At 37.5% G+C, this 144179-nt stretch overlaps 3 protein-coding genes and 1 long non-coding RNA gene across 4 annotated transcripts; 2 read left to right on the top strand and 2 right to left on the bottom strand.

Annotated features, from left to right (window-relative positions):
* Window positions 1–34606: 34606 nt before the first annotated feature.
* On the top strand, window positions 34607–68321 carry LOC114350978 (uncharacterized; the record flags this gene model as incomplete). Its single annotated transcript, XM_028301988.1, has 7 exons — window positions 34607–34676; window positions 39197–39255; window positions 56845–56881; window positions 61324–61388; window positions 63174–63265; window positions 66536–66627; window positions 68279–68321. Coding segments are annotated over 7 exons (458 nt in total), but the record flags the coding sequence as incomplete, so codon positions are not given.
* LOC114350982 (uncharacterized) lies at window positions 50608–51864 on the bottom strand. The gene is made up of 2 exons (XR_003655750.1): window positions 51556–51864; window positions 50608–50965 (listed from the first exon to the last, which is right to left on the bottom strand). It is a non-coding gene; the product is annotated as an uncharacterized LOC114350982 (long non-coding RNA).
* Window positions 66536–98461, top strand: LOC114350981 (Down syndrome cell adhesion molecule-like protein Dscam2). The gene is made up of 30 exons (XM_028301991.1): window positions 66536–66627; window positions 68423–68577; window positions 69042–69132; window positions 71344–71565; window positions 75076–75244; window positions 75767–75902; window positions 76229–76348; window positions 79523–79699; window positions 80710–80854; window positions 82062–82210; window positions 83074–83239; window positions 84044–84183; window positions 84425–84577; window positions 85694–85784; window positions 85927–86009; window positions 86269–86397; window positions 86817–86969; window positions 87339–87468; window positions 88691–88866; window positions 89336–89515; window positions 90161–90352; window positions 91338–91535; window positions 91911–92071; window positions 92472–92646; window positions 92727–92844; window positions 92946–93100; window positions 93841–93966; window positions 96796–96876; window positions 97147–97209; window positions 97804–98461. Exons 2-29 carry the CDS (start codon window positions 68439–68441, stop codon window positions 97173–97175), a joined length of 3984 nt encoding a protein of 1327 aa, XP_028157792.1. The 5' UTR covers window positions 66536–66627; window positions 68423–68438; the 3' UTR covers window positions 97176–97209; window positions 97804–98461.
* Window positions 98462–105350: 6889 nt separating this feature from the next.
* LOC114350967 (uncharacterized) lies at window positions 105351–108894 on the bottom strand. The gene is made up of 4 exons (XM_028301974.1): window positions 108848–108894; window positions 108175–108326; window positions 107638–107760; window positions 105351–105506 (listed from the first exon to the last, which is right to left on the bottom strand). The coding sequence occupies exons 1-4, from the start codon at window positions 108849–108851 to the stop codon at window positions 105351–105353; spliced, it is 435 nt and encodes a 144-aa protein (XP_028157775.1). The 5' UTR covers window positions 108852–108894.
* Between the last annotated feature and the right edge of the window lie 35285 nt (window positions 108895–144179).

Below are 144179 nucleotides of genomic sequence, written 5' to 3' on the forward strand. Positions count from 1 at the left end.
ATATTTTTTATTTTGTGAATATTTTGTGAATAACATAAATATTTACTAACTAATTTTTAAAATTGAGTTACAATTATGTAATTTTAAGTTTTTATGTTCCGGGTATTAATAGTTGTCCCAATAAATAAATAAATGATCTCGCTAAGATGTATTGACCTTCTAAACATTGTACTCACTGAAGAACCTACATGAAGAAAGAGACCTTACCCAACGCATGTCCCTGAATCTTTAAACTTACGATGCCAAAACCTATCCCAACATGTCCGACCAAGCGATTCGATCGCAGATACGAATAATTGAATACGACTAAAATATGCAAGACCAATAAGCGAATCTTCCAATATAAATGGAATTGTACGCTGAACTTCCTTGGCTAGGGCTAGGGATGGGACGAGGTTGAGTAACTTGGAACAATTCGACAGATATCGAGTCAAATGGAACTGTGATTTATTTTCAGTTTATTTGTAAAGTTTTATGGCAGAATGATGATGATGAAGCAGTAAATAAAAGTTTATGCTGATTTTTTTTGTAAATACATAAAGCAAAAAAGAACGTTAAATGGTATTAGGAAATTAAGTATAGTGGACCCCCGATAATACAGCCCTGGCTACGAAAATCGTGTATTTTAAATTTTATCGTGAATATTGTAAAATCGTATCGAAATAAAATCTTGGCAAAGCATTCATGAAATTTTATGGTATTAAGAAAATAAACAGCTTACAATAATATTCAAAGTAGAGGTGTAGAATAAAGAACGACGCAAAAGTTTCAAGTGACCAAACTAGTACTTACTAGTTACCCCATCACTACGCTAGTGTGCGATGGGAACTATCTCCTTAATATTACATAGTGTTGCTCTCTCAGCTGTTATACCGTGTAAAGTGTGCCCAGAATACCGGTTTTTGAATTGAATTCTGTTTTTCTTTGGAAGTGTTTGTTTCATATTTTATTATCAAGCGTTTGTTTGGGTGAGTTATTGTGTAGCGATAAAATAAGACTACCAAGTTTAATGGGGGAGAGAAAATTTACAGTTGTATTTTCATATTTGCAAGTGTTTGGTCTAATAAATCGTTTAGGTAGCTTTATTTTGTATGTTTTGATAAACACTGTACTTTATGAAGTTGAATTTGATGTAATTTTTCAATGACACTGTATTTTCTGATGTGCGAGTGTAATAACAGCTATAACGTATGCAATATGCATTTCGGTTTCAGAAAATAATAAAAAGAAAACATTGTTAGCTTTGGAAAAATTGGATCAATCCAGAACAAAAACATAAGACTTTAAACTTTTAACATTCTATAGATATAAAATAGAGTTAATTGATGAAGTTCTTGTAATTAGATACTTATTTGCTCTTTGAAAAGTCACAAATTATTTGTTTCATGATACATTTATTCTGTTACTGACATTATTTACGTGTTTTTCTAATTAAAGATAGTAACAAGGCGCTAGATGCAGGCCGCTACTAACCGGTTATTATGTAAATCATTGCGGTAGGCCTATGTTAAGCAGTGGACGTCCATAAAATTAAATGATGATGCTAATGATGATGATGCATCTGTTTTGCACACACGATTTGATTTGAGCTTGTCCATTAGCATACTTAAAACTCTGTGTACCAGTTTTTGGGTCGAATTCCGTTTTTCTTAGGAAGTATTTATAAGCCTGTATTTCCCCTACATTAGTAAGATCACAAAGCGTATCCAAGCGTTTCACATCGGACGGTACAGGTTACGCTGTATCTGTGGACGTAAGTATCATTACGTCATATTTATTGCACCGCCTTAGTCTCTCTACTCGACCTGTGGTTGACTGGCAGAGAATGCCACCTGGCATTAAGTCCGCCACTGTACAGTTTTATGTGCAAAAGTATAAATAAATAAATTACGCTATTTGCGGGCTATTTTCTTGCTTTTTGTTTTTTCCCATCACTATACTTGTACCTTGGAAACTATCACATTGACGTTCTAGTACGGACAGGGTGAGCGCAGAGATATGGTAAGTGGTTACCAGTTACCTCGATCGGGTTGTACTACATTACATACTAGTGTTGCTCTCTGCTAAAATACCGTGCGAAGTGTGCCCAGGGCACCGGTTTTTAGTTGAATTCCATTTAGGCACTTCCAGGGCAGGTATGTACCATCCTAGACTGCATCTCACTTAACACCAGGTGCGATTGCGGTCAAATACCTTCCTTGTCTAGCATGAAAAAAAAATTCTCAGGAAGGAAAATACAGACGTATAACTTTAAGTATTTATTTCCCCTCACAACTTGTAAGATCACAAAGCGTCCCTCCAAGCGTTTAACATCGGACGGTACATTCCCGCTGTATCTGCGGACGTATCATTACGCTATTTGCGGGCTATTTTCTTGTTTTTTGTTCTTTCCCATCACTATACCTTGATCGGGTTGTAGTGCATTAAATACTAGTGTTGCTCTCTGCTAAAATACCGTGCGAAGTGTGCCCAGGACACTGGTTTTTAGTTGAATGCCATTTTTCTCAGGAAGGAAAATACAGACGTATAAATTTAAGTATTTATTTCCCCTCACAACTTGTAAGATCACAAAGCGTCCCTCCAAGCGTTTAACATCGGACGGTACATGTACCGCTGTATCTGCGGACGTATCATTACGCTATCAGGGGGCGGACGCGGCGCTTCCCGTCGTTAGAGCCGCCGTTTGTCGTAACTTCACGTGTAGTCTGTAAGATGTTACGGTCATTTACACGTTGTGGTTTGTTTCTTTTTTTGTTTCGTTAAATTACCTGTACAAAATAATACTAAAATTGTAACTTGTGTATTTTTTCTTTTATTTTGTTCACCAACTTTTAAATTACCAATAACTTGGGAATGTTGATAAAAATATGATTTTTTTTAGTTTTTTAAAGGTTCATACAAACTTTGATATTTTATAATAAATCAAATAAATGCGAAGTTAAACAAAGTCATACGAAGTCGCGGGCGGCCGGTATACTATTTTATAGCACAGTATTGCATTTCGCATGTATTGCATGCAAATGAGCGACGTTAATTCCCAAACCGTGTTTGCGTTGTATGAAATTAATTTTTGGTATAATTTCCGGTATTGGTGAGATTTGACCTACTTTTCGCGATATTGAGTTGATTTATCTGGTTTAAATAGTGTTTTTGCTATCCCATTTTTAATTAAGATAATAAATATGTTTGTAGAGTGTAATAATATTTGGAAGTGCCGATCCAAATTATGAGTGATAGGCACCAAAAAAAAACATTGAAATTAAAAAACTAAATTAACACAATCAAAGAAAGACGTCAATCTATATATCAATAAAAGTGAAAGGTCATTGACTGACTGACCTACCCACTCATCAAATCAATCAAATCTCAGAAACTACAAGTGCTAGGAGTCACAAATTTTGCATGGGTGTTCCTTAAGTTAGAACGTAGGTGCTCACTAAGACGGGATTTAGCAAAATTCAACCCCTAAGGGGTAAAACGGGATCATCGCGTACGAAGTCGCGTGCGGTCGCTAGTTAAAAATATGTTCCAAAAAATGCTTGAAATCAATTAATTGGCTATACCACTGTCTTAATATACCATCCATCTAATCGTAACTTACTGTCAATTTGAAGCTATCTAAAAACGGAGTTTATTTTCTTTACAAGGGTTAACAAAATATTTATCAGTTATAATACAAACACCCGTCAACTCATCTTAAAGTTACGAGAGTCTCAACATTTAAGTAAGTTTTATTAAAAAGTTATAATCCGAGCGAACACCGATCTTATTGAGCTGAGTTCTGTACTTCTGTTTGAATCGAGGTAGTGATGGGCAAATATAAAGATGCTTTCGATCTTCAATCGATTTTTTTTATTAACCCTTTTATTGAGAAAATGTTGGATTTAACAGAAGGCAGATGAAAGTAATATAATACGCTAGTTTAAAAATCTTTAGAATTTTACCGAAAATTATCAAGTTTGGGTCAAACTAAGGCTGGAAAGGTTCGTACCAATTTTTCTTCTAATAAGTTTTAAAAACAAATTAATTTGGCAGATACCTTATGTTACAGTATGGTTTTGTTGAAAACTTACATATTTATTTTGTCTCAGTGTTGACATTGCATTGTATACTCCCCTGTTGATTGGATTTTTTTACCCTTTTAAAAATTTAAAAATTATATCCTACGAATAATATGCATGGTCATAAAAATATTTAAATTGCGATAATTGCCCATCACTAGAAACTTTAAAATACGAAACCATTTTCATTTTAATGATAGTGTGTTTTCAATTTGTTTTAACTGAGTGTACTTCCTACTTCTTTCAGAACAAAATGCAATTTAAATTGTTTCTTTACTAAGCATTTGACTATTACAGAGAGGAGTATTTATCTAATAGATAGGTACCTTTTATCTTTAAGATCGATCGATCTTAACCTTGGATTTAAATAATGCGAAAGTTACTTTGTCTGTCTTACCATTTTACGCCACTGAACTGTTATAGTGAAAAATGTATAATCAATAAAGATAATTTATATCTTAAGGGAAAAGAGTAACACAGTGTTTATCCCAAAATCTTCGAAATCGGGATGAGCAATATAAACTCATAACACTTATTAATTTTTTTGCAAGTGGGCTCTCAAAAAGCGCTTTTACACGTCCCAAACATAACATACCTTACCACCTCCCTCTTCGGGACAAATTGGAAAAAATGTGACAGAAGAATTTGTAAGACCGATATTATGCAAGCAAAACCACGGGCAAAAACTAGTCTTCATTATCTCACAATTTAGTGGTTTACAATATTCAAAACTCTCAAGGGTAATCAAACACACCTGCACCTATTTCACTCGATCTACCCATTACTAAACCCCATCAAACTGGAGTTTGTTGGAATTGTTCCAAAGTATAAACAACTCTCTTGAATTAGTTACACTCGAACAACACTTAACTAAGAGAATTCTATAACTTCGCGTATAATTTAGTTCACCACAGCACACTATCTACTGCTCTCATTAAATTTAGTATTGCTTCAGATCCGAAAATATCGTTATGGCTCAGCTACACTATGCCAATTGATCGAACAGAAGCGCGAACACGAAAACCGAAGTATGGGCGACGCGCGGCGAAACGAACTGAACTACGTGTTTACACTATTTGATTCGATTAATTTCCCGCAGAGTGTAACTGCGCCATTAAGGCTTGAAATTTCAACACCAACACCATCCAAATAACAACTCTGTTGCTGTATAATTACGTCTCAATTCCTAATATCCTCATCACCAACCGCAGCCGTCATTTCGCTTACGCATTGATCTATAAAGTAATGCCTTTCGATTTTGGACTCAATGACCTTCGTTATACGGTCTACAGGTTTTGTTTCGCAGTTTGGTGCTACGGAACCCCTGAAATGGTCTTTGTAGTCATTAACAGCTCGGTCGTTATTAAGGCCCTTGATTCATTTGTCTGTAGTTTAATCGAGGTCTGGTTTGCTTCTTTATGTTGTACAATTTACATTGTTATTGCAATCGGAATAATTAAAATAGTATTTATTTTGTTCGTTTCTTTTATTGGGCTATCAACATGAGATAGAGTATTAAATACAATAAAAACAAAAAAGCCAAGCCATTTCTCAAGTGGGCGATACGAAAACAATATTTAATGCTTTTGGTAATAAATAAAGTATTTAAGACACTTTATTGTGAAAAGCGTACGCGATAAAGGTTCTCTATAACATGTTAGAAACCACAAACAAACAGGCTATTATTTAAAAACATAAATTAAACTGATTTAATATTTACTAAATGCAAAGATGTAGAATCTTGTCTATTAGCTCCAGTGCAAACCCCAGTAAAAAGATTGAAATTATCTACATATTTCAAGTATTTATTTTGCTTCGGTAGTATTAATAAGAGTATTAGGTTAGGACTACTAGCCTTTTTGTCACTAGGTGTAATAGGGATGTTTTCTGGGTAAAAAAACAAGAGTTTGAATTAGTCCGTCGCGGTAGACTTATCAAAAAATACTCGACACAAATTCACTTTTTCATACTAATGAAAATTGAACGACATAAAGCACGCCAAAGTTCAAATAAAAGGCCCCTGACGTCAAGGCGTGCTTAAGAATAGTATTTTGTGACGTCACGCGGAACTTCAACGCATCATAACTTCGTAATTAGGTACTTGTTTGATTGACAAATAATGCATTCTTGTACATACTCCAGACTTTTGACGATAGAGTTAGTATTTTACTTGTCGTTTAATCTTCACCAAAAACAACTCTGATTTATCAATGCCCTATAGTTAGCTCCAACAAGATTACAGCTGTAATTCCGCCGAAACTGTGTAATCAGCAGCCTAGATCAATTTGTCCATCAATTATAATCCGTCATTAGATGCCAAATTCATATCGTCCCGTTAATTGGATGATACAGGAGCGGGGCAACTGATGGGAGATGAGCGGGGAGTGGGAATGGTCTAGAAATTTCTATTCTCAAATGGCCAATTTAGTCAAAGTCAAAATTTCTTTATTTGGTTAGACTAATAAATAGTACTTACAAATCGTCAAATATTTTGCTCTTAAGGCACGGTAATACTATCATACAGTATTGTAACTTCATATAAACGGACGAAACGCGAACTTTCCTTCGAAATTCAAATCTCGGTATGCGCTCGACATGCAAAAGTCGGGGGTGTCGCGAATGTGCCACGGTAATAAACGGTAGATGGTGTTGTTTTTGAAACAGTAAGCGCTCTTTTTTATAAAAATAATTACAACTACCTATTTATACGGGGTGTTAGGTAAATAGGTTTATAAGCTAACACTAGCCCATGTTAACATATTATGCATATAAATGGTATGGTGAAGTCAGTGATATCATTTTAATTTGTTTAATTTTCATACAAAATAAAATTTATAAAATCAGATTTGTATGCAAATTAAAATTATTAAAATGATGATTTCAATTTTCTGACTTCACTAAGTATACCATTTATATGCACATGTTAACATGGGCTAGTGTCGGCTTATAAACCCATTTACCTAACACCCTGTATAATAATCAAGAATTTTGTACGCCTCAGTCGAGGCGTATACATTTTACGGTCGCAAATTTATAAGATTTATTACTAAATCTTAAATAAATCTACTAATCACAAAACAACATGCATTTTATCCTATTTCATTCAGTAAGTTATTTTGTTTGTCAAAATAAAATAAAAAATTACAATCACAAAATACATCCACAAAACTTGATAAAAATTCTAAGTAGGCAGATGTAATGAAAATAGGGTCTGCAGGTGGGCAGCCCTATCGCATGATGTTGTCATATGGTGACGTACCGCGCGGCTGTTGACATTTATTTCAAAAATATGGCCGAGTTGGAATACTGTATAGATAGTATTACCGTGCTTAAGGAGCCTCTACATGTCTCATAATCTTTTTTCCCTACCAGCGCTTTGAGACCAGCATTTGGCAAGTGCTGAGAAGAAGCGCCGCAACAAACTCAGTCACCACTGTCTAGTCTAAGAGAGCTATCCTACTAAGATTATAAATGCGAAAGTTTGTAAGGCTGCATCGCCCGTATTCACAAACGATGCTTGCTTAAGTGAAGCAGCAAATAGAACGCACAGCATTGAATAGAGCTCTGTGATTGGTTCGCGTGTCACCCTGTGCGTCCACGTGAGACCTCATAGTGAATACGGGGGTATGTTTATTACTATTTCACGCAAAAACTACTAAATGGATTTTGACGAAGCTTTACAGTATTAGGCTGAGTTGTACCACCTAATTTTGACCGTAACTATAACCATAACCAGTGTTTTTGTAGGGAGTTTGACAGACTTTGACGTTTATTAAAGTTATAATAAGAATCAGTAAGATAGATCCTGCCTAAACAGCGATGAGAAATAAAAATGGGAAGTTTCGTGCCCTAAAATAAATTAAAAGTTAATTTTCACTTTAATATGTAAATTGATTTTATTATCTTCATTTAGGTCAGATCAATATTGAATCAAACACTTAGCATATTGTAGATGTACTAGGGGTTATTTTAAAACGCAAAACTATACCAAAAGTAGGTATTCCTACTGTTAAAAAAGATGCCACGTAATATTTTTGGCATATTTTTAGCTTTAATGTTGAAATACTTCTTTGACTCTCTCTAATATTTCTATTTATTTCATCAAGCCTTGATTACATTCTGTGTTTAATACGACTAATACTTTACAAATATCTTGCATCTTTGTACCCAAGGCTTCAAACAATTTCATCTTCCAATATTACCCACAAAGTTCGACGTTACACGGAAAATTCCCCGGCATATTCCAGACATTTCCCTTTAACACACCCTGTATAACGTAACTATAAACGATCCAGTTAATAGCACATCAGAAACATTCCTGCGTCTTGCGCCACAAGATATTCAAAGGAAAGCCGCGTAATTAGTATCCGATAATTAAATTTCATTCACACATATTGCGCTGTCGTTTGCAGCTGTGGTTACGGCTTTGTAACTAATGTTGCTAGTAAGGGAAATACAGGGTAATAAGGGAAAGGCTGGATAATAAAGTTTTAGAACCTGTTTTGATCAGTAGTGGTTATAAAACTCATTTATTTTTGCAAGTAGGCTTTTAAAAAGCCCTTTTACATGTCCCAGTATTAACCCTACCACTGCTTCGGGATAATAAATAGGCCTGTAACGAACGAAAGAACTATAAGCAAAAAAATTAACATGCCCTAAAAATTATCTTTTCACAAAACTACTTAATTAACATAAGTTTTGCATAATTTCAAAATTGTCTAGTATATTTTACTCCAGCAAATCCAAGCAAGCAACGCGAATGAAAACACCCAAACGATCCCTAAAATCTCTAAGACTTTTCAGGCATTAGCACAAAGGCACGAAGCAGATAATCAGCGTTCTTCGAATTCTTTCTGAATTCTTACAAGAGGGTTCGATTTTGTCGTTTTAAGGGGTAAATTTAGCTTGGTATTCAGATTAGATTCCTAGTATTTATAACTTTTGGTTTTATTTTAAAAATAGTTGCTCAGTATGAAAATTATATTCTGTTTTTAGCTCAGTAGCGTTTTGGTTCATATCATCATCATTTTAGCCTTAGGACGTCCACTGCTGAACATAGGTCTCCCCCAATAATTTCCATGTTGATCGATTGGTAGCGGCCTACGTCCAGCGCCTTCCTGCTACTTTCATAATTATGAGCCTTATGGTTGCAATTGCAAGGTACGTCACACCATAATTTTTATATTGGTTGGAGCAGAAAAGTTCTCGAGTGGTGACCATAGGCCGGAAGACGTAGTGTGGGCAGGCCAACCTTTAGGTGAACCGACGATCTGGTGAAGGTTGCGGGAAGCACCTGGATGCAAGTAGCGCAGGTGGTCGTGTAAAAGCATTGAAGAGGCCTTTATCCAGCTGTGGATGTCATTTGACTGAAACGAACGATGTCTTTGACATTCCAATCCAGTAGATTTTTTGGAGTGAAAATATTTTTTTGACTTATTTTGCTTTATAAATGCAAAACTCGTAACAATACTTCTTAATTCGGTGTCGGATTGCAAAAGTTTCTTTACGTAAGAAAGTTAACAGATAAAATACAACCCGAATTACCAGCAAAAAGGCAGAACTTTTTCAAGAACGTTTTGGAAATAAAACAAAACGCATCTGAACGAAAAAAATTAGCGGACGAATTACTCGTGGAAACAAAAGGAAAAAGCAATGTACAGTCAGCACAATACGCCTTTTTATATACCAAAATAGCTCCTATTCCAACTACTTAAAATACTAGTACTTAACTTGATGTTCTACCGTCTGTATCGGAGGAAATGGACTGAACCTAAAGGGGGATCGGCACTCTCTATTTATCTCGAGTTTCTCGTCCCTTTCTTGCAAATATAAAAGAAAAGAGACGGGAATAGTGAATTTATTAGAGCACTATGTTGTTTTTGATAGACTGTGATATTTATTTCAATTTCATTTGCGGGAAGGGCATAACAATTTACCGAATGACGAAGGACCAGCGATAAGTAATGATTTATATGGATGTTGATAATATTGGCCATTTCTTATTCGGTGGTATTTTTGTGGAAGAGAAAAGAAGAATAAAAATATTTCCAAAATCTAGTCGTTCTTAAGTTCAATTTAGCCAAATGACGTCCACTGCTGGACATACGAGTAGGTCTCCCTTATGGATTTCAACAACGACCGCTCCTGCGTACCCAGATGCGGTACTTGTAGCAACCTTTTGCCAGATCCTCAGTCCATCTAGTGTGAGACCTGTCCATTACTTTGTTGAGATTGAGACAAAAACTTCTGGACAGATTCTAATGGATCTTTACAATGACTGATTCCATTTTAGATTCAAGAAAAGTAAGTGATCTAAAAGGACATCTAATTTAAAAACTTGCCTCTCGTCTTAAAAACTCAATTTTATAGTTTTCAATTCATCATCATCATCAAAATTTCAGCCACAGGACGTCCACTGCTGAGCATAGGGGGCCTGGGGGAGCCCAAAGATTCCCACAATGGCCGGTTGGTGGCAGCCTGCATCCAGCGCCTTCCTGCTACCTTTATGAGGTCGTTGGTCCACTTTGTGGGTGGAAAATTACATTTTTCATTCCTTTCATCATATTTTAATAGTCAGTAAAATGTACATACATTCAAAGTTTAAACAAATCGATTGGTATTAACAAAGTAGATATACCCAAACAATCTTTGCTTGAAAACCCGTTTTTAGCGAACCATCCTCAAATACTTAACCGTACTTTATAGTCGATTGAAATATCCTCCCCAAGAAAGGCATTGTAAAGGCGCGGTCGCACGGAAGAAATCGGCTCCACTCCAGAAATTGAAACTCAGTCGTGAATTGAAACGTATTGTGAAAACGAATATTGAGATTGAAACGGGACTGATAGGGTGAAGTTAGTTTGAAGGAGTTTTTTAATGTAAATTCTAACTTGGGCTGTGCAGAACGATTAAAACTCATTCTAATTTCAAGAGATTGTTTAGTTTTCATGATCATCATCATCATTTTCATTATTTTCAGCCACAGGACGTCCACTGAACATAGGCCTCCCCCAATGATTTTCCGATTGACCGGCTGCTAGCGGTTTTCATCCAGCGTCTCCTTGCAACCTAAAGGTCAACTGTCCAGTGTCCACCTTGTGGGGGTTTTGATTTGTTGAATTTTTTTTAAAGATTATGAGTAATTTGTTATTACAAAAATTACTAATAGTCCCGTTAGCCCCTCGTACTAAGCTGAATATGCTTGTGTTACGAGTGAGCTCACCACAATAGTCGAGCGGCGGCGGGGACCGAACCCGCGTTCCCCATTTCAGGAGTCGGCCAGTCCGACCCCTTCACCGTTCGGCTATCGTGGCTAAATAATATAAACGAATCATATTAATTTTATGACAAAATCTACGACCAAGATTGAATCGAGTTTTGGATGTTGTATTTTTTTAATAAATTTTAATACGAATGGGTTCACAACAATAGTCCAGCGGTGGGGTTCAAACCAGCGTTCCTCGAATCTCGAGTCGACCAGATCGATACCTTCACCATTGGGCTACTTCGCCAATCCGCTGGATAGACGCCATCACAAAGGCCACTGAGTCCACCATGGTCCAGTGTACTCGCGACGCCTCTAACCGTCAGAAATGGAAGCACATCGCTAGGAGAGCAAGCGGAGATGAAATTACCCCACCATGTACCTCGTCAGCGCAACCACGACCACTCTGACAAGAGTGCCCGACTAAGAAGAAGACTAGTAGCTTAATTTGAGTATTATTCTAAAAGGAATAGTTAAATTTTGATGTTCAGAATCCTACATTTATTACAGAATCAAAACAATCCAGTATGAGAGGCGGAAAATCCAGCACCATTTGCCAGCGAACGTATTCTTGCTAACAATCCCATTCCATTGTATGGTACGGTAATGTTGAGCGTCAAGTTAAACATCGTGGGGTCTTATACAGTTGTAATACGGTTGGTTTTGGAACAAAAATGTGTAGGTTTATATGCTGTGTGTACGTGAAATCTCGGAGCTGCTAATGGGCTGGTATTAATGAGAATGTAAGGTTGTAGTTTGGGAGGGATAAAACTAGTAGGGATCAGAGTGCTTACCATGAGTTTACGTTAGGTGTGCTCGCTAGCGACTACGTAAAAAATGACATTTAATTGTATGACATATTGTGCAGCGCCCCTAGCGGCTACTTTCAAGAAACAAAATCCCCATAGAGATTTTTGACGTACTCGCTAGCGAGCACACCTAACGTAAACTCATGGTAGGTGCACAGATAATATAGTTACCTACTGGATGTTTTGATTTTGCTTGCTAATTGAGGTTTCGGGTTTAATTTGAAGAAGCGTCATAAGAACACTGGTTACTTCTTATACAACAAAAGACAAAAGTGACCACCGAACAGTTTGGTTATGAGGAACAAAATGTTGTGTAAATTAAACAAATGATTCTGTAGTGAGCTATACTTACTTTGATTATAGTTAACACTTAGTTCGGTGGTCACTTTTGTTGCGTAAGCAGTAACCGAACATTTTTTTCAATGAAGATGCCTTGGACGGTTATCAAACTGAAATACACTACCTACTTTTATTACAGAGACATAGGCCCGTATTCACAAACGATGCTTGCTTAAGTGAAGCAGCAAATGTAACGCACAGCGTTGAATAGAGCGCTGATTGGTTCGTGTGTCACCCTGTGCGTTCACGCGTACTGTGAGACCTCATAGTAATGTTTGTGAATACGGGCAGAAGTACTGTATCTTATATCATTGTAATAGGTGTTATATTGCAGCGAAAATGTAGAATCTAATGTGCTGTGTACGTTATGTGGGAATAAAACATAAATCGTCGGCCATTCCTAGAAAGAGGTAGCTTTTATGGCTTCCTGAAATACTTGAAGTGTATCTTAGCAAAAGGTAATGTTCTTGAGTGTTTCTACATATAAAAACACTACATAAGAACGCCCGTATTCACTAATATTACTATGAGGTCTCACAGTGCGCGTGGACGCACAGGGTGAGACACGAACCAATCACAGAGCTCTATTCAACGCTGTGCGTTCGATTTGCTGCTTCACTTAAGTAAGCATCGTTTGTGAATACGGGCGTTAGTCCACGCCAAGAGAAACTGGCTTTTTTTACAAATAAAGCCTCAACTTTGACAGCGATAATGTCATATCTATGATTTGTGAAAAGTTCTTTGATCTTTGATTGCAATATGAAAAGTAAGGTGAGATAATGTAAGTTCTATTTAAGGTGATTTTTATCAAAATAGTTTAACAAAATTGCCAGTTTATATTGGAGAAAACATATTTTTGATTTGTGCACAAAGGGTGTAAAGACAATAGTGTCTTTTAACCAAAAGTAGAGTCGAATCAGTATAATACTTAAACATACATATACTGTTCGGGTTACGCAAGTAAACTGTTCAAATTACGCCTGCATAATTTCTATTGGTTTTGGGTTCCACGTATATTATGATGTAAAATTATGTGACTATGTGTAGGTAGGTAGGTACTTGTATTCCCAATTCAGTTTGGACATTGCAGGTTTATCCAATTTTATTCTAATAAGTTTGTTAGTCCATCGCTTTGATTGAATCATATCAGACGTCTAGAGCTCTATTACTCTGACACAAGAATTGTGACGTCATTTACCTGTCAAATCCCGTGCCACGTTTAAATATCGGCACACTCCAGCCTATACGCCGGAAAAAAATCGTCTCCCCAAGCGTGAGTTCACGCTGCATCATTTGCTCTAATAAACTCTGTACACACATCGTTGGAAAAAGTTAGCCCTTATTTCCTTTACAATAAGAGCTACTTTGTTGCAACTGTTACGGTTAAAACGCTGTTGAAAGTTTTATAAAACTGAGAAAATAACGTTTATTTATTTCTTGTCAAGCTATTATAGTTTATGGTATGTTATACAGCTGCTATATGGATAATTTTGCAACTACGAATAACTTGGTTGATTGTACGTGTTAAGGAAAAAGTAATGGAGTCACGCTGTTCATTGTGAATGCCAATTAGTAGTAAGTATTTCAAAATATCGATAAAATTTTCATTGTTCTCTGTATCTTATTTAACATCAGGGTTGTGATTACAGTCAAATACCTGCTTTATTCTGCATAAAAAATCGGAAAATGGATGAAGACCTTTTAGGCATTTCGAGACTATTCCCACCTCTCGTTCCCACCACTGCAACTCCTGTGTAGCCAGGATCTATCTACTAGGTTTGTCCCGAGGGAAAGTTAAACTGTCATTGGACCCGCAACGAAACTAATCAGAAGAACATAGGAGGAGTTTGAAATTAAGGTTCGACTTCTCACCTTTTAGGCATGTGGAAAAGTTTTCTATCCTTTTTCATTACTCAGTTTTTCATCTCAAAGTTAAAGAAGTCGACTGATAGTCCAGTAGAATTACGATCTTCTTCGCCTCGTCTGCCACAGTGCGCCGCCAAGTTTGCTTGGGGCGACCACGTTTGCGTTTTCCTTGGGGGTTTCCAATCCAGAGCCTGCTTGGGGATGTGATCGGGATCCCTTCGGAGAGTGTGGCCAATCCAGTTCCACTTGCGGCGCTTGATCTGCTGGTCGATCGGAATTTCGTGGCAGCGTTCCAATAGCTCGACGTTGGAGATTTTCTCAGGCCAGTATATGCCGAGAATTCGGCGAAGGCAGCGGTTGACGAAGACCTGCAGCAGGTGCGAGATAACCTTCGTGACGTTTCACACCCATAGAGCAGAACGGATTTAACGTTGGACCCGAAAATTTTGATCTTGACTGAATCTTCGGGTCAGTTTCCGTGACTGCCATACGGGGCGAAGTTGTGCGAAGCTCTAGCTAGATAGCTCTGGCCTTGGCAATGCGCGAAGTGATGTCCTCTTCGGTACCTCCAGTCTCTGACACGACGCTCCCGAGGTAGGTAAAATTGTGGACACGTTCCACATCCTCTGCACCAATCCGTAATGGTGTGCAATTCCTCACTCCAGATCGCATCTCTTGGGTCTTCCGGCAGTTAATTTTGAGCCCCGTGATGCCCGCCTCTCGATGTAGGTTATCAATTTTGGATTGCATATCGTGATGCGTGTGGCTCAGCAAACAGAGGTCATCAGCATAATCTAAGTTTTCTAAGACTCCGATTATATTATACCCCACTCTATTCCACGCCGTTGGTTTTGATATGCACGACACATGATTCCACCCAAGACAACCAGAAAGAGAAGCGGCGAAAGTAGGCAGACTTGCCGGACGCCCGCATGCACCTCGATGTCTTCGGAGATGAGGCCGTCGTGAGTGACAGTACATGAATATTTCTTGTAGATGGCCTTCATTAAGTAGATCAATATTTTTCGGCGGGACACCAATGTCAGCGAGTCTCGACCATATGCTTGCTCACTTTAGCGTATCAAAGGCTTTTTCAAAGTCTACAAAGGTAAGAAGACTTCCCTTTGCCATTCTGATGCCTGCTCCAAGATGATACGCAAAGTATTGATCTGATCCAATTGTTACACTGGATTAGGTCCCCTTTCTTTGGCACAGTAATTAAAAGCCCCTTATTCCAGTCGTCTGGGAGTTCCTCTTCCATCCAGATGTTTTCGATGAGAGGTGTCAGGACGTCGGCGGCGGAGTTTACGTCGACTATCACTCAATCAACTCAAAACGAACTCGCGCGCGCGTATTTTGAATTAAACGGCGCGTAAATTTTTCTATTTGTATTTGTTTTTTATTTATTTTACTAAAACCGAAAATACCGAAAATCCCGGTTTTTGTGAAATGAATACCGGTATTAATTAGACCTAAATTTGGCCCGGTATTCCGGTATTTTCGAAATTCGGTATCCCGGTTTGCGACCCCTAATAGAAAGTAACTATTTGTTGCTAAGATATTTGTTGTTATATAAAGGTCGTTGTATAAATAAACGACTGGGTGTTTACACAAAACGGCGAAAGAACAGTAGGCTTATTTCCAATATAAAAGTGAATAAGCACTTACAGGGCAGATATGTACCATCCTAGACTACATCCCACTTAACACCAGGTGCGATTGTGGTCAAATAATCTGCCTTGTTATGCATAAAAATCTATTTCACGAGGGAGTTTTGTCAATTTTGTTTCGTTTTAATGGTTTGTCCTTATGATGCAATCCCAGATTTATATCTTAAATAGTTTTTATATCAGGCCATAATATTTTAAATAAATACAGAAAACAAAAAAAAGGTAATTTTTGAAATTATCAGTATCAAGACAAGGCACCCAGCCGCAAGTGATTGCCCGAAATATTCTAAATATTCATGAAAATTTACCGAGAAAAGACGTTATAAGGGGGGTCTAACTGTAACATTTTTGAAGTTATTCACGTTTCAAGTTTTTATGGAAAAAAAGTATTTAGAAATCTTTTTCCAACAAAATTCTGCGAGCTATGTCAGTTAATTTGGTTTTCCTCATCATCATGTAGGAAGGATCATGCAAGGAAACTCCGAGTATGCATAATTTATGTGTTAATTTTAATGAAATTCGCCACGTTTTTTTTTTTCAAATACTTGCATTTCTATTATTGTTTCACTGTTGTGGAGCGACCATACTGATATTAGTTAAATTGTGCGTTCTACTGGAATGGGCACATTATATTCAGCGATAAGGAGCCTTATTCCTATTATGTGGTGTACCATTGTTTTCTGATGGTTCCCATTTTTGGGATTCCTTGTCTGATAATATTCGCCCGTATTCTTTTCTATGAGTCTCGTTTGCTCACATGTAAGGGGATGTACTGTTATAGCAATCTTTTGTTTTGTTATTTGATTGAAAATTACAGTCGCTTTAGCAGTAACTTTAGGCATAAGTAGGTAGCAGGAAGGCGCTGGATGCAGGCCGCTACCAACCAGTTAGGTAACATGGAAATCATTGGGGGAGGCCGATGGTCAGTAGTTGACTTCCTGTGGTTGAAATAATGATGATGATTATGAGTCGCCTTAGTTTAAATTATAAACCATACTGACTGAGAGAAGGTTTTGTATAATATTGATACGCACTATTTTCACCACACATAACATAAGGTATTGGCTTCCATTTTATTCATGCACCTGTGCTAGTCGTGCAATGAATAATGTTACAGTCAAAACACTTGACTGCAAAAATCAGTCTAAATATCACTTTTGACTGATTTTTCCAGTCAAAAGTGCTTTTGACCAAGCGCGTTAGTCAAAACCACTTTACACACAATAGAGCTCTGTGTTTGCAATCAAAAGTGATTTTGACTAACGTCCTTGATCAAAACCACTTTTGACTGATTTTTCCAGTCAAAAGTGGTTTTGACCGATTTTAAGTTTTGACTGTAACAAATACATTTATACAAAATATCTACACATTGCTGATCCTTCGATCAATCTCTATGCGAGTATAAGCCATGTGAATGTTCACATGTACCTTTAATCTAAGATCGGTATTACACAATCGACTCATATTCATGAAACTGTCCTTTTATGACCCATTCTGGTTGACAACAGCTTGTGATAAGAAGCGTTGGTTGCCAAGCAACCGTCTCTATGCTGCCCTTGAAAGGATCTTTAACAATCCAAAGGGATATGTTTTCAGTTTGCTGATAATCTTAAAGAGAATCTATTTTTTTATGTAAACGTCTTGTGAAATTGTTAGGTGGATGACTTTTTATTGACGGTCAAGCTGTCAAATCAAATTAAATCGTTTATTTATTCAAAGAGTAATTTACAAGTCCCAACCCTACCACTGCTTCGGGACAGTAATATGGGCCAGTGCTGAGAAGAAGCAGCGCCAGAAACTCAGTCACTATTGTCAGCCTCTTTTAAAAGATTTTACAAGATTATTGCATAAGTATGTACTGGTGTGAGCTACGCAGTTTCAATTCCATACATTATTGTATAAATAAATAATTATCTGCCTTATAATAGCCCTTTTTCATTAGGGTACCTAGGTATCCTAGCTACATATGAATTGCAGCGGTGGGATTGAGAGGTGGGAATAGTACAGTCTTGATGGATGGACATGGAATTTGGTACACATCTAAATTAATGTGGTACCTCAACATTTAGTAATAGGGACTAACTTCTTTGCTATAGGAATGATAGTCTGATATGCTGTCGACAGTAGGTAATTGTTTTATTAAATTAGGTATTGAATCCGCCATTAGTATCAAAATCGATGATAGTATAACTATAGGCGGTAACGAAGTTTCACATGGCCAACTAGTTCTGTAAATAAGTACTGTGAGTGCATACTTAGTTTTGAAACAAAATATTTTCAATGCTGAATAATGTATGTAGAAAATAATATGTTGACAAGAAAACAAATTTAATACAAAACAAAATGTGTTATCCCGGTTAAACATCTAATCTAATATCTCCCCAGGTAAGCTCGTATACGCTTAGAACCAATTTACTTAAGAAAACGTTACAGCGCAGGTGTTTGCCAACATATTGCATGAATATTATACTCGCATAGCGCCTTTTTTATAAACGGTGATGAAAGAGGGGTGTTCTTTGACGAAAATGAGAATTTTTGACGCATGCGGGAATCGAAATCGGGTGGGATGACGTGTATATGAATACATTAGCGTGTGATATTGTTTTAAGCGTTGCGGCTAAGGAAATTGAGCTTTGAATGGTATGTAATCGAATTTGAAATGGAAAGTGCGGAAAAAAATTGCTTTCGGATTAAAAAATGGACACAATCAAACTCAAAAACATTTTATTCAATTTGGACTATATTTCGGCAATTATGATGGCACTAATGACTTTTTGTATGCTGACATATTTTTTTTTTATGGTGAATCATAGTCATAATCTCATTACTAGCATGCCGCTAAAACACGCTAAAGGATTACCTTCTTGTTCAACACCATTGTAAAAGTATTAATCTAAATGATGTAATCTGTTTTCCGATAAAATAAAATAAGTTACTTTGCACTAATCCTTAAAAGATAAAAAATAATAATGTTCCAATTATGACGTAATGATAAAACAATATTGAACTATCTGTACCTTCCATTTAGCAGCACTTATATTCTATAACTATTTTCCCACAAAAATTAAGTCGGGTCTATCCGCATTTTACCGGTATTCACCGGTAACACCGTAAATCAACCGGTCCGTTCTGGCTTGTCCGCAAAATGGACCGGAATTAGCCGGATTGAACAAGATTGTGGAGTGAAATTGTGGTGAAGGTGTGCTGTTTAATTTAGGGTTTTAGTGAGATTTGCGTCTTGTGGTCTACAAGCTAGTGTGCTACAGGATTCAGGGTTCTTGAGTTTGAATAGCAGTTGAGATTCATCATCATCATCATCATTTCAGCCATAGGACGTCCACTGCTGAACATAGGCCTCCCCCAATGACTTCCGCATCGCACGGTTGGTAGCGGCCTGCAGTTGAGTTGAGATTCATGCTTCGTATTTATCCAAATTTCTATGTTATTCGAGCAGTATCAATCAAGTTGGGACAGTAGTTCTCGAGTGGCAATCACTGATCGGTAGAAAACAAGCCTCTAGGTGGACCGACGAACTGGTAAAGGTCGGGTGTAACACCTGGATATGGGCTTTATGTTCGATCGTTTTGAAAATCCATGGGGCGGCCTTTGCCCAGCTGTGGACGTCATTTATCAAGTATTCTTCTGTTTAGATAGCTTGGCATTTTTTTAATTACTCGTAAAGTGATAATTTGAATCTAAATAATTATCAAATTACTATAACTATACTATACTTAGATACTAAAAAATTGTCTCAGGTAACACGAAATCTCAACGAATATTTTTCTGGCATGGAACTTTAACCCATTTTAGCTGAAACTTTATGATATACAGCTGTTTAATATTTTCACGCGCCACGGACACTATTGCAGTACGTGCCGCGAATGTGAATGCGAGTATGCACTGACGTGTATTTATTTTGCAGAAAATAGAGGTTATTTTGATCTAAAATATGGGTGAGGTTTTATACGAATAATCCTTAGATCTATATTTTGGTCGAGGTCTAAATGTAGGTGAGGTATTATTCGAATGTTCCTTACATCTAAGATACTAAAATTATATTTATAGTTTGGATGAATGCGCTAATCTCAGGAACTACTGGTCCGTTTTGAAAAAATATGTGTTGGATAGCCCATTTATCGAGGAAGGTTTTAGGTCTACAATCAATAGCGGCGGAACAGTAAAGAAAAATGTTGCAAAAACGGGAAATATTATTCAAACTATTTTCACGCATACGAAGTCGCGAGAACAGCTAGTATATGAAACAACATACTTCATGTGTGGTGTACAACACATAAGAAAAGAAAGAAATACTCAAAAGAGACGACACAATTAGGCGGGCTTATCAGTCAAATTACGTCCACTGCTGGACAAAGGCCTTCTCCATGGATTTCCACCACGATTGATACTTACGCTGTTTTTCTGTGATCTTTTAAATTAATTATTTATGATAGGGTTATAAGGCTGGACTGATTTCGATGAGATAGCAATGATATTAAATATTATTATGAACTATTGTTCGTCTTGCAACAAGACATTAATTTCGGGTTCGCGTAATTATTTACTGAATCAAAAAGAATTCAAACGAATTACTAATTTTGCCTCCGAGACGTAGTTCTCATTGTTTCGACAAAACAACTTAACCGTTTAACAGTCCCCTAGCAAATGCAGGTCAGTTCGCAGCGATACATTCAGCTGGATTTAGAAGTGACTACGCTAGATTTATGACCTGGGAATACCTAGGGATTGCAGGAGAGCCCTAGCCTACGCTAGTAATCAGTTCCTACGTTTTGCTGCGGAATTTGAAGATAATTTCACGTGCAATTTCAAAGTTTAAATGGTCTGGGTACTTTGTTATTAGATAGCTTTTGGCCCGCGGCTTTGTCCGCGTGGATATCTATAAACGGGACTATTCCCACCTCTCGTTCCCACCGCTGCAACTCCTGTGTAGCCAGGATCTACAATTTGACCGTCTATGTATAAGATAGTCTTATAAAAAAGACTTTCTTGCAAATAGCCCTTTTTCAGATACCAAGATAAAAACCTATCCTATGTTTTTTTAGTCCCACACTTCGACATAGTTTGGGATTCAGGATAAAAACATAGGATACCTAATTTCATTCAAGTTGGTTCAGTGGTCAAGCGTGAAAAGCAGTCATACTTTCACATATAATATTCGTTTTATATTACGGGGACTTTACAAACAGTAACATACTTATGTAACATTTTGTGATCATTAATTTTAAACTTTCACCCGAATTTGGATTATTTGCGCGCTTGCGTTTATTCATACGAGTATTTTATTTTCATTTTCTTTAGCATGCTTCTGCCAGATTAATAACACACAAATATTATAGACGTTTCATTAAGGAAACGTCTTCGATATCCTAGTAAAAGTAAAGCAAAAATCCTATCTTCTTCTTCTTTTCTTCTTTTCGTGTCGACAACAAACCTACACAGTGTCAGCCCAAAACTCCGCCACGAGAGTGGCGTTGTCAGTAGCACTCATCAAATCCTCCTGAGTGCAGTTGCTTAGGCACTCAGGGCAATCAGGGCATGACATCAGGTGCCTCATCAACTGGGGAACAAAACCGCACCTGCACTCCATGTTCAAGCCATCCAAGAATCCCCACCTGGCCAGATTGTCCTTACTACGGCCAACCTGCGTCCGAAGTCTATTTAAAGACTTCCAGGTAAGCCAGGGTAAATCCTATCCTACTATCTATTATATAAAAGAAAGTCGTGTTAATTACTCCACTTATAACTCAAGAACGGCTGAACCGATTTAGCTGAAAATTGTCAAGGAGGTAGTTTAGAGCCAGGAGAAGGACATAGGATACTTTTTATCCCGTTATTTATTGCCATTAAGGCGGAACAAAGTTTGCCGGGTCAGCTAGTAATATTATAAATGCGAAAGTATGGATGTCTGGATGTTTGTTACTCTTTCACGCAAAAAGCTCTGAACGGATTTTATTGAAACTTTACAGTATTATTGTTTGTAACCCAGATTAACATATAGACGATAATTTATGCCGATCTGTGACATTAAATTTCACGCGGGTGAAGCCACGGGCAAAAGCTAGTATAATTATAATCATCTCCACAACTCGTACTCATTCATACAGTTCATATGTATACGTGTATTAAGATTAATATCAAAGCGAGTAAAAGCTTTCGATTGAAATGAACATCAAAGCTCTTTTCACTTGAATAGACAATCTTTTGGAGATCCCTGATGGGGATGTAAAAACGGCACGAAATAAAGTATTAAGAGACTTCTTTAAGCTTTAGGAAAAACTTGTAGGTAATTAACATACTAAATAAATACCATGCATCATATAAATATCGTTGGATATTTTACATTGTACCTTCTAGTCCCAAACTAAGCAAACCTTGTACTATGGATGGTACCAAACAATGGATATAAACATGCTTATACAGGGACTTAGGTAAATGGGTATATGAGCCGACACTAGCCCATGTTAACATAAAATATGCATATAAATGGTATGGTGAAGTCAGAAATTTGATATCATCATTTTAATTTTTTTAATGTTCATACAAAATAAAATTTATAAAATCAGATTTGTATGAAAATTAAAATAATTAAAATGATGATATCAATGTTCTGACTGCACCATACCATTTATATGCATATGCTAACATGGGCTAGTGTATGTCGGCTCATAATATATGTACCTATTTACCTAACATCCTGTATACTTTTTTGTAAGTTAAATACTGAATATTCAAGAAAACACCCATACCAATGTAACTTAAAACAAAAAAATATTTTTATTAACAATGTAATTTGTCATATTATTTAAAATGCATACGGAACCTGTCCATATTCGCCGTCTCCCACCCTTCCCAAATTTTAACAGCAATATCGTGAATGGATGTTAATATGACAGGAAACGGAAGTAGAGTCCATGTTTGAATTGGAAGTTCGCAGCGACATGCGACATGTTTATCACATCGATGTCTTGCCTCTGATCAGTGTGAGTGATATGAATGTGAGATGTATTTTGCTTTTTAAGTTGATTGTACTTATTGTTTAATTTTTTGGTACCAAATAAATGTTTTTTCTTTCTTTCTTTCAAATAAAAGCAGTAGTTTTATGCTTTTTAATCGCAAACAACTGTAGCGTCCACTTTAATAAAACTTGTCTGAAAATGTTTTACCTCACGACTGATTCTTTCCCAGAAGTAATTTTACTTACAAAATAATCATCATTTTTTAATGCAGAATAGCTGACTCGGCGAACTTCGTACCACCTATATACATCACAAAATAATAATGTAAGTTTATAACGGTGAAAGATTTTTTTCTAATCAGTCCAGTAGTTTTGGGGCCCATTCAATACAAACAAATAATTGTAAGTGTAGAAGGCATACATTCATCGCAGTCACATCTGAAGTTAAAAGAGTTGCAGTCTAAGGCTGGGTTACACCATCTTACTTTAACTTTAACAAACGTCAAAAATCTGTCAAAGTCCATACAAAAAACACCTTAGTTAGGTGATGCAACTGAACATAAGATGGTACATAACTGCCCTCTTCTCTTTATTCGTTACGCTCTTGGCAGAGCGGTCGTGGTCACGTTGAGGCGTTGTTCACATCGGTTGTAGAGGCGGATACAACTCTCCGCACGATCTCCCGACATCTCTCTCTTTTGACTATCTGGTGCAGTCACATACGCCCTTTCCCATTGCCGATTTCACTTGGTCAGTCCAGCGCATAGGTGACCTGCCAAGCGATTGGCATAACACATAACTGCCAAGTAAATGCCTCTTCTTAGTCGGGCACTCTTGTCAGAGTGGTCGTGGTTGCGCTGACGAGGTTCACGGTGGGGTAATGTCATTTCCGAGGGTAGCTCTCCTGGCGATGTGCTTCCATTTCTGACGGTTAGAGGCGTCGCGAGTACACTGGACCATGGTGGACTCAGTGGCCTTTGTGATGGCGTCTATCCAGCGGGTTGGCGATCGACCGCGTGCTCTCCTGCCTTCCACCTGGCCCTGAACTACCAGTCTCTCCATCGAGTTCTCATTTCTAGAGACGTGACCAAAGAACTTTAGTATTCGTAGTTGCAAAGTTGACGATAGTCTGTCTTTAACACGAAGCTCTTTGAGGATGGATACATTGGTGCGAAATGCCGTCCACGGGATCTTTAGGAGGCGTAAATGCCTATTCACTCTCAACATAGATTACTATTATTTTATTATTATTAAGTTATATTATTATTAAGTTATATATTATTAAGTTATTTTCTCACCTTAAAGACCCGAAATTGTGTATTTCTTTTTCCTAATTGTCGAGTATCATACTAACAGGTAAATAATAATCATACCTATACCACACACGGTGGGCTAATACAAATTAATTAACCACAACACAAACACCAGACAACATTAGTTTTTATACTATCATGGTAATTAGAGAGTGCCCATTCGTGCCGTAAGATGTGGGGTCACGTGTCTAATGGACCAGATCTGGCCATTACGGAACGACGTTTGGAGATAGGGCCGACGTACACTGAGATGTATAAAAATTCACTCACAATACTTGCGTACTTGTACTAAAACTTACTCAAAGGTGAACTTGTTCAGTCGCCGTCAGATATATTGGAGCAGACAAAGTGACCAAATACTTCTGAACAGTTTAAAATACCAATAATTTCCATACACTACAAGTTACCATTAATATCTGAACATTCATTACTTCATTAATATCTGAGCAGATGCTAGTCAACAACTTCTATGCACACAACTAACCAATAATTATTATCTGAACATTCATAACGTCAAGTGTATCTGTACCACTTTCCGGGTTGATAAGTGTGCTACATCCTTTTATCTGTCTGGCTAGCCACCACATTTTTACCTAACATTGTTGTTAACAATATTAATAGCATACTTGTGTTTAGACAGTTGGAGGTAAAATAGCTCCTTAGTGGTTGATGATTTCGGATGAAGCTCGCTACCACTTTCATTCCTATCATCACTTTCATCAGGTGATAATTATTATGCAGGCCAAAAGCATCCCCGTTTTAGTAAAAAAACCTCAAGTGACGTTTAAACGACACGCTAGAATTCAGCACTAGTACGAGTACAAATTGCATTTAGCAAAACTACAAGTCTCAGTGTGCGTCGACCCTTAAACAACATTTGCCGCTAACGACTTTAGCTACTACATTACTAATAATATCCGAACATTTCCACTACATATCACGTGTTATGCTGTGTGTTTGTTAATTAAGGGCCCAGTGTATATTACATAAGGATTACATAGCCAAAGACCTTGCCTTGACCTCTTATAAGACTTTAGTAGGTAAATAGTTTTGCCTCAAGTAAGACGATCAACCCGTCTGGCCAGCGTGGGGAGTGAATACTAAATTTTTCGATTTATCATCATCATCATTTCAGCCATAGGACGTCCACTGCTGAACATAGGCCTCCCCCAATGATTTCCATGTTGATCGATTGGCGGCCTGCGTCCAGCGCCTTCCTGCTACCTTTAAGATGTCGTCGGTCCACCTTGCGAGTGGACCGACCATGATGTTTCGATTACCTCTGGTAAATTACTGAGTCATGCTCCTGTAGTGGATACTAAATGACCTGATGATGAATGCAACGGCTAGACTAAAGGTTAGAAAAGAAAGAAAAGGTTAGAAATTAGTTGATAAAGACGCAGTTCTAATATAAATAGATAAAACATAGATTCGAAATTTGGTCATACATGTTATGACCAAATTGCGAATCTTTTTTTTATGCATAACAAGGCAGATATTTGACCACAATCGCACCTGATGTTAAGTGAGATGCAGTCTAGGATGGTACATATCTGCCCTGTAAGTGCCTATTCACTCTTGTCTTGAAAACACCCGGATTATAGTCTTCGGGAAAGACAGCAGCAGGCAACGAATTCCAGTCCCTAGCTGTTCGCATTATAAAAGAGTCATCGAGTGCGAGCTATAGGGATGGTACGCTAACCTGCGTCTGGTTCCTCGATTATGGAAGGGGGCTGGTGGAATTAGTTCGTGTAATTTGTTCTCACATTCTCCTTCTATTTTATATATATATATTTTTATTAACTCGTTATAACATAGACTGAAATGAAGCCTGAAAGACCTTAGTGTTCTGAACATTACTTTACTATGCAATCAAAGAAGTTTACTCAAATTACTAGCGCAAAAGAAAACTCAGTGTTAATGTTAGTCTACGTTATTGCTTTTCTTGATTGCTTTCAAGTTTCAACATACTAGTAATTGGTATTTAACTAAAAACACAATTATAAAATTGATTGACATAATGGGATTTTATATATCTAAAATTAACGCCTAGTCAAGCGAAATTAAACGCACTTTATTATGTATTTTGAATCGTTAATTGTTCAAAACAGACCGCTCGACCGCTTTGACAATTAATTAAAATTGATCGTTTGAACGGAAATGAGAGCCTTTTGAGTGTTAATTATGGAGGCTCGTTGTGTATTGTAAATATAATCCAAAATTCGATACATCGAGTGGGTATTATGTTTTTACGAAATCAATTTTAGGTAGGTAGTATATGTTGCAATATAAATAACCAGTTACTCGGTGCTTTGTAAATTCATCATTCTCTCAGCCATAGGATGTCCACTGCTGAACATTAGACCTTCCCCAATGCTTTCCATGTTGCCCGGTTGTTAGCGGCCTGCGTCCAGCGCCTTCCTGCTACCTTTACGATGTCGTCGGTCCACCTTGTAGGTGGACGTCCCACGTTTTCCAGTACGAGGCCTCCACTCCACAAAAATAGATGTAAGTTGATTTTTCCTCGACAGTTTTCCTCTTATAGTCACCATAACAAAACCACGGAGTAACAAATGAACTGATTCCACGTGACCCAAATAACCACGGGTCATTAACCAGAATTGAGCCCAAGAAATAATTATCACCAACACTCGTATAAAAGAGCCAAATTGCGCCCTTTCAGGACAATGGCTCAGACCACAAAATAATAAATGTTTTTGGTGATTTCTGTCGTTTTTTTTTTAAGTCCGATAGAGTTTTGAGTCGTTTGAGACAAATAAAATTAGCAATTGATATCAAATATAATTTTTGTAATATTTTTTTTTACAGTTGACAACACAAGGTTTAATTTGTTGCAAAATAAGGTATTATTCGGTAGGCCGTTTGGTGTAGTGGTTCGGAACGGACTATTATGCCAAGAGCTCCCGGGTTCGATTCCCGGCCGGACAGAAATTGAAATGATGAATTTTAATTTCTGTGACGGGTCTGGGTATTACTATGTATATTATGCATGTATTTACAAAAAAAAGTATTTAAGTATGTTTATATCCGTTGTCTAGTACCCATAGTACAAGCTTTGCGTAGTTTGGGACTAGAAGCGTAGTGTAAACCAAGGATATTTATTTATTTATTATGCTGTCATAATCTGCCGAACTGCTGTCAGTTACTGTTTTTAAAAAAAGTGAGTGCATGTACATAAAGTCTGAATGACTTACTATGTCTGTCTGTTGCCTTTGCTGTACAAGTGTTATGATTGCAAGAAGATTCCCTAAAATTATGTCTCAAATATAAAAATTGTACCTGAAAATCGCTCTCCCGTAGTTCTTTTTTAGCTTCGACTCAAAAAGTTCACTTGATATCACGTGACCCAAATAACCAGGTCATTAACCCCAGATTTGAGCCTAAGAAATAATTATCGTGAACGTTTAAAAGAGCCAAATTCCGCTCTTTCAGCAAAGACAATGCCGCACCCGACAATTCGGTCGAATGGTAGTCGAATAAATAAACATTTTCAAACAGAATGCTTTCACTTGCAGGGTTGGGTTGGACTGTACCAGTTAAATTGAAATAGTAAAATTTTATGTAAACTGGAGACACTTTATTGTAGCACTTAAAAACAATTGCTGGAAGATATTGTTCACGGGATAGTAAAATAATAAAATGTATATTGTTAAAATTACCTCTGAAATATAGTCATGACTCTAATGATGCTTTTAGTCCCATGGTGTTATTACGGAAATTATCAACCGGTTGCTAATTGGACAATAGCAACGCGACTGATAGTAATGTATGGAAACAAGCACCATCTGTAATTGAACGCAGCGCTGTCAGTGGTTGACATTGCTATGGCATTGTACTAGCACATTTATCAACCCGTAAAGGGATCGTAACTGTATCAACTCGAGGCGGTTAGTATTCTTTGTATGAAATTCCATACTGCAACGCACACTTATCCGCACCGTAACGTAAACGCGTCGCCTCGCGGTTGACAGCGCGCGAAAGGCGATGACAGCTCCCGAAATGCGATACTGTGTTGATCCCTTTCCGAGTTGATAAGTCTGCTATGACCTTTAGAAGCAACCGGTTGTTAAGATCTGTTATAAGCATACCGGAATTGTGTTCTTAGTTGAAGAGAAACAGAATAACTGCTGTCCTTTAGTTGATAATAAATAGGACTCCAACAATCTGGTGAATGGAAGCACCAGGATGCGGGCAGCAAAGGACTGGTCGTTGTGGCATAATTCCTTGGGGGACGCCTTTTTCTAGCAGTGGTCATTTGATTGAAACGAACTAAAAACATCATGAATTCAAGCATGAATGAAATCAAGAATTAAATCAAGGGGAACATCATTCAAGAAACGTTTTTGAGCTATTTTCCGTGTTTAATAATCTCTATCTATCTTTTTCTATCTATAGCAGCCTTTGGTATTCATCTTCGAACATAGGCCTCCTCTTCAACCTTCCACCGACTTCTGTCTCCGTCCACTTTCATCCAGTTTTTTAGCTCGCTGCCGGATGTTATGTCCATCTTTTAAGCGATCTATACAAGAATAATCTCTGTAAGAGGGTCAATCTATTTTATACAGAACCCTTCATGTTCTAATCCGACTCGTGCTTGTGGTAGCTTTATTTCTAGATCTTGGTTACCAGATCAAAAAGCTTTCTTAAAGTTACAAAGAAAACACTTTACAGTCAGATCTGTTGCATTCCAAGAAAAATAAACCTTTAAAAGGCTGCGGAAAGTTGCAATTAGTGGCACCCCTTATCCCAAAATATTCCAGCCCCTACACAACTATAATTTAAGCGACAGCCCTACAGAACACAATAAATTGCAATTTACGGGAACCCATTTAATGAGGCTTCATTCAGTGGACGAGGTGAAATTTTACACTGAAATTTCAATTTTCGTGGCTAAAGTAACAGCTTGTTCGTAAAAATAGGGCTGATGTGTTGGGAGAGTATGGGTTCTGTATGTATTTATATGACACGTTTTGTGTTAATGAAAATAAAGCACTGGTTCTCATCTAGAAAACATATCCAGATAATATATTACTGTCGTTAAGCTGTGCTCTCTTACTATATCAGTTGTTACAAAACACAACATACTTACATGGATTATTACTTAATTTTAGACTCGCGGCTTAGACTGTCTTAAGGGGGCTTATGTGTCAACTCGCCAATCTAAAAACTCGTCCATTGGCGAGTTTACCACTTATAATTTCTTTGATGGTTATCTCGCCATAAGTTTTGGATATTTTTGGCGAGATAACCATGCCTGAAATTGAACACCCATGCAAAATTTGAGACTCCTAGCACTTGTAGTTTTTGAGATTTCGTGATGAGTGAGTCAGTCAATCAGTGACCTATGGCTTTTATAGATATAAGATTTAATTAAACACATTTTGTATCTATTTTTACATCACAATTTATCTAAAGATCCCTAAAACTGCGCTTTAGCGAGACGAATGTTGACCCCAATTATCTAGCACACAGTACAAACCCGCTGGCTTATGTGAGTTGAAATACATAAATATAATACATAGTAATATTTCCATTTAAAACTCGAATAAATAGAACTATTTGATTTGGAGTTGCATTTGTATTTGGATGAAAGTTGAAGTGGGTTAAAATGTGCTCCAACAAGAGTTTTAATGGAATTGATATTTTAGTTGAATTCCAGTTAAAATTCGTTTTTGTTAAATATATTTTGATTAGTTTAGCAATCATTTCATAACAGTAGTAGTTACATGAAAACAGTAGTTCCCTGAAAGTGTTTATTCACTATTTTAATTTACCCCTTCCTCCTTGTTATAGGCAACTTCAAAAATTAGCGTGTAGTTGAATAATTTTGGAACCGTGTACCGGAAAACGCAGCGTGGGACGTTTAGCCACAAGGTGGAACGACGACCTGATAAAGGTAGCAGGAAGGCGCTGGTTGCAGGCCGCTACCAACCGTGCGATGTGGAAGTCATTGGGGGAGGCCTATGTTCAGCAGTGGACGTCCTGTGGCTGCAATGATGATGATGAATAATTTTGATGCTTCTAATTTTAGTTAGGTAGTTGGTTATAACTTGACATTTAGAGATGGTAAAAAAAAACATAAAAGATACGATACTCATTGCAAACATTTTATTCGTTAAAAACGATGACTAATTTGTTTTCATTTCCCACTTTTTCTTAACGAGATCTGTGTCGAGACAAAAGAGAATGACGCCCATAGTCACAAACATCACTATGAGGTTTCACAGTGCGCGTGGACGCACAGGGTGACACACGAACCAATCATAGAGCTCTATTCAACGCTTTGCGTTCGATTTTTTGCTTCACTTGCATCGTTTGTGAATACGGGCGTGAGTCTTGTGATATAGGTCTTCCAGAATCTCATGGCATAAAAAATATTGGAAAAGTGTGACTTTCACATGGCAGTTGTATGTGGCTTTATTTTCTACCAGTCTACTCAGATTTTTTTCAATCTACACTTACATTCCTTCAACGCCCGCATTACCCCACTTGGAATCGAACGTGGAACCCTAAAGCGTTACTCGTTAAAGCCTTTGATCTTCCCCTAAACTTCACCACATTCCCACATTCCCACTGTGGGGTAGTGAGGGTAGTTAGCGGACGATCTAATGTAGTCATTAGCCTAATGGGAAGAAGCATTCATACGGGTGTTTTTTCTGCGTTAACCCTATACTTGGCAAAGACGGTTTTGGTTAATATTTGTGATTTACACTATAAATATTGGATTTAGGACGAGTAAAAATCATGTAAAAAATACGAAAAAAAATCTTAGGTATGTAGTTTTGGAAATATAGTATGTATCTTTAAGTGCACATTGCCAGCTTTGTAGTAAACTAAAAAATGGTTTAATTGTTAGTAAAAATTAGTTATTTAAATGAAAATTACTACAAAACCTTAAGATATTCCTTATTTGAGAAATAAAAAATAAGTATATTTTACAAAAAACTGAAAACAAAGTAAAAAACCCACTTCAAAGTCTGTAACGCCTTGCAAGTATAGCTGCATTTGGATGTATGAGAACCACTCCATCAGCGTCGTTGGAGTACCTCCTGAACCTCACACCCTTCTTAACATCCAGGAGAAGCAAATGCAGATAGGACACATAGGAATCCTGCAAGAGCATTAAAAAAATACGAGGGGTATTGATGCCAACTGGTACCGCACTGTGTTCACGTCTTCGATTGAAGATAATTTGATACCCAACTTACAGTGGAAACGCAAGATAGCGGAAATGGATCTCTGGAACTCTCTGGGAAACTATGCAGCAGTCGAACTGGCTGAAATTCTTCAATCACCAGCTTTATAACCAGAAGCATGCAGCAGCCTGCACAGGCTGCTCGCTTTTTGGGGGTGATCTGGGTTGTTTGGAGTAGGAAGATAACCACCCAAGAGAATCAGGAGGCTAAGTGCGGCTTCTAATTCATCAGCTGAAGTGTCACCGCCACTAACTTTCGACCTGGTTCCAGATTTTGGAACCAGAACCAGCATTTTGCGCGCCTGATTTTGTTGCTGCAGCACAAAGTTGTCCAAAAAACAACATTCTTTATTACATGAATTAAAACTCACATCGGCATATAATTTACAGCTTTAAATATTACTAACTAATAACATGATCCCTTTTTTATGCGATAAAATCTATGAAAAAAATCATAAAATAAAGTCAACGAGAACCTGGCAATGTGTCTTTAAAGATACATTCAAAATTGAAAGTAAATTATTACGTATCTGACAGTGTGCATTTAGAGATACATTCGGACAATCCGCATCGTACAAGAATAATTATACAAGTTTTGTGATGAAAAAACAGCACTATCATCAAGAAACCTTTATTTACTATCCATATTACTACAAATAATCACCAATATTCTTNTTGTGGGAACCAAAAACTTACACTAATCGGACATTGAATGGATGTTTTATACATATTTTTTATTAAACAAAATGAAATAAAACGAAAATTTGTGGCTTTATAATAAAGCAATATAAAAAAATGTTTTTTTAAAAAATTATGATAATATATTTTTTTATTTATTTTATTCCTGATTATTTTTTTCAAAACACATCAGACACGCTGAATTATTACATAATTATCACTTTTGGGCTCTATTTCTGTGTCGAATTTATGAACGCTGTGTTCTGAGGGGATGTCTTCAAAGTTCGAAAAGTATCATGTAAATCAAGCTCTATTTATTTTTCTGCATTCTCGAGACAACGTGCTACCTAATCGTCATATAAATTTTTACTCATTTTGTTTAAATATTGTAAAAACCTATTAATAAGATGTTAGGTGATGAAAAATTCAAGCATGCGTAAGTAACACCCTGGGGTAATTTTCCACCCCACCTACCTGTACAAGCCAAACAGATGATTTTTTTCACATCCCGCGTCTACGAGCTTAAAGCGCACACCCTGCATTGAGAATACACAAAACGACATTGCACTAGCTTAGGTAGAAAAAAAGATATGTCAATTTTTATGCGCCTGGGGTAAAAAAATACCCCACGGTGTTACTTAAGGGTTAAATTAAAATAAACTACATTGTTTCAAAGTAAAATTGTCGATAGTATCGATACTTTTGAATCTAGATTATGACCAATAGTTTTTAATGAACAATACTGATGATAGTATCGGTAGAATTGATTTATATTTGTATGAAGGACTATCGAAAGCTAAATAAATTACTATACCTAAGAACTTAAGAAGTACCTAATAGTATTTTCATAAAAATAGTATCGGACAGCATCGATGAAATCGATACTCTAATCAATATTGTTACTGTTTTTCGAACCCGCTATATTAAATACAGATTATCGATATTTTATACCAAAGCTTGCAGCACTAATTCCGCATCTTTCCAGCTATTTCCAGTTTGAGGCGGTTCGCACTGGATCGTACCAGTCTGGAGCGAGATTGCGTGATTTCAGTTTAATACCCTTTTTGCTTTTAGCTTCTCTGTGTTTTCGCTAAGTTCCTAAAGAATTACTAATGATTTAACTGTTTTTATTCCTTGATTTCACAAAAGTATGAGGAATCGTTTATTTGTTTTTACTATGGTATAGTCTGTTAAATGATGTACGTTCAATATTATTGAAGTTTTTTGTAATCTATTCAATCCCAAAACCTTCGAATGAATTATATGCAATAAAAGATATGAATTAATTTGAATTATGTCGCTTACTTTAGCAATTTTGTTAACTAGCTTTTGCCCACGGCTTCGCCCTCGTAAAATATAGTCTGCAGATCACAGGTAGAAAAACACTGCTGTAAAGTTTCATCAAAATCCGTTAAGTACTTTTAGGATGAAAGAGTAACAAACATACTTTCTTACAAACTTTTGCATTTAGAGGTACTCGTATTAATAATTCGTTTACATTTGATTTCACTCGTCAAATGTTTACGATTTCGAATGAATAACTCTACAGAATCGCACATCAAGTCAAAGTCCGTGTTTTGTAAATCAATTAAAGTTTACTATGCAAAACAAATTAAACTTTTACTACATCGTAAAGTGTACTCCTTAAAAATTTTGATTGGCACGCTTCTAAATGTTTGAGAGCGTCATCAAGCAAACAAACCTTTTATAAGGTTTCTCAAATGAGTATTGTAGAATCTAAATTGTAATTCCTACAGCTTCTCGAAATTGATAATTTAATTTTAGCTGTAACCTTCTTCAATTACCTAGTTAACAAGATTAAACTATTGACTTGAATTTGAATTATCTTAAAGTACTTACATATTTTGTACTGTTTATAACAATTAATAGTATTTTACACCTGTGTGCTTACCATGAGTTTACGTTAGGTGTGCTCGCTAGCGACTGCGAAAAAATGACATTAAATGTATGACAGATTGTACAGTGCCCCTAGCGACTATTTTCAAGAACAAAAATCATCATAGATATTTTTGACGCAGTCGCTAGCACACCTAACGTAAACTCATGGTAAGCACACTAGTGATGTACCTACAAGTTGATTTGTATTGATTGGTATCAATGAATTGACGTATTTTTTTCAACTGTCAAAACGACACTCTTCCATAGATTTTTCAGAGCAATACAAACCGATGACGTCACTATTTTACCAACTCTATTGATTCTATAAATTAAACATTTTTCCTGTTTTATTTTAGAGTGAAAGATATGTTGCCCAATGCTGGTGTAGTGTAAACTTAATGGAAACAAATTCTCAGTCTGTTTGGAATACATGAAAAAGACGTTAACTAAAAGTCAATCTTGTACAATTAAAGGCGTGGATTGATTAAAATTAATTGTTTTAATTTGTTTTGTTTCAGTTGGCGCTATAACTGTGAGCTTCGTGACGAAACCGAACGCACACGAGTTTATTTTCAAACAATTTCAAAGGTGAGTTAACGATTAGTTATATCTAAGTAGCTGACCACTGGCCAGTGGCCAGGCGAACTTCGTACCGCCAATAAAAAGTTGTGTTTACTATACGAATCGCAATACCTATTAATATCGGTTTGAAACCTAATATTCTCGTGAATACGCGTCTTTTGAGCTTTTTTTAAATAACATAATATCTTTACAACTTTTTTTTGCACTTTTTCGTGAAATCGGAGCCTAGAATGGAGCAAAACATTGCCAATGTAGACAGTCCAAAAAAGTGACAAACTAAGGCTGAGTTTCACCTTCTAACTTTGACCGTGACTATAACGATAACCGGTGTTTTTTGTATGGAGTTTGACAAATTGACGTTTGTCAAATAATTGGATGTTGGCAGAGTCAAGCAAGTCCTTACGCTGATTTAATGATTGCATTTTGAAGTACATCAGTTGTGTCCCATATGATAAAAGCTTTTTTGTGAGACCAAATGAAGTTGACAGATGCCAAAGAAATCTTTTATATTATATCCATTTTATTCGTAAGGCATGAACTGTGTTGGACAACTAGTGAAAATTGCATTCTATAGCACAGATATCCGTAAGCGTAACCGAAACTTTCGGATATCCGAAATAAAAAAAGTTATCCGTAACCGAAACCGGTATAATATTATTCCAATATCCGTAACCGTATCCATAACCGAAACTACATAATATCTATAACATCCCTAGTAAGTATTCAAAGAAAACTTGAAATAATTAGCTTGTCACAGATGGTTATTTTATTGGCTATATTCGGATTCGTTATTCAGATGTATAAACAATAATAATGAAAAGTTTCATCATAATCCTTTTAGTAGTTTTTGCGTGAATCTATACTTCTATACTAATTTATAAATGCGAAAGTAACTGTGTCTGTCTGTCTGTCTTGCTTTCACGCCAAAACCACTAAACCGATTTTGATAAAATTTGGGATAGAGATAGATTGAGTCCCGGAAAAGGACATAGGATAGTTATTATCCCTGTTTTTTAATAATTATTTTTCTGTGACAGACAAAATTCCACGCGGACGAAGCCGCGGGCGGAAAGCTATGAGTTATAAATATTCATCCATATTATATCCACTCAAACTTTCGTATTTTCATTATTATTAGGATTTCAGAAACCTGATCGCTTATCAAAATATCTTTCTCATTACCAAAACAAGGTTTCTTACAATATTTAACTAACGGCAAAGATCTTGAATTTCAATTTGAAGAACTCAAAGAAAAATCTAGTTTATTAAAAAAAGAGATTGAATCTCGCCAAGTAATCGCGAAAGACTTAAAAGGTGGGTAACGTCGGGTAGTCGAATAAAAAAGCGCTTATCGGCCGTTTCGGAGATGGTCTGTTTTAGTGCCTTTAAAGTTTTATGTTTGCGACTGTCTGGCTAAAGTTGGGGATGCAATGAGTACTTTTGTATATTTCTTTTTTGCTGTAGAAGGTTCGTACTAAGCTGTGTCCGTGATTTCGTACGCGTGAAAATAGTTTGAATGCTTTTTCCCGTTTTTTCAACATATTTCATTGATCTTTCTATTGAATTATCACTTCACGGGATTTATTGCAACAATATCTATTTTAACGGTAAATAATATTAACGTCGGGAGGGTAAATATTATTTACCGTTAAAATAGATATTGTTGCAATAAATCCCGTGAAGTGATAATTTTATAGTAAAAAATGCAACATAATAGTTTAAAATCTTTCTATTGGTCGAAACGTGATCTTTCGATAATGGACTATCCAAAACACAAGTTTTTGGGCTAGTAGTAGTAGGTTAATTATTCGTAGCATGGTCGAAGCACTCATGCACGGTACGGGATAGACTACGAATGCTACGGGTTTGCTACGGATTTTCTCGAATTGGTACGGATGGACTACGAGCAAACTACGGCTATGCTACGAGTGTGCTACGGGTTTGCTAACGTGTGCTACGACTATTCACATTTTATAATATTGGAAATCATTTCAACTTATTCAAACATGGAAATATTAATCAATCTTGAAAATGAAAAATGAAAATGAAAATACTTTTATTAAATAAACACTTTACAATTTTATTATTACAAAATATGTGCCGCTCTCGTTAACAGTTAACCTTATAAGGTTAACCTGTGTAACGAGTCAGAGGAAACATAGACTAAATCAGTCTTTACATTGAATTTGATCTTTTATTGTACGAGTAAATAGAAAAACAAAACAAAAATTATGTGTGTGATAGTGTAAGTGTGACTATCATTATACTCAATCAATAACAATAAAAAAGACTTTTAATTAAAAAAAAGCAAGATGGTGTATGAGTGTTGCATCGTTTCGGCTTTCTGTGTGCCCCAGACCTAACATTTTATGTGTTAACCTGACAAAGTAACAACACGCCGAAGTGCCAAAACGATATTAAATCCAAACAGCCTGTTTATTTCAAACCTAGATTCGTTACGTGACTGGAAAATTGTTGAATTTTTTTTATTTTTATTAACTTAGTTAGGGGTGGAGTTTCGTAAAATATTTTCTTAGCGGATGCTTATGTCATAACATCTACCTGCATCCGGCCAAATTTCAGCCCAATCCGTCCAGTCGTTTGGGCTGTGCGTTGATAGAGCACTATGTCAGTCAGTCAAGTCACTTACTAACGATTTAAGGTTCTGTCAAAGTTAAACCAGTTAAAGCTCTTTTCAGGTAAATTATCTATTAATTAAAGTTTTATAATAAGAGGAAAGGAATGATTTTGATTGTTTGTTTCAAATACGAGTAGGCTCCGAAACTACTGAGCCGATTTGAATAATTCTTTCATCATTATTTTATTTTGTTATTTTTTTATCCTACTAATACCACAGAATAATAATAAGTAATACTTATACCTGAAGAATAAATTTCAAAAATTTTACTGTTTAGTGAATAAATTAGGTATTTCCTTTTTCTGAAAGAAATTAATAGCTATTTTATACATATATGTACATATAAGTTAAGACAACTTTTTATTGGCTGTACCTACGAAATTCGCAGAGACAGCCCGTGTTTTATATAAAATAATATTAACACCCGTATTCATAAACGGCTTGCTTACTTGATGCAGGAACGCTATGCAAACCCTGTGCGTCCACGCGCACTGTGAGACCCCATAGTAAAGTTTGTGGCTACGGGTGAATGTAGGTAAAGGTGAGTGTAGACTAAACTGTTGCCGAAAGGTGGTCCGCGGAACCCTGGGGTTCCGTGGAAAGGCGGCAAGGGTTCCGTAAAAAATATTATCCCACGTTTCGTGACCGACGTTGTTCGCGCGCACCGACTTGTTTACGCACAAGGGAGGGGCAGGGCGTGCGGGCGGAGAAGTACGGGGGTTCCGCTAGGAAAAGTATAATCAATTAGGGTTCTTTGGCAAAAAAAATTGGGAAACCCTGGACTAGAGCATAAATTTTACTTGTAACAGAACAACGAGCCGCTCAGTGATATGTTCTAGTGTATTACCTTTTCACGAACCAAACGTCGTACATTTTACCTGTATTTTACGATTCGTAAGAACGTTATATTACATTAAAATGCTTTAGTTAACCGACTTCAAAAAAGATGGGGGTTATATGTTCGACTGTATGTATGTTTTTTTTTTTTCTATGTATGTTCACCGATTACTCCGTCAATTGTGGACCGATTTTCAAAATTCTTTTTTTGTTCGATAGGGTACACTTCTGAAGTGGTCCCATTGTCACCAAGTCAGGATCTGATGATGGGATCCTAGGGAATTCGACTGCAACCCTCAAATTTTATAGGCACTTATATCGTTTTTCAAACATTTTCTTAAGTTATTCAAGTATTTGCTCCTGGAAATCATCATCTCAAATTCATGAGCTGATGATAGAAAGTAAAACTCCTTAATGCTTAGGAGTTGGAGGATAATTCTTTTAATTTTATAGATAAGTATAGTTTCTAAAGTTATTCAAGTGTTTGCATCAGATAGCCATCATCTCATCACGATGAACTGGTCATGGTAGATACAACTCCTTAACGCTTAGGAGTTGGAGGATAATTCTTTAAATATTATAGGTACAAATAGCCCAACAGTTGTATTCTTTCATGTTTTTAAGGTAGGCTGACGGTTTAAGGTGTTTTTAGGTTGCCGATATGGTAACCTGTATTTTGTAGGGAATATTATTTTACACTTGACATGAAGAATATACTGCCTACCTTCAGTGGTAACACCAAGGTTATAATTAGTTAACTAAAAAGCAAGAAATAAGTTAATCGGTGCAGGCAAACTTCACACGTTTCATAATCTTGGCACCGACTCCAGAAGTATCAATCATGGTATACATAAATATTAATTCGTCCTAATAAATAAGTAATTAGTTATTATTTTTCTACTTTTTAGTGTATGTTTTTTGGAGTCGGTTTTTTTTTTTTAAAACAAATTTATACCAGAGTCAACTGAAGAGTACTCATTTGTATTTACTCTGTTTATACTCATCTTTACGTAAATTTTGATTTTCCTAAGTAATCCTTGTTTTCTTACAGCGACCGGGACAGGGAGGCTCCCTGGATCAGTGGTGAAGACCCCGGCTTGCAGCATTATGGTGAGTTATGCTTATGGTTACCAACCGACGGGGTTTCCCTGGATTTGTACCAGTTTACGGGGCTCCGGACGGGGTTTCATTTATTTATTTATTACAAATATTTAACCGTTACATCTTTGATTATAGTAAGTCTGGGCAAAAAAACATGTTTGGTCCGATGCAGCCGGGCGACGCGCAATTTTTTTTTTTTTATGTGATAGGAGGCAAACGAGCAGACGGATCACCTTTCAAGAGGAGAGCGTATCTTTATCTTAAAGGCCGGCAACGCACCTGTAACGCCCCTGGGTCTGCGGGTGTCTATGGGCAACGGTAATCACTTACCATCAGGTGATCCGTCTGCTCGTTTGCCTCCTATCACATAAATTAAAAAAATCTTTTTTTTTCCCCAACGAGGAAGCTCTTGGCCTGTATTTCACCTGATGGTATTTTATTTTTAATGAAAAAATCCGGGGTTTTAACACGTTTTGCCCTAGTTACCAAATTATAGAGATAGCAACCCTAGTTATGCTCAGCCAGGGCTTGAGATGAAACGAATTGGAATTTGTTGCTACATTAACTTATAGTTCGTTAGTTGTATTATACATGGTGTTAGGTAAATGGTATCATCGTTCGTTCGTTCGTTCGTTCGTTTCAGCCAAAATGACGTCCACTGCTGGACAAAGGCCTCCTCCGAGGCTTTCCACAATGCACGGTCCTGCGCTGCCCGCATCCAGGCTCTTCCCGCGACCTTTACGAGATCGTCGGTCCACCTAGTAGGAGGCCTGCCCACGCTACGTCTTCCAGCCCGTGGTCGCCACTCGAGAACTTTTCTGCCCCAACGGCCATCGTCTCTACGAGCTATGTGCCCCGCCCACTGCCACTTGGTTTTAGCAATTCTGCGAGCTATGTCGGTCACTTTGGTTCTCCTGCGGATCTCCTCATTTCTGATTCGATCACGCAGGGAAACTCCAAGCATGGCCCGCTCCATCGCCCTTTGGGTGACCTTGAGCCTTCTTATGAGGCCCATAGTAAGCGTCCACGTTTCGGATCCATAAATCAACACTGGCAGCACACACTGCTCGAAGACTTTTGTCTTGAGACACTGCGGTATTTCGGACGTGAGTATATTGCGTAGCTTCCCGAACGCTGCCCAGCCGAGTTGGATTCGACGATTGACCTCTTTCTCGAAGTTGGCCCTACCTAACTGGACTGTTTGTCCCAGGTATACATAATTGTCAACAGCTTCGAGTGTAGAGTCTCCAACCTTCAAAGGAGTGGGTGCGACACGGTTATTAGACATGATTTTTGTCTTGTCCATGTTCATTTTGAGACCCACTTGTTGAGAGGCTCTACTGAGGCCATCGAGCATTGTGCCTAGATCTTCCAAGGTTTCAGCCATGACTACGATATCGTCCGCGAATCGAAGGTGGGTGATGTACTCACCGTTAATATTTATGCCAAATCCGCTCCAGTCCAAGAGCTTGAAGACATCTTCCAGGGCGGTGGTAAACAGTTTTGGAGATATGACGTCTCCCTGTCTTACCCCTCGCTGCAACTGGATAGGTTTCGAGTCCCGATCCTGGAGGCGGACTGACATTGTGGCGTTTTTGTATAAACTTTTTAACACTTCGATATAACGATAGTCAATTTGGCACCTTTGGAGAGACTGTAGCACTGCCCAGGTCTCGACCGAATCGAAGGCTTTCTCATAATCCACAAACGCCAGGCAAAGTGGCTGATTATACTCCTCGGTCTTCTGTATAATCTGCCGCAGCGTATGTATGTGGTCTATGGTACCAAAGCCTTTTCGGAAACCGGCTTGTTCGGGAGGCTGGAAGTCGTCGAGCCTGCGAGCGAGACGATTGAATTTGAAATAAAACTAACTTAATATTATAATATTTACGATAACCAATTACCTGGATCATTGCTACCTAGTGCAATATTGATATTAAATTTTAATAACGTAGATAAGTGTTTCTTTAAAACGGAAAACAAAATATGCATTAAAAATAAATAGAAACCTATTATAAGTTTTTATTTACATTCAAGGATTTAAGAAAGTTTTAGCCAGATCTTACAATAATTGTTTTTAAGCCACAAATATTCCTTAACTCTTTATCAATTAATTCAATAACATATTGTTTTAAATTATAAGTTCCGAATAAATTAAATACCTATTAAATAAGTAAAATTCTTAAGTAACTGTATGATTTTGTATTTCTCACCCTAACTAGCTAAACTAATATCATGAGATTTACACTCATAATATCAACAATAATTGTAGAAAGGGCTACTTTTTTCTCGGGAAATTGCATAGTTACCTCGGAATGTGCGATAGCAATTTTGTGACCCGAGCGGGCAATCGCTAGTTCAAATTTTACACGAAGTCTCATATAATATTTTGTAGTTTCAAATTGACTAAAATGCGACGTTGCCAAACGAGCGCTACGGATGCGGGTAATAAGCAATACTCAATCCTAAATGCTTTACATAGAGCTTGGTTTGCTAGGGCAAACATCTACAGTGATGCGCCGACGCTGCTTAGACCCGAAACATGAATGAACGGGGGCGGAGTTTAATCGAGCGTGTGTGTGCAAACAATTTAGGCCCTTAAGGTGTCAAGGCGTTCGAGTCCCCGATAGTACAGTCGTAGAATAACCTTAGTGTCAGTTTTCGCTTGCAGTAGATACTGTAAGAGTCAAACCTGCCAACATAACCGTGCAAGAAACAGTGCTGCTAACATTTAAATAAATATGACGTTTGCTAACGAATAAGTGGGTCTAGACAAAGTGCAAATTATAATCGCAAACCAGTCGAAAAGTGGTCGAAAAGCTGTTTTTTTGTATGGAGTTTTGACGGTTTCGATTTTTGATTCGATCAAAAAGTGCATTATGTCTAAGGGGGAAGGTTTTGCTTGTTTATTTTTCTATCCCATCAGTGCAATGTTAAAAAATGTAGTTTTTTTATTTAATAGATAATGGCAGGTTGAACCAACAAGAAGGTTTTAGTTTATCAATCATAATAATCTTCTTGACAAGTTAAATCGTCAAACAACTATGATCTGAATAATTTTGAACTTTACTGACGAACAGTTAAAGATTATTTTCTCTAACTCGAGATTATTCTGTAACATAGTTTCAAAAGATAATACAAGTAATAATAATGTGCTCGCGATTCGTTGAAGGAATCAATTTGAAAACTGACGAACCTTTTCATTCGGTGACTGTACATTTTTCCAACACTATAATAACCGATCAGATTCAAAATATTTTTATGATGAACATAAGTTAGATTCTGTGTGTATAATAGGCATGTTTGTCATGTTAATTTTTGTTATTTATCTGCCTATATCTAGCCCTGCTAGCCGCCAGTTCTGTATACAATTTTACTCTGAGTGCAAAACATGTATTAAGCGCCATCTGTTGACGAGAGTTGGTGAGTTCTTGTGCACACGCCAACAGATAGCGCTGTCCACCTTTAGATCGCGGTATCATTTGATTTTTTCCCATTTTAGAAGAGGCAGATAGATAAAAAATTCATTTATGCCCTATACCGACGACCTAGGCATGTCCTAGACGACCCGGACGATCCTATTACCGAAATTCTGAACACAGACATCACTGCCTTAAGCACGCCAACTACTCCACAACACAGTAGCTCGTTACACCGTACTCGCCGGCGAGTACGAGGCCCTGCTTTCCATTTCGGACGGTACAGACATGTACCGGGCCGGTTCTCCCCTATCCGTCCCCCGGACACGGCCTGAGCCGAGGTCCGAGCCTACCGTGGCGCCCTCAGGCCGCGTCCGTAGTCCCCTCGATCGGGCCCACTAGAGTGAGCCCGCCGTAGGCTGGACTTTGGTCCAACACCGCGGTGGGCAACCCTCTAGTTGGGTTCGCCACTGATCGGGCGCCTTATGCGCTCGATACGGCCCGATCGCGAACGTCGGTCTGCGACCATTTATATAAAAAAATCATTTATGATAACAAAAACAACAACAATTTTTGAAAGCGTTCACTTCCTTACAAGTACAAGTGAACGTTGTCATTGAAACTTTTAGGCTGGGTTGCATCATCTTATTTTAACTTTAACAAACGTCAAAACTGTCTGTCAAACTCCATACAAAAAACATCTTAAGGCTAGTCATGGTTAAAACAGGTGCAACTCAGCCTTAGAAAATAAAACAAATCTACTATACATGACCCTTCACCTTCCCCCAAGAATTCCTTGAAAATATTTATTTTCTCGATTGCGTAAATGAAGCCCCTCTAAGGCACAATGTTAGCAAAACAACGCCACGAAAAGGTCAGACGCAAAATATTGGAGAAATATCTTTACTAATATTATAAATGCGATAGTAACTCTGTCTGTCTGTCTTGCTTTCACGCCTAAACCACTGAATCGATTTTGATGAAATTTGGCATAGAGATAGTTTGAGTCCCGGGAAAGGACATAGGATAGTTTTAATCCCGGTTTTTGAAACAAGGACGCGCGCGATAACATCTTTCTGTGACAGACAAAATTCCACGCGGGCGAAGCCACGGGCAGAAAGCTAGTAAGAAATAAAATATGTTTTATTAAATTTTCGTAATGAATTGAAAACAAAACAAGAGGAGGGACAACAAATAAAGTTAAATTTATATTGATTTCACGGGACATTTGATCCCATCTGAAACAGAATGACGTAATTTAATTGCTTTTGTAAGTATTTCCAGTTTCTCAAAATGTTGTTGGTTATTTGGTATGATTTAGGGTCGACAGTATATCAAATAAAACCCTGGAATATTATGTAAGTAGTTGTGATAAATAGATGTAATTATGCAACAAAACTTTTAGTCTGATTGACATTCGATTATAAATATTAAATACTTTATGGAAAAGCTATTAACAGCTGGGACCTCATAAAGGTAGCAGGAAGGCTGAATGCAGGCCGCTGCCAACCGGGCAATATGGAAATCATTGGGGGAGGCCTGTTCGGCAGTGGACGTCCTGTGGCTGAAATAATGATGATACTTTCATCCGCAGAAAATTATAGTTCCGTATGAAATAAATAAATATAAAGAGTATAACTAAGAAGAATAGAAATAAAAATACAAGTAAAGAACTTTAAATAAAAGAAACACAGACTCGCGATATTATTCAGAACGTTCTTACTAAAGTTAACGTCCACACTTTCCTATGGCTCCAACTAGTAAGAATTTGCAAATAAAAATGGTTCTGAAACTGCTGGCGAACTAAACTCTGTCTTTGCTATGGCTTTTAAAGTTTTAGTATACTTCCCCTAGACTGTTTTGCGGGAGCGAACATTAGGGTACACTTAGTTGCAGGGTTAGGTGGGAATAGCAAAAATAAAGTTTTTATTTTTATTTTCTGACACCAAGTAAATTATCTTTAAAAATACAATTAATATTTTTTGTTCTTGATCAAGCTGTGTATTCTTACAGCTGGTATTATCATGTCATAAATTGTAAAATGTATAATAATATGAGTGAGTTTTATAGTAAAAAATGCAACATAATAGTTTAAAATATAATATGAGTCAGACTGATGGATTACTTATATCTTAAACAAATGTTTTTATTTGATTTGATTTATGTTTAGTACAGTTTAGACCTGAGGAGATAAATTCTACAAATTGAATGGCCAAATAGTTGTGTGTGACATGACAAGCTTTGTACACGTGTGCACCTCGGGAGTAAAGTGATAGGAATTATGTACACTACTATTGTTGACATAACAGCTAGTTAACGTGCTGTTTGTTGACATAATAATATCGACTCGCATGTTAATTTGCTAAATTACCAATTGCCAAACACTCCAATGGAGATTCTAACCTGCTAGTATAGTATTCTAAAATATTATGTGTTTTAGGCATACTTTTTCAAAATGTTTTCAAATCGCTTGAAGCGGGCTTTTATGCTCATACGGTTGAAGTTAAAGAAATAATTTTAAAAATCATTACATGTACGAAAAAACATGCTCACAAATACTTCAGACTTGCAAAAATTTCATTTTCCTGGAAAAAAAATGCAAAAAATCTATACCACTTTTCTCGGCCGGCACTGCACCAAACTTATTCATTCGGAACCGAGCAGAGAAATTGTGGTACAGGCTTCGGAATACCGAACGTCCCGGATTTAAACTCGGTTCTTTTAAACGGTTTTTTACTTAATTAATGGCTCCAATGCTCGCTTTATTTTGACCTAATTGATAAAACACAGAAAAGACAGCAAGCTAAACAAAATTAATTCTTATATAGTTGTAATAGGATAGATTTTCCAAAAAAATGTTAAGTCTGATATACCTACTGTGGTCCATCCAGTCAGCTAAAATAATTCGTGACACCCAAAGTAACCAAAAAGTTCGAACTATTTGGCGCTGACTGTACCATGAAACAGCGTCAATGTTACATTTCAATTAAAATTTCAATTCGATAATTGTACGGGATATTTAATGACGAAATTAAACGATATTTTGTATTTGTTAATTTCGGAGTTCATGGAATATTTGTTGATTGTTTATTTTAATCATGATTCACGTTTGATTTCGACCTAAATCGAAATTAAATCAACAATTTATTCAGTAAAGCCCTTTCCATGGCACTTGTACACGTCACAAATATACGAGTACAATTTAGCTTGCTCTACCACTTCGGGACGTCATATGGGCTGGTGCTAAGGAGAAGTGGTGGAAGAAACTCAGTCACCTTTACAGCCTTTTTATTCACCGCCCTATGAGCTGATATTATAATATGAAAATCATAGTTAAGACGGAGAAAAATTTCAAAATAAGTCTTATCTAATTAAAAAATCATATTGTAATTTGTTATCACAAGTGTAATCTCTTAGTTAAATGCTTACCACAGTAATATTAGAAAGGTTGATTAACTAAGGCTGGGTTATACCCATCTTACTTTAACTTTGAAAAACGTCTAAAATGTGTCAAACTCCATACAAAAAACACCAGCTATCGTTATAGTTACGGTCAAAGTTAGGTGGTGCAACTCAGCCTAAAAAAGTTTTTTATGCCTCCGAATTATGAAGATTTTGCATCTTTCATATACATTTTCTAATCCCAATGAGAGCAAGTGAGACAAATAGACTTAAATCGATTACGTTTACAAAGTGAAAAGTGTAAAAATATCATATTACTAGCTTTTGCCCGCGGCTTCACCCGCGTGAAATTTAGTGTCATAGATCGCATAAATTGTAGCCTATATGTTAATTTGGGTTACAAATAATAATACTGTAGTTTCAACTAAATCCGTTCAGTAGTTTTTGCGTGAAAGAGTAACAAACATCCACACAAATTTTCGCCTTTATAATATTAGTAGGATCATCGTCTCCAATCAATATTTAATATTGAACGTAGATCCACAAACGTGCATAAAATACCATATTCCAAATTAACTTCGACTTAGAAACTTCGTTCAAATATTCAGGAGTTGCCTTTAATATTCAGAACGTTCTTGCAGAATGCAGAACTTTCTAATTTTCTCAAGAGATACGCTAGATAACCACATTATAACTTCTAGGTTAGAATTTAAACGGAACGGTAGTACGTAGTTTTGTAGCGTAACTTTAGTTCAACTTTATGTTTTGTGTAGAATATAACTGGTTTGGTTTGCTATATTTAAGCCAGATTGTATACAACGTGTTAATGAAAAAGCGCAAATCCTCAGACACCCCAACTTATTTGCATTATAAAACTAGCTGACCCGGCGAACTCTGTTCCGCCTTAAAAGGCAATAAATAAGCCATCGCAATTTTTCCTTATTTGCTCACCGTTTAGACCTACCCTGGACTACGACAAACATTTTAAAACCAAAATCAGCTCAATTGGCCCAGCCGTTCTCGAGTTTTAATCAGACTAACGAACAGCAATTCATTTTTATTTATATAGATAGATAGATAGATAATTATGTAACTTGTACCATTAGTCACCACCTATGACATCCACGGGAAGAGTGGGTTGGTTCTATGTCAATTCAGAGATCCATGTCAGTGATTTTGGTTTTGGTTTACCCACCCCCTTCAAACTTGTGTCAAAACAACGCACATTCAGTAATTTAAGTCAGCTGTTTTAATAATATATTGACTTTGTTGATAGTGATGCTACGTAATAAATCACAATCGATAGATTATTTTCTATTATATCGATAATACGTACTCATGTTCATTACAATCATCACAAAGAAGGTTCAAGGATTGTGTAACAAAACAGAACAAAACTAAACTCTCCATCTGCCTCTGGATAATTACAGAATGTTATGCTCCTGCAGTGGAGACTTTGGGTTACACCATCTTACTTTCGTTCGTTCGTTCGTTTCAGCCAAAAGACGTCCACTGCTGGACAAAGGCCGCCCCCAAGGTTTTCCACAATATACGGTCCTGCGCTGCCCGCATCCAGGCTCTTCCCGCGACCTTTACCAGATAGTCGGTCCACCTAGTAGGGGGCCTGCCCACGCTACGTCTCGCAGCCATCTTACTTCAATTTTGTAAAACGTCAAAAGTCTGTCAAACTCCGTACAAAATACACCGGTTAATGTTATAGTTACGGTTAAAGTAAGACAGTGCAACTCAGCCTAAACGACTTTGCACACATATCGATACATTTAGATGATATTATAGGTAATTCAGAATAGGTATATCGATAGTTAACGATTTTACCGATAGTTCAGCATCACTAGTACAAAGTTGCATCGCATTATCCCGTGCATGGGAATCCAGCAGCTGATTGGAGTATTACGAACTTCGTAAATGAAGTTAACGAACAAGGATCGTTTTAAACTTTGAATCTATACTAAGTTATTTATTACCGCTTGTATGGGCGAAAATGGTGTTTTGTATATACAAAACACCATTTTCGCCAACCAATATTGGTTAGAGTATGCGCACACCATTGATTTTTCGTCGGCCGATAGTTTAGTCGGGTAGTTGATCAGTATGGGCATGTATGGGTGTGCGCACTGCGCACACTACGCCGATTCAATTTGGCCGATTCTTCATACAAATTAAAATTTAAAATCGGGCACAACTATCCGCCAATTAAAAATCAACGGTGTGCGCCTACTCTTAGATAGCTAAATGGCTGCTGCGAATGAGATTGGACCATACCAAAGAGACATAGAGAGATGCCAACTAAGCTGAGTTCGAAACTGAATGTCGCATTAGAAATTCACACACCCAAAGTAATCAAAATCCACTGCGGTATCAGTGTGCTTACCATGAGTTTACGTTAGATGTGCTCGCTAGCGACTGCGTAAAAAAATGACATTTAAATGTATAACATATTGTGCAGCGCCCCTAGCGGCTACTTTCAAGAAATAAAATCTTCATAGAATTTTTTGACGTATTCGCTAGCGAGCTCACCTAACGTAAACTCATGGTAAGCACACAGTAGGTACTCAACGTTCGAATAATCTTTAGTACTACTTACTACGCAAGCAATGTAAATTTACATTATGACGTCGCTGCTGTCATCATTGCTTTCACGAGCAATGTGTTCTGTTTTTGGGCATATTGCTGCGACACTGGCCCCGCCCCCTTGTCACATCTTCCATTAGTTTCTGTGATGTGGACCATACTATGTAGGTAGGAAGGTATACAATCCGAAATCCAAAAATCAGCATCATAGTGCGTTTCGCTGAAAAACAAATACGAGCTTATCCCGCAAAGCTTTGCGTTTCCTAGCATGTTAAGGGCATGACCTGTTTTGCCTAAATTCCCTCATACGGTTTGCTGGGTCCTGAAAAACTGAAAAAGGTTGAAAGACAGGTTACTTATAGGGTTCCGTAGATGTATTTTATACATTGGTATTTTTAAAGACATGTCACACATTATGTACCTATTTATTCTTTCATGTCATACAGTTGGTACATAAGGCGAACTAAATGCCATTGGGCTTTCTCTGCCTTTGGTAAATATATGGTTACGTAGATAAACGTTCTTTTGAAATTCTTATCGTTTATTTGAAAGATAAGAAGCAATTTAACAGCCGACTGTCTGGTCTGGGACTCACTTTTCAGGATGGTTTGGGGGATGAATCCTGCAGTAGCTAAATATTAATAAAAATGAGGGTACATTCTATCATGTTAATCTGTTTTCTTATCACTATGTATCTTATCTAATAGATAGTATAGAGCCACGCCTTAGCGTACTAGCACCTCAACCCATTGGAATTTCTTGTGCTTCTCTTTTCCTTTGTGAAACAACCAAGATTCTTAGTACAGACATCTACAGACTAGGTATAAGACTGTAAAGTTTTGTAGCGAAATTCAAAGTTACAACTCCATATGAACCCGCTGTTTTGAGCTTGGTTTACCGTTTTTCGCACAAATATTCCTTAGTATGTCATCATAAAAAAAATATTTATGACAAAAATCTGGTAAATTTTCCATGATGAATTTGTATGCTCCTCGCTTTTGTAAACAATCATCGAAGTATCACGCTACTAATTTTAATTTTCCTCTCCACTTGTCCAAATGAAAGAACTTTATTAATAAAAGGTTTCATTCCATTACCAGAGGACCCTAAAACTTTCGGAAAACACCACTTTTAATCTCCGCTATTAAAGACGGAACTCGACAAACTTTCGAAATCCACAGTTCGTATCGCTTCAGTCTTAAAGTTCAATTTGGTCTGGTTTATTAGTGCGATAGATTAGTTTGGTACAACTTGCAACCGCAGCTCCAAGTTTGAAGTGCAGCAGGGTTCCAGTTTGCACTTTACAACTAACCCACTCGGAATTGCGGCTTTTAAATAGTTTTTTCCCGTTAATAATTTCCCATTCCCCGGTTTCGGGGTTTAAATGACCGGAGAATTCTTATTTAGTGCAATTCGGCACGGTTAGTGCGCGAACTTTTCGCGTATTGCGCAGATGTAGGCAGTTTCGGAATTTCAGCGTTTTATTCAATGTTTAATTTGGGGTTGGTTTCGCGTTTGCTGGTTTTTACTGCAGTAATTTTTAGACTAAGTACTAAAATGTAAAATTACCTGTTTTTGAATCTAATTTGGGTAAAGAGCCAAAACGTTTAATAAGATTTGAATGTCACATTTGTGAACTACATTCATCACTTTTCGTAGAAAATATTTAATTCAAATCAGTATCAGTAGGTTATTACATTCGTTCATTGTCTAATAATTGTATTGTTTATTAAATCGTCATCCTTCATACGTACCTACTTAACTATTCTTCATAAAACGCCTGCATGCGAATCGACCAGCGGTGATATGTTTCACATTAAATCAAAATTAAATATAAGGCTAGTTTAACTAAAACTAAATAATTTCTTAGTGCTCATGTCACGGTTGTAGCTTTAGAGCCAAGTGACAAAATAGAATTTAGATTTAAGTTTAGATAAATAAAAGATAATTTAAGTTAACAAGTAATTTATTTAGAATTAAGTAGCAAGAGACCTTAAGGGTGTGGGTTACGAGCAAACTATCGTATCGCACGAGATTCGTCACCGGTGGTAGTATATTCAAACCACTGTCCTCGCTAGCATTGATGGTTATGTGGTTTGGTTCCTCGAGTTGGTAGGCCCGCAGAGTCGTCGACGCGCCGGACGGCTAGGGCCGTACGCACTGTGGTGTAGGGCCACTTAGAGTGTGCGCACGGGCCGTCCGACACGGCAGGCAGCTCTGCCGGGTTGAAGAGCCAGGTGGTAGGATCGGCAGTGGTGACCATGCATGGTGTAGTAGGTAGAAGAAGATGAAGGTGGAGATGAACCCTGCAAATCAAAGCGGACACTAAAGCAGTTGCTAGCTTTTGTCCGTTTGACTGCGACATCAAAATACTAGCGAAGCAGATGGAATGATTTTGGTAATAAATGGTGATGTAATGATGTGGCAGTCAAACAGAATTACAGTAGGTGCAGAGAAAGTGATTGCAAAGTGAAGTAGGCAAAAATATTAAATTACGTAGGTAGAAAATAATTTAGCATATCATCTATGTAGGCAATTAATTTGTAAAACAATATAGGTAGGCAATAATTTAGAATAATTAGGACAAGTAGAATAAGATTAGAATAGTTCAATTTAGTAAATTAAATAGATTTTAGAAAGTGTCGTTACAGTACGACCAAGGTCATGTAAGGTCATGACGTGTCGATGTCATTTCATAAAATATTGATTTTATTATGTAGTAAGATATAAAATATTACGAGTAACAAATTGTAGAAACAGTTAAAATTACGAAATGACATCGTCCAGATACACTGAGCACATGGATTGCACACCTGGAGAACAAAATGGCGGCTAGGTACTTACATTTAGCACAAGTATAAAATCTAGGCATTAAAAATACTTTTGCAACACTCACCCGGTAGCGGGGTTCACCAATACGCGATTACATATTTAGTTTTTAGAACATTACGTAAATCGCGGGTCCGGCGGTGACGGACAGCGATACGTCCGTGCTCACTAACGCTCTGGCTCGGACTAGGAGACGCGGCGGGAGCATCGCGGCCGTAGGCGCGTCGCTTGCGCATGCATAAAAAACAGTCCGCCCGCTCGACAGAGAACAAAAGAAATCTCGAACGACTTGTTTCGCGCGGGTTTGCTTGTAGATTTATTATTTTATTTATTTTATTAGTGTAAAACAATATGAATTATTTAATTAAGTTATTTAGTTAGGTAGTTTACGTAGATTTAGATATATTATTATTAAAGTTTATTTATTTAGGTAGATAATAGTAATTAAATTAGAATTTGATCTAAGATAAAGATCAGCGGTAACGCTAACCGTTACACTCATTGTAATAAGAAGATAATAACAATGCTCTAAAGCAAATCTAATGAAGGTACTCCACCGTAATAGTGTGTGGAACTTACACCCACGACATATCAAAATGGCACCTTATCCAATTGAATTAAGTGCGATTTTGCAACAAAACTGCAGCCTGATGCGCTGTGGCTGTACCAACTTTGTTGAATTAACTTCATTTTGAAACTGGATTCTGTAGCGCACAGGCTGCGTTTCGCAGCTGTTTAGAAAAGTGGGTAAAAATTTTCGTGGAACAGTTTTTACATTATACAGTGTGAGTCACGTTAAAGTGTACATATGAAAATAGATGAAACTAGACCTATTTTTATCGACAAAAAAGAGGTCAAAATTTTTTTGAGATTTTTTTTTAATTTATTATAGATTTTTTTTTCTTCCAATTACTTATTTTAAAGAAAACGTAATAACTTTTAAACTAAGAGGTATATCATGATAAAATAAAAACAGTAATAATGATAAATAACAGATGATACTAAATAAATACATAAAATACTCAGAAAATGCCAACAAATAATAAAAAATGATACTTTTTGAAAAAAATCTGCTGTATATACGATAGAAAATAATAAAAAGTCATAAAAACCACCTATTATAGGGGCATTTTTTGGAGAAATTGATCAAATAACCAAAAAAACACGAATTTTTAAGCAGATTTTTTTCAAAAAGTATCATTTTTTATTATTTGTTGGCATTTTCTGAGTATTTTATGCATTTATTTAGTATCGTCTGTTATTTAGAATTATTACTGTTTTTATTTTATCAGGATATACCTCTTAGTTTAAAAGTTATTACGATTTCTTTAAAATAAGTAATTGGATGAAAAAAAATTCTATAATAAATTAAAAAAAAATCTCAAAATTTTGACCTATTTTTTGTCGATAAAAATAGGTCTAGTTTCACCTATTTTCATATGTACACTTTAACGTGACTCACACTGTATTTCTACCGTATGTGTTGTAGCAATTGATTTCATAACCCTGGGTTATACGAATTTGACCATCATTGGTTGGATTTTTATTGGTTTACAAAATGTAGATTGTTCTTTTCAGCCAAATGACGTCCACTGCTGAAAACTGCTGCTGGGCTGGAAAATGTAGATATAAAGGATTAAATGGGAATAGTCTTGTAACCCTGGTGTCAGTCTTTAGCAGCTAAACTTTTCGTGGGACAAACTTGAGCTTCACTGGTTTTTATTGGTTTTTATAAGCTGTAGATCCTGGCTGCACAGGAGATGCAGCAATAGGAATAGTCCTATAACCCTGGTTGACAAACTTGACAGTGAAAGTCAAGTTTGTCCCCGGGGACAATCTGGTTATCCGCTGTAGATTCTGGCTACACAGGAGTTGCAGCGGTGGGAACGAGATATGAAAATAGTCCCTAGACTTCTAAACATCAACACTTCTGACTGTAAACTTAGTGTGCCTTCTAATGCCCAAAATGATTTTCCATTTGAACGTTGAGTTCGATGAGGGTTTTAAGTGAATAGAAATACCAGAATTGTGCTTTTCAGGGTTTGTTTCCGCGAACCGGTCCTTTGCCTTTTTAGTTCCTTCCTTCCTAGTAATTCTAACCACCAAAGCTTTTAGCAAACAATTCAATACTAAATACTTCAAAGTCTTCCCTTTGGTTGATCTGATACTTTTATGTTTGTTCGTTTTACAGGGTTTCTAGGATTCCGTGAATAAATAGTAGGTACAGGAACGTTTCTTGTTTTCAGTTCTACCACAGGTTCTACGAACTATTTGGCCCGCAAAGTATAGTCTAGCGTCTCCACGTGTATTCGTATATTTTACTTTTGTTTTGCTACGAAATCTTATAGTATTTTGTGAGACTCTCTACTGACTTTTTCAAATTAAGCTCACGCCCGTCATTGAGTATGTATTTTTAATCTTTAAAATACCATTTTTGAATTTTTAAGAAAATCTCACTAGCAATTTAATATTTAGTTTAGACAAAAATAAACTATTTATATTATGAAACAGTGCACGAATATTCAGTAGGTTAGCTCAATCAATGAAAGTGTTTGGTGATCTTAAAAAACCGAAACTAAAATATCACCGACAGACCGACTGCAGTTTACCACTGCGTATAAATGAGGACACTTGCAAGATAGACATTTGCGCGAATGGACGTTTGCGCGAAAAGACACTTGCGCGAAAAACGCGAGCGGGATAGACGTTATTGTGAACTGCATTATTGCAAACGGCATTATCGTGACAAAAGCGCGGACAAAATTTTTGGGTTGGAACCTTTGTACAGTTGCAAACTGTCATCAGACCTTATATCTTTGTTGCAAAATACCGATTTCCAACTAGCGGCCGCCCACGACTTCGTACGCGTGGATCCCGTTTTACCCCCTTAACGGTAGAGTTTCGTAAAATCCTTTCTTAGCGGGTGCCTACGTCATAACATCTACCTGCATGCCAAATTTCAGCCCGATCCGTCCAGTGGTTTGGGATGTGCGTTGATAGATCACTATGTCAGTCAGTCAGTCGCCTTTTAGTTATAAATATTTTGATTTCAACTGCATAAAAAAATACCATAGTGTGCTTACTGGATTTTCTCGCATTGTGCCTTATTTTGCTAGGCCTGGGAACCGAACCAGCTGTGTTGATCTATTAGCTCAGAAACTTCGCTCTTTACCAGCTAATTCAATAGTTGCAAAATAAACTACTGCTTCAGTCCACCACCTTTGCCACTTTGAAAATACAAAGGAGACTTTTAGGTAAAGATAATGAAATAAATTCACGAACACTAGTAGTTCGCCTAATGTTAATATTTTTGGCATTGAAGTATAAATAAATAAATAAACACTCATTTATTGTTTGAGCATTACTATAGGTAGCACTTAACTTAGTCAGTGCCTGAGGTATGGGAGCGGCACGGGAGGGTTGACATTGACATTATGACGTGACAGAGCATACAAATCTGTGGGTCTAGTCAAAATGCCATCGCAAACCAATAGGAAGTTTTCGCTAATGTCAGTCGCCGCGTCACCAGTAATTCGATTCGATCGGAAAATGGCAGCCAAAATACACATTGAACCACCAAAGACGCGGCGATATAAAAGTTCATTCAAAATCGAATAAAAGTTAAAAAATGTCTATGATTTTGCGATTGTTTTTACTTTTTTTAGCTTTTTTTTTAAATTAGTTTCTTCCTTCTTCCTGCTCTCTGTTTACGTCTATGCTTCGCTGTCAAACTAACTGTCATAACGACATCACGATACGGATTTGTAAAAACAGCCTTAGGGTGGGTTGCACCATCTTAGTTTAACTTTGACAAACGTCTAAAATTTGTCAAACTCCATACAAAAAACACCGGTTAACGTCATAGTTACGGTCAAAGTTACGTGGTGCAACTCACCCTATTGTTTTTCGATCGAATCGAAGCTTATCACCGGGGTTTTAGTAATCGCAATGAAAATGGCGGGTGTTGCGATTGGATTCGATTTTGATTGAGTCTTAGATGCATGTTGGCTAAGCCTTTGTATGGGAAATTTCAATCCAGTCTTTCGATTATCGATAGGTAGGGCTTTGCGATTCGATTTTTTGCCGTTTGACTAAGCCTTTTTTGTTATCGACCTCTTTTGCGATTTGTTTATTTGTTTGCGACTGGTTTGCGATTGGTTTGCGATGGGTTTGCGATTAAAGTGCGTTTTGACTAGACCCACTGAAGCATATCTGTATATAAGTCTCGCTGACATTTGACGTCTCAAAAACAGCCTTGCGTCCCGCTCCTATAGGTACAGTCGCGGAATGAAAAGGTTCGTCACCTTAGTGTCGGTTTTCGCTTGCACTAGGTACTGTAAGAGTCAAACCTGCCAACATAACCGTGCAAGAAACAGTGCTGCTAACATTTAAATAAATATGACGTTTGCTAACGAATAAGGTTTTGCTTGTTTATTTTTCTATCCCATCAGTGCAATGTTACAAAATGTACTTTTTTTTTAATAGATAATAATGGCAGGTTGAACCAACAAGAATGTTTTAGTTTGTCAATCATAATAATCTTCTTGACAAGTTAAATCGTCAAACAACTTTGATCTGAATAATTTTGAACTTTACTGACGAACAGTTAAAGATTATTTTCTCTAACTCGAGATTATTCTGTAACATAGTTTCAAAAGGTAATATGTGCTCGCGATTCGTTGAAGGAATCAATTTGAAAACTGACGAACCTTTTCATTCCGTGACTGTACCTCAGGCATTGACTGACTAAAGCGCCGTTTGCTTATATACTTTACCCGGGAATTGAACAAACTAAAAGCTATTAAAAATTACACACTGTATTTTTTATTGCATCGATCGTTAGGGTTAAGTATAAGGATGAAATCTCTGAAACAAACTTGATAAATCAAATGAGAGGAAAACCATGAAATCTTAAATTATTAACAGAAAATTGTATGGTATGTTGGTTTTTCGAAAAAAAAAAAGGGAAATCTTTGTATGCAGTTCTCTTTCTTTTCAAAAATAAAGAAATGTTTTCTTTGAGTAAAATTTTCTATCTACAGTATTAAGAGTACCTACTTTCCCTCCAGGTGGCATTACAAAATTCCATCCTTTATAAGGCTTTTTTGTCTTTATTTTGTTATTTTATTAAATAGAAAATGGTTTCAAAATGGAGTATTTAATGCCGAGAGTGTTTTTTTGTTAGTTAAATAACTTAAATACCCAATTATATCCTTTGTGTGAATATTTTTTTTATCCGTAGTTTTTACCACCTAAATGTTATTTGTGAAACAAAATAAAGCCTCTCAAATGTTCGTTAAATATTTACACAGTTTTTCAGACCGGTGTTTTTAATACTTGTTTATTAAATTTTCAGGTACACCGCAGAATGAGTGGCTGCGGCGTGTGTACAAGTAAGTTCAATTTTGTGGAAATTGCATGAACGAATTTTATATTTCTTTTTTGCTTTGAAGATCGTTGGAATATCTTCAAAGCAAAAAAGAAATATAAAATTCGTAAACACAACGAATTTTTGCCTATTTCTTAGCAAGAAAGGTTTTTCTTTTACACTTTTTTTTAGTAAATGGGATGAAAAAGCTGTAAAAAAGCTGTAAAAAAACTTAATTTATAATCAAGCAGGTTTTTATCCAATTTACTTACTAATTTTATTTTTCAGCACAATCCCTTATTTTTTTTATGTCAGACACATTTTATAATATCCGATTTGTATGAAAATTAAAAATATTAAAATGAAGATATCAATTTTCTGACTTCACCATACCATTTATATGCCCGTGTTAACATGGGCTAGTGTCGGCTCATATACCTATTTACCTAACACCCTGTATAACTGCGCTTTCTCTTTTGCACATTTATTTCTTTCTTTTTTGTGTGGTTTACAATTATTGCTAAAATGGTTTATCTATCCATCTTTCTTTTTGTTTTTATTTATTTGCTCAAAATATTTCAGCACGTACAACATTCTACAGACTAATTCAAAACATATCTCCATAAAATACATGTTTCAGGAACTGCACATACAATTTAAACAAATCCTTTGAATTGAAACTTTAACGCAACAATTTTAAGCCGCGGCTATTTAATTCTTTGCGTTTGCAGTCAGAGAGTATATCCCTGACGTATATTTCAAATGCAAAATTAAGTTTGTTTTTTATTCCGCGTCATAGTCGCGTTCAACTTCTCTATAATCCAAAGTTGGAACATCGGCTTGTTTGAACGTGGCGTTTTGACGCAATTGTCGAGAACTCAGCTTGAGTTGAGAATGGGAACTAATACAATGGATTCTGATGTTAGCTAGGCTTTAGTTACTAAGGGCTTGATTCCACGGCAATCCAGTGGAATGCAGTATCTCGAAAATCTGGCTGGACTGTCTTGTCAACCTGAACATTAGTGAACATGCTCACTCATACAACCTTTTTATAGATAACAAGGCAGATATTTGATCGCAATCGCACATGGTGTTAGGTGAGATGCAGTATGGTACATACTACATATCTGCCCTGTAAGTGCCTATTTACTCTTGCCTTAAAAAGGCCCGGATTATAGTGTCCGGAAAAGACAGAAGAATATTTACTATTTTTTGCTTTCCTGAGATTCTCAGACATATTCCGACAGATTCTAAATAATTATTAGAGTTCCTACGTAAAATCAAATTAATTTAATAGTTGCAATATTCTCTAACTGCAAATAAATACAAGTTTGACACAAAAAGTATACTACAAGATAAATTATTTCTTGCTTTCAACTCTTTTGCTTATATTTTCAAATGTATAAATCAGTAGAAATATTTTAAGCTTTCCTTCTTTTCTATTCATTTAACGGACGACGGCAGATCTGGGTACACCGACATCCGTATTCACATACATTACTATGAAGTTTCATAATGCGCGGGGAGTGGGGACGCACAGGGTTACACACGAACCAATCACAGAGATTCAACGCTGTGCGTTCGATTTGCTGCTTCACTTAATCAAGCATCGTTTGTGATTACCGGCGTGAGGTATTATTAAAGTTATAATATGAGCGATTTTCCCACCAAAATGTACATATAATGATGTACCGTCGACATACGAGTCACAAGTTGTGATTATGCGCGCGCACGCGTCGCGCTAATACCATTAATCTCAGTATAATGTATGCACAGTTAGCCCCTAAACTACCCGTTTGACTTAGTACAAGTTCGGTTCAGAGGCCATCACGGTACATCAAGTGGAATGTACAGTAGGTAACGTGATTTTACCGTGTACGGGCTCGTTCACACGGCAATCCAGTAAGGCAGATTCTGCATAACTGGACTGTAGTGTGAACACTCATAGCATAGGTTTTACGGCTGGTCCATTTTAAAACCTAGTAAAGGACACTTGTGAAGATTTTTGGTTTTTTTTATAAATCACCTTGGTCTCCACAGGATGTAAAGACAGAAATCGCTTTATTACACTTAACACTGGAAAAACGCGTTGCTAAAAACCTGGTAAGTCCAATCCAGAACTAAAACCAGAAAGATACCCAAGTAAGTTATCCAAAAGTCAACGTACCCTGGATACAAGTTCGTATGCAAAAAGTTTTAATGTACTCATAGTCCCATCACTACTTTTTAGATTACATTATAACACCCGATTTGTGTACTAGTCTTTCAATACCTACATCGTTCGTTCGTTTCAGCCAAATGACGTCCACTGCTGGACAAAGGCCTCCTCCAAGGTTTTCCACAATGAACGGTCCTGCGCTGCCCGCATCCAGGCTCTTCCCGCGACCTTTACCAGATCGTCGGTCCACCTAGTAGGAGGCCTTCTCACGCTACGTCTTCCAGCCCGTGGTCGCCACTCAAGACCTACATAATAACGAGTACCTAAAGTATTGAAATTACAGTCAAACCTCCTTACCTTTCACAGAATCCAACCCAATACATCTAAATACAACTAATAACAATTTAATACATGTACCGCACCAAATAAATCACTAATGCCTACCCAACCCTAATGGCCAATCAAAAAGTAATTCAGCTGCCAACATGGCGGACTGTATAAACTAATTAGTCCCATCTTAGCAAACAGTTTGCAGTCCGCCGGCTAACTATGCATAAATTATAGTCAGATTAATCGCATGACACACAACCACAGTATAGGAATGGTTAAAAGGGTCACTTTGAGGTCATACAAATTTTTTCTTCTTTCATTTGTCGTGCACATCATCATCATCATCATCATTTCAGCCATAGGACGTCCACTGCTGAACATAGGTCTCCCCTAATGCTTTCCACGTTGATCGATTGGTAGCGGCCTGCATCCAGCGCTTGCCTGCTACCTTTACGATGTCGTCGGTCCACAAATTGTCGTGCACAAATGACTAATATCCCTATTAGCCCCTAAGTCCTCCAAATGGAACATGATCATAATGATGACGTTGATGATGATGAAGCTCTAAATATTCATGTCATAAGAATGGGTTCACTACAAATTTTACTTCATCAGTGGACGAAGATAGACTTAGCGTTCCTCGAAGCTTGAACGGGCAGTACTATGTTGACACGTTTAGTCGTTATTTAATGAATGCACTGACTTGTTTTTTTCCCGCCAGGCATCTTTGACATAGTCACAAGAGCTAGAAATATTTTGAGTAAGTACCTACTAAACAACAGAAACTTTGGTTTCTGTGGTAAACAAGGCCGAATGAAATAAATAAAATCGTGATTAATCAGCTATGTGCAATACACACAATGTTTGCCGGCCCAAATTCGAAATTTTTCAGAGAACAATGCATTTAGCCTACTGCATTTTATTTGACTGTGCAACGGACGTGAGCGTGCATAATGCCGATTTATGACTTGACGTATTTATGGCTCAATACATACATAGTTACATACGCAAATTAGCAAATGAACAACATTTCAGCTAAATAGGTAGCTTTGATCAGCTGCAATTATGTATGCGGTACAACTCCTATTATAATAAGGACAATAATTGCCAAGGGTGGTTTCAAACCCCGTCGCAGCTGGACTATTGTGGTAAACCCACTCGAAACACAAGCGTTAATTAGCTCGAGGGGTTATCGAGAATAAATGTACGAGTATGTTCAAAAAAGTAAGTTATGATTGGTCTCCTAAGTGACCAACCACTCCTAGTACCAATACTACGAGTACGTTTGCTTACATTACCAAATACATCATCAGGTCTGCGTTAGGAGTGCCTAAATTCTCCTTTGCCTATAGATGTAGATGAGGATTGTGATTCGTGCTCCAAAAGCAAAACTTCTTTTTTAATAAATACACTTCTTATTTCGCTGAAAACGTTTCCAGGCTATCGACTTTTTGATTCTGAAAATTCATATAAGCACTTAGGCCATCATGTATGGTATTCGACGAACTACGCCATTTCTAAAGAATGTTACTTTGAACGTGTACCTCATAATACTATAACTATAACTTCAGTTCAAGTAAATTCTTATAAAAACAAATCCAATGCTATTGTCAAACACGATAAAAGTTTTTCAAGAAATGGGACCTTGGGGCCCGGAGGCCAAAAACTGTACTATACAGGGTAAGGCAAAATTTTTTTGCAAATAGCACGCTGGATTTTTCGAAAACAGTTCGAAGTAGGGACGTGTGGGTGAACAAAATTTTTTGAAGTTTTACTACATTCTTATCCCGAAAATCATTTTCATAACAGTCCCGTTATGAAAATGTAGTTTCCACTATTCCTACCTCTCGTTCCCACCGCTGCAACTCCTGTGTAGCCAGGATCTACAGCTTGACCCCCAATAAAAACCCAATCAGTGAAGGTCAAGTTTGTAATACATTTTCATAGTGAATTTACAGTGAAAATACTCTTTGTTACAGACCGAGTGAACATAGGAAAACTAGGAGAAGAGAAAACAGTTTTGAAGAGGCTACCCCTTTTAGTGGTAAGTAAATTTATTTGGCACTTTATGTACATAAATTCAGCTTCTGTGGTGACATTTCGTCGAAATCTCTCTTAAGTAACTCTTAGCCTAATATTTTTGGAGTTCCGCTACTCAAAAGGAAAGAAGAATCCTTAAAAATCACTTTGTAGTCCGTCTGTTTGTAAAGACCTTTATCTCAAAACGTTGGAATTAATATCCAACACTTCAGTAAATGGTTCCGTGGAGAGAAATGAGGTAATAAAAATACTGCCATTTGATGAGATGAGATTCAAATTGTGTAAATCTGATATTGTCTTGTATATCACATACTTTGCAATAAAGCCAAGCTTAGCTAAGCTTCGAACAAGTTGATTCGATGGTAATTCTCAAGCGTTCACACGCGTCAAGTTTTTCTATAGAATTGGACAAAGGAGCTGTGCGGAGCGGGGACGATAAGTGACGGATGACCAGCGTCTTGGCAATATCTACTGAGATGCTACGACACTATACTGAGTGGATACCTTTTCAGTATCACTGTACCTACTCGTCAAATATTTTTTAGGTGTTGCTGTAAGTTAAGTGTATTGTCGATGATACAGAATAAACATTTCTTCTTCTTCATAATGAAATCTGATTGGTTATTCAACAAACTTCTCTGCTCCGCTCCGCTTTGGTGAAAATTGAGCCTAAATTTTATGTGTATGTTATAGGAGGCCTGTCTACATTACGTTTGCCTTTCTAATTTTCTGTTCATAGTTTTAGGCTGCCTTTACCGTTTTAGAATCAGTTTGGGCACATTGTTTGTTTTATCAGTACATACTAATGCAACCCGTTTGGCACCGACCGCCAGTGCCGCGGGGGCGGTGCCAAATCACGCGGTTATCTTAATTGATTTAACGATTAAATGAGCTTTGATGTGCACAATAAATTTTGAACAGCAGGTGCTTTCGTATTAGCTAACATTACAGCATAAATTGACTATAAGTAGCAATGGCTTGGGCACATAGCTCGTAGAACTATGATGGTTCGGTACCTACCGCCGCTCGACTGAAGCCACGATAGCCGAACGGTGAAGGGGTCGACTCGTTAATTCGTGAACTGGGGAACGCTTGTTCGGTCCCCGGCGCCGCTTTGTGCAATAACAAATTACTAAATCTTTTAAAAAAGGAATGCTGGCTTCTGGCTGGTTGGGGCAGAAAAGGTCTCGAGTGGCGACCACAGGCCAGAAGACGTAATGTAGGCAGACCTCCTAGATGAAACCTAAGTAATAAAGTTACAGTACTTATGCTATCTTTATTCTTCAGCCTTCAGTACTGCTTTATTTTTTATCTAACGACGTTACACCCGTATGCAAAAACATTACTATAAGGTCTCGCAGTGCGCGTGGACGCACAGGGTCACATGCGAACCAATCACAGAGCTCTATTCAACGCTGTGTGTTCAATTTGCTGCTTCACTTTAAGCAGGAATCGTTTGTGAATACGGGCGTTATTCTTGACCATGATGGGTCATTCTTTTAACATATCCTGACAAAACTAAACTAAACTAAACAAAAGAGATCTGCTCTATTTGTTACAAGACAAACCCTAACCCTCTCTACCCACAAAAATAGTTCGCATTTACGTTTGTTTATGCTAAATTACGTCAAGCTAACATGGCGTATGATGTATTGTACCGCAATACACATTTTCTTGACATATCCCTATCCGCACACACAATCTTTCATAGTGCCCTTTATGTAAAAAGCTTTGGGTATAATGTTACCCGCATCGAGAAAAATAGGCTTATATTTTTTGTGTTTTCCAGGAGTCAAGTTTGTTAGACAAAAAAGGGATCTCGGAGCGAATGTTTTGATAACTCAGAGGTTTAGCGAGAAAATTGTGACACCTGGCGAAGATGTAAGTATAATATTTTTATTAAAAAGGCACCAGCTGGTTAAACAGGGCCGATTCTGGAAATAATTTGGAAACAAAATATGAAATGTGATATTGGTTTAAAGAAGAAAGGTTCATGAATAAATAAACTGAATTTGTGACTCATTGAAATCACGAATAACGTAAAGCGAAATTGTTTAAATAAATGAATGTAAAACATTCACTAAATATGACGTGAATGGTATCGATTTTATCTCAAGTTCTTTTGCAAGTATTTTTAAACCACTCGAAAAGTTTTAAACAAAATTCTTTCACCGTATTCGTTACACGCAGAATCGTTAACCTGAGCTCAATTACTCGTTTTGACTTCGACCCCTTACTGGGTCTCAAATAAAGATTTCGTGGAAAGGAACGCACATAAATTAAAACCAGGTAATGTATCACAGTCAATGATATCCTTGCGCTTTTTGCTTTTCATCATTTGTCAATGTCGAAAATTACATTCTGTGTGCCTACCATGAGTTTACGTTAGGTGTGCTCGCTAGCGACTGCGTAAAAAAATGACATTTAAATGTATGACATATTGTGCAGCGCCCCTAGCGGCTACTTTCAAGAAATAAAATCTTCATAGAATTTTTTGACGTATTCGCTAGCGAGCTCACCTAACGTAAACTCATGGTAGGCACACTGTTAATGTAATTCGATCGTGATCTCTATCAGTACGTATACCTAATTAAAATATACGAGCCTATACTGCGAGTAATTGCAAAATTCACGGAATGGATTTTCGAAAAGAGAGCTTTTAAAATTCGTATGCGATTATGATTTCGAATGGTTCGAAAATACGCCTCCTGATCTTGGATTCCATATTAAATAGAGTTTGAATAGCTTTGAAGTGCATTTTAAAATATTGATGCATATTAGGTACCATAAACCAATATCAGACGCTTGGAATTTCGCTATTTGGTCCTAAAATTGGTGTCCAAAGACCTTTGAAGCAGGTGTTCTTTAGTCCTTATACATAACATTACCTATCTACCTAGTAAACATAGAACAGTTAAGAATCTATTAGTTTCAAAAGTTTCTGTTATTAAAATTGTTTATTAGCTACATACAGATATCACATTTTGTTGCAAAATAAGAGCTATTACAACTACATAAGAAGCTACAGTGTTTATCTTGATGTTCTGTCGATATGATTAAATGAAAAAAATCGTCACATCCAATAGAAAGCGGAATGCCTCCGGGAATCAGAATCAGAATTATCATTATAATTGCTTGTAAGGAAAGAGCGATAAGCTAGAGCGAAACTATTTCAGATTAAAAGCTGTCGCAAACTTTGTACAGAACGACTAGTTGTTAGTCTCATGTTATCTCTTATGACCCCAAAAACATATTTTATAAGTTTTCGTGGTTTATTTGTTTTTGAATCTAAGACCTAGTCTCAAACGCAGGCCCGACCACAGCCCAATCTTTTCTATTATTCTTTTTTATCTTTTCTTTACTCATGTACTAGCTAACACAATAAATCAATTAATAATGACACAACAATCAACAATATTTTTTTCTTAAAACCATTAAAGATACTTACTTCCTTCTTGAATCCACATCTCAAGTCGACAAAGCAAACGCCATCAGTTTGCCAAATTCTCGACAAAATGGAAGAAACAAGATCCTTCATAGCACTACCATCTCGCAATAGATCCGCTGTGTATTGGAAATACAAAAATATTTGTTTTTGCGTATTTTATTTCAAAGGCCGAATCTGCCGTCTGAATTTTTGTCACCTAAAACGTGTGCGAATTTCATACCGTTTGAAAATGGTTTTTGTCTTTTTTAGTTTTTGTATACGGTTGGACATTTTTTGGGGAATCAGCGTGGAAGGCCAATCGGGATGGAATCGGGAGTTTTGATTGGGATCATAGTCATTAAGAGGAGCATTTTTACTTAAAAGGACTTTACAGTTTTTCTTTAATTATTATGATACATACAGACAAATTCATTCTAGAAAGTAATTGTAAAACTTAGTAATGTAAGTTAGATTCAGTTCGACAGATGTCATCTATAAAATCTTAAAGTAATTCGTTGAAATGAGAATTGAGATTGAAGAGTCATCTTTACTGTGTAACATAATATTAGCAACAGCATCGTCATTCGGAGAACTGATAAATTAATGTCTTAGGCGTTTTTTCGCCGTGAAAATCTACGGGTAAGTCACATTACGTAGGCACGGATGCCAGTGGTGTTTAGATCACTGTGTTGACATAAATTGAGGCAAATACCACGGCGTTTTAGCCGGACGGTTAAAAAAACTTACCGTGAGAGGCCTTATTGTCGCTAGCATTGGTTGAAACAATAGTAAATTATGTATATCAATAACATTATATCTTAGATTGGATCGCTTTTCTACATATTCTTCGTCTTCCATATTATTTTCCTTTATTTAATTTTATCTTCCATCTTTCCATTCGCATTTACAATTTCTTAAAAGATAAAATCATTATTTACCCTGTCTCTTTCACACTTTTATAAATTATCGCTCTAACAATTTCTGTCGCACATCTTCAGGAATCCGTCCATTTATCATTCGTATTGTACGAGAAGAATTACATAACTATTATTTTGCCCGAAATAAGAAGACATTTTTAATATTCCCAATAAGGTTAGTTTAATAAAGGTTATTATGGAAATTCTTGTCATTTAAAGAACATTTTGCCCCCCTACACACTTTTCTGTGACGCCTGCTCGTAAATTACACTTTCCTTGATGTAGGTACGATGGCACATCAAAATAAAAATTGTGGTACTTTACGTAGTCGCAATAGATGCGATTTTACAACAATGCAAGTCTGTTGAGTGTACAAGTATTCGTCTGATGGATGAGTTATCACTGTACCTAAACATGATATAAAATGTCTTTTTAACTAATTATAGTTGTTGCAATTCACGAGCTTTACATATTATGTGGTGGCTCATCACAGTTCCTTTTTCAAAAGTTTTGATAGACATTACACTATCGTTATGTGCATGTACACGTACACTCGCCTTCGTGAGTTGCAAGAACTATACTATCATATAAGTTGTAGGAGAGAGAGTAGATTAAAATCCGTAGCGTAGAGAGTGTAGACACAATCCTCTATTTGCCTCTGCTAAATTAGAGAGGGTCGTGCTCCAGTTGGGACAGTGACCTGATGATGACGATGATGATGGATTACAATAATGTTGAACTTTATGACTGTAATTATAGAGTTACAATTTTATTGTCAGTTTTATAATTTGCTTCACTTTCTTGCAGATAAGTTTACAATGCTCCGCCACCGCAGTTAGACCTCCAAGGTTCATTTGGGAGAGAGATGGGGTTGTTATTTCTTCAAACACTGAACCCAGGTGAGATGATCTGTCAGAAGAATTAAAGGCAAAGTTATTCAGTACTTAGGCCCTTTCCAGGGCGCTCATACACGTCCCAAATATAGCTTGCCATACCACAACTTCAGGTCAAGATATAGGCTGGTGCTGAGAAGAAGAAAAGTAAAAATTAAGTAAAAAGTATTTTATTTGGCAACAAAAAGTTTACAGTGTTTATCTAGCGGCTGCTGCACTAAGCTGTGCTTGTGTCGCGGCAGCCATAAAGTAAGTGACGGAAAAAACAGTCAGTCACCTTTTTCGGCCTCTTTGAAAGGAAGAAAACCATTATAGATCCAAGTCAAATAACGTCCTTTACCGGACAAAAGTCTCTACCAAGGATTTCATAGACTTTTCTTGCGCTGCCCGCATCCAGATGCTTCCTGAAACCTTCACTAGATCGTCGGTCCTACTTGGAGGCTTGTCCACAGTACGTTACATTAATATACGAATATCATTATTTCTGACTCGATCACGCATATAGACTCAATTTTATTACAATTCTAGGTAGACATTTGCTTGAAAGTAAAGCAGCTCGTTCATTTTCAATTCAATTCGTTAATCAATTTCAATTTATGTACCAAGATTTGAACCAATACATTATTCAGTCAGCCGCTAAGATGCGGTAAGAGTGGTGGTTAAGCTTACACAGTCTGTTACTTGTATTTGCATTATTATTCAAATTTTATCGAGCGCCTGTCTTCATTATTGTTTCATATAAAGTGATAGGTATAAAGACTCTGTTGAAATATTTTTTGCTCTAAGTTCCTATATTTATATATTTTTAGTCTAATGTCCTTATTGTCTTCAAACTATATTACAGCATTAGGAGCTGACATTATGGTTCTTGCTTAATTTATGAAACAATGTCTTTTGCTGATGCCTTACAAAAATTACATTATCTACCAGTACTTTGTAATGAGGTAGGTAGGTAACATTATTCAAGAAACTGATAACATTATTCCAGACAAGGTTCATAGCAAAATTACAACTAAAATATAGCTTTTAAGTACATCACAATGAGATCCAAAACGACTGTTACTAGAATTGGAACGTTAAGTGATGGCTTAAAATATTATGACGTTCATAACAAACACCCTAACGATGACAAAGCTGATAATCCTCCAAATATAAACGTCATCATTTAAATCCTCACGCCAAATAAGCGGTAAAGAAAGACTTAAGGCGACATTAAGGAAGCTTATTATGCTTTAAATTATACAGCCGCATTCACTCAGAAACGTCGTGTAATGGAGATAAATAGGCATCAATTACTTATCATTATCTTAATCTGCGATGCCAAAATGTGGCAAAATGGTGTGTTTTGGAGCAATTTAGTGGAAGACCATCATGACGGGACACTCAGTCGCAATTAATTTTTAAACGCGCATTCTCACGATGTTTGCAGTGAAAATGCAGCGTATTATAATATTTGAGAGAAAAGCTCAAAGGTTTACAAACATAATTTTAATAACCACCAGTGCTTTTAAATTAGGTAACATTACTTGTGTGAATAAAGCGACGATAGCCGGACGGTGAAGGTATAAGACTGGCCGACTCGAGATCTGAAGAAAGCTGGTTCAAACCCCACCGCCGCTAAGTTATATGGTACATTAAATTTTAATTTAATCCACAGGTACCTAACACAAACTTTTAAGGCTACCATGAGGGCTTTCTAGGGGGCCAATTTGAAAATCATTGGAGGATTTTTAATTGGCCTATTTTCAACAATCCTGTGGCTGTCATGATGATGATTTCTAAATATTATCCTTATTTTTAGGTATACTCTAGGTCAAATGATGTCACCGTCAGGCGCTGGAGTGGTGTCACACTTGAACATCACCAGGACCAGAGTGGAAGATGGTGGCTTGTACTCATGTGTAGCCATTGAGGGTGATTCCAGCGCTGTGCACATAGCTAGGATTGATATTTATGGTGAGTGAAGCAAAGCACTTCCACATCTTTAAAATCACCAAAAGTAGAAAAAGAAAGAAAAGTAATAGGTCTTAACTCAGTGCCTGAACTATGGGAGCGGCACGGGATGGTGTTTATGTAACGTCAAACGTCAGCGAGACTTCAAATCTCCAATCCATCCATCTCCTGTCATTTCATCTCTCCCGTGCCGATTTCATACCTCAGATACAGACTGAGTTAAGCGTTTATCCATAAAGTACCTACTTTACGAAGTAGAATAAATTGTAAGTAATTAATTTAACTTATTTGGTTCGGATAGATATAATAAAAGTCGTTAAGGGAGTATTAGGCCTTTCCATCATCCATCCACCTGGTCAGCATGGCGGAGTTTAAACCAAATCCTCCATTTTCCATCGATCGAAAACTAAAGAGGGTCGTTCTCTTGCATTGGAAAATAAAAACCCCTAATGATGATTCTCTTTCAGGACCACCATACATCAGGACTCTGCCACCCATAAAAGTGCAGAGTGGCGAACCACTTAAACTCAGATGTCCGTACTATGGGTATCCTATAAGGTATGACTTTTGTTTCCTTCTTTCTTTCATTACGCCAATAGAATTTATTTGCGAAAATCTAAATTCTTTTTCTCGCGACCAAAAAACTTTTGTTTTGTACCAAAATATACATTTATGAATTTTCATATCTGTATTGTCTACAAATTAAAAACAATTCATCATTTCCACCTTTACAACTTTATGTGACAAAACTAATTCTCTCAGGTCCTATCTATGTCTGTATCAAAATATGAACGTCGGTTTAACAGATGAGAATTTAAAGTACCAAACGAATAAACAGAACTAAGTTTCATATTTAATATCCCTATCTCTACTAACCTTCGTATACCCGCGCCAAAAAGCATTACACATATACCCGCGCACGGTCTCTCAGACCGAAAGTTGAGCTCGTGTTTTATAGTATAATTGTGTACTGAATTGTACTATAATTTGCTTTAAATTATACGTTAAGGTATTAATTGCATAAAAAAATGAAAACAGATTTTATATTTATATATATTTTGGTTTAATCAGCCTTTAAATCAGACTTAAAATTTAAACAAAATTTTACATCAGTCTAAATTTAATAACATAAATAATCTTTTTTTCTTTTGAAGCCTAAAAAATTACTGAAAAATATAATAAATGGAAGTGTCCTTAGTAATATAAAAGAACAAAACAGTATTTATCACTAGTGGTTTCAGTGGAATAATAACCGGAACATAACATTACTGCATGCTCGTATAATGACAAAAATACTTTTTGCATGTGACAAATCACCCTTCTGCTCAGAATCGGTGTTGTACTCCTGCACTTCTAAATCATCCACCACCTCATCACTGTCACTCTGGTCATCATAGTTGGAGTCCGAATCTTCACATTATAACAGCGCCCTTATCCTTTCTTCGTTCATTATGACGACAAAAATGGTTAAAACAAATTAATAATAATAAAATACAGCAATACTTGATTGATATGAAACGTCACTGAAATATGACAATATAGTTTATTGAGTAATATTGTAAAATAAAACAATAGTAACATACCTGAAGTAGTTACACGTATACCCGCGTCGGTCTCACAGACCGAATAACAGCAAAAAGTGACACACATACACTTGGCAGCAGCGATCGCCCAACACTAAACAATGGCTGGCCACAAATCATGAAGCTACTAAAAACCGCAAAGTCATAAAGTTAATACTTTTTGAAAAATCTCCGAATTATTAGTTCGTCGGTCTGAGAGACCAACGCGCGGGTATAGGAAGGCTAATATTATAAATGCGAAAGTAATCTCCATCTGTCTGGTGCTGTTCCATGGCTAAACCACTAAACCAATTTTGATGAAATTTGGTAAGACATGGTTTGATTCCCGGGAAATGACATTAGGATAGTTTTTATCCGGGTTTAAAACAGGGACGCGCGAAAAAGTTTTTCTCAGACAGACCAAATTTCACGGCAAAATAACCTGAAAACAGAGCTTTCTGTGACAGAAAGTAATTTACGCAGGCGAAGTCACGAGCAACAGCTAGTATTTCATATTTATCTCGTTATTGTTTACTACATTATGTATTCACAACATAATTGATGTCATATCGGATTTCTGGCCCACTGATCTGCTTTCCGGGACTATAATCTAAATTGACATCGCAAATGATTGCGAAAATGAAACTTAACTCTTGTGACGTTAAGCTGAAAATCGGTTATGGATAAATTGGACTAATTTATCTTGATTGTCTGTTACTTAGGTATATTGTGTACAATTTTCATTAAAACTAGTAATGCTAATTAGAATGGAGAAATAATTATTGCCATAATTACGGATAATAATGAATGTAGCTATCACCAAATTACTAATCGTCGTTTAAGTTCTATCACCACGAATACAAATATTTTTAGAAAGAAAAAAATATTTATTACGATTTTACAGTTTGTATTGCCAAAATTTTGTTGAATTTCAAAAAAAAATCTATTTTGTCATTATGAATAAATTATTCGAGTCTATAATTATTTCGAACCGATCGAAAGGTTTTTATTTTGAAAACTACTAGATACTACAAGCGCTGTCTTGGGTTAGGTCGCGGTGGCGTAGTTTTTTTTTTAATCAATTTCGACGCGTTGGAATTTTATTATTCTTCTGTTCCCTGACTTAATAAACGTTAATACAGTACCAATTACTGAAGAATAATGCTTTACCTGATAGCCTTATTAATCTATTTTTGTCCTTTTTTAGTAAACTAGACTGGGAACACAAAGGAAAAAGGATAATCAGCACCAACCTCCCCCAGCACAGTCGATACAAACGCACTGGCAACGTCAAGAGGAGACGCAGGAAACGGCAGATATTCGAGCCGGGCGAAGACGGGGTTTTGAACATAGCTAAAGTGGTGAAAGAGGAGAATGGGGACACGTACACATGCATAGTGTACAGTCCTTCAGGAGAGATGGCGAGAAGGTATTCCTTGATTCATTTTCTTGTAGATTTTTGTCTTTAGAACAGATTTAATTGCAAAATATTCCAATCCAGTCGAATGAGGTACCTACATAATTAAATTTTAATAATCAAGTAAACCTGCGATTTTCTAAGTACAATAATATAATTTCCCAATAATAAGCGGTTCTTACAAATAGGATGCAAAATTGTAAAATAATTGATAGCTTAGTACCGAAAAATAATTCTACAACTCTTTGTGTCCTACAGGTAAGTAGGCGTATCTAAAAATAACTTTTTTTATTTTATATTTAGGAACCTACGATTAATGAAATCTCGCTCAACTTGATTCAAATATTCAAATTACATTCAAGCCTGACTGAATTTCTATATTTAGACATTCTTCGCTTTATTTTTGAGTGTGAGAGCAGTTTGCGTCAGAATTTCATCCAAATCTGGGACTATTTCCACCTCTTGTTCCCACAGCTGCAACTTCTGTGTAGCCAGAATCTACACCTTACTGCCAATAAAAACCCAACGATCAGAGGCGTGGCATAATCGTACAACTGTGTTAGTAGCTTGCCTTGGCGCCTACCACCAACTTTTAATTGCCTGATAGTTGGGCCTGATTTCAATTTGTATGAAGAATCGGCCGATACCAAATCGGTGTAATGTGCGCACTTTCATACATCTCCATACTTATCAACAGCCCGATTCAACTATCAGCCAACTAAAAATCGGTGGTCTGCGCCTAGACTAAGTTTACTCACTAGATCCGGTTCTCTTCATCCGATTTCTTTAGTACTTTTCTAGATCCTTATTTTGACGATCTCGGATCAAAAACTGAAAAAACTGACACTTTTGTAACTTAATTTGCCTGCAATTAAGATAGCACCAATTCAAGACAAATGTATTTTCCTTTACTTGTGTTACTTGTGTTTGTCTGTCTTACTGACCGTCCTAAGTAAATAAAATTCGGATCGGGCGAAGTGAGTAACCGCTCTGTGTAGATTCATAATCGAATGTTGTTTTAGAGCGTTCGTAATTGGTAAATCAATAGTAGCTAATTTCATTAATCCATTTGCTGACTTTAGTCAAAGTTTATCGCCCTTGTTATGTGTCATGTGCTCAAGATATTCGAAGAAGGGAAGGATTTAATTGATAAGTCAATTACATTCGGCAGTACTAAAGTAAACGCTGTAGCATCTTATACAGCTTTAGTAGGTAATAGGGGTGATATTATTACATTAACCCTTGGCTACTACTAAAAATATTTTTTACACGGTCACTACTCAAGGGTCATTTTGACCCTGCTATAAAACTTTGTATATCTTCATAACTCTTGCGGATTATTGAATAAAACACATTATTTAATAAAAAGGGTTTAAGTATAATGCTATGAAATAACATATCTTTAATGGTTAACTAAACAGTTTCGACAAACATTAAATTGAGCATGTGTTGCAAATGGGTATTTTACACGAGGAACAAACATCTTTTTTATAGGGACAAATGCCGCAATTTTATAGCTTCCTTTTGGATACCAAATTAGAGACAAATGGAACAGATCTTTCAGACACAGGCAGTTTGAATATCCATGAAGTTATCAGACGCAGTTGTCGGAGAATCTTTTCATTGCAAATTCGCTGCTGAGCGAAAGGTAGGCATCAAGCCCTCGTAGTAAGTTTCACCGATTTACTGATGCTGTGTAAAGAAGCAGAGGTAAGAAGCCCATACCTCAGCCGCTGACTCAATTAAGCGGTATACCACAGAATAATAATAAGTACTTCGTACAGAAGATTTTCTTCGCGAAGTTATTTAAAAAAATATATGCTCAATGTCGTTAACAATATGGTGTAATTTAGCTTGTCTCAAGAGTCAAGCACCATTTTGTTGACAAACGTCAGTGATCGGCACTGTGCCGAAGACATAGGGCTGACTTCGGTAAAATGATGTGTGACATGAGGTGCCAAACTGCGGAAAATGGCGGAGGAAATACATGAATAAGATTGAATTATATTTTGTGTTTCTAATATTATTCAGGCAATTAAAAATACTGCAGAGTATTAATTACACCATCGTTTTTACAAATTGTTTATTGTCTTTACAATGCAAATGGGTGAAGAATACGTGCGTGCGTCAATACTCGCTCGTGATTGTCCTGTCGATTAGGTACCTCAGGAGGGGTAGTCACGCGTGTTTTGTTTTCGATGCAAACTCGCGGAGATGAACAGGCCTGGCTATACCTATAAAATGGTAATACAAACTACATTCAGCAACAACTATACGTGTCTCATTTAAGCTGCCTAGATTTCAATTTGTGCCAAACATTGATAGGTTGTATTGTCTTGAGCTGCACTGGAAGTGGTATATCTATAGAGCTACTTATGTATGCTAGGTAATTAGGTCGTATGAGTAGTGCTGTGATGCTGTGTCGATATGCTACTAGACTGTCGACTGTCGATAGTGACGGCAAGTATTTGCAATTTGTTGTAGCTCCACGTGTCACCAATTTGATTACTAGAGTCGAATTGTATTTAAAGTAAAACTGTCGATTAAAGAAACAGTGTGTGATAATTAGAATAAGGACTGAATAAAGAGCTATCATAGAATGCGTAACAGATACATACTCGTAGATAGACCCATTAGGTGACACGTGGGTCTAAATAGGTATATTTTTTGAGACTTGCTATCGAAAATGTTGACATAAGGAGAGACTAAGGATGTCCCAAATTAACTTCAAAAAGGTCTTCATTTTGCTCAAATATCTGACAATAAAACCATAGTGTCAATAAAGCTATTCTCAGTTGATATTCAGTAGCTTACGTAACTATAGTCTAATGCACTGCATTTCAGTCGGTTGCCTCGAGCTTATAGGTTAATCTTGATTACTGGAATACATAACAATATCGATATTCGCAGAAGCACGAGCGATTTGCATCACTAATGCTTCTCTGATGATATTATACATTTTGGCAATCAAAGACGAATGAGTAGATATTATTTTGTCGGCCGTTTTTGTCGGCATTTTGTCGGCCGTTTGGTGTAGTGGTTCAGAACGGACTACTATGCCGACAGGTCCCGGGTTCGATTCCCGGCCGGGCAGAAATTGAAATGATGAATTTTAATTTCTGTGACGGGTCTGGGTGTGACTATGTATAATATGTATGTATTTAAAAATAAAAAAAGTATATAAGTAGTATATCCGTTAAGCTACACCCATAACACAAGCATTAAGTTGCTTACTTTGGGGCTAGCTGGCGCTGTGTGAAATTGTCGAAATATGTATTTATTTATCATGCTGCTATTGTTGGAATTATTAATTAAAAGTGTTAACTTCGCAACTTTAAACTTAAGCAAAATTCAATGGAAATACTTGGCTTGCTAACTAAATATTACATATTACAAGCGAAAAAATACTTTGAATTACGTTAAAAGAGAACCACAGGGAAAAACAATTTCATGAAGATAAGGGAACCACAAGTTTCTTAGAAAAATATTCATGGAAATAATTTCATAAACTTATTTATACAGGTCCTTCGAGATTCAAGTGGTAGAAGCTCCAGAGCTGGATGAACTAAGAGTTGGATCAGGTTTGAAAGAAGGTCAGATTGTACAAATCACATGCAACATCATAAGTGGAGATCCTCCCATTTACTTTTCCTGGTTGAAGGATGGGAAAAAGATTCCTGCTAATTTGAAGGTACTTGATGAAACATATAAATTGACCTATGAATACTATTTTTTTAACTGCATTCGTTACAATTATTAATAGTGTCAAATTATAATGTTCTTAGAAAAGTTATAAAAGACCAGTCTACCTTTGATCTTGGTTTTATCAAGCATTTGTTTTTATCTAATAGTAAAATAATGATGTAGTATGGCAAAAATCTATACTAATATTATAAAGCTGAAGAGTTTGTTTGTTTACTTGAACGCGCTAATCTCCGGAACTACTGGTCCGATTTGAAAAATTCTTCCAGTATTAGATAGCCCATTAATCAAGGAAGGCTAAAGGCTATACAACATCACGCTACAATCAATAGGAGCAGAGCAACAATGAAAAAGGTTGAGAAAACGGGTTTTCACGCGTACGAAGTCGCGGGCACAGCTAGTGAGAATATAAAAACTCCCTATAATGCCTCCAATGAATTTCAGATTCACTTTCACAGAATAGGAAATGGGCTCCGAAAGTGCACCCTGCGTAACCCCCATTCTGTTCCAGATCACGGAGCGTAGCGCAGAGCTATTTAGCGTTTTAATAATAAAGCGAGTTGCACTCGAACACTGCGGGAAGTATACGTGCATAGCCACGAACCACGTTGGAAAAGTTAACCAGACTGCGGACCTGTTTATAAATGGTAAACTGTAGTGAAGGCTTTTGTTGAAACGCTCGTAGCTCTGAATTGGTTTTTGAAAGGATTGAGTGGAAGGAAGTTATGATAGATGGATGAAGAGTTGTGATGCAGGATAAGAACTCATTGCTAGTAAATGTAGAATCCTATAAGCTTATTAACTATGAGGTTCATATTAGAGAATGAATCTCAAGAATAGGCTTTTGAATGATCGAACTTCAATATTTAGAGCATATTATGACAGGTTGTAACAAGCTTTTGTAATACGGACTGAGTTCATTAATCTCACGGTACAATATTCTCTACAATTAAACATTTTTTTCGTTCCTTAGTGGCACCAAAGTGGATAGACGAGCCGACAAATACATCGTTGCTGTTGGGCCAACGTGGCATCGTCTACTGCAATGCTAACGGGTATCCTATGCCTCAGATACATTGGATGAAGAGAGATGGTAAGTGGTGTTTTGTATTTTTTTTTTATTTGTTATAGCAACAGCATTTTTTTCAAAAATGATCGCACTTTAAGCTAAGCCATGTGAACTTCATCGAATATAGATTTTTTTTTAAACTCTTAACCTACAAAAACCAAAGTAATTTAATAATTATGGGATCATTTCTTTTTTCTTTAACGTCTAATTACGATGCAGAAACGTATTTGTGGCCTATGGAACTTAACAAACAACCTCTAAACTCTTTACTTATTAAGAATTTTTTTTAAATAATAACCAAAGATTTTTTATATTGTTGCCTTGTATTGATATTCTTGACCGAAATAGATATTTAACACTAGTAATCTATTTTAATAAATAAAAGTATGCCAAAAATATGATTACCTACGTAGTACAAAAATAATATTCAAGTTAATTAAATTAATTCCCTTTTGTTCAAGTGTTTCACTTTTCGGCGTATTTAACTCTCAAGTTAATTTATTTTAGTAACTTTAGAACAAGATTAATTACTGAAAGTAGGTACTTTAAGTACTCACTTCACTCGAGTAATGATGTTATTTCCAAGGTTTGAGCCAAAATAGGCTTAAAATTAAATATACCCTGCAAAACACTTCTAAATGTTTTAATAAGTTAATTAGAGGAAATATTAATTATTTCCCGGGCAAATGGAACGAGAATATTGTTAGAATTTTGAATTTATAATTTTTTACTATCATCGTAACCCCTTTTACTCATACTACTCTTTTTATTTACAAACTAAACATAAACTTATTTTATTCATTCATTCTAATTGTGGTGAGCTTCCAAGGCTTATGTTAAAATAAATCGACACCTTCAGGTTCAATTGTCGTATAAACCATTTTGGCCAAATTGAGTTATATATACCATTTTAATCAGAATTTTTTTCTCTATCGATCTGTATATTCGATATATTGAAATTCGCTAAAAAAATGTTTATACGCCCCAAAAAACTATAGCCTAAAAGATAAATAAATACCTTATAAACGATGTAAAAACCGAATGCTTGTATTTGGTATTTTTGCTAAGATGTATCAACCATACATTTTTTTAAGCCAGGATGTAAAACTCTCTCGTAATTGAAAATGGTTTTTACGCCCAAAGACATATGGCCAGATATTTGGATCCAAAGTCGTAAGTCCACGTATTCAATATGGTAATTATCTGTTTCATATTCATATTCATTTGTTTATTGCATCACATATGTATGTATGGACAGTAAGTAAGTTTTTCTTAATTAAAAAGTTAAATAACGTTGATTGTTTCTACTTTTAAAGATAATAACTAGATAGATAGGTATATAAGGTTGCTTTCCAGGTCCAGTACATTTGATCTCGACTAAATGTGATGAATTCAAGACTTTTAAACAAAGTAAACAAGCCATAGTGTGCTCATGAAGGCTATTTATACCCTTTTGATATGCTCTGTAATAATTTATTACTTTACAAGTACTATTAGGGATGATGACTAGGTAATGAAATCGAAATTCTATTTAGTCCGTAAGACAGATAATTAGAAAATATTACTCATATTTTTTTTCCATAATCGAATAATTACAGTGTTATATTGAGTTAAAATGTAGCGTGACGTCACTTTTGAGTAAAAATTCTACTCTAGCGTGACGTATCGCGCCATTTCAACTCGATGTAGCACTGTTATTATTTAATTATGAAAGAAAATAAAAAATATGAGTCTAATATTTTCTAATTATCTGTCTGACGGACAAATAATTGAAATTTTGTCATCTAGCCTTTACTTTTAGCTGTAATTTAAATTTGGGTTTCTTGTAAAGATATAAATTCCTTAGAGAAATTCTCAAAAAATTACAAATCCTTCTCCTGAGCATTCTGGGGCTCTTCTCTTTATGCAAAATTTATCATAACCAAACGAATTCAATATGCGTCAGCAGAGAACCAGGAAAGCTGTCTTAATGTTTTGCTGTAATTGTATTTTTTTGTTCAAAATGTATGGTGATTAGTTTTGTTTAAAATTATTAGTTTTGCCATAATTTTCCTGCAAAATTGTAAAAAAAAACAATAAACTTGTTATTTTTCGTATGCAAGCAAATTTATTATTTCTACCTCAACCAAATATAGTTTTTACACTGTTAAATATCTTTGTGCAAATTCTCTAAACAACAAAAGCCTGGAAATAGTAAACAATACATTATTTACATGAATAGTTTTAATAATACATTTGAATAAATCACTTTATCAATGGGTATATAAACCAAAAAAATTACATCTAATGGTCTTTAAGCCATCAATTTCAGTCTCGTGTTTACTAAAAAATCAAATACGACGTAAAGAGTTATTTTTAGGTCCAATATAATGGGTCGTATAAACCACCGAGTGCCTTTTTTAAGGACGTAACTCCAAGCTAACTTTAAAACTACTGAAGATACCCATTTTTTAAATATCTAGACTTTTTCATCGCAAGAATTGAAAAATGTTTTCTCTTGGTCATTTTTTTATAACTTTTCAAATAAAAAAGTTACGATTTTTTTATTAAAAAAAAACGTTTTTTGGCTCTCCTGAAAAGTAGGGTTTTGGTTTATACGACAATTGAACCTGAAGGTATCAAATCAAATCAAATCAAATCAAATTCGTTTATTTGTGGAACATAGGTAAATAACATATTACGAGGTGTTAAAAATTAAGTCGGTATCACTATGTTTGGCCCAAGGTCGGCGTACAAATTTACATAACATCATTGAGTCGTATTAGGTTAGTAGAAATTAAATAAAATAAAAAGTAAGTTAGTAATGTCCAATCAGTAACAATTCAACAATTGGTATCGAAATAATTTCCCTGCTATTCATACGAGTATCTATGTGGCGTGTTTTAACGTAAGAAGTAATAATTAAACTTGAATTCATTAATGCCCTATTCAGAATTGTCTTCAAAACGTACATTTCAACTTTTTTGTTCTCTTTGACTTATTTATTTAAACTTTAATGCCAAATCAATTAGAACATGAAGCGAACTTAATGCCAAAAGGCATACTCGACTAGTTTACCTTCGGGTTAAGCAGAAAAAATTCGTTTGGCGATACTATGTAGAAAGCAAAGGAAAAACAAAAACAAATATGCTACATACATAAAATTAAGATAATAAAATACAACTTACCTGCTCCCTAATAAGATTCAAATTTTTTCAGCAACCCTAGGAATTTGGAGACCAGTGCTAGACTTGGCTGGTGGTGGAGTGATGAGCTACCCAAATGGAACCCTCATCATCGAAGTGGTATCACTGACTGATGAAGGAATGTACGCTTGCAACGTTGAGAACGGAGTTGGTGATGCACTGAACAAGAATTTGTGGATAAGTGTAAATAGTAAGTATTTTTGCTGATTCAATGATAACTTTACATACATTATAAAGGATTAGTTAATTTAAAAGCTAGCTTAAATGAGTTTTACACTGATTATTAAGATAGATGCCTAGAAAATATTTGAAATTAAGTAAAACTTTACTATTTTCTAGAATATTATACATTTTTGTCTTAAATATTTTTGATTTTGTTAATGATTCAAAATTAGCTTTGGTTTGTTTTAACTCAATGTTCTCTTTAATATTTAATTACTGTGCGATAATACGACGAGCATAATGGTGTATTAAACATTTCATTTTATTCTAACGGATAAATCAGCAAACGAATTCTACTCAATAGTATTGCCAGGATATTAAAAAATAGTTTGCCAAGATATCCGCCATTTCGCACACAAAGCCATCGATACTAATGCATCATCGAGCTAATGAAATTACGGCAGTTCTTGGCAAAGCTGCTCGATAACTCATTGTCTTCAATGGAGCCAATTTAAGTTATATTCTAAGGTCCACAGCAAACATTCTATTAGCATCGGCGATCGGCGATTTAGCCGCTTTTTTGAAGCTGAATGCAGCGACCACACATTCCATGCACTTAAAAACGCCAAGCGCGGCGATTGAGTCGCTTTTCGGAAGCTAGATGCAGCGATATCAGTCGCTAACGCACGATTCTAATACCGCGTCCGAACGCAAGCAGTCACGAAATCGCGATGCTGCTTCGGTAGAGTCGCTAAAACGTGTAATTCCAATACCGCGTCTGAACGCATTATTTATTAATTGTACAGGATGTTGCCACAGGACGTCCACTGCTGAACATAGGCCTCCCCCAATGACTTCCACATCGCACGGTTGGTAGCGGCCTGAATCCAGCGCCTTCCTGCTACCTTTATCAGGTCGTCGGTCCACCTTGTGGATGCATAAGTGTAAACGCATAATCGAATCGCCGATCGCCGATGATAAAAGTAGCATGTCTACTGTGGCCCTTAAGTTCTATTCTAACTTGAACATTATTTCTAGAGCCGGTGCATTTCGAGTCTGTGGGTTCGAATTTGACGACGAAGATGGGGTTGCCAGTAACGTTAACTTGCCGACCTTTGGGGGATAGTCCGATCAGGGTCAAATGGAGCTTGGACGGGAAGCCGGTGGACTTTACTTCTTCAAGGTAATGGTTTTTCTTAAATTAATATAATAATATATTGGTTCTAGCGGAGCAGAATTGGCCTCAAAAGACTTAATATTTTATGAGAAAACAAGTGTCTCCTTCGAAGTTTTAATTAGATTTTTTAGACTCCACTAAAGGTAAGTTGCAAAGTAATATCCAAAGAGATTAATCTAAAAAGTTATTTTGTTTTGCCAGGTCGTGGATAAAACGTAAACGTGGTTAATTTTTTTTTAATTGATTTTTTTTTAATTTTCACCAGTAAAGATTGAATATTTTTAGTGACTCAATTGTGAACTAAAATACAGTTTTTGGTGTGAAAAGTGTAACAATATGAAAGTGAAATTAGGTTCCCCTTGGATTTGGAACTAAGTTCTTGAAAATTCCGATAGATGGCAGCTTGATGACATCGTATTCCCACAGCATTCCCTAAGGATGATTTAGTTCCGGAAAATGCATATAGATGGCGTGCTGATGTCGCCCAGTTGTGGAAAATATCCAGGATGCTTGTAGAGAGATAAAGTTTCGGAAAATTCCGACAGATAGCACTAGCATTGAGGAATATTCGGATAAATCTAGGTCGTGGAAAATCCAATAGATGGCGCGAGTGACGTCACAGTTCTAGCGCTTGCAGCGTCCCGGAGTTCAGATAGTTTTGATGCCTCCTGTTGATAACAACAAGGCATCCTAACTATCCAGCACAAATTGATTGAATTCATTGAGTTTTATCAATGACTAATGTTCTTGTTTTAACACAAGAGCTTTTTCTTCGAATGTGAAAATACATAATAAGATAGGAAAATTCAAATACATGAATGATGATGGGTATTTAAAATTATAGCTTTAAGGATTTGCAATATTGGATGCGTTCTGTGGTCTGCGGTCAGAACAAAGTGAACGCAGCACTTTTTTTTTGTTATTTTGATTTTAACTTTAACAAATTATGCTGAAAGAGGTTTTTACTTTTTAGACTTTTGCTTAGTTTATTATTTAATTTTTAAATAAATTTTAAAAACAAGGTTTAAATAAATGAACTAACGCCCGTATTCACAAACGATGCTTGCTTAAGTGAAGCGGCAAATCGAACGCACAGCGTTGAATAGAACTCTGTGATTGGTTCGTGTGTCACCCTGTGCGTCCACACACACTGTGAGACCTCATAGTAATGTTTGTGAATACGGGCGTAACTTATTTTTATAAATCTTTTCAGAATAACGGTTTCCGAGACTTTAACCCACAATGGTTTGAAAAGTATCATCAGTATAAACTACGTGGAGAGTAGAGACGGGGGCTCGTACGAGTGTCGAGCGAGCAACCCGTACGGTGTCGCCACTTATGGCATCAATTTGAATATTCTTGGTGAGTTTCTTTTGTTTTGTACATGTGACGTCATAGTAAGTTCTGTTTGATTTATATTATGTCCCTAGTTTGTTTTTGTTAAACCATGTCGCCACTCAAGAACTTTCCTGCCCCAGCGGCCATCAGCTCTACGAGCTATGTGCCCCGCCCACTGCCACTTTATTTTAGCGATTCTGCGGCTATGTCAGTCACTCTGGTTCTCCTACGAATTTGCTCATTTCTGATTCGATCGCGTTGGGAAACTCCGAGCATAGCGAGCCGGAAGACGTAGCGTGGGCAGGCCTCCCACTAGGTGGACCGACGATCTGGTGAAGGTCGCGGGAGGTGCCTGGATGCGAGCGGCGCAGGATCGGTCTTCTTGGAAATCCTTGGGGGAGGCCTTTGTCCAGCAGTGGACGTCTTTCGGCTGAAACGAACGAACGAACGAAACCATGTCAACTTACTGAAAATGTTAAGATCGATGGCCTTGGAAAGTTTCGACTGTTAACTTGTAACTAGAAAATCACCTACACTAGGGTTAGGTTTCACCATCTCACTTTAACTTTAACCAACGTCAAAAGTCTGTCAAACTCCATACAAAAAATACCTGTTAACGTTATGGTTACTGTTAAAGTTAGGTGTTGCAACTCAGCCTAAGCGAGTTCTTGCAATCAGAAAAGATTTTAGCTTGCTTCCCCAATCCATTTCTCTATAGAGATTAGGGCAAATCCTCCATTTGTCTCTGATAAATTAGACATGCTGCTCTTGCAGTGGTAACTTAATGACCTGACGATGAAAAGTAAATCTTACGCTTGGCTCTGGTATTAGACACAGCTCTCCTAAACTGACCTGATGATTTTCTGAAATCAAATTATCAATTTCAGAGCCTCCCACTCCACCCCTGGATCTCCAAGTAGACTCCGTCACCAGCAACTCAGCCAAGCTCTCATGGCGCGACACCATCAGCACCCATGTCCAGTACTACACCATGCAGTACACCACCACTGATTTCATGATGTGGGACACGGCCAAGAGCATCAATATTACCAGGTATGTAACACCATCCTATAGTACGACCTCTTAAATGAGACCTCGCATGCGGCACGTTTAACGTTAACCACTTCACTGTGACGTCACATATCTTAAGAAGCGGGTGGAGTCGAGAGACATGAGATAAAATCAAAAAAGTTCCCTGGATAATTCTCAAGATATATGACGTCACAGTGAAGTGGTTAACGTTAAACGTTCCGCATGCGAGGTCTCATTTAAGCGGTCGTACTATAAATCATATCGTCGTAGATGTCGACAGAGCGACTAATGCCCGTTTTCACCATCAATCCCTAATTTTTAAGTGACCCCTATGGTAACACATAACAGGGATTTGTTTTCATAGGGGTCACTTAAAATTAGGGATTGTTGGTGAAAACGGGCATAAGGGAAAAAAAAAGAAAGAACGTCAGGCCACCCCAACGTATCTGGCCAGTATGAGTGTAGACCTAATTATCGGGCCTCTGTTTAAATGAGTTAGAAAAGGTTGTTCTTTTGTAAAGTCACTAAATGACCTGTTGATGATTCAAATGAAAACTAGACAAGCGAAAAATTCAGTTATGCTAAATAAACTCCGAGATAGACAAGATTTCAAGACAGTGCAATCCACCCAAGACTTCTTAAACTTCACTGCTTGGTGGCAAAATTAAAGATCCCAATACAGCAGTCACAGTGCTAGGATCTTAAAGGTGGAATCCTGTTTGTGGACTAATGTCTATTTACGCTTGAGAAAAACGCAAAATTTCACAATATTCCGAGATTTGAGTTCTTTATAATACTATCCATATTATGTGTTTGTATCCCCAGACAAGATAGTGACCTCCGCCAGAGTATCGAGCTTAGGGATCTTCAGCCAGCAGTCGACTACCGGGTCCGAGTAGCTTCTGGAAACCAGGTCGACCTCAGCCCTTACACTCAGCCTGTACATTTTACTACGCAGCAAGATGGTACGTAGTGTACTTAAATAAATTTTAATCTACAATTTGAAATATGCTACATTTCTACTGTTGTGGTTAAAGATTGGACTCGTGGAATGAACCATGATAGTTTTTATATGTGTCTTTTTCGTTCGTCGTTTTTTAAGTATGGATTCAAGTATATCTTTATTTTTTCCCTCCTTTTAAGTAAACATCTTTATTATGCTACTGTTGTATGTTTAAAATATAAGTATTTCTTTTATATTTTCAGCGCCATCTTCAACGCCACTAGGAGTACAAGTGCAACAAACAGACATCCCTGGGGAGCTCCTGGTATCGTGGATCCCACCACCGAGGGAAAGCCACAACGGCCAGCTGCAGGGATACCACGTCAAAGCAGTCCCGAGGATCAGTGGAGAATCAGGTATATCATTCATCAGAATTTATTTTGATAATAGCCCATCGGTATGTGGCATTATTTATTAATTTATTTATTTATTTGAACACCAACAAGGTTACATTATATTGGCCGAAGCAAAATTTTATGAACGCTAGTTCGGTCACTGTTTGGACTATTGTGGTAAACCCACTCTTACCACACAATTGGAGGTGTGAACCGCGATATATTACTCTCTGGCACTTAGCTAGAAGGATATCTTAGACTTGTCATGTTCACTAAAATGTCTCTGGCTGGGGTAGTGGCGTGTGAGGCGGGTCGTTACATTCCCTATAATATGGTCGAGTGAAGCGATGGCTGGTTCACACGTCATGTCTGTGAACAGGCGCTGCCTTCGGGGACTGGTCAAGGAAAGATATACCTGACATAAAATATATATGTATCAAAACGCAACAATTAACCTAGAAATTAGCACGGCACTAAATAAATGTATTCAAAACTGCCACGCGGTCTCGTGCTAGATGGGCGTCTTAAAGGCCACCTTCTATCAACGGGAGCGCGTGGTACCTAAGTAACTTGCTTCTGAATGTATTGTAACTTCCTACTTTTTTAAATTTTTAAACCGGCAGACAGTGGTGGTGACTGAGTTTGTTGCGGCGCTTCTTCTCAGCACTTGCCAAATGTTTGTCTCGAAGCGCTGGTAGGGCAAAAAAAGAATGAGACATGTATAGGCTCCTTAAGAGCATTTGACGATTTGCAAGAACTAATTTAATTAGTCTAAACAAATAAAGAAAATTTTGATTTTGATTATTGATTTTGATTTCAAGACATTAAGATACTCGAGACCTTAAAAAATAAAACTCCAGTAATCAATAAAACGCTAAATTTTGTGAAGGTGGATGGATCTTACGCCCGTATTCACAAACAATGCTTGCTTATGTGAAGCATCAAATCAAGCGCACATCGTTTAAAGAGCTCTGTGATTGGTTCGTGTGTCAACCTGTACTTCCACGTGCACTGTGAGACCTCATAGTAATGTTTGTGAATATGGGTGTTAGATATCCTTCAAGGAAGAATAAAGCAGCAACAAAGATTGCCATTGTGTACAGGATTGATAAATGATAAAGCGATTTTATTTTCTAGGTCCAAACGACACGCAAACCAAAATGGTGAAAGTGATGTCGCGGAAAGGGAAACAAGAAACAACCCTGAGTGGGTTGTTGAAAAATACCAGGTAAGTGCAGATTTTTCAGGGCATTAACTTAAAATATTGAAACGTTCCAAAATTCATGCATAAGTTGCGATTTTCACAGTCCTGGAGCGTAAGGTTGCATGATACTCGTATCATGAAGATGGTGATTTAAATTTATTTACAGATACGCAGTTACTGTGAGTGCCTTCAATTCAGCTGGGAACGGACCATTTTCTTTGCCAGTTTACCAAACTACTAGAGAAGGAGGTAAGAAATGAATGAATGAAATTCGTCGTCTTTTTAGAATCATCGTAGGAACTATTATGAGTTTGTATTTTTTTTTTAAGTTTATGCATTAAACAGTTTTTGAAAGTGATTTTAAAATGTAAAATTTTCTTGAGAACAGAATAAAAATTTGAGATGATACTTACCTTACTACTTACTTACCTTGTATGCCCAAGTCTACAAATCAAATCTAATAATTTATTCAGTACTTATTTTACAATATCAATATCAATTATTTCAGCTCCCGAACATCCTCCGTCGGGAGTGGAATGTCGTGGCGTGTCATCATCTTCTATGCGAGTATCGTGGCAACCGATCGTGTCACCTGGCGCTTCTTTATTGGGCTACTCTATTTATTATGGGACTGAAGGTTCGTGACCTAATTTATGAATGTTTTCTACTTTTCTATAAAATAGTGGCACATAGCTCTTAGACCTGACGGCCTTTGGGGCTAGAAAGACCTACAATGACAATCACAGTCCGGAAGACATAGTAAAGGCAGTCTCTGTACCCTTGGTGGAGGACCTGTCTGATAAAGGTCGCGAGAATTTCCTAGATCAGCGCAGGACTCTTTGCAGAAGGCCTTTGTCATTCTTTGACTGAATTGATGATGAACAAAGTACAAAAATGGATATAACAGAAGTTTTAATTCCATATTACATAACAAGGCTCAAAATTCGATTCTATTTCATCTATTGATTTTTCTATGCTTGAGATTGAATCCGTTTTCATCTTCGTTCTGTGTTAAGGATCATGTACAACTCACACTTGACTGGTTTCTTATTCCAGACAGTCCATGGCAGAACGTCAGCACACTCCACACTGAGACGTACCTGCAAGCTCTGCTCAAGTACACCAATTACACCGTGAAGGTGGCTGGTTTCTCCAACTACGGTCTTGGGCCTTTCTCGCTTCCTATTGTCTGCACTACTCTGCAAGATGGTAAGTATGTTTACCACTATGCCAGAAGTCACGGGTTTGATCCCTGCACAATACCAATTTTTTGCGTGAACAATGTCTTTTGTCTATCTAGTTATTTTCTACCCATAAAATATACCTAACATTGAAATAGCGACCACGTGCTGGAAGACTTAATTTATAGGAAGGTCTGCCACTACATTGCACTTGAAGAAAATGATGAATCCTCAACCACAGAGGGTCTGGCTATACCAACTGCCGAAACACAACTTTGACTTCAAACTTTGCCCTCTTTGATATTGAACTTAAGACCTCTAAATCCGAGGTCTTCTCAGTCTAATAGGGGCGTTTAATTTAAATATTGACTATTAAAACTAGTTGAAATATTTCCAGTGCCCGGTCCACCGTCGGCCATCAAAGTGGTCGTCTCATCGTCCTCATCTTTGCTCGTGAGTTGGAGACGGCCGGACCAACCGAATGGGGAAATTATGTACTATACGGTGTACGCCAAGCCAGTGTCCAGGTAAGTGAAATAATTTATTATTATCATTTTAACAACTTAGCGATAAACACTACCACACACACACCCTGGGTTGCACCATTTTACATAAAAACTCTTTTTTTTTTGGCTAATAGACTTTAAAAAAGCACTTTTTCACGTCCCAGTATTAACCCTACCACTGCTTCGGGACAATAAATAGGCCAGCGCTAAAGAGCAGCGGAGAAACTCCTAGTCACTATTGTCACCATTTATCTATAACAAACGTCAAGACTGGCAAATCCATACAAAAAACGGTTATACGATACCGGAGAAAATAAAATTATGATTATGCAAGTCAGCTTTGCGAAAAGACCGCTGAAAACTTTTCAATATCAATAATAATAATAATAAATAATAAATAAATAAATCTTTGGACAATTTCACACAGCGTCAGCTAGCCCCAAAGTAAGCAACTCAATGCTTGTGTTATGGGTGCTAGCTTAACGAATATACTACTTATATACTTTTTTTTAAAATTAAATACATACATATTATACATATTTACACCCAGACCCGTCACAGAAATTAAAATTCATCATTTCAATTTCTGCCCGGCCGGGAATCGAACTCGGGACCTCTCGGCATAGTAGTCCGTTCTGAACCACTACACCAAACGGCCGAATATCAAACCTCTATAGTTACCCGATGCTGGTACCAGGGCTACCTGTAGATCACATAACTCCTCTATGACTTACTGCAACCATATCGGGTCTGCTGGGCTCATTAGATAATGACGGCTTTTATCGTATGGATTAAGCTTGTTTTAAACAGTATTGTTAATTTTTTGCCTACTCAATGAGATATACAAAATACATAGTTCCGAGTGTTTATTTATCTATTTATTTAATAGGACAACCAACAAGACATACACTCGAAGACAATCAATATTTACAACGTTGTAAATATTTTACGGTGTTGTGGCACTTTAACTGTGCCAGAAGGAGAGTTAATAAATACACTTTATTGCACACCAAAGAGAGTTATGTTTTTTACGAATCGTTCCGTCGTTCGTTTCAGCCGAAGGATGTCCACTGCTGGACAAAGGCCTCCCCCAAGGATTTCCACAAACACCTCCCGAGAACTTCACCAGATCGTCGGTCCACCTAGTGGGAGGCCTGCCCACGCTACGTCTTCCGGCTCGTGGTCGCCACTCGAGAACATCTTTTTACGAATACTTATTCACAAATGTTTCCATTACTTTCAGTACCAGCGCCCCCCAAAGCTACAGAGTGGAAGCGAACCAAGAACAGTCCAAACAGCTGACGTTCCCACTTACTGGGCTACAGGCTGGGAAGCAGTATGAGGTGTTTGTGAGGGCCCATACTTCTGCTGGGGAGGGCTCGCCGAGCAGCAGGGTCCATGCCGAGCTGTCTTCTAGAGGTAAGATGACATTATCAATAAATTAATAGACACAACCTTATAACTTGTACATCAGACTTATTTGCGTGGTGTGACTTATTCTCCGATTCATTTGGCAAATAAAATGCATTTGCATGATAGTTCTTATAATAGTTCTAATTGATCAAAAAACAATTTTGTTTTATAGCGTGACATTGTAAGTAGTGAAAGGTTAGTTTGCTTCGATATCACTTTTCTCGTAGTTTTGCCTGCTTGGATTGTGGTCTTACCCAGAAACACTTCACACGGGATGAGAACTATGTGTTTTTCTGTGGGTGTCTTAATATCTCAGTGCTTTTAGCGTGAAAAGATGATAGATTGACAGTGTTACTTTCGCATTTTGTGCTTCAAATACGCACCATTGAAGCCATGAGACAGAATAATAAATAATGATAAATATTAGCATCGACATGGAAATCTTGATTTAAATTCTGAATCTTTTCAATTCCAGTGGTAGCCGGCGTCGCGTCTTTAGGCGGACCCATCTCAGTAGGCGTGGGTAGTTCCTTACTGCTGGTCTGCCAGTGCGTGGGAGTACCACCACCTCGGACTGTGTGGTACCACAAGCATAACATCATCACCCACCACCCGCGATTCACGCGGAACCATGATGACAGCTTGCTTATCAATAGTAAGTATCCAGTTGGAGTCACGACGTGGACCGACGACCTCATAAAGGTAACAGAAAGCGGCCAATCTGTAAACTATTTGGGGAGACCTCAGACAGTGGAAGTCTTAAGGCTGAAATGATGATGATCATTATCCAGTTTTTAGTTTCGACACCCGTCTGGTCTTAAAAATCACTCAACGAGATCCAAAGATAGCCTGCTTATTAACAGTAAGTACCTATTTGACTTCAAGTTTTAACGCCACTATTCTGTATATCTGCCTTAATTATGTTCAACTGAACTAAACATTGTGCACTTTTAGCTACAGTTTTTTAGATACGTCATACTTTCTGAATCAATATTATGGCGCACAGAGCTCGTAGAACTGAGGGCCGTTGGAGCAGAAAAGTTATCTAGTGGCGATTACGAATCGGAAGACGTAGTGTAGGTAGACCTCGGACTAGGTGTACCGACGACCTGTTAACAATCCCAGGGTGCATATGGGTGCGGGCAGTGCAAGATTGGTCGTTGTGTAAACCTTTGATGGGAAGATCTTTGTTTAGTAGTGGACGTCATTTGGCTGAAACCAAAGCTAGTAATAGAATGGAAGACTGCATATTATTATGTTCGGACACAATAATTTTTACCACTCATAATTTCTTTTCCAGACATAGACCAATCCCTCAGCGGCAACTACACCTGCCTAGCCAAGAACCTCTACGGTTCAGACTCGGTGTCGTACGCTGTATCAGTCCTACCCACGCCTGACGCGCCGACCGTGAGGGTGGTGGCACAAAAGAACTCATTGCAGCTACGATGGGATCCGCCAAGGAAAGTGGGTGGGAAGACGCAGAGGATTAGTAAGTATATTGAAATCACTCCAATGATTCTTCATTCTTCTTCACTCGGTCAACTGCTCCTTTAGGATAGTAGTAATACCACCAGTCACTGACCCAGAGGGTTCGATTTCCAGTAAAGGCTTGAGTTTCTGCTTGATTCGGTGAGTGGTAGGGCTTGTCCTAAGTCCACCTGGCTAGCTACCTATGTCTGTCGCCATGTTAACAGCATTGTTATGCTTCGGCAGTTGGAGGTAAGTTTGTTGGCCATAAATGGTTCAGACTTCTGGAGGAGTAAGTTTTTATCTGGTGCAACCCAAGAGCTTCGATGTAGTTGCACAACTGTCTAGCCAAGAACCTCTACGGTTCAGACTCGGTATTTCCGCTGTATCAGTCCGGTCCACGCCTGACGCGCCGACTGTGAGGGTGGTGGCACACAAGAACTCTTTGCAGCTACGATGGGATCCGCCAAGGAAAGTGGGTGGGAAGACGCAGAGGATTAGTGAGTATATTTAATCACTCCAATAAAAAAAACAGGTTCACTGTCCCAAACTCAAGAGGCTTGGTTGGTGGTAGGGCTTGTTCTATGTCTGCTTGGCTAGTTAGGTACTATATCAAATTAGTGATAAAAATAGACGTGTGTCTCTGTGTGATACGACCATGACTTAAGGACAAAATTAATGACCTAGCTAGCTACCGCCATCTTACCTAAGTCCGTCATCATAACAAAATTGTTATTGAGAGCATTATTGTGTTTCGGAAATCAAGAAGAAGGAGCCAATTCCTCTAACAATTAAGATTCCGGATGAAGTTTTCTTGAAACTTCAGCCTGATCATCACTTTCGTGTGATTTAGTCGTAATTAGTGCAGTGTTGTAACGAATTTGTTTGTTTTGAACTGGTGTCTGAAATTTTAAGCGCTACAGTTTTATACAGTTCTTCTATGTTTCACTCTACCAGTATACAAAATTGTGAATAAATTACGATAGAAAAAAAAATGATATTTCCAGACTACAATCTGACCTGGAAAGAAGCCAACGGCTCCTGGCAAGACGCCTGGACAAATAAAGGGACATCTCTGCAAGGAGTCCAAGAGTTCACACTTCAAGGGCTGAAATGCGGCACGAAGTATTCTATCAGGATGACGGCTGCCAACAGTGTGGGATCGTCACAACCAGCGTATGTTGATGCTACTACTTTGGGTGGAGGTAATGCAATATTCTTTAAGAAATTCTTATGAAACATCTATGCTAATTTTAAACGCAAAAGTTTTTATGATGGATATTCATGCAAAACTATAATAGATTTACCAAAATTCACGAGCTAAAGTTGCGGACTGAAATGAGTTTTGAAAGAGCAACATGATCGGTATCAGGCAAGTTTATTCAGGTGTGATGAAAAACTGATAAAAGAGCAGAATGCTAGAATGTTTTTCCCAAAATGAAAGCACCAACCAAATACAAGATAATAATGCAGATACAATGTAACGCTTAGACAATACAAACGCTTTAGTAATAGATAAACATACTATACCTAATGCTCATTTTTTTTACTTTTACTTGATGATCTGAAATTATTTCCAGTGCCAATCTCCCCATCAAGCACGGAATGGTTCTGGAGTAACGCGAGCCATGTGTACATTCAGCTCAGCGGTTGGGACGACAACGGCTGTGAGATTACCAGATTTGAAGTGGACTACAGGGAGTTTGGTTCAAAAATATGGAAAAGGGCGGAGAACAAACTTGTAAGCAATTTATTTATCTTTGATTCGCCAACTTAATTACGTACTTATGGTACATGCTATGAGTATTGAAAGAAGGCAGACCTACCTAATCCAATACAATTTTAGACGAAATCTAAGATCAAAATCAAGTACTTGATTAGATTGTTCATAATAATAGCATGTAAAGTGTAAACCCTACAACTAACTTTGTGCGTTACATCCTAGTCAAATTCAAATTATTTATTTATTTGTCCGTAAGAAGGTTTTACCTTCATAAAGGTAGGGTAGGAAAGGAGGCGCTGGATTCAGGCCGCCACCAACCGGCCAATGTGGAAATCATTGGGAGTGGCCTATGTTCAGCGGTGGAGGTCATATGGCTGAAATGATGATGAGGTTTCACCTTTATTATTATGTTTTCCAGCCTCACATTGACCAAACGTGGAGCCACTACTCGCCTTCCATCCTCAACCAACCGAACTCTTTTGTGATCGGAGATCTGACACCAGCCCAGTGGTACCAAATACGGGTATCTGCTGAAAACTCTGCAGGGATATCTACTTCTTTGTACAATTATGCTACTACTACTCTTCTAGGAGGTATGTTATCTTTTATGAGTATGGAACAAGGAGTTTAATGTTGTGGTGAAGGGTTTTATATTTTTCAATTCACCTTTCAGAGTCAATTGGACCTCCATCAGATTTCTTCGACCTGAATATGCTGGTAATCATCTGCAGTTCAATTTTACTCATGATTTGCTCACTTACTTGTGTGTACATACTCGTGAAGAGACATAAGTAAGTATTATCTTCAAAGTACAAACTCAGAATAAGTAGATAAATCAGAATTTGAAGCGTTAATTTTGTTTTCACATTAAATTCTTTTCCTTTTTTTACAGCCACCGCCATCTTACAGAGTATCGTAACTCATTAACAGCTGAATGCAAATCCGAACGTAGTAATGCTACAGTGAACACTCCTCAAAGTATGCCAGCCGAAGTCAACAACAGAGTTTATAGTACTCCAGTTCATTTGACTGCTGATAATAAACATGGTAAGTGAAGACACATTGAATCTAGGCCTCAGCCTAGAACTTAGCGGGCAGCGGGGCGGCGGCGGCGGCGGCGCGGGAGCAGCAGGATCTTATGCCAAAAATCAAACAGACCGGTTCTCGAAAACAGCGGCGCGGTAGCGGGGCGGCAGCGGGCAACGAGCGGGCAGCGGCGAGGGAGCGGGCAACGAGCGGGCAGCGCACTCCTTCTTTTGCCCAAAATAAATCGAGCGTTAAGAATAAATTTGAATCGAAATAAAATTGTCGCCGTTGTTCAGACATTTCGTTTGCGAATAAAAACAAATTGTATCTCGACAACACAACCCCGAACACAACATTTCGCCGCTAAAGCGCCGCGCGAGCTGCCCGCTTGTTTCGAGAACGGGTCTGCGTTGCCCGCCCCGCTCCCGCGCCGCCGCCGCTCCCGCCCCGCTGCCCACTAAGTTCGAGGCTGAGGCCTTAGAGTTGGAGAGTTTAAAATGTGTGGTTATACCTTGCCCATTTTGTGGTACTATCTGCCATGTAGTTCCCAATCTTTTAATGTTACAAAAGGTTCAATAATATGGGAAAATCAGTCCTTTTCTAACCCTCCAGCTATCGTGGGGAGAATAGGTTAAATCCTTTATTTACTTCTGGTAACTTTAGAGGTTCATGCGTGCTACTGCAGTGGAAACAATGGCCTGACGATGATGATGATTATGATTGTGTACTAAGTCCGACTTCAAATCCTTGTTTGTTTTCAGAACTGTACGAAATCAGTCCATACGCACAATTTGCGATTGGTTTCCGAACGTTTGGTCACGTTGATAACCAAGAGGTGCCGAGTCGGGCTCATCTACCGAGTAATAGCAAATCTAGATATGACAGTGGTAAGTAATACTAGGAAAACAATATTAATATATTTTAAAACTTATGTTACAAATTATGCCTAGTGAAGTATAAAATGTGCCGGCTTTGTTTTTATTCAAATTATTGGTGAAATTTAATAAAATAGTAGAATCAGATTTCTCATTTATACAACGTGTCCCAAAATTCAAGGATAAGCCGGCGCCGCAGGATGGACATAGTCATGACTACTTTAGGAAAAATAAGGAAAAAAATATATCTCAATTATTTTTTAAGTTAGACAATAAATTACGAAATTCTTCGAAAATTGACACCCCTTATGATATTTTACATTACCACGACTACCATTTTTCAAATATTTCTGTTTTTTTTGTTTGTATCGGCAATTTAAGTAGTGCTGCTGTCCACCCCAACTCTCAAAACCCCCAGAATCTTTGCAGTTTTTACACAAAAGTTAATCAAAATATGTTATTTCCTTAAAATTTTGAACGATTTTTACTTTTACTCCACTTTGACTCATCGTTTTGTAAAAAAAAAGTATGAACACTACTGCGGCAAGTTTTTTATAAAGTTGACGCAACTATCCAAGATTCCAAAATGGTATAATACTCTAAGAAACCTAGTCGCAAAAAAGATATGCGTACCATTTTTACAAGCACTTCGCTTGTTAGTTAGTATGGGATAAATCTTGCAACTGAATTTAAAACCAGTTCTCCTCAACCGATTGAGCTGAAAGAAGAACGGTCACGCCCCATACAAAAAAAACCCAGACCCGGCTGTATCACCAGGTCACCTAGATACATTCCATAGCAGCTGTAATAGACATTTAGGTACATACATTTACCAATTTTGGTGATAAATAGGCATTTTGTATTAGTTTTTGTATAACGCCTGAACAAAAACAAAGGGTAATATTTTGGTGTTATACATAGATTTCGAATATAAAAAATATATAATTTAACTAATTAAGACATGACAAAAAAACTGAGGTATGTCTCGTTTCTGTCGGGCCTGGGTCATAGATGACCTTTCTTCTTTGGTATACTTATGTAAGTACGATGAAAATGCAATATTATGGTACCATTGAGCTGAATGGAGACTGGAGGTGGCCATAGGAACTTCTAAACGAAACGGCGGAATTGCATCTAGTTTGGGTTCGTTGGACTTGTCTTTTCGAGCACTTTAGTGCTAGATGATGTCCAGGGTCCTGATGATGAAGTCAAAGATTCCAAAATGGTATAATACTCTAAGAAACCTAGTCGCAAAAAAGATATGCGTACCATTTTTACAAGCACTTCGCTTGTTAGTTAGTATGGGATAAATCTTGCAACTGAATTTAAAACCAGTTCTCCTCAACCGATTGAGCTGAAAGAAGAACGGTCACGCCCCATACAAAAAAAACCCAGACCCGGCTGTATCACCAGGTCACCTAGATACATTCCATAGCAGCTGTAATAGACATTTAGGTACATACATTTACCAATTTTGGTGATAAATAGGCATTTTGTATTAGTTTTTGTATAACGCCTGAACAAAAACAAAGGGTAATATTTTGGTGTTATACATAGATTTCGAATATAAAAAATATATAATTTAACTAATTAAGACATGACAAAAAAACTGAGGTATGTCTCGTTTCTGTCGGGCCTGGGTCATAGATGACCTTTCTTCTTTGGTATACTTATGTAAGTACGATGAAAATGCAATATTATGGTACCATTGAGCTGAATGGAGACTGGAGGTGGCCATAGGAACTTCTAAACGAAACGGCGGAATTGCATCTAGTTTGGGTTCGTTGGACTTGTCTTTTCGAGCACTTTAGTGCTAGATGATGTCCAGGGTCCTGATGATGAAGTCAGTTATAATTTTCAAACGAAGTCAAGCTTGTTTTTAAAAAAAAAAATTTTTATTACAACTTTATTTTAAACTTTTCAGTTGTTTCTCAATCTCATAGCCCAAGTGCTCGGGAAGACAAATCCAACGAACCCAAACTCGATAAGCTTCCGACGTTTCGTTTAGGAGTTCCTATGGCCAGCTTCTGCCACCTCTTGACTTCATTATCAGGACCCTGGACATCATCTAGCACTAAAGTGCTCTAAAAGACAAGTCCAACGAACCCAAACTAGATGTAATTCCGCCGTTTCGTTAAGAGTTCCTATGGCCACCTCCAGACTCCATCCAGCTCAATGGTACCATAATATTGCATTGTCATCGTACTTACACAAGTATTCCAAATTTTAGCTCAATTGGTTAAGGAGAACTGGTTTTAAATTCAGTTGCAAGATTTATCCCATACTAACTAACAAGCGAAGTGCTTGCAAAAATGGTACGCATATCTTTTTTGCGACTAGGTTTCTTAGAGTATTATACCATTTTGGAATCTTGGATAGTTGCGTCAACTTTATAAAAAACTTGCCGCAGTAGTTTTCATACTTTTTTTTTACAAAACGATGAGTCAAAGTGGAGTGAAAGTAAAAATCGTTGAAAATTTTAAGGAAATAACATATTTTGATTAACTTTTGCGTAAAAACTGCAAGGATTCTGGGGGTTTTAAGAGTTGGGGTGAACAGCAGCACTACTTAAGTTGTCGATATAAACAGAAAAACAGGAATATTTGAAAAATTGTGGTCGTGGTAATGTAAAATATCATAAGGGGTGTCAATTTTCGTCGAATTTCATAATTTATTGTGTAAGTAAAAAAATAATTGAGATAGATTTTTTTCCTTATTTTTCCTAAAGTAGTCATGACTATGTCCGTCCTGTGGCGTCGGCTTATCCTTGAATTTTGGGACACGTTGTATAGATGATGTGTTGGTATTGTTGCAAAACTAACTGAAACATTTTGATTACAGAAACGAGTTTTCAAATGCGATCTGAGTCAGAAGAGAGTGATTGCGTTTCTCGGACAACAACATTGAAGAGTGTACCAAGAAGTAAGTGATCATATTTTTCTAATTATGTAGGTTATTAACCTTCCCACCTTATGTCCTTTCACTTCGAACTCCTCTGTTCCTATATTCTTCTAATCAATTTAATTGCCGATCCAATTTATATTTAACTTTCCCCGGGGACAGACTTGCCCTTGATTAGTTGGGTTTTTACTGGCAGTCAAGCTGTATCGGAGGGAACGAGAGGTGAAAATAATGTCCTTTCAGATACTTCGTATGAAGTTCCAAATTTTCATTGTTGTGTTACTTTTTCAGAGGCCTGCAGAGTACCGCATCACAGGTAGCTGGAAACCGAAACAAGTCTAGTCCTAATAAATAATATCGATGGGTGCCTGGAACAAAGCCGCAATCGACAAAACACAATTTTACAGGAGAAGAGATTTAGTGTCAATTTTGAATAATTCTAAACTACGAGGCGTATCAAAACGGTTTGTATATCAAACGATGCGTTATTTTTTCTGGAGTAACATTGAATGTGCATAAGGTTATTGTGCTTAGAATATACTTTAAAAAAGGTAGAAATACATATTGCCGCTTCATACATTGAAAGTCGGTTCTGTAAGAGTCCATTGTGGTTTTATTCCGGTAAAAAGTGTGCAATTAATCAAACAGCAATAGTGTATTGCAGCCTCGGGCGCTGATCTGAAGGATACAGTAATAGCCGTTTGCTTGTAGAAGATTTAAATAAAAGTTTTAACATTGTATATGGCACGATTATTCCGGTCAACAAATTTTAAATGGTGAATGGGAATAACGATTCAATATCCATAGTGCTTTTGGTAAATCAGGCAGTTTCAAAGATAAAATTCTGAAAAAAATTCAAAAGGTGTATAGGGACCCGCAGTTTACTAAAATCACTTAATCGGAAAACTGCTGCTATGGATATTGCGGCTTTGTTCCAGGCACCCATCGATATGAATGTTTGTGTTCATTACAACTGTAGAGAAAACGTGTGTTACCAGAACAGAAAATAGGAATAAGTTTTTTGATCTCAATACAATATTGTACAGAAAATATAAATGTCAAATACGCAAACGTTAAAAAAATAAATAATTTACAATTTATAGTATTCATTGAATTGAAATAAAAGTAATTAATGTTTTAAAATCGAAACATAATCAATTTCCCTGGAAGATCTGTATCACTGTAGCTATTTAATATTTTTGTACTTTTAAGATGAATTGTACATAAATAGATCTAAGTGTAGATAAATAATTACTTTTTTTTAAATAATTAAAGAAAAAGATGAATTTGATTCAACTTTGCCGGCTTGAGCCCGTGTTAATCAGTCAATATACGGTTTTTTTTTAAATCACTGAAAATATACTACCTATCTTAGCGGTGAAAATAAATACAGTCTTTACAATTTATTGTTATTTTGTATTTTGGCAAACTAACAATGCTAACAATGAACACTGCCAAAACGTAAATTATTTTGTTTATTTATTTATATTTGAAGAAAAGAAACATGTATATTCTAACCCTTAAACCCGAGAGTATGGGGTTACAAAGTTTTATAATACTCTTTTATTAAAAACCAACAGTGTATTTTTAAATTCTTACCGTGCCAAATATTAGCCATTGATTACAGAATAATAATTGTGCAGTTTTTGGTTTATTTTAAAATTTTAGAACTGTCTATTTTAAATTTTTATATTTTGTACAGAGTGTTTTTATTTGGACAAAGGTTTTGTACACTAAATAATGCGACCATTTTTGTTTTGATTATACACAAAAACATTTGACTAAGAGGAAACACTGCTTGTTTTAAATTTTATGATAATTATCTTCAAAAAGACTGATTGTTTAACAATTTTATTGTTTTATAAACTAATATAGAAAATGTAACTTATAGAAATGCAATTTCAGAAAAATATAAATGTATAGTATTATTCATTGTTTTATTGAATTCACTAGCTATAATGAAATAAGCTTCCGTGTTTTTTTTAATCATTTTCATAGTAACATTAGGGTAGCACCAAATTGTATATTTCGCGGGAAGTAGGTACTCAATACTCAATTCTTTATTGCATCCATAATGTTACAGAGGTGGTATGTATGGTTTTTAATCCTTCAAGCTCCGCGAATCTAGACACAATAGATAATCAATTGTTATGACATTAATTAATGCCGTCTGGGACTCAATCGGTTAAGATACAATTATGGACCCTGTCGGGCACAGCATTTTAAGAGAGGGGAGGTAGGTAGGTACCTGGTTAAGGGCAACTCTGGACTGGTCATTTTGGGAGTCCTTGGGGGAGGCCTTTATCCAGCAGTGAATGTCATTTAGCTGAAACGAACGAAAGAACTGATCTTTTGCAATAAGCAAAAAATACAAAATATTTCATATTTCTTTCCCAAAAGCAATAAATAAGTGGCACGTCCAAAATCAAAACTTCATCGGAAAAACATTCGGACCCCAAACCATAATGGTGTCCAAACTTTTTACAGCCTCACCAAGTATTTATGAGGCCCGCCATCTGACGCTCGAGTTTGTCAAAAACTTTTCCAAAGTTCCAACATCGGGACCGGTCTATTGATGCGGCCTCAGATCATAGAAGGGAATAGATGTGAAACGGGGGCGTGGCGCGTGTCTCCGCGATATGCCCAGAAACGAACATCGGCCGCGTAGCTAGGTTAGTCGCGATTCAGTCGTACTAAGGAAATGTTCTCCGATATTTTGGATAATGCGTCGTTACGTGCAATAAAACAAGTGAAACGAAGAACTACAGGAACAATGGAGTCATTTACTACATGTAAGTATTGCAAATCCATTGGTATTTTGCTTATAAATAAAAAAAAACTAAACATTTTTACGAACGAATTCAGTGCCGTAACAGTTACTGCGATATCGAAATCAGTGGTGATAAAAATTCTAACACACTTGTACATTGACGATTTAGTTAGCAACCACTTTATGTCATGCTCAACTACTGCGCAATGTATTTAATTTCTTCCGATATCCACTGTCGTGTGAAAATACACAGTACGGCCGCATGTGCCGGTCGTAACATAGTGCCGTGCTCGTGTTCTAATGCGGTTTCCTATTATCGATAAATAGAAGTAAATTATAATTTTCTATTTTGTAATTTTAAATAAAAAAATGATGTGTTACTTGCGATTATAAGATTTTACAAAAAAAATAATAACAGTAGAAGTAATTAGTAACTGTCAACTATGTAATTACTATAAGAGCTAGTTGAAAGCCTAATAATATAGGCATTATTTTTGGTAAACATATGCGGTACGCAGATCGCCATAATTAAAAAGTAAATGCGTGATAGTAGTTATTAATAACGTATAATAATAAAAAGGTTTTCATACATAAGCATTTTGTGAAACCAGTTTCGAGCCTTGCCCCTAGCGATTTAAAGTATCGATATCTTGTCGACTCCATTTTATCTTTGTTCTCTCACTAGCGTTTTCTATGTGTGCGTCACGTCACGCGGCCATTGATTGGCCATAAGGCACGCCTTCTGGCCAATCACAGCACTTTTAAGCCGGTTGCACATGTTGTCGTAGACTCTCAGTCGCTTTGTTTTTACACAGTTGAATGTGTGTGTGGGAGCTGTGGTGGGGGAAATGTGGGGACACTGGTTCTCGTTGTAGTCTCGCGCGACTTCATATCTATTCTCTTTCTATGATCTGAGGATGCGGCCGATCTCCCAGAAAATGGAAGAAACTTACCCACTCTGAGTTGGGCCAACTATCCGAGGTTTGAACTTGGTGTTTGTTTTTTATTGGAATGGTTGGATAGTAGAAATATTATTTATCGCGACGATGAGGTTTTGAAATGGGAAAATGTTGTAGGTAACTTAGTTAGTTTTTAACGCTTTTTACTGAACCGATTTAGATGAAATTTGGTGTAGAGATAATTTGAGGCACAGGGGAAACGTAGGACAAAGACAATGCCGGAAATTGGCGTCTTTTTTTTCGCGCGGCCATCGACCAAACCTTCTTTTTTGATTACAAAATAGTGTAATAAACCAAACTTACTATGACATGTATACCTCTAAACTCAGTCTGAACTGAGTTATGAGCATTAGAAGTTTGATGATTTTATATGTATACCTAGAGATGTGCCGCTGAGAAAGTTCTCGTTCCCGGCAATATTCCCAGTGAGAATATTCTCGAGAACCGAGAACGCTCCCGGGAATATTCTCAGTGTTCTCGACAGAATGCATTTAGTTTTAATTTTTATTTTGTTGTTCATATGTGATGTTATATGTAATGTTTCGATGTTTTATTAACTGGGCGTTATGACTAGTCGTTATAAACAAGGCATGAAACGTGTGAGTGAGATATGGCGAACGCGTACCGCGGCTTTAGGACTCGGCTACGGTATTTGAACATCAGTGTGCCTCTGAGTTTTAAGGCCCTTGCCATTCTGGCGGATTGCAAGCGGATTCAAAGTGGACCAAAGGCTGTCCAACCGAGCTGGATTCGATGATTGACTTTTTTTTTCAAAGTTGGACCTACCTAACTGGACTGTTTGTCCCAGGTATACATTATTGTCAACAACCTCGAGTGTAGAGTCTCCAACTTATAGAGGAGTGGGTGCAACACGGTCTTTAGACATGATTTTTAAATCTTGTCCATGTTCATTTTGAGACCCACTTGTTGAGAGACTCTGTTGAGGCCATCGAGCATTGTGCCTAGATCTTCCACGATCTCAGCCATGACTACGATATCGTCTGATGTCTGGGTGATGTACTCGCCGTTGATATTTATGCTGAATCCGCTCCAGCCCAGAAGCTTGAAAACATCTTCCAGGGCGGTGGTGATGACGTCTCCCTGTCTCACCCCTCGCTGCAACTGGATAGGTTTCGGGTCCTGATCTTAAAACGGACTGTCACTGTGGCGTGTTTATACAAGCCTTTCAACTCTTTAATGTATCAATAGTCAATTTGGCACAATTGAAGAGACTGAAGCACTGCTCATTATTCAAACGAATCGAAGGCTTTCTCATAGTTCACAAACGCAAAGTGGCTGATTATACTCCTTGATCTTCCGTATAATCTGCCGTTGCGTATATTATTATGGTATATGGTAGTTACTAAAGCCTTTTCGGAAACTGGCTTGTTCGGGGGGCTGAAAGTTGTCGAGCCTGCTAGCGTGACAATTCGTAATGACTATCGAAAACAGCTTATAGACATGGCTCAGAAGCGAAATGGGTCTATAATTCTTTAACAAGGTTTTGTCACCTTTTTTGAAGAGGAGTATTACCATTCTTCTAAGTGTCGGATCAATCTAGCTAGCACTTATTTTCTATAAAAATGTGTCAAATGATTCGTCAGACAGGCTATCCACAACTTATCCAGAAGTGGCGAAACAGGCCCTTACTAAGCGATTGCGAAATATGCCCTTAATGTCAAATAAGAATAGTTTAAAAAACTAATAGGTAACACGCTTTTAATTACTAACAGCACTAAAAAGCCAAAAATCATCAGGACCCTGGACATCATCTAACATTAAAGTGCTCGAAAAGACAAATCCAACGAACCTAAACTTGATGAATTTCCGTCGTTTCGTTTAAGAGTTCCCATGGCTACCTTCTGACTCCATCATTAGGACCCTGAACATTATCTAGCACTTAAAGATCTCGAAAAGACATCCAATGAACCCAAACTCGATGTGATTCCGCCGTTTCGTTTAGGAGTTCTTTTGGCCACCTTCCAGTCCCTTCATCAGACCAGCTGGTAGGTACCGCAATATTGTATTGTCATTTCTAATCTACATATAATTGCCAAGTTTCATGATGATACAATACTTAGAAGTGCGTGTAATTCAGATTCTAAGATTCCATTACATAGTTACATACACGACGACCTAATAAGAGCGTGTTAAAAACGAAAAAATGGACAGTTACATTATTTAATTACGTGTAAAAAGAAATTTCTGTCATCTTACATATCATTAAAACGACATTTCACGACGAAAAAAATAAAATATAATAAAGGTGCAGTTGCCAAGAATATTGCCGAGAAAGTTCCCGAGAATATTCTCGGGAACACTGAGAATATAGCCTTTCACTGCAAATAGAGTGTATTGTTTAATATACACTTATCTGTTGACTTAATTTAATACTATTTTACTTAAGAAAGTTTGTTTATTTCCATTTGATAAACATGATTCTCAACCTTTCTCACTTAGGAGAACGCTCCCGGGAACGCTCCCGAGAATATTCTCAGTTGAGAGAGCGTTCTCGGGAACGGCACATCAATATGTATACCTAGACCTACTAGATTTGCTTTTTGCGCGCAAGTTTTGTAAGAAATTGCAACAAAATTGCGTAAAACTGCTGCTTTTTTCTTCTTTGACTCAATCTGCGAGTTTTCACTTTGATTCGATTTTTGAGTGTGTATAGTATTTTAGGTTTTCTTTTTTTTTGTGTCTAGTGTTGAATCTAATCATTTTTATTTGCGAACATAGGTTCACCATACATACTAGGTGTTACAAGTTTCTTAGTATAGTATCTCCATCTTCCACCTTTTGGCATGCAAAATTAACATTAAAGTGACGGCTATCTATCTATATCTATATACTTATAATAAATCTGTAGAGAAGTCAATTCTGTACATGAAATATATTTTCAAAATAACTATCAGGGGGTAATTAGTGATCGATACTGATGCCAAAAATGCAATCAGTAAAATTTTTGTCTGCCTGTAGGTATGTCTGTCTGTCTGTTTGTCTGTATGTTCCTTATAGAAACAAAAACTATTTGACGGATTTTTACAAAACTTGGTACAATTATTCTTCATACCCCTGTGCTGGTTATAGTATACTTAGGAATACCCACGGGAACGGGAATTAGCGGGAAAATCCTTTTGTATGAAAAATCTAAACCGCTTAAGTTAGACGCTTGAAATTTGGCATGCAGGTACCTTAGTAAACTTAAAGCTTAGTTACAACAGGATATTGCAAAATTCCCACGGGAACGGGAGTTAGCGGGAAAAAACATTTGTATGAAAAAATATATTCCGCGTAAGATAGACGAAGGGGGTAAAACGGGATCCACGCGTACGAAGTCGCGGGCGGCCGCTAGTTGGTCATATTGGTTTGAAATCTAGCAAACAAAAGGCCATCAAGCGCCATGACGATCAACGTTTAATTAATTGACAAACAGAATTTATATTGGCCTCGTATTGACACGGGCTGTTTGCGCCTCAGGACAATATTTGTTGTGGCCTGATGCTGTTGCCACAACACGGTGAGAACGGCCAAGTTACTGAAAGCAAACTGAAGCCACGGTAAAGGGGTCGGACTGACTGACCCGTGATTCGGGGAACGCGGGTTCAAACCCCGCCGCCGCTCGACTATTGTAGTGAGCCCACTCGTGACACAAGCATAATAAAGTTCAGCTTAGGGGCGAGAGGATAACGGGACAATTAGTATTTTCTTATTTATTTTTAATAAAAAATTATAATGCATCGCAATCGGTATCTTGTTTAGTAAAAGCAGCAGGTCTTTTTTGTGATATGAAAGAAGAACGGTCATCTGTGACCCAGGCCCGACAGAAACGAGACATACCTCATTTTTTTTGTCATGTCTTAATTAGATAAATTATATATTTTTTATATTCGAAATCTATGTATAACACCAAAATATTAACCTTTGTTTTTGTTCAGGCCTTATACAAAAACTAATACAAAATGCCTATTTATCACCAAAATTGGTAAATGTATGTACCTAAATGTCTATTACATCTGCTATGGAATGTATCTAGGTGACCTGGAGATACAGCCGGATTATACAGCATGGTTATACATATGGAACGATAAGTGATCTCACTCGATTATTTCTAAACTATACAAGATATCGAAAAACTATTTACTGATTCTGAAAGAGTTTCACGAGCTCTTTCAGATGGTACCAATAATAGGTTACAGATTATGGAAGCTGGTAACATTGAATTTTTGGATTTTGTAACTTCTTGTTTCCACCCTGTATAATCCGGCTGTATCTCCAGGTCACCTAGATACATTCCATAGCAGCTGTTATAGACATTTAGGTACATACATTTACCAATTTTGGTGATAAATAGGCATTTTGTATTAGTTTTTGTATAAGGCCTGAACAAAAACAAAGGTTAATATTTTGGTGTTATACATAGATTTCGAATATAAAAAATATATAATTTAACTAAGTAAGACATGACAAAAAAACTGCGGTATGTCTCGTTTCTGTCGGGTCTGGGTTTTTTTTGTATGGGGCGTGACCGTTCTTCTTTTAATTAACATTTTATTTAATAGAAACTCAATTCTCAAATTCTTCGTTTCCTTTTTTATTTTTTGAAATTAATGTGACATTTGTAAATGAAGTTGATATGAAATTAAAAATGCTAATGTTCAGTCCTTGTAAAAATATTAGCGGGTAGTCGCATATTTTCTTCGCTAACTTTCAATGTTGGAGCAAGCCTCAATTGCCCGGCGACGCTCAATGCGCACACACGTGTGTCACGCGCTCATCGAGTCTATGACGTTCATTTCTTCGAAAGACCGTTCCTTTTGTGATAGTTCGCGCGTGTAGTCGTGCTCCGTATCATCATCATCATCAGCATCAGCTCCGAGGATACTCTGGCAGTGCTCCACAGCCCAGAACGCCGTGAGTCTCTTCGAGAGTCGACTTTAAGGTTGGTGAAGCTCAGATTACTTAGTATAGCGAGGACATTTAATTTTCATCAATTTTCTATAACACTTACCTACACAGTTCACTTTCTAATCAAATACCCTGAAACGTGAACTTCAGTAATGGTCACCGCAGAATAACAGCGTCGTGTTCTGGTTTTATTACACTCCAGAGCATGACACATGCTGAGCGGTGGCCAATTTTGGTTCTAACTTATACTTGTTTTTTGTTATCTCATTCTGTGTGTTATATTTTTTAAGTTTGAACCAAATAAATGTTTTTCTTTCTTTCTTTCTTTCAGTATGACTCACGCAAAATTATGATGTGATACTTACATGGTGTGAGGGCAACAACAAATAGGTACATTGATTTTGCAGTTCCGGTACTGCCGTGGTGGTACTGTGCCGAGGCGATAGGGTTGGCTGCTATAAAAGCTACTGTGTCGCCATCTAGCGCATCACACGTATATTTTTTCTTCTTTCTATAGCGAATATTATTTTAATGGGTGAAAAATACGCGCGCATACGTGACCACTTAATATTATTATACTCGCTCGGGAATCCTGCGCTTGTTTTGTTTCGATGCCTACTCAGGGAGATGAACAGGCCTGTCCAAATTTTAGCCTAGGCACAGACCACCGACTTTTAGTTGGCCGATAGTTGGGCCTGATTCTAATTTGTATATGAAGAATCGGCCGATACCAAATCGGTGTAATGTGCGCACTTTCATACATCTCCATACTGATCAACAGCCCCATCCAACTGTTGGCCAACTAAAAGTCGGTGATCTGCGCCTAGGCTAACAGGCTGTCTGATGTTGTCCAGCATTCACTGCGCCAACTTGACTCTGTGAAATAACAGAGATGCATTTTTAATGGTCTCGCTGATCAAATTTTACTGTTTCAATGTTCAATGAAAAATGAACAGCCACGTTATTTATTGTTTATCAACGAATTCGTATCCAATTAAATCGACTGTGAAATAGTGTCTCTGAATGCAGTTGCAATGAAGGTAGTATTTTCTCATTAGAATTTAATGCGTCAGATAGCAAAAAAGTTACAAATCTAGGTTCGTAATAATTATGTCTGGGAGTGTATCAAAAGTCAAGAAAACGGAATTCAAAAAAATGTTTGTAGGATTTTTTTTTGCCCATGGCTTTTATCGCGTGAATTTTGGTTTCATGGTGAAAATTCAGCCGATTGAAGCCAGCAAAAGGGGACAAGGGTTCTTGTCCCTTTTTAAAAACTGAGTATTTTGTGTTTTTCTGGGTCTCAAACTAAATTAGTATACCAACGTAAAGTTATGAACTACTAACTACGTCAGATTGTAATCTGACGGAATTCACAATTACGGTCCATACAAAATTTTATCAGAATTGGTTCATTAGGTTAAGCGTGACAAACAGTCACATTCGCTTAAAATATTACATTAACTTCAATGGCAAACTAAATAGCAACTCGTATCCGAATTCCTCATCAAACTACCCTCAACCCAGCCCATAAAACTGGGGGTGGAAAAAGAACCGACTCACATGGGAACGGACGCAACAGAGTGGAAAATTGGATGTCCGCTTTGAATCGATGGCCTCATTCTGAAGAACAGATGTTTACTATGGTTAATAGTTCGCTTAAGTACCAACGAGAGCACAGTAACTAAATGCGTCTTACGTAGTTGTGATAGATACTATTTTAAAGAAAAAAAGGTTGCTGGTACTCCTGTACACTGTAAGTTCTAGTACTACCTACTACTTATTTAAAAAGATAACGAGAATGTTCTTTATGTGAACTTGGTATTCCACATGAGTAAGTTACTCTTAAAGATTTGAGTGACCATAATCATCCCCTTTCTTTTGTCATAAATAAATGCACCGTACAACATGGTACAGCGTAGCTATTTTATGAAATAAATACTGAGGACTTTTACGAAAACAATCATGGGTAGGTATAGATAGGTACGGAAAGCAAAACATGAAAAATCACACTGGAAAAATTGTGGATTCCTACTGAAACACTTATTCTGAAGACAAAAGCCATTTATGATCTAATGAGGTATAAATTAACGACATAGATTTGAAATAACACCAATTCAAAGCGATTTAAGTAAAGTAAGCATCCACAGTGAATCGGCAGACGTTTTTAGCTGGTGGTGACGCTTCAGGACTAGAGCAGACGTAGCCCTCACACGTAGCTTGAGGCATATCCTGACCACAGCATCTGCGTTTGCACATGCATGCGCATTTCTGGAATAATAGAGCAGATACTTCATTTGAGTCTGGTAAATAAGATGATAACAGTTCTGTGGATACTAAATGATGATGATGAAGAAGAAGAATTACTATTTCAATTTCACTTATTATTACAGTTATATTTTCATCTTTCAGAATACTAGGAACTGAATTACAAAATGATATTCCCGCTAAGCGCGCCAGATAATTTCATCGATATAATTATACCTAATTTGTAATATTCTTTGATATCTAATGTTTATTTAAGGTTCGAAGGCAATAATTACTTTTTTATTTTATTTATTTACATTTTGAGTAGGTTTGCCATATTAAAGCAGACATTGACGGGAATTAATACCTCTTAAATTGTCAGTTCTGCATAATTAAACAAAAACTTCGTATAATTTTCTATTTTAATGAAACACTTACAGGTTTCTCCTGTCGTTTCCTCCTCCTTATCATCAAGCAACTGGGCCTCCATTGCATACATCTGCAGTTTCTTCTAAGATGCTTCCGTCGCTCAGCTGATGTTTGGAGACGGGTTTTGAGCCCCATGACTGGGTTGCAAGAACATCCCATTCCTAGAAAAAGATACTATTGATAATTTACTGCTGACGTGAAAAAAGGTTTCAAATCTTGGGTCTCCAGAAGTATAGGGTTCGATTCCCTGAACCCAACAATATACCACCAGCTTTAAATAGTAACTTCTAATGTTTCAGCATCATCATCATCATTTCAGCCACAGAACGTCCACTGCTGAACATAGGTCTTTACCAATGACTTCCACATCGCACGTTGATAGTGGCCTGCATCCAGCGCCTTCCTGATACCTTTGTCGGGTCGTCGGTCCACCTTGTTGGTGAACGTACCACGCTGCGTTTTCAAAACTTATATTGTTCAGTTTGGTTTAAATAATTGCAGACTGTAATCGTCTTAGTTATCCATAAGATAAAAACACTACACTACTAAATACATTTCTATAGTAACCCAAAAACTTGTGCGCAATATTTGTTGTCTTCGTTGATTTATATTAAATCAACACTGTACGCTAACTAACTACGAGTAGCATTAGCACCAATTATTGTGCTAGAATAGAACTTACCCATTTTAAAACCACATAATCAATTTGTTGACATTTTTGTAATCAAATCATGAATTTTCAAAGCCATCTTGAATTTTCAGGTCCATTTTACGCTTTTTGTTGTAGCTCAATTTCATATTAACAAACCTTATAAAATGCAGTATTAGGGCTTGTTCCCACGAAGAGATCCCGTTTTTAGGAGCTGTTTTTGCAGGATCACGTTTTTAGTAGTATACGTGTTTTAATTGACGTTCATACGAACATCCAGCTGGATCCCGCAGAACAGGATCACCATGGGAACGACCCCTTAGTAAACTACTACTTTAAATGTCTGCTCTTTTAACAGCATATGGTCTATTTTCATGTTGACTTTCATTTGCGATTACCCTATGGCTAAGCAGATACATAATTTTAGGTTTCATTATTTGTATTGCTGTTGGTTTTCCTAATAAAATAAAATAAATTGATTCCAAGAGATACACGAGTAATGATAATCCTTTAAATTTTGCGTCTCATTTTCCGAAATCTTGGAACTTTACAAATCAAAAGTAAAATTTTCCATCAAATAACAACGACATCATCCGAGACCCGACATCAGAATAAACAATCTTCAATATTAACAATGTAGAATCGGTTAGATTCATCAAGCAAATTCCGACCGCAACCGAAACTACAAGACAAACTCAAACAAGCAATTAAACTATACCCCGGCAGATTAATTATTTGTTTGCCCAACAAACTGAACGAGATTGCTATTGTTTACTATGGTTACTCGATCGCAACTCGACGAAAAACTCATTTTTTTAAATTTATTTCAGACCTCCATAATATATGTATAAAAGCGTCACTGACTGACTGGCTGATTGATGCACTCACTCATTACGAAATCTCAGAAACTAAAAGTGCTGGGAGTCCCGAGACCCATCGACGAACGAACGAACTAAAGTCGCTGACATAGCCCGACGGTTTAGCATGCTGAAGTGGCATTGGGCAGGGCACATAGTAAGCAGAATTGACTGCCGATGGGACAGCAAAGTTCTGGAGTGGAGGCCACCAGGACGTCCACCCACAAGGTGGACCGACGACATCATAAAGGTACCTATCAAGGAAGGATGCAGGCCGCCACCAACCGGCCATTGTGGAAATCATTGGAGGAGGCCTATGTTCAGCATTGGACGTCCTACGGCTGAAATGATAATGATGATGACAATGGCAGCTATTTTGAAAAACTTAGGGGCACCTTAAAATTAGAGGCGTGAAGAAGCGCTGCAGTGGCGCCACTGTAGTACTAATTCTAAAAGCGCAGTCTGCCACACAAGTTTTCCGTTCCATCATCATCATCATCATCATCATTTCAGTCATAGGACGTCCACTGCTGAACATAGGCCTCCCACAATGCTTTCCATGTTGATCGATTGGTAGCGGCTTGCGTCCAGCGCTTCCCTGCTACCTTTATGATGTCGTCGGCCCACGTGTCGTCGGTCGGCCATCTACGAGTCACATTCTACGAGCTATTTGAAAAGTCTTTTATGTCTTTTATAACCTCATGATTTCGATCGAGTTCTCATAGTAATGGCCTGGAATGGTACAGTTTGTCCAACTTTATATTATTGGAGTTGGCGAGTTGTCGCGGTCGCCGAACCAAAGCGTTCCAGCGTTGAACACCAATGGAACCTTATGGTTTAGGATTTTCCACATTGGATGCGGTCGCGGTCTGCGGTCAGGGCAAAGTGAACGCAACTCGCATAATGTATGAAGAACATTAGCGGTCTCTATACATTTTGAATTGATGTGATCTGTCCGTGTGGGCGAGAGCAAAGAACGCAATTATTTAATTTTTAGTGTTAAGAGTCGCATCTCAAACTAATTTGAAAATTATAAATAACTTGAAAATATCGAACTGCCTAAGGCGGGAATTGAACCCACGACCTTCCGCTTGCCGGGCGACTGCTCTTCCAACCGAGGGTAGGTATACCCGACATTGATGAAACAAACGCTGGCCGTAACAGCGTATTACACTTGATAATTTCGACGGGTTCATCCAATGTCTAAGTAGCTCAGTTGGAAAAGCAGTAAGGTCGTGGGTATAATTCCCGCCTTAGGCAGTTCGATTTTTTCAAGTTATTTATAATTTTCTAACACAAACATCCGTTACAGATTGCCTTGTCTCGACTGCTGACAGATTGTTTTGCCCGGATCGCTGATCGATTGCCCTGACCTACAATGTTGTTGTGACATTTTGACCTGACCGCAGATCGCAGAACACATTCAGTGTGGCAAATACTTTAATGAAGGCTAGGATTCTAATGAGATCAAAGGTAAAGGATGCAGAACGTAGGGTAATGTAGTCATAGATTTTAATTGGAAAAGAGAAAAGTAATTATTTTGAGAAAACTAGTTATAATAAATTTAAGCTGATTTTTTGTTTTTTCTAACGGCATCAAATTATTTCAATCTATACTAATATTATAAAGCTGAAGAGTTTGTTTGTTTGTTTGTTTACTTGAACGCGCTAATCTCCGGAACTACTGGTCCGATTTGAAAAATTCTTTCAGTGTTAGATAGCCCATTTATCGAGGAAGGCTATAGGCTATACAACATCACGCTACGATCAATAGGAGCAGAGCAACAATGAAAAATATTGCGAAAACGAGTTTTCACGCGTACGAAGTCGCGGGCACAGCTAGTAGCGTATAAAATTATGGTATGGTAATCCTAAAAAGCCCGCGGCTTTGGCCGCTAGAAACTCAGTTTGTCACAGATATATCGACTTGACACATAATATTTTTTGGCCAATTTAATCTGTATCATTCATTTTGTGTGAAATAGAAACAAACATCCATCCATCTTTACTATACAGGGTGTCCCAGAACGGATGAATGAAACTGATAGGGGAGGTACCGGAGGTAGCTCTACTAATGTACTATCCCTAAAAAATAAGAAAAAAAAATAAAGCCCGTAAGGAAACAATAAAAAAAAATATGAAAAAGTGAAAATAAATCAGCTTTGCCTAAGTATCTGGCTATAATTGCTGCGTTTAGAGTTTATTTGTACTTTTTTCTTACTAATAATTAATTGTAATGATGATTGTAATGTAATGTAATGATAGCTTCGTTTATCTGCAAACAAACTTTTGAAAATAATGACTAGATTTCGAGATTAGAGCACATTATTTTAAAAAAAATCCGAACTCAAATTTTTTTTTTCATATTTTTTAGGGATATTACATTAGTAGAGCTAACTCCCCTAGCAGTTTGATTCACCCATTCTGGGACACCCTGTATAGGATAAGCAAATAATATTGTGACATAAGAATTAGCGTGCAATTTAACTTGCACAATAAAAACAAGTTGTTCTTTGTTCTTCCTAAAGTACAGCAACAGCTCAGCAAACCATAAATTTTGTTGAAAAATAGACCTTATTTCAACTGCATAAGACACCTAAATGTAGCATGAAGTACCTACCTAGATAAATCAACTCAGCAATATGATCCTTGGCGTCCTTCCCATCTGAGTCAAGTTATTGTTCTAATATTTTCCCTGATACCATTATGGTGCCAAAACACATAAAAAGTATAGGGAAACAACAATACTGCTTGCAATGTGTTTTGTACGTATAGGAATTCAGTCAATTTAGCTTTATATATAGACTGCTGGGACCATAATTATTGATACTGTATGAATGGTAGTCGCCTGGTAGAAAAAACTCAAGGCACGTTTGGTCCTTTGTTTGGTGAGTTGTAGAGGAGAGTAACAAGTTTACAGCAACATTGAATATACACAATAATGTAGGAAAATTGAGAAATTGACCTACACCAGGCCTGGCGTAGGTACGTAGTGCTGTGCGAGCTGAATTCCACTGTATCGGGTCGTAGCAAGACTCGCATTTATTTAAATCGTCTTGCGGAGTAATCCTTCTGTACCTGTACTATTACTTATTCTGTGCCTACACACTCTCCACGCTGGCCAAACGACTTGGGGCAGTCTATACTTGAATCCAATATTGGGTTCTTTCATATTAGAGGCCTTTTAAATTGAACTACTAAGTCAAAACTTACTAATCCTGCATAATTCTGTAAATGAACTAATCCCAAATAAACGGTGTATTTAATACAGCCATAACAGTATTTCGTATCCCGAGTAACTTATAATTTATAGGTTTGTATTACGAGGCGGGTGGGTATCATTAAAATTAATTAAATCCTTAATGTTATTTAATATCATTAACGCTGAGCCAACTCTGGCTTAATTGCTGTACGATCGATAGAGGATTTGGTTAACACCTTGAAATTGTTATCCGAAAACTTGAACTACGAGTAAATGTAAAATTACGGGAAAATTCAATTTATTTAGTCAGAACGGCTAGCACGAAAAACTTTCGAGTTCGAATCGTTTGCTTATTCGAATCGCTATCAAAAGATTTAGTACGAAAACTACAACAGCGCCCTTGTGAACGTGTCGTAAAGTGAACTTAGTATGAAAAAAGGTTGCACGAAACTTATTTTGAGAATCAAAATTGTCACCTTATCGTTTGAGTATCGAATTTTATCGAATACGCAAACGATTTGAAGACGAAAGTTGTTCATGCTAGAGGTACAGATCTCTGAAATAGACGACGTATAAAACTGCTGAAAGAGTGTTTCGTTATAAAAAATAATGACTGTTTCAATAATTATTTTAGCTCTCCGTTTTTCTGAGGATGTTGATTATTATGAATGGTATGAAGTAATAATGATTTCACATGATTTTAATGCAATCGATAGTTTAGTGCTGTAGTTTATTTTAAAACGAATCTATTCTGGCATTTACACTTAAAACTTATAGGTCAAGCTGCAAAACTTGTAGAAGTTGGCTTGCCACAGCTATTTACACAGTGGTAACAGCTTGCGGAAGTCAACTTCTGCAAATTTTATCGCTAATCTAACCCTCACTTAAGAATGAATTCTAATAACTCTTCTTCTGATACCAGTTCTAGTCATGAAATTCCAGCTATCACAGGCTTTGGTAAATCTTTTTTATACACAACGAGGACTCTCTTGGCCTGCATCTCACCTGATGGAAAGTGATGATCAGGCCGAAGTTAGAAGCGAGTTTCACCCACAATCCTCAACCACAGAGATCTGTGCTTCAAGTGATGCATGTGAATCAAGTTTTGTTAATTGTTTTATTATACGCTGCCTATAGATAAGTTTTATCCCCCTTATAAAGTTACAGTTATGATGAACTCTGGATTAAAATGTCATTTCCATACTAAGTGACAATTTACGCCAGAATTCAATTAGGTTTTAACTTTTATTATTAAGAGGGTATAAGTCTAGCGTTTATCTTAGTGCCTGATGTATAGAATCGGCTCAGGAGGGGTGACATTGACATAATATGACGTCACACAGCATATAAAAAATCTGAACTGAAGTCTCGCTGACGTTTGACGTTACAAAAAGACTCGTGCCGTTCCCATATCTCAGGCACTGACCGAGTGAACCCTTAACCAAGCCTTCGTTAAATTAAGCCTACATGAATTTCAACTTTATGCTGTGAAAATACGGTTGAAAACCAATGACTTTTTTTGAGCCTGGTTAAAGGTTAAGCCTATAATATTGAACTTCTATTTAATGTTAAGCCTATAATATTAAACTTCTATTTAGTGTATATTTTATACAGTATAGGTTAGTGTCCGTGACTCTCACTCGGCATGGGGCACACTGAAAACCAGCGTCGTGGCTTCCCTCACTGGGGGCCACGGCATATGCTGAGTGGGGTCCCATTGCGATAGGCATCGCTGTGCGACAGGGTGGCACTGCTTAGTTTACTTGCTCATTCATTGTATGTTTTATGTCGCCTCTGTCTTATTTTTATTTTTTTTACCTCTTTTGTCTTTTGTGATGTCCATGGCAATAAATGTTTCTTTCTTTCTTTCTTTCTAATGCGTAAACCACCAAAACCAGTCGTCAATTGGGTCACAAACTATCGTCCAAACACCAAACAGATCCATGTCCCAGCAATAATCTGTTATGTTGATCCGCAATAGTTTTCCCATTCGCCAAGAGACGCCATCAGAACTCACGTAGTCCGAGAGAGAAGGGGAATGTTGGGCTGTGGACACACTTGAGGAATTACAACGCGTTAAACTTTGATTTTGATTTTGACAGACTTTAATTTATGCTTTGAAACCAATTTTAATATTAGTTAAAACGTCATTGGAGTCCTTTAAAAAATATCTTTTACACGTCCTAGTATTTAACACTACAACCCGGTTGAGCTAACTTCACACCTGACGGCCATGACGTCACTTTGACGCTCTAGTACGGACTAGACTGGGCGAACGTGAGGAGATGTGTGCGAGGGAGAGTCGCATTTCAGTGAGGTGTGTAAAGCCTGGTCCGTGAGCACGTAGAATTTGGTCCAATGACCCCAAGTTACCCATCCTTATCGCTCGCGCGTAATTATGTTCCTGTCGCGCTCGCACACTCACTGCGGGTGCCAGTCGCACAGTCGCGACAGCAATATAATTATACGCGCGAGCAATAAGGATGGGTAGCTTGGGGTCAGTGGACAAAATTCTACGTGCTCACGGACCAGGCTTTAGTTAGTTCGATCGGGTTGTACTACTGATTCGGGATAATTAATTGGCCAGCGATAGCGCTGCCTTCATAGGAACTTAATGGGAAGAAGCTTATTTTTGTTTCATGCGAAGGTTTCATAGTACAAATTTTTGTTCTGTGAAAACATCGAGCCCGTGACCTTTGGCATAGTAGTTAGATTGGCGACCAAACCATTCGTCAATAGGGTCCAAACACCAAACAGATCCATGTCCCAGCAATAATCTGTTATGTTGATCCGCAATAGTTTTCCCATTCGCCAAGAGACGCCATCAGAACTCATGTAGTCCGAGAGGGAAGGAGGATGTTGGGATGTGGACACACTTGAGGAATTATTAAAGCAGAGGAGTAATTTTTATGGTCGGCCGTTTGGTGTAGTGGTTCGAAACGGACTACTATTCCGGAGGTTGCGGGTTCGATTCCCGCACAGTACAAACATTAATTGTGTGCATTAACATATTTGTTTGTATTGGACTGGGTGTTTTCAATGTATAATATGTATGTATTTACAAAAAAAAAAGTATTTAAGTATGTTTATATCCGTTGTCTAGTACCCATAGTACAAGCTTTGCTTAGTTTGGGACTAGAAGCGCAGTGTAAAATGTCCAAGGATATTTATTATTTATTTATTATTACAACGCGTTCGACACATTATAAACTGTATTAGAAAACTGAGCCTTATAATGATCCGAGTTGTAACTCATCATCATGAAAGAAAGAAAGAAAAAATGTTTATGTGGTACCAAATTACATGCACTTCACATCACCAGGTATTTTTTTTACACTTTGCATAATTTACCAGAGGCAATTAGAAGATTTGGAGTAAATTCCCCTTGCCAAGCCAGAGTTGGGAAGGGTTTTTACTAAATTCTAAAAAATACATGATTTAATTAGTTTTATTTCGGAGAAAAAATCAGCGATATCAAAAATTTCAATACTCCTTTCTCTGAATTTATACTTACTTAAAACGTGAGGGTACCTTAATTCAGTAGGAGCAGTTTTGTGGGTATTTGTACTTCTGGGTTCGTAAAAAAATAATTGTTTGTTTCCATTTTTTGTTAAGGAAGAAGTAAAATATAAACGTACTACGAGTAGCTTTCCGCCCGCGGCTTCACCCGCGTGGATTTTGTCTGTCAAAGAAAAACTTTATCGCGCGCGTCCCTGTTTCAAAAACTGGAATAAAAACTATCCTATGTCCTTTCCCGGGACTCAAACTATCTCCATGCCAAATTGCATCAAAATCGGTTCAGTGGTTTAGGCGTGAAAGCAAGACAGACAGAGTTACTTTCACATTTATAATATTAGTACGGATTAACGTCCAATGTAAATTAGGAAATTAATACTGGCCTAAGTCATCGATCAATCACATATTTTAGTCCTGGGTAAATTGAGTTTGAGCTTTGAATGTGGGCTTTTGGAAAAGCCCTTTTCACCAACACAATCGATCAAAGTTTGAATGGTACTCTTTCACGACGCGAATAACCTTAACACTGTGGCATCTTATTACGGACAATTTTTTACGAACCACCGCAGACATGCTACGTCTGGCATCGGCGATCGGCGATCGGCGATGTTGCGACAAAATCTATGTGGCATCGCGATTTCGTGGCTTCATGCGCATTGCGCAGTAATAAGAATCGCGCGATTTAGCGAATGTTGCTGTTACTTGCTGCGTCGAGCTTCCGAAAAGCGACTCAATCGCCACGTTTTTTCAAGTGTGCGGTATGGGATATTGTGTGGTCGCTGCATTCAGATTCCAAATTGCTGAAAGTAGCATATTTTCTGTGGCTCTACAAGTGCCATTTTGTAACAAAATATTTTTTATGGGAAGCAAACGAATTTTTATTTTTTTATTTTAATAATTTAGGTACAGAAACAGAATAGAAATTAGTTTTCACAAGAAATAGACGTTACAAAAAGGTACATCATAAAAAATGTAGTCTGCGGTGGAATTGTGTAAAGCAATCGTAATCATTTGACAGTTCATAACGTACGATAAAGTCAGATAAACAAAACGTTTGACAGAATAATCCTACGTTATGAACTGTCAAATGATAACGATTGCTTTACACAATTCCACCTCTGATGTCCTTCGACTTTACCATTAGCTTGCTCCAGTGTGTCCTCCGCTTTACACCAACTCGTAGCAACCGATCCAACTTAGATTAGTTGGTCTGTTTGCCTCCGCCTCAGTAATTACTTAGGAAAACATTCTCGCCGGCTAACTGTACATTAATATTACATCTGCCAATGTTTCTTTCGCACATTCATAATACAGGGTGTAACGAAGTCGTTGGGAAACTTTAGTTAACATATTTTGTACTTTTCGTAGAACCCTTTGAGAATAACTCACAATAGAAAGGTTGCCAAGCTTTATACAAAAGTATACAGACCGATCGAAGGAAACTACAATCATATGATGTAACTGAAGTCGACCTTGAACACCCAAGAGATAATATCCAAGGGTGATCAAGTGATACAGTGTCGCTTCTGGGCTCCCAGTTGATCAAAGTGGAATAGACCTATGCAGGAATGATAGTACATCAAGCTGCAACAAAGATCCAAAAACTAATTGCTGTATGTGTATTTATTGTAGAGGCAAAACACACAATGCGTTGCGGCGGCGGTGCGACGCAAAAGCGGTGTCACTGCGTCGTCTTACATAGAAATATCTATGGCGGGCACACGAGCGGTGCGGCACCGCGCGATACGGCGAAATCTTTGCAGTGCGGCATCGTGTGCTTTGGCTCTAACACCCTATTTGTTATATTGCTAATTATTTGTAGTGTCCAAGATAGTTACTACTATCAACGCCACTCAGTAGCAAAGGCCTTTGTAATGTACGCAATAGTTTCTGTTAGAGGTTCCACACATTAGCTTGATTGATTCCCAATACAACTCAGACATCTTATACATCACTATTGTTAATAGACAAGTAGCATTAAACAAAAATTGTCATGAATAGAGGGTAAATCGCAAAAAAGATTTGACTTCCCTTACAAACAATGATAGTTAACCTTTTATATTTTTGTGACGGTGCCCTTTCATTTATGTGAATGTTTGTTTAACTTTGATCAATGAACAAGTAACCCCTAAAGTTTAGTTAGGTACTTAGTTATTACAAATTGAATGAGGTCGTGCCACATTATTTTCACTAAAGGTTCGGCAACCAACGCGTGCGGTCTGCGATCAGTAGAAATCAGTAGAATAGAACCTTAACGTATAGAGACTACTAAACTGAGTTGCACCACCTAACTTTAACAGTAACTGTAACGATAACCGGTGTTTTTTGTATGGAATTTGACAGATTTTTGACGTTTGTCAAAGTTGAAGTAAGATGGTGCAACCCAACCTTTATAGGGTTTGTAGAGTTAGAAGTCTCTACATGAGATCTGATAACTTTTTCACAATGCGAGCCATTTTGGTCTCTTGGCAACGTTTAACATCAAAATATTTTTGGTTGGATCCTATATCACTGGAAACTATTAACAAATATCCCCTGGTCAATTCGTTATATCATAACAAGGGAGTTCCCTAGAGCTGTTCCAATTGGGAGATATTGAATTACGATACCTAGTTGATGAACTGTATTGAATTTGGTTATGTTAAATTGGCCATGTAAATTCGTTTTATGTGGTCTATTTTTGGGTTGATTAGGCTTAATTGGGATTGAGGAAAAAGTCTCGTACGCGTGGATCCCGTTTTATCCTCTTAGGGGTGGAGTTTCGTAAAATCCGTTCTTAGTGAGCACCTACCTACGTTCTAAAAGGAACCTCAATGCAAAATTTGAGACTTTTAGCACTTTAAGTTTCTGAGATTTCGTGATGAATAAGTGAGTCAGTCAATCAATCAGTGACCTTTCGCTTTTATAAAAATATAGATGACAATTTAGAAAACTAATAAAGTAGACCATCATGAACACCGAAATTTCTTATTTTTCTAGTAAATATTTAATTAAAACCTAAAACAATAATGAGACTACTGAAACAGTTTTACCCAACTGCACCAGAAGGGGGGTTATGTTTTTAAGCGTTGTTTTTAATATAGAAAATTGCCAGTCAGTATGAATAGGTCCGCTTTGTCAAGATATTGTATATTTTTGGCGTTTATTGTTTTAAATGTGATGATTTTTTTTGGATATTTTGCTTTGTGGCGCTTTTGTTCAGGTATTTTCATTTTAAAATTCTCATGTTTTACAATCACATTCAGTGTGCTTACTATGAGTTTACGTTAGGTGTGCTTGCACTCGCTAGTGCGTCAAAAATTCTATGCAGATTTAAGTTGAAGTTCATACAATTTGTCATACGTAATGTCATCAATCACTAGCGAGCATACCTAACGTAAGCACACAGTTCATTTGACTAGTAGAAGCCAACTCGTCCCTATTTAATTAAAAACCGTTAAATTACATTATAACTCCAATATCTATTTTAAACTGACCTATTTGAAGACACCGAGCAATTGCCACAAATCTAATTCACGTCCCAAGAGCTGTCCAAACACTCGAACCCCAAACAGACGGCTCTGTAATCTGTCCCATAGTCATTTGTAAAGCAAACAATCCAGGGCGACTGTTGACGTAGGTTTGTGAAGGAGTTCCGGTAGATTGGTAAAACTGAGTGAAATAGAAACGTATCTCAATAATACTTCATTTTCTTAGTTTTGAGATATTAGTTAGGCCTCAGCCTCGAACTTAGCGGGCAGCGGGGCGGGAGCGGCGGCGGCGCTGGAGCGGGGCGGGCAACGCAGACCCGTTCTCGAAACAAGCGGGCAGCTCGCGCGGCGCTTTAGCGGCGAAGTGTTGTGTTCGGGGTTGTGTTGTCGAGATATTTGTTTTTATTCGCAAACGAAATGTCTGAACAACGGCGACAATTTTATTTCGATTCAAATTTATTCCTAACGCTCGATTTATTGTGGGCAAAAGAAGGAGTGCGCTGCCCGCTCGTTGCCCGCTCCCTCGCCGCTGCCCGCTCGTTGCCCGCTGCCGCCCCGCTGCCGCGCCGCTGTTTTCGAGAACCGGTCTATTTGATTTTACGTATAAGATCCTGCCGCTCCCGCGCCGCCGCCGCCGCCGCCCCGCTGCCCGCTAAGTTCGAGGCTGAGGCCTTAGGGATAATAGATAGATATTTCGTCTGTAGAATGAAATATACAGCCTGTCCTTGTAAGTATGGATCAAACAAGAAAGATTGATTCTACAATGCAAACGAAACAACTTTCTTACGGAAAAAATATCAAAATTCTGAAAAAAAAAATTACGTCCTCATATTGATTGACTGATTACTATAAACAACATTTTTTGGAAGATTTGAATTTCCTTTTCTATGCAACTCGTACTTACTTACTTACTCACTTACTCTGATTCCTACTTACAGGGACACCCTGTATGTAAATGATCTCGTAGATATTCCGGAATAATCGAAAACCCGGATAATCGATTTCAAAGGAAAATCAAACAAAAATTCACAGCCATGAAGAATGAGTCCGGATAATCGGATATCCGGATAATCGAAGTTCGGATAATCGTAGAATCTCGATTATCTAAATCAGCAGACCGCAAAATATTATTGTCCCAAAGAAACACAGATTGTGCAGTCCCGCGCCTCATTAGCCATTCCCACTTCGTTAGCCGCCGACAAATTACTTGTAGACTAGTTTGAGCCAGTTTATCTGCTCCAGCTTGGATGGGAAAACTGTTAAGTCTTTAATATTGCAATATTTTGGTAAGCCCGGTCTGTGAGCACGTAGAATTTTGTCCAATGACCCCAAGCTACCCATCCTTATCGCTCGCGCGTAGTTAATCAAATTCTACGTGCTCGCAGACCAGACTATAGTTTTTTACTGTTCCTTTCTTGGTCAGTCCTTTTAGCTACACAGCTTAATTGAATCTAAAACGTAGCGTGCGATTCAAAATCTTTTGATTTTCAAAAATTAATAAGATAACAAGATTTGTTACAATTAAAGTAAAATACATATCCTGTACTAATTCCCGGTGGACTAATTCCCCCTAAGGACTTCCACAAGGTCCCGCATCCCATATCCGGCCAGAAAATTTTCGAAACCTAAATCCAAGAAAAGAAAAAGAAAAAAGATTACCTACTTTCAGGTGTATTATGAGCTAGAGTATTTGCAAAAGCGATATTAAACCTGAATTTCAGAACCACAAAGAAACATTCATGCTCATTTGCGATTCCCACTTTGTTACCCGCCAACAAATTACCCGTGGTTTATTCCCGTCTAGTGTTTATCTTCTGGAGTACGTATCCAAATATACTGGCATTTGCATTTGAAAATTGCTTTTTAGGATGTTCGTAAAGGTGTAAAGTCGGTCTGAAAATTGTTCTTACTATTTTGATAAATAAACGCTACCAAGAAACGCTAGCTCAACCATCACTGTAACTTCGAACTCCTATTGTTCTTCTGATTAATTTCGTTGCGGGTCCAATGACAGTTTAATTTTTCCCGGGACGAACTTGAGCTTCACTGGTTGGGTTTTTATGGCGGTCAAGCTGTAGATCCTGGCTATACAGGAGTTGCAGCGGTGGGAACGATAGTTGGGAATAGTCCCGTAGCTCTACCATATTAAGATGCTACCTAGCTATAAGGTGATATATTAGTAGATCATCAAACTAAAGGATTGATTCTACTGCACAAATGCAACCACTTTTATACAGAAAAAAGTACAAATTCTCAACATAACTTTGCGTAGTCAATTGCACATCAAAACATTCATTTTTGTGGCAAAACAGTACCTATTTCAACTGCATAAGACGCTACAATGTGTATCTTGATTTATCGGTACATGCATACCCAACTCATGCATTCTCATTTTTCACATTTTTAATGACAAAAACGGACAAATCCAACGAAAACAAGCTTTGCTTGTGCATACAAAGAGAACTTCTGCATTATAGGGGACAAAATTCGTACTGTGTAGCCATGCTTAAAATAGCGTAGTATAAGAGAACTCACAGACGAGCAACATGTCGGCGAATGCTTACGATAGCGGTAGGCGACGGTCAGTGACTGTAGGCGACGGTCAGCGACGGTCAGCGACGGTCAGCGACGGTCAGCGACGGTCAGCGACTGTAGACGACGGTCAGCGACTGTAGGCGACTGTTGGCGATAGTCTCAGACTCGCACCTTTCGCTGTCATGACATGTTGACAGTGACTATACGTTAGTGAATGCCCGTCTTCGTCTTGATGCATCGACAACTATCGGCGACCATCGGCAGTTTTCGCGATGCGTTGGCGACAGTCGTCTAATCTGAATATCATCTGTCGTCGGCGATTGCTGTCTGCTTGCGACTTAAGTCGGTGGCAGGCGCCGGTATACTGTGGCTCGTCTGTGAGCTCCCTAATTGGGTACAGTCTCCAGAAGAGACTTTTTATCTACTCTATTTCTATGCCATATGAATGAGAACGGTACGCTTCGGCGGTTTCCTGTATAAGATAGCACAAAAAAGCCATAGCAGAGTCTGTTAACTTTTAAAGGGAACACTATTTTGTTGTGTGTAACAAATGTATAGTTAGCAAGAAACGTGACTAAAAATATAACATTAACCTTTAACTGGTGACCTGAAGTCAACAGTGCGTATTTGGTGAGGTGACGTTTAAGAGACGTCAAAGAAAAACTAATGTACAAAAAAATTGGCTAACGTAAAATAAGTTTGAGGCCAAGAATTTAGTAACTTACATAGTTGTCCAAATAATATAAAAACATGGTTTAAAAAAACATTAGTTTTTGGTACAAAATCAGTCTTTATTTGAACAAGGTACTTTTCATTAAAAAAAAAGTTAGACACCTAAAATGGGCATACTAGCCCCCAGAAATACACTTTGGGACCTTCCTAATCATCATTTTTAGATAGTTTAGATACTAATCAACAAAACTCAGCAGGTAAAGCTAACCTAAGATAAGAAATTAAAAAAACTACAATCATCAAACATCACTTACGAAACGTTCACGTCTACAGACATCACAATTTTGCTTGCAGCAATTTAGGCATAGGTTTATCATAATAAGTTCTAGTGAAACTAGTACATTTTATTACATGGCTAAGACAAATGGCACATGTTTTTTAACCCCAGGATGGTTTTGGGACGAGGCAGAAGTCGGTGGTGGTAATTCATCAACACCAAATGAACGCAGCTCGCGGGGTAGGGTAGTCATTATAAGCCACGAGTTTCAATTGAGGTATAACTAAAGAGCTATCCAATGATAATAAGAAGCTGCCCCTAGTTACCTTGTTAGTATTGTCGCAATCACTGTTTAAGACGTAAGAATTTATTCCTGAAAAATATCGACTGAGCTAAGCGATAAAATATGATTATACATAGGCCAATAAGGATGTTGAATAGTTGAAACACTTTGTTCCATCTCATCCATAAACCCCTCCTATTTCGTCAGGACACTGTTATTCAGTGGTGGAGGTGTTGATTTCATCTCCAGATTGCTCAGATTTGGTAACATGCAGACTTTCTAAAACGAAGTCAGGATCGCCTATATCGTCGTCAAAACTACTACACTCGTCGTCGTTCTCTGCTAGAAGCCCCTGTATTATACCTCGCTGACTAAGAACCCTTCTTCTTTTGGCAGACCTCTTTTGTTTATCGTGAGACATTCTATAAAAGATAATAACAATACATTACCACCGCTGTGACGTCCCTCAAACACTATGAAGTTGTGTTAACTAACTGTGAGGTGACGAACAACAGACACATAGGTAAAATACACATTAGCACTGACCTGACGTCTGTGAGACGGCGAAAGCTCCACACAGGCAATACAGAAGACCCTGAGCTCGTGCATCTCCTACTGACCGAAGGTGTATGGCAAACGCGGAAGGTACCAAAACGCACGGGGAGAAGCGACAAAAAGGCGGGGAGATAAATAAAAAAAACGAAACGCGGTGTCTGAGAGACGGGCAGGTCACCAGTTAAAGGTTAAAAGCTGGTATTACAAAACCAGCAAAGTTTTTTAACCACAACGAGAAAGCTCTTAGCGTATATCTCAACTCGGGCAAGAGATGATTACGAGAATGTGGAAGTGACCTTCACCAATCATTAACCACAGAGGAACTGGCTATCTTACCTTCAACTAATAAAACACAAAAATGCTATTAACAATGTCGTTCTGACAACCGACAAGCTTAAGTATGATGGTGAATGGTGATAGTTCAGCTAGACATAAAAAATACTTCAAACTAAATTGAAAAGAAGATTTCGAAAGAAATCAAATCCGGGATCTTAGGACTCCAATTCTTCCACACCTTCCTGAAAATATTCTTGGCAGACAGATAGACAAGGACTTTCCTAAAAGGGTTTACTTAAACACAGAACCCTAAAAACATTTATAAATATACTTCTAATCAAATTAACACTTAATTCTCACTAAACCCTCGCAATCACGGCAAAGACAATATTATTTTCATCATAAGTGTTGAGAGTGTTATTGTTTATCCCATCCTAAACAAATACGTATTTAATGGCCCTGTATGAAGCTGGGCTATTAATAGCAATGTGATTCTAAGAATAAGCTAGGGAAAGGCACCTGAAACATATTCTACGAGATTGTTCTATAATTATCTTTGGTTAATTAAAGACAGAAATACCTTCTTGAATGTTAGAGGAAGGCTCTGGATGCAAGCCGTTGCAAACCAGTGAATCTGATAAGCATTGGGGGCCTATGTTGCCAACCGTCAATTTGAAAATCATTAAGGGAAGCCTATGTTCAGTGGACGTCCTATGGCTGAAAAGAACGATCATGTATGAATAACATTGTCGGTCAGGGTAATTTGTCAGCGGTGAGGTTTAAAATAAATATTGAAATCTGACTGGTAATTAAAACCTTTGTTTGTCACTTGCCATCCGCTTTGCAATGGAGGGAAGTCGAACCTTAATTTCGAACTCCTCCTATGTTCTTCTGATTAATTTCGTTGCGGGTCCAATGACAGTTTAACTTTCCCCCGGGACTAACTTGACCTTTATTGGTTGGGTTTTTGTGGCGGTCAAGCTGTAGATCCTGGCTACACAGGAGTTGCAGCGGTGGGAACGAGAGGTGGGAATAGTCCCGTTAGTAATTCTAAACACTTCTCTGCTTCGCTCTTCTCCGCCTTGGTGGAAACCTGGCCTATGGCTAAATGGATTTGTCATTTAGCAACAAAAATATTCTAACTTTATTTTCCGTCGGTACGAGGTCAGTTTGCATGCTCGCAATCAGTGCGGTGAAAAAATAAAGCAAATTGTGGCAACATGACTTAGTTAGAAATACTATATTAAAGTTAGCTCTCTGACACATTTCAAAAACTAATTAATGCTCTACCTTGGGGCTGATTTTATTTAAGTACTTACATTTTAACTCACAATATTACAGTTTATATTATTCATACGCCAGAACAATTTTATTGATTTGATTTGTAAGTCTTGGTTTGTAGGGATTGAAGGGCTACAATGAACGGCAACAAAGTAGCGTAAAACACCACAATATTTAGTGTGAAATTACACACGTTTCAAACAAACCTCCGCTACTTTTATCCCCCGATTTTCAATCACAAATCGGTTCAGCTGAAAAAAGCACAACAGACACGATAAAACAATACACAATGGAGTTCGTATCTGAAAACTTTCAGTGACGTATTGTTCGAGAACAATGGTAGCACGTGAGATACACATTAACGATGCTGACTATATATTAGTACTAGCTGTGCCCGCGACTTCGTACGCGTGAAAATAGTTTGAATAATATTTCCCGTTTTTGCAACATTTTTCTTTACTGCTCTGCCCCTATTGACTGTAGAGTCATATTAAGCGTAAAACCTTCCTCGATAAATAGGCTACACAAAAATATTTTTCAAATAGCTACTAGTTCGATTAGCGCGTTCAAGTAAACAAACGAACTCTTCAGCTTTATAATATTAGTAAATTAGTAAATGTATTTCCCCCAAAAAGGCTTGTATAGTTGTAACTAAAGTGGGGGAAAATAGAGTTACTGAAAAATAAAGACGACAGCACATCATTTCAATAAACAATAGAGTTTACTGTCTCTAATAGTCTCGCAGAGGAAAAATAAAGTCTTTCTTCAGCGATAAATCACTTTGCGTGTTGATTCCCTCTCTAAACTCAGGGTCCTAGTTCTTAGATCCCTTTTTGGTCGAGATTCAATAAGGTACCCGTAAGATAAGACACTGCTTTCCTTTGGGAAAGTCCCATATTCAACTGTCTTCTTGTCCAGCCACAAGGTAGACCGACGACCTCATAAAGGCGCTGGATGCAGGCCCCGGCCGCTACCAATCGGTCATTATGGCAATCATTGGGGAAGACCTATGTTCAGGTGGTCGTATTTTGGCTAAAAATTAAATGATGATGTGGAAAACTGTCTTTCGATCCTAGTTTTTAGTTTCTTTTATTTATATTTGCTTTAGGTTTAAATAATATGGCATCCTTGAGATATTAAGACACTACTGCCCCCCCTAAATGCACAATCTTATAAAACTGTTGACTTCTCCCTCCTACCTACTGGTACAGTCTTCTGTTAAACTCTATTCTAATTCCGAATCCCATAATCACAGTCCGTTCCACATAACAGTGTATTGTTAAATTTAATTAGGGTTCCGCAGGGCTCAGGGATGTCCTCTAATGACGTCATTAATGGACTTTATACCAGACACGGCGCGTAATACACAAATATGGTTATACCGACCGTTAGGTGTTGGGTTTAATTTCAGTTGATCCCTGAATTTGCTGGGTTATAGCCTCTATTGTTTGTACTGGATTACATCTTGAGAACTGGCTTTATAGCGTATGTTCTTTGTCTTTAAGAAATACTCGCTGAATGTATAGATTTGAAACATTGTAAAGTTAGTGCGACGGAAAGCTCAAAATGTACCCACCAGAATAAAGCTCACATAGTTCCGAAATACTGAACTGTCCTATCCATGACATTGACAGTGGGGCGCCACCGCGGCACCGTCAATACCGGATCGCTGGTCCCGATTTTTGCCCTGTTGGAAACTATATAGTTGAACGATGGTAGCGCCCCCCTGACATCGAGTTTGGTGGGTCAGTTCAGCGTGGGTCATCTATAGCAGACTTATCAACTCGGAAAGGGATCAACACCGTATCGCCTTTCTGCGCGCTGTCAATCACGAGGCGAGGCGTTTACGTTAACGTTACGGTGCGGATAAGACGTGTGCGTTGCAGTATGGAGTTTCATACAAAGAATACTCGAGTTGATACGGTTACGATCCCTTTCCGGGTTGATAAATGTGCGACGTCCTTAAAACGAAACTTTTTCATGATGAGACTAATTTGAATTACAGGTAAAGCGCTTAACTGAGTCAGTGCCTGAGGTAGGTATGGAAGCGGCACGGGAGGGGTGACATTGTTATATTACGAAGTGAAGGTTCGGACAAACCAACGCGATCACAGCGCGATCAGCCGGCGTGCAGCGATGGCGATCAATGCATTTAGGTCTGGTCGCCATCGCTGCACGCCGGCTGATCGCGCTGTGATCGCGTTGGTTTGTCCGAACCCTGACGGTGCATACAAATCTGAAAGAGGTCAGAAGTCTCGCTGACGTTTGATTGTCACAATAATTAACTTTTAAAAAAAAATAAAACGGACTTCAAATGCGTGAACACAAAAAAAATCTAAAAATTGAAAATATTGCGTATAAAAAAGTTCATCCCCAATTTTCCACCCTTGGGGGTTGTTTTTTCTATTATGAAATTTAAATGGGACCACCCTTGAGGTATTATCTATACGCCGAAAAAAGATTTGTTCATAATTGGCGGAGTTATCGCGTAAAAAACATAGAAAAAAAAACATACGGGTCGAATTGAGAACCTGCTCCTTTTTTGAAGTCGGTTGAAAATACACTCTCCGTACCGCTCTCTTACTTCAGGCATTGACTCAGTTAAACGCTAGATACATAGGATGCAATTTCAAAATTTGCACTCGAAAAATACGAGTAATGTCTATTTCCTTTTCGTTCGTTTCAGCCGAAAGAGGTCCACTGCTGGACAAAGGCCTCCCTCAAGGATTTCCACGAAGACCGATCCGCTCGCATCCAGGACCTCCCGCGACCTTCACCAGATCGTCGGTCCACCTAGTGGGAGGCCTGCCCACAGTGCCGACGCTACGTCTTCCGGCTCGTGGCTACGAGCTATGTGCCCTGCTACTTGATTTTAGCGATTCTGCGGGCTATGTCAGTCACTCTGGTTCTCCTACGTATCTCCTCATTTCTGATTCGATCACATTTCCTTTTACCTTCATAAATTTTTTCGTTTAATTCAATTATTTCTTAAGAAAACAATTGCGAAACGAAAATTTTTATGAAAAAGAAACAAAATTCTTAGCGGCCAGTTTTTTCTACTCGCGTAAGATTTTTAAATCATAACTGACCTCGTTAACATCAAAATACGGGTCATTAATTATACAAAATCAAACCCAGCCAGGTGTATAAAATCTTTAAAACCACAATGTTGAGTTACTAACCAAATAAGTTGCATCACAACAGCTTCCATCCGAAGTGAAATAAAGTCGGTCAGGGCGAAAAAACCGGCCAAGTGCGAGTCGGACTCGTACACGAACGGTTCCGTACGACGTTTTGGTTGTATGGAAATCCCCCGTAAATATTTTTTCATTTTAGTTTAATTATTTATTTCTAAAGTGAATATAGTTACAAATAAATATTCTGTGAATATTTCAAGCGTCTCATTGACTCACATCTCTTCATATTGAGCAAAAAACGGCAAAAAAATAACGTTTGTTGTATGGGAACCCTCTTTAAATGTTTATTTTATTTTGATTGTTGTTACAGAGGCTACAGAAATACATCATCTATGAAAATTTCAACTGTCTAGCAAACATTGTTCATGAGATACAGCCTAGTGACAGAAAGACAGCGAAGTCTTAGTAAATAGGCTCCCGTTTTTACCCTTTGTGTGCGGAATCCTAAAAACCAACTTATCACACTGACTTGCCAAGATAAAACTAACTTAAATTCGTTAGAGTTAAAGATAAGAAAGGTGCAAGCTTAAACTCCTTGTTTTATGTTAAATCTAGATGCAAATATGCCACAATCTGGAGAACATTCGAGGAGCCGGATTATACATTTCAAACATTTATGCAAATGGACTCATTTGGAAACTTCTTAGGTATAATTAGTAGGGTTAATCCTCCCCAAAAATGCGAAGAGTTGGCAAAGTGACTGATAAAGTTGATGTAAAGCTTCAACCACACCAACGCGTGCTGATCGCCATCGCCGGCGCGATCATAGGCCAATGACAGGTCGCGCGACACATGACAGTCCGCGCGACCTGTCATTTGCCTATGATCGCGCCGTGATCGCGCCGGCGATGGCGATCTGCACGCGTTGGTGTGGTTGAAGCTTAAGTATTACCCCTTTAAGTAATATACTCCCAAGCCGCTTTCGGCTACGGTAACCACGACAAAATTCCTTCAGTCCGCAAAAAGAGGGCTACGCTGGGCTGCCCTATCATGTGCCCTCACATGGCTACAGTACCAACCCCTTTAAGTATTATCACACTGAATGCGCTCTGCGGGCTGCGGTTAGATCAAAGTGAACGCAGCTCACATAGCTCGTAGAGCTGATGGCCGTTGGGACAGAAAAGTTCTCGAGTGGCGACCACGGACTGGAAGACCTGGCGTGGGCAGGCCCCTACTGGGTGGAACAACGATCTGGTGAAGGCCGCTGGAAGAAACTGAGTGCGGGCAGTGCAGGACCGGTCGTTATGGAAATCCTTGGGGGAGGCCTTTGTCCAGCAGTGGATTTCATTTGGCTGAAACGAACGCAGATTGGATCTTGATGAACAACGGTCGTGACCGACAGATTGTGTCAGCGGTGCGTTTTGCGTTCTTTGTTCGTACCCGCACTGTCAGATTGCATCAATACAAAATGTATAGAGACCGACAATTTTGTTTATACATGATGCGGGCTGCGTTTACTTCAACCTGACCGCAGACCGCAGAACGCATCCACTGTGGCAAATCCTTTAGTGTTCCCTCTTTAGGATGCCTAGCGTCAGGAATGCGGAAGTAAAGAGGTTTGCGAAATGCACCAGTTTGTTTTACGACAGTGCACATGGATAGATTTTTTGTGTGCAATCTCCTTCTATTAAAGAAATAATGCGTATGTTAATAGCATAGTATTTAAATAATTTAGCTGACTTATTGGCGCTTTAGTAGTCAAGTAGTCAGTTAGTTAGTTTTTTGAGTCATTCTAATTTTTTTGTTTTGAGATTTAGGACATGATTAGTCTGGTCTGATAATTATTTTTACTTTTTACTGCCCATTTTTGCTCTTATTTTGTCTAACAGTTATTTAGTTTTGACCCGTCAAAGCATTAAGGTGGTCAAACATATAAAACATAGGTCACCAAGTCTTTGCGCTAAATAAATGAATTATCACGTCCCTTAAAAAAGCACCAAAATGACAAGTACAAAAATAAGTTTTCACCTAAAAATACTCGTAACAGTATCACTGGAGCTGCTATATAGAGCTATTACCCGCACCTGTTGTGTGCCTGCTGCGAATTGTCTATTAGGAGTTATTTTACTGGAATAGTCGTAATTTTTTACATTTTTTTATCCACAACGAGGAAGCTCTTGGCCTGTATCTCACCTGATGGTAATTATTAAATTTTGGCGGTGAAAGAGACTTTAATATGCACAAAATAGACAAATGTATGTAGGAATTGAAATGCGGTAATACTTATTTCTTCAGCTTTATTTGTATTTTTCTGGGATAAACCTCAAGAAAAGAAAAGTCCTCGCTCCGTCGTAATACAATCGTTTTCTGTTCTGTCTTCTTCCAAAATCACGTCTTTCTTACTCAGTCACTCATTTATTCCTTCTTACTCACTTCCTTGCATTCCGTTTCACACTCCCAAATGTATTCTAACAGGTATGGTAGTTTTATCAATTGACCAATTCAAGCAGGTAGTTTAAAAAGTGCTCTGGTCGAGATAGTTCTACGACGGCTCCTTTTCTAGTTCATTATTATTTATTAAGCGATTTTCGATAAGGCAATGTCACAATGTGCATGCCAAGCCCCCTGACTGATAAGACATAATGGATACAAGGCTATAAAGATGTCAACAAAAAGTATAACCTAGTTTTGCTAATACATCTCTAATTTTGATACATTCCGATAAACTATTCTACAATAAGGCTGAGTTGCACCAACTTACTTTGGTCGTAACTATAACAATAACCGGTGGTTTTTGTATGGAGTTTGACATGTTTTGACGTTTGTTAAAGTTAAAGTAAGATGGTGCAACTCAGCCTAACTGCAAAACTTAACATAAAAACTCTCTATGTATCTTGCATCCAGCAACTCTACATCTGTGTTGTACTAATATGCCACATCTGGATTACAGCGCCATCTGCCGTGTCCCCAGTAAGGCTGTAATTGCTCTAGAAAACGTTGTTACCTTATCCCAGTTATTTTAAGGTAACAAAGTTTTCTAGATTTTGCAAGTTCAGTCAAAGTATGTATGACCTTACTTTTACAAAAGCGTTAAAGTGAGAAGTTGCGGGTTCGATTCCGATATTTTTTGTATGATGTATGAGTTTGACAGATTTTTGACGTATAAGTCAAAGTAAGATGGGTGCAACTCAGCCTTAGCGTTTGATTAGTATAATACTTTGACTGGGCTGATTTTTCAACTGACGGATCACTGAACTCACGGCGCGATTTTCACCCGCACCCGCGGCGGTTGTGGAATTGCGGCTTTATTTCAAAACTCACGGGAGCGGTTATTTGCGCGGTTATTCTAAGTCACTGGTACAAAATGGTCAGTATGGGCAGCAGTATGGGAAATATGTCAAAATGACTAGTTTATTCTTCAGCTAAAGATATTTGACGATTGAAAAATTAGTCCTAATAAATGTAAGATGTCCGACAATATTTATTTAGGACCGCTAAAACTAGCGGGTGCCCGCGTGCGCTTTTCATACTAATTTCAGTTACAGAATCACAAGTCTCTTCCAACATTTATTATTATGTATTTCATAATAATACCTAGATGGACAACGAAAACATTGGCACATAAGATAACACCAGTTATAACTTTCGTTCTCCAAGCTTCGTCATATTTGCATTGGAGCTCATACTTAAATTACATACGAGTACTCCACGGCGTTTAACTTCAGCGTTGCAAAGTTCTTAAAGTTAGCTAGTTTATTCCACTTTGATCTAGGTAAAACCTGAGTTAGGTACAGCCCAAAGGGTGGCAATAAGAACCTGTTATTAAACCCCCTGTTGTCTAGATGTCTGTATAATTGACAGTAAGAGTAGGCGCACACCGTTGATTTTTCTTCGGCCGATAGTTTAGTCGGGCAGCTGATCATGTATGGGAGTGCACACACTACGCCGTTTCGATTTGGCCGATTCTTCATACAATTTAAAATCGGGCACAACTATCGGCCAAATAAAAATCAACGGTGTGCGCCTACTCTAATGGCAGACAGGCTGTTTGTCAGCTGTATTTCATAATCTGTAATAGACAGACATTTTACGTTTTGTATAATTGTTTAAATAAATATTTTCGTTAACGATCTTAATTTACCAGCTACAGAAGCTCCATTTAAGCAAAAACTCTTGTGTTTGGAGGGTCCACTCTTTCAAAAATACATATAACATTAATTTTACTTTTAATTTGATAGTAATCTGATTGATACATTTTATCCGACTTGAACAAAAGGAGGCGGTTCTCAATTCCGTTGGGTTTTTTAATTATACGTAAGCCAGTTTGTGAGTTTAAAAACATCAGTTACAAGTTGGTTAGGTTAGGTTAGGTTAGGGTTCAAGTAAAGTTTTATTATAATTCACGAAGATGTTCAAAGTGAAATAAACCTCTACATTCAGCTGTTGATTAACATGGTAGTGATGGAGCTTATAAATTATTAAGATTGATATCAAACTTGCACGACGTGTCTTGAGTATCTCACAGAGAATGTATTATGTAGGTACGGGAGTAAATTAAGTATGGTCAAACGCTTCTGAAACGTCAAGTCGAAAAAATCTTAAAATAACAACCTTGCATATAGTAGCGCCCACCTGCAAATGTCAAAATTATAGGGTTGTCCAACATTGGCAATAATCAGAACTAATAATCCAGTTTTGATAGTAGCGCCCATCTCATTGCTAGGACGGTTCAGTGTTGGACATATTTATGAAGTGACTTTATTGTTATCCATGTTATTTATTATACATACCTACTAAACAAATACATAAATGTTATCGTAAAATTGTAGATTATAATCTGACGTAAGTAGTTAGATTACAATCTCACGCGTTATATCATAAACTGATAGAGTTCACAATTTTACTTTGACTGAGACTTTTAAAACTAAGTGTTAGTGTAAGTTTAAAAGATAGACTAACTAGTATGTCTTTTAAACACACATCTAAACAAAAAAATCATAGCTTACTTTTTCACTTATTTAGTAACTAACACTACCTACATTACGAAACATATTAGTAGGTACGCAGATCAAATTGCATGTTCAATCAAAGCAACTAAACCACGCTTAGGTGCTCGTTAGAGATTCTCTTTGTCTTCAAACCGATGTCTTAAAACGCTCGTACGCTGGGATTTAGCGTAAAACGCTTTGGCGTGTACAGTAGCTATTTAGTTTGCAAATGCATAATTTGTGTTTGCTGATGTAACAATATTACTTCAATATTATGATTAGACTTCAATTTATTGTTAAACTAGCCCGGGGTTTCCCCGGAAATTATTCGAATTTTTCTCGCCGTAAAAACCATCCATGGACTTCAACGAACATTAAAAAAAAATTGGTAAAATTGGTCTAAGCGATGTTGAGTTACGCGCTTACCAACATATTTTGCGATTCATTTTTATATTAGAGAAGATATTATGAGTCGTGTGTTTCAAGCAAAGTAGAATTGAACTAACTACTCCCATTCTTCCCATGGATTTCGAAGGCGACTTAGGTAAAAAAAGCCAAAATATGAAGGTTCTCCAACCAGAATTCATTCAATTTCAACCAAATTAAAACCAAATTTCATTTTCCTTTAATAAATGAAAGAGTAGCTACTGGGCATTTCTACGGGGACGACCGATCGACCTACTGGGGCGAAAAAAGTACCTTTAAAATTGAAGTACGGACTTGAAAAAAATCACACGTATTTATAGGACTCTTGACTTGATGGAGAGCATATTTAGAAGACCGCCAGGTTTTACATCTCGCCTTGAAAAAATTCGAAAGTTCAAAAACGGGCGAAATTTGGCCTAAAATGGAGTGTCCGGTTTCCAGAATTTACTCGTTTTTGCTTCATAACTTTTGAAATAATAACTTCCCCACTATGAAACCCACATTCACAGAACAAGGGATAGTTAATAAAGCCATATAAATGAGTTTCTTTATTGTAAGTCCTTGGGTTTTAATACAGTAACACATTTAAATTTTGTCCGACGTGTGTGCCTCAATTCCGTGATTTTTACTTTTGTGCTCCTATATCACTAACAACGCACAATACGAACACCCACGCCTGATTCCCATAAACTAGCAGTTGCACTCGAGTGGTCAAGCAGTATAAAAGAGGGATCAGTCGCTTTGAGGAGCATTTTTCAGAGGTTTGAAATCACTCAGAATTTTTGGTCACTGGTCATTTCTCAAACCGGTGTGCGACATTAATAATGTTCATGAAGTATTTAATGAGATTACTGCTGAATTAATTAAGTATTTAACTGATATCCGCCATTACGTTTGGTAGAAATCGTTGTAATTTATAATATTTTCGAGTAATTTGATGAAATGTGATTTTTCCTCAATTCCGTGGATCTCAATTCCGCGGAATATGGGGCATCGAATTGAGAAAACACGTACACCGAATTGATATTAAATGAAAATAGATACTTTTATTGTGCTATAAATTGTTTGTGTAACTTAAAATAATAATGAAATCAATAGAGCATAATAATAGGGTGAACTACCAATCATTGGACCGTACCAGTCATTGGACAGAAGACAATAAAACTAATGAGGTTTCATTAAAAAATACACTGTTATAGCTATCTTATTAAAATATTTCTTCCAGGTTCTTCCCTCGACCTTCACCAGATCGTCGGTCTACCTAGTAGGGGCCTGCTCCCTGGTCCGTGGTTTCCACTCGACAACTTTTCAGTCCCAGCAGACATTATCTGTACGAGCTATGTGCCCCGCCCACTGCTACTTGATTTATGCAATTTTACGGGCTATACCGGTCACTTTGGTTCTCTTGCCGATATTCACATTTATGATTCTTTTTAGGCTCATAGTAAGCGACCAAGTTTCACATCCATACACCATCACTGGCAACACACACTGGTAGAAGACTTTGGTCTTAAGACGCTGCGGTATTTCAGACGTAATAGCGAAGCTTCCCGATCGATGCTCAGCTGAGTTGAATTCAGCGATATACCTCTTTCTCAAAGTTGGACATAACTATCTGGACTCTTGTCCCAGGTATAAACAATTGTCAACAACTTCGAGTGTAGTCTCCAACCTTCAGAGGAGTGGGTGCAACACGGACATTTGACATGATTTTTGTCTTGTCCATGTTCATTTTGAGACCCACTTGTTGAAAGGCTCTACGGAGGCCATGACTCCGATATCATCCCCGATATCGCGACTCCTTGGTCTTCTGTATAATCTGCCGTAGCGTACCTGTGTGTGTACCATAATACTAAAGCCTTTTCGGAATGCTTGTTAGGAAGACTGCAAGTCGTCGAGTCTGGGAGCGAGATGATTCGTAAGGACTCTCGAAAACAGGTTGTAAACACGCCTCATAAGTGAGATGAGTCTATAATGCTATCACCACACTTCTGTGCCATGCCGGAGCGTTTTTTCTTCGAGAATGACGGAATTGAACTGCTTCTGTAGAGCCTTTAGTACTGGCGAAGCTCAGCTATAATGCCGTAACACCTGGTACCTTGTTGTATTTCAGCTATTTGAGTGCCATTTTAATCGTGTACAAACTGACGTCCGATATAATATCTTCGGTATAGTATCAGGTCAATCTAGCTCTTGGGTTTTGCAATATTTGTTTTATGTTTAAGGTTAAGAATTAATAAACAAAGAGACCCTGTGTTATGTATTTATTTGTTTTATTTAAATAAAATATATAAAAATTAAGAATTTATTATAGTTCCTTATTAAAAAATTAAACATATTGATTAGGATTTTTGTTTTATTCCATTGGTATTTCAGACACATAAACCTAAAATGAACTATCTAACTAATAGACCAGCAATCAGATATCAAAACGTTTTAAGTATTTATTATATTAATTATTGAAATACATTAGGTACCTATTTCTTCATAATGTCATCAATTCTAAGTTTGCGGAGCGATTTTTATATTTGGAGATTCATTTCTCAATTCCGTGATTCATTTTCTCAATTCGGTGCTCTCTCAATTCGATGCTTAACATTTTTCACAAACCACTTCACAATATTTAGTGACAATGCTATTTTTACATTCAGAATGGAGTAACATTTATTTTTTTGTATTGAAACTACTTAAAAAACTAAATATAAATTTTAGCACCGAATTGAGAAAAAATACACCGTACAGTAGAAATGCCCTACTGCTACACCACCGGTCCAACCAACCGGTCAACGTTGAAATCGTTGGGGGAGGTCTATGTTCAGGGACGTCCTATGGCTGAAATTATGATGATGATGATGAAATGAAAGAGTCCTGCTTCTGTAGAACTACGAGCGTATACAGAGTTGATCATGAGTAAATTTTAATAAAAAATACTAGTTTTCAACCGACTTCAATCAACCGACTTCAAAAAAAGGAGGAGGTTCTCAATTCGACCCGTATGTTTTTTTTTTCTATGTTTGTTACGCGATAACTCCGCCAATTATGAACCGATTTTCAAAATTCTTTTTTTGTTCGATAGGGTACACTTCTGAGGTGGTCCCATTGTCACCAAGTCAGGATCTGATGATGGGATCCTAGGGAAATCGAGAGCAACCCTCAAATTTTATAGGCACGTATATCGTTTTTCAAACTTTTTCTTAAGTTATTCATATATTTGCTCCTGGAAATCATCATCTCATATTGATGAGCTGATGATAGAAGGTAAAACTCCTTAATGCTTAGGAGTTGGAGGATAATTCTTTAAATATTATAAGTACAAATAGACCAACAGTTGTATTCTTTCATGTTTTTAAGGTGGGCTGACGGTTTAAGGTCTTTTTAGGTTTCCTATATGGTAACCTGAATTTTGTAGGGAATATTATTTTACACTAGACATGAAGAGTATGGTCTCAATGTACTGCCTACCTTCAGTGGTAACATCAAGGTAATAATTAGTTAACTAAAAAGCAATAAATAAGTAAAATTTTATAAAAAATTCGTTCGTTTCAGCCGAAAGACGTCCACTGCTGGACAAAGGCCTCCCCCAAGGATTTCCACAAAGACCGGTCCTGCGCCGCTTGCATCCAGGTACTTCCCGCGACCTTCACCAGATCGTCGGTCCACCTAGTGGGAGGCCTGCCCACGCTACGTCTTCCAGCTCGTGGTCGCCACTCAAGAACTTTTCTGCCCCAGCGGCCATCATCTCTTCGAGCTATGTGCCCCGCCCACTGCCACTTGATTTTAGCGATTCTGCGGGCTATGTCAGTCACTCTGGTTCCCCTACGGATCTCCTCATTTCTGATTCGATCACGCAGGGAAACTCCGAGCATAGCACGCTCCATCGCTCTTTGGGTGACCTTGAGCCTTCTTATGAGGCCCATAGTAAGCGACCACGTCTCAGAGCCATACACCATCACTGGCAACACACACTGGTCAAATACTTTTGACCATACTCGTACATACATAGCTTATTGAAATTGTATTTTTTGTTATCCTACAACGAACCTCTTGGCCTGCATCTCACCTGATAGAAAGTGTTAATCAGGCCGAAGGTGGAAACAAGCTTCACCCGAAATCCTCAACTACAGATAAAGTGACTATCTTACCTCCAACTACCAGAACACAACAATGCTGTTAACATTGTTATAATGGTGACAGACTTAGGTAAGATGGTGGTAGCTAACGAGGCAGACTAATAACAAGCCCTATACCACCATCCAAACCGAGCAAAAATTTTCGCCCCCTCTGGGAATTGAAACCGGGATCTTTAGCTTTTACCACTAGACCACAGAGGCGGTCAAACTCTTTAATATTGTCCTCAAATATTTACACACAATAATCAGTCTGATTATTCAACGTTTTCACCGAATTCTACTTAGATTCGATTGCCTCTTCGCGTGACCGTTCGTGCGAAATGCCAAATGTACTTTTTGTTGTGTATTTGAACATTTTTATTAGCCATCCATTTAGTGACCTTCGTTTGAAAGCTTTTACAGCTGCCATTCTACTAATTAGGCCGTGATCTAAGTGGGGGCTCGATTCTGCTTAATTTAAAGCGAGATTGCATCGAGATTTTGGTCGTGAATATTTTGAGCGTGTAATTTTGTTATTAGAGGCTCATTTTGTTTTATTAAACGTCTTAATAAATATTTAGTAAATTTTTTGAAGGTTTTCAAAGAATACCTACACAAAATAATAATTTGAATTAAGCAATCGAGGTCATAAAGGTAGAGGAGGTAGGAGCTGGATACAGGCCGCTACCAACCGGGCGATGTGGAAATTGGGGAGGCCTATGTTCAGCAGTGGACGTCCTGTGGCTGAAATGATGATGACTCAAGCTCTGTAGTTATGTACCTATTTATTCTATTTGTACAATAATACACTCAAAATGCCCATTGTTTCGTATTCAGCCTGCCCTCTTCGGGACGCTTATAGACTTCCCAAATATAGATTTATCCTACCAATTATCCTAATTCGGGACGTAGACTACAAACAGATGCGTTTCAGCTTCTAATACTTGAGCGCCACTTGTGATACAGAGTTGAAATATCTATAGAATACACACAAAAACGTTTTTATTTTATTTTACTAGGAAATTAAGAATAAAGTTACTTTATGTAGAGCCTCAGTTAGCTTATTAGCTTTTTAATAAAAACCACAGTCTGATGCAAATAAACAAAGTCAGTAAATTATTAAAGTATCAAACGTGAAAATTCCTAAAATAGAAAAATACGGGTCTCAAAAAGTGTTTCTCTATTTAGTTGAAATGGAACATGAAAAGTTTTATTTCTCAGTAAAAAACTATACTTTCATAGACATGCATCAAATCCATATGTAACAGTATCGTTCGTAAAGCAAAAAGTTCCTCGAATCTCCAGCGTATCCCAATTTGCATCGTATCTGACCGCAAGTGTATTACAATGCTCCCACAATCCCGCTTTGTGGCGGATTCAACGAATCGAGAGTCCGAATACGAATAAAAACTCGATGCTCGACTTTAAATATCAAATCTAACAGAATACGGTTAGGGAGTTTTGCTGCAGTCGATGCGAGCAGTAGGCTAAGAACTCACGGAGCGGTTTTCAGCCGCGCCTACCGCGGTTGCGGGACGGTCATCCGCCAACCGATCGCAGAGTGCGCGGGAGCAAATCGCCTAGGCTACGGTAACTGCGGGACAAGATTCTATGAGTTGTCCGCCAGTGCAACAGGAGCCGCCGCGAGCTGAAACCGAGGTTTCAGGTAACTGAGACCGCTAACTAGGTCCATGGTCCCTGTTGCCAGTTTTTATTTATTTATTTCGTCAGGTGAGAGGGACCAGTCATTTTAATCAAAAATCCAATGTTTTAAGTAAGTAGGTAGTCACAAATTAATCAACCGTGTCGTGAAATGTGCCACTTAGTTTACATATTGCATTCTACAGGATCACGGCGGGCGCGGTTGATAACCGCTCCGTGAGTTCTTTGCCTTAGGGAGTTTCGCTGCAGTCGATGCGAGCATTCTAAAAGCTGCGAACTTCGCCTGAAACGTCTATTCATGCAAGTAACTTTGCTGGCTATCCGCTTGCTTTATATTGTTAGGTCGGAGTTTAAGAATTTTTGTTCGGGTAATATCAGGTGGAATATAAATTTTGAGAAGTTAGTTCAGTGTTTTAATATGAGTTAAGAATGTAATATTTGCATGGTAATATCGTAACTTTGTTTTATACTGTGTGTCCGATTGAGGACTAGGTCTGTAAATACATTACAGCGATCGCATTTGGCTAAACCGATAGTAGAGAGTCGCCATAATTTATTAAATGACTGATTATGGTTTTTTAAGGATGTACTTGCACCAAATAAATACTTCTTTCTCTCTTTATTTACACGTGTCACTGGCTAAAGACTGAAAGCTCAAGAATCCCAGTCATCTATTTGTAAGCAACAACAATAAACACAATTTAGATTTACAAAAGCTGTCTTTATAAACAACAGCGAAGCAATAAAGTAAAACAATTACATTTACCGGGTCTGTTATCATTTCCACAAACAACCGTTCTAAATTAATTTGAGAAAATGACGAACAAGTTCCAACACAATTTTCACTATAACTATAATGTCGAGTTATACATATTTATGAGACCACGATAGCGGCAGAGAATTCATTTAGATAGTGGATAGCCACTCGTGTAAGTTCTAAAACCGCGTAAGTTTGAATTTGAAACTTTCACGAGGGAGCGATTAAGCGATACGGCACAATTTGTTTTGCATAATTGACGCACTTCTTACATTTCAAATAACTAGATTACTTATGAAAATGTTTATGTACTGGCAGCAAATCCTACTAATATTATAAATGCGAAAGTTTGGACGTCTGGATGTTTGTTACTCTTTCACGAAAAAACTACTGAACGGATTTTGATGAAACTTTACAATATTATTATTGTTTATAACCCAGAATAACATAGGCTATAATTTATGACGATTTGTTACAAACTAAATTTCACGAGGGTGAAGCCGCGGGCAATAGCTGTTAACTATAATAATATAATTAACATTGTCAGAGCATTTACTTATACCAATTTATAATCTTCTGTGACTGAAACTCCATGGAAAGTCAAAAGTGCTGAAATTGTACTTAGGTGGATTAAGAACTCGGGCGTCATAGCGTAGCTTCCAAAATGGAGACAGCAAAATGTTTATGGGCACCATTAATTAGGAATGAACAGGAGAATAACGGACCCTTGTGAAACTCCATATGGTGTAGGATAACGTGTGTTTAATACTTAAAATGACTTCGAAATGTAGTCAGGTAGTCAGTTGAAAGGTTTATTTAAGAGACCTCATCATCATTATTTTCTTTGGTAAGATCTTCGAAAAGGGTTTGTCCCAAAGGTCATCTATTTCCACTATGACAATAGTAATGTTTTTTGACGATGAACAATGAACATAGCATGAAGTAGGCAGATAGATTCGTATACAAAGCGTCAAAACTCAGAAAAGAGCTTAGGCAGTGACCATCATACAGTAATAACACGTCATTCAACCCAATTCAAAGTACAATATCGTACTACTTACCATTTTTAGATGAAAAGACGAGCTTTATTACGTTCGTTTCAGCCAAATGACGTCCACTGCTGGACAAAAGCCTCCTCAAGAATTTCCACAACTACTGATCATGCACTGCCTGCACACACACAAAGCGAAAAGTTATTTCATATTAAAATATAAGAGTTCCTGAAATAAGTACATAATGTAACTTATTTGTTCTCTCAAAATTGAATTGGGTAAGAGAGTGTCGAATAGCTCTATTCCCGTAGATTGGATCCCGCATTCCCGCCATTTTGGAATTTGGAAAAGTTGTATTGGAAATTAAAGGCTACGCTGCACTCGGCTACGATCGCCAATTCAGCTAAATTGTTTTCATCGTAACTAGCTTTTCGTCTGGTACATTAACGGTACATTACTTGAGATTTAGAAGGTAATGTGATGGATTTTAATTTTGTTCAGAAATTCTGATTAATGCAGCTTCATTCGCGAGAATTTTTGCTTGCCCAGAAAGACTATAGCGCCCATGTTTTTCTTGCAAAAACTGAAAAACTATCCTATATTTTTTCTAGTCTCAAAGTATTACTAACTAAGCTATTTGTTGCTTAAAGTCACGAACTCACGAGTAATATGAAATTTTACCCTCTCTGAATAACTCTAAAATACTTCGATTATTTTACTTGTTAGTAGTGGTAATAACTAATGGAACTTTACTCGGAGATGGTGAAAGAGACAATGGCATCATGGTGACAACGAAAAAGAAAAATCAGCTGTTCCATACATTTTTACTAAATCATTTACATAAAAACTTTTTGTATGGAACGCCCTGTATAACGTCACGCAAACTGCACAGTCGATGCGATGCAGGTCTTCGCGTGTGTAGCTGTCAGAAGTGATGCATGGATTGCGGGGCTCCGCAAATATACCTATTGACCTGTCAGCATATTTACTACTTACTCAGGATATCTTTGCAGCTGATGACCTAAATCTATCTGCAGTCTTTTAGAGGCAACCAAATATTAAGTTTTGTTTTGAGATAAGTAGGCAGAAGATGAGGCGAGATAGGATTGACTTTAAACAACAGATCTTCATTCGTAAAAGTGCCTGAAGGTTTTTTTTTCAGGACTCTAAAGCTAATACTGATACTTTTATTTTTATAAAAATTGCGACACATTCTATCACAGGTAGTTACTTTATTTGCATGTTATTTTAGTTAAAGATGACTCAAAATTATCTGTCAAAGATTACCACTGTATCCATAATTTAATATCAACATCGTCACAGGTAACGTAATGTTATTGTTAACACAGCTGCATGAGCTATAATTGAGTGTGGTGATGATCCTTAAAGTAATCGATGTTATCGATAAAATTGGATAAAATTGAACCAGCTTGATAGTAAAAGAAAAACAAGAAAGCAGTCGTATACATTTATTTTCTAGGATCGATCCTACTATGAATTAAAAGTTAAAAAAAATCGTTCAACAAGTTTGAAACATCAAGTAAATAATTCGACATTAATCTGATGTAAGACTGAATTTTATTTATTTGTTTATTTTATTTGGTGCAAATACAAAAGGGAATGTATTGGTTTTGAGTATGTAAAAATTTAGGAGTAGCTTAATCGTGGTTCAATATTTTTTTGGCTGACAACCATTGTAAATTACAATTTATAGCAATTTACAATCTATCGATAACAAAATATCGATACTTTAGCAACATAACGTGGCATGTCATAACGCCTTAACGTCAACATAATACGTTTGACATGAAGCCTTTAACCTTAGCGTATATCGTCGGTTATGTTATTATGATTCATGAAATTAATATCTGATGGCAATATTACATTCGATACTTTTGTGTATTTTTAATATCTATTGTAGCATCTTTGTATAGTGGATTACGCAAAAATAAAGTATAAAGGTGAGCATTTACCTGTAATAGAACTACGAGCCGCTCTATGATTATGTTCTAGTGTATCACCCTTTTACAAACCAAACGTCGTACATTTTACCTGTATTGTACCGTTACATTACATAGGAATGCTTGAGAAAATGCTCTAGTCTATACTCACCTTTAGGGTTTAATGGATATTTAAAAATGGCAATAAAAGGTACCAAATGATTTTTAATACATACCTAGTTTTCCCGTTTAAGGCTGCGCTCCCACTGAGGCGGAGATCGCCGGAGCGAAGCGGATTTTTGTTCGTTTTACATTTTTTAGCCGTGAGCGCGTGTGAAATATAAAAATAATAATATAAAAATAATAATTAAAAATTCATCTCTCTTATTAGCTACGCTTTAGTATAGTCGTATAACAGCAATAAACGTAAT

The sequence above is a fragment of the Ostrinia furnacalis genome, unplaced genomic scaffold, assembly GCF_004193835.3.
Source record: "Ostrinia furnacalis isolate ACB-3 unplaced genomic scaffold, ASM419383v2 OfSCF1042, whole genome shotgun sequence".
NCBI lineage: Eukaryota > Metazoa > Arthropoda > Insecta > Lepidoptera > Crambidae > Ostrinia > Ostrinia furnacalis.

What these genes read in the sequence shown, in the direction of transcription:
- LOC114350981 (XM_028301991.1), top strand. Translation starts at nt 68,439, where the DNA reads ATGATGTCACCGTCAGGCGCTGGAGTGGTGTCACACTTGAACATCACC. An exon ending in GAGGATCAGTGGAGAATCAG is followed by an intron (nt 84,578 to 85,693) that starts GTATATCATTCA and finishes TTTATTTTCTAG; the next exon opens with GTCCAAACGACACGCAAACC. An exon ending in CTGCACTACTCTGCAAGATG is followed by an intron (nt 86,970 to 87,338) that starts GTAAGTATGTTT and finishes AAATATTTCCAG; the next exon opens with TGCCCGGTCCACCGTCGGCC.
- LOC114350967 (XM_028301974.1), bottom strand. An exon ending in GGAAACGACAGGAGAAACCT is followed by an intron (nt 107,761 to 108,174) that starts GTAAGTGTTTCA and finishes CTATTATTCCAG; the next exon opens with AAATGCGCATGCATGTGCAA. An exon ending in AAAACGTCTGCCGATTCACT is followed by an intron (nt 105,507 to 107,637) that starts GTGGATGCTTAC and finishes CGACTCTCGAAG; the next exon opens with AGACTCACGGCGTTCTGGGC.